Here is a 120132-nt window from a genome sequence, read left to right as displayed (position 1 = left end):
AGTATTATTCATGAATCATACACAAGCATTATCTTTCATTTTATAAAAAAGTTGGAAGAGGCAAATGGACTAAACAGGTGCCCGTGTTGTCCGTTTCTTTCTTGTGTGTGTGTCTGCACGCTTAACTTTTCTAACGTGAATCCCTACCAACTAGCTCAACTTTCTCGTTCTAAGCTTCATTACCTTTCAATTGCTTTTATGTTCGATCGCAATATTTTTAATAGGCTTGTTGTCTCTCATTTACGAGCTTCTTAGTTGACCTCAGATCAAGTTAACAGTGTTAGATTTATCAGATAGCCCACATAAATAAGCCTTCTTTTGTCCAACAGACTCCACGTAAACTTTGTATCTTACTTTTAGAAATTGGAAATATTCTATTGAATATTCAAAGGCCATTTCTCTCAAATATTTATGTTCAATTCGATTAATCGCTTTCACTATTGAAACACCCCTAGTGTAAATATGTATGAACCTCAATACAGTGAACCACAATCTTTATATCTTTTTTTTATCAATCTTGGCTCCATTAAAGTTCAACTGCGCTGAAGTTTTACATCACATAAAAAGCCTAGCTTCAGAAAGTATAGATATATACTAGTCTCTGTTCAAAATTTTGTTGGAAGTACAAGTGAATGCTTCATGAAAAGCTAGCAAAAATGGATGTTTTTGATAACTGAAAGAAATTCCATGATTATCGTTTGCCAGAAAGAACTTATGGCTAGGGTTCCATGTTTTTGGTATATTCCAATGAATATCGAAAATTGACCAGCATGGCAGTTTTCTCTGAATCGGTGAAAACTGAAGAAAATAAAAACAGAATTTCTTTGCCTTAAATTTTCTTGCCCCATTCCCTTCTCTTATTTTTTACCAGCATGATGGTTTCCAAGCATTTAGGCCAGGCACAAGTTTCCTGGAACAAAGGAAGAAGAGAGGACACAGGAGTAGCCAATACAAGCTGTCCCGCAAAGCCCTCTACTCTTGCCACTTAAGCAGAATGAATAAAGGAGAGGAGTCCAGTCCCTCCTTGCCCTTCAATGTCCTTTCAAGCCCCTATAAACACCAATTTCTCCCTGGTATTAAGGTTAGCCACTGATTCAAAGGGGGCAAAAAATTAATACCAATAAATAACCCCAGATATTGAAGAAAAATAAATACCGAAAACATGGAGCCTTACACACAACCCAGAACGTTGAGAACCAGCAGAATCGTGGGCATTACCTTTTCAGTATCCTGGGCTCACTGAAAAATCTCCAAGCTGATGTGCTGGGATTTATATATTATCTGGTTACCACCGCAATGCAATGTCTGCTTAGATGCCATTTAAACGCAGCCCTGCAACCTTGCCAAGATTGCTTCATTAGAGTATATGTACTTTTAACCAAGCTAGCCCAAGTGAGGTTTCTTTGCACTTGACCTTTCAAGACCACATATTTGTGAGTGCAATTTCAAGAACCAGCTTTTTATCACAGTCTCAGTTTAGTGACGGATTTAGTGCATTGCATGCATGCACTGGGTGGGGTTCTTTATAGCACTAAATCAGTGTAAACTAGAAAAGCATTCTTTCAAAATTTCATTTGACAGGAAGTGAAGGTTGCCGGCACAGGTGAAACAGGTGATAACATCGCAGATGTTTCCGATTTATAGAAATGTAAGGGCACACACTTTCCTGTTTTACATATTGTCTCAGTATTTCAGTGTGGTACGTCATTGATTTCAAGGTGTGTTCTCATACTTGGGCCATTTTTGTGCAGGGAAAGTTCTTAAAGATTCCTACATACAGTCTTTCATTAGCACTTGTCTGTGTTTATCCTGCCACTGTTTATCCTTCATACTTCAAGTTTACTACTTATAGAATGTCAACTAGCCCACTCTCAAGTCGTTTATTCCTCTATAACACAATGTGATCTTGCCTTACCAATAAACAGTTGACTAGGCCTGAGCAGATGCTGTCCAAATATATGATGTCATGGCCATCTGGTGTGGTAACTCAGAGTAGCATTGTGGCCACTCTGTTATGTTTTTGCAGCTTTCCTTTAGCTTACCAGGCCACATCTCACGAATGGCCGTATGGCAGCCGCAGAAGCATTATTTACTGATAAAATTCTGACTTAGTGTTCCATTTCCGTGCTCCATTAAAAAGGACGAAAATATAAACCCTGCCTGAGGCGGATGTCATTATTTGCAGGCACCTTTCCAAGTAAAAATGATGCCAGCGAGTCAAAGCTAACAGCTGCTCTGTCATCCACAATCCTGATACACAACCTCCAATGAAGTGCTTTGCCTCAAACTCCTTGGCTTTTAGCTCAAACTGCTTCTGCACTTGATAGCCTTGGCAATATGTAAAGCACAGCTTAAAATGTGTTCTTTTGTTCCTCTTTCTTTTACTGCATGCAATGTAGAAAAGGGGGCAGTGCATTCAATTTAGTGGAAACCATATACTAGAATGTATTTTGTAGAGGGTTTTTGCCAAGGCGTTGCCATGTTGTGCCATGACCATTTTGTCATATGTCGTGTTTAGTGGGTGATAGAACACTGGAATTTTGTTAAATGGGGGTCAGCTTGGTTTATTAAGCACTCATGTACGAGGATAGGTGTGGCTACATGGCAGTGGGAATGTAGTGTGTGTAGAGACGGGAGTGGCAGAGGAGCCAGAGGACCAGGCACAACTTGATATTTCGTCTGCTCTAAATTCACACAGAGGAGGACGAGGTAACGATCACTAACCCTGTAACTGTGGCCAAAATGTGTTCTGTAGAGTGATAGAATAAAGCTAAGCTAGTGGCTTGCAATATGCATTTCGGTCAGATTGTAAAGGATACTGGTAATCGCACAGCATAAATGTGACATGCCAGTCAAAGCTACCTAAAGTTTCTGACAAGGAATAACCTTTCTTTTTATAACCTGTGTAGCCAAGCAGGACGCATTGTTTAGCGGCCACCAACATTCACCGAGGTGCATATACGTTGCAGCATCTTGTAATGCTACTTTTGTATGATTACTAGGTTATGCTACAGGTTTAAGATTGGGTGCGAGAAGTGTATAGGGGGGGGGGGGGGCGCTATTTCTTGGCGCTATCTCGTGAAAGTTTTGAGCACTTTTGCTCTCCCTGGCATACGTGCACAGAACTGCTGATTAAGTTTTCCTTATTTTTTTCGGAAGCCTCTTGAAGGGCCTTAATGATATCTTAGTGAGTCACTCTTAGATTTGCGATAAAGATTCACTACCAGTCAGTTTATCTGGGGTGGAGCATCTGTCTTGTCAAGTGCAAGCTATTTGGTAGCGAGGTGGCATCCCATTCCACCAGGTTCCTGTCCAGTGAGGGTATAAAGATATGCAGATCCAATGCACATGTTGGAATCTATGCGAGGTGAAGCTTATGTAAAGTGGTTAATTAAATACTTTGCTAGTCACAGTGATGCCATACAATTTTGCTTACTTTTAGCATATGCAACGCGTAATCTCATTTAATGTTTAAAGGGGCCCGAACACGACTTTACAATGGCTAGTAAGTACAGTGGGGTGTGACACTGGCGAAGGTGACAAATGTTTGCGTGCATGCGCGAGTAAGAGCGGGTGCGAGAGAGAAAATGTGGGGGCTTTTGCTCCTTGAATATATGGCTCTGCCTAGGCACTACGGAGGAGTTTCTTCGCATGTGTTCTATGCATTTGTCCGTAGGCATGCCGGCATTGCAGAGTGAGGTCAAGTTTGTTTACGCTCTGATGCTGGCTGCCGGCACGGTAAAAGAGGTGATAACATCGCAGATGTTTCCGTGGGAGCAGTAGGGACCGTCGAAGAGGCCATTCCGCATATATTGAAAATCTAGAAGGCAACCACGGTTGAAAGCAAGTGGCTGAAAGGGCGCTAGTGATGCTCGACGCCCCTGAAACCGCTATGAAAATGCGCCGCGCCCCCCAACGCATTTCACGCTAACCTGACCTAATGTTAACCTAACCTAACGAGGCTGAGACAAATAAATAATGCTCACAACATATCTGTTGAGAATATGCCATGCTACTCTGACAGCTATTACGCTTAGCTAGCCTAAAGTTAACCTAACCCAACCTAAGCTAAAGTTAACCTAACCTAACAGGACATAACTGGGCCTAGACACAGACGATAATCCGCACGGCATAACCGCTGCGAGAATACGCTGCGCCATCCTAACGCCCTTTACACTAACCTAACGTTCACCTAACTTAACGGAAACCTACGCTTACCTAACCTAACGTGGACGAGACTCAAAAGTCAATAATCCTCATGGCGTGAACGATATCTTTCCCACGCATGCAGGCCTTGCCGGAAACGAGGCGGCTCATGCCAGTGCCCGAGGATTTACAGTCCGGGCTCAGGCATCAGATGCGTCGGACCTCACCACAGAGGAGGCGCCGTTTACAGCGCGGGATCGACTTATTACTTACCACGACATTTGCACACACTACCGATTAGACCGCTTAACCTTTCCGCCACTCATGGGCAAATCCCCGCGTAGGTGTGAAGTTCTGTGGCGACAGCCGCAGACTCGCACCTTACTGTCCCCTTACCTCCTCCACCGCATTCATCCCGCCATTTACCTTTCTCCCTCTTGTAAATTCTGTGTCTCTCCCAAAGCAGACTTAAACCACATCGTGTGAGGGTGCCCTAAGCACCTCCTTCCCCCTTTCCTCAAGCAATTAATATCTAGTGAGGAGCAGTGGGAGGCTGCCTTGCACAGCTCCAGGCCCGATCTTCAGGAGGCCATCCTGGAGTGGCCCGAGAGGATAAAGGATGCCTACTTCAAGTAGTTCCTCCCCCCACCCTCTATTCCATTGCCCCCTTCCCTTTAAAGAGGGATAAACAAAGTTTTTCATCATCATCATCACAACATGACGTCAGGCAATTGCGTTCAGCCGTGGTTGCTAAGGCACTGTGCGTTTATTTCACTCAAAGGGGACCACTCAGAGCAGGCCCAGCCTCTACTACGGCCCCTATTGCTCCTCCGGGAAAATCAGTGTTGTTTATTTTTCTTTACTTTTTTATTTTGTCGCGCCGTAAGGCACAACAAAGTTATAATCCGGCATGACCGACTCAGCACCAGTGCCGCACGCGCAAGAAAGTCTGTTTGACGTACCTTTAGACACAGCGATCACCAAATGGGGCATCAGTGTGCGCTGGTTCATTTGTTTCACTGCACCGGCAGCCAGCGTCCGAGCGCAAACAAACTCGACCCCACTCCGCAATGCCGGCATGTCTAGGGACAAATACATGCAACACACGCAAGGAAACTTCTCCACCGTAGTGCCTAGGCAGAGTCAGATATTCGCGGAGCAAAGGCCCCCATATTTTCTCTCTCGCACCCGCTCTTACTTGTGGCTGCACAGAAACATCGAGTGCCTCAAGAAATGCCATGCCCCACAGTACCTACTAGCCATTGTAAAAATTCGGCCCGAACCACTTTTTATCGAAGTAGAGAAAGGCATTTAAAGTGAAAATAGGCTATTTCAGAAATACTTCGCTGTAAAAAGTACTTCAATGCATTCAGCAGAAGCGGAGTTATTGGCAATCAAACAGGGCCTCCGCTGTGCTCCTGTTCCTTCTTCAATGCTTTGCACTGCAAAGGCTTGCACAGCTCCAGGCCCTTGCACAGCTCCAGGCCCGATCTTCAGGAGGCCATCCTGGAGTGGCCCGAGAGGATAAAGGAGGCCTACTTCAAGTAGGCCTCCTTTATCCTGTGAAAGTAATGCCTGTGAGCCTATGCAAGATGCTCAGATTCTGTGTAGGAAGTGTTTTTATTTATTTATTTATTTATTTATTTATTGCGTCAATAATATGGACACTCCAATACCCGTCTACAGTGCAGTGGGACGTGCCCATAACGCTCCACCTTCTAAATGTCTCCTTGGTGTGAAGTTGAGATTTCAGTTTTGGCGCCTACGACACATTAAACATAAGCCAAACATGGTTGTCCTCAGCGAGCCACAGTGCGCTTAGCCAGTAGACTCGTGGCAGCGCCCCACGGCAGCCACAGTATATACGCCATATAGCCGATAGCAGCTTGATGTGTGTCGGCCAATAGCAGCCGTGTAAGGGAATGACTAAATAGTACATCTAGAAGAGAGTGAGGTCAGGGCCGTCTGTTGAAAAGAGCGTTTGAGAGAAAGGCGACTTCGCAATCTGCGTGCGAGCTCCAAGCCCCGCATACGACAGCAAAGCTTGGCCGAAATGTTCACAGCAGCGTATGCTACCCACAGACTATATTATTTCACAAAGCCAGAAGGGTCGTTCCGGGCCCCTTTAATGTTTATCCACCACAAAGGTCACAACTTTATTGTCATGCACTCTTTATCTTTATGCACTGCTTCGTTCACAAGCTATGCCCAACAGCAAACTCCAAATAAGGTGGATGCACAGTGCGAGACGTATACGCAGCGATGTCACAAGGACAAAGACGATGCATGATGCTTGTTGAGGGAAGAATGGTGACGATAGGTGTGTGCACAGAAAAGTGCGATGCGTGTCAAGCAACCATATGTAGATTACCTCTTGCATTGCAGTGCGACATGTCCATTCTGGAGGATTGGCCAATAACGGCACACCCTCAATGGCGCATGCTGGATGACTAAATCAAAGAAAATGGAATAAATAAAAGAATATTTGAAAAGTAATTTATTTGAATAGCCGATCAGTGTGCTTTAGAGATATCTGTGAGCCGACATATGTTGATTTTATGCAAGAATCGCAGTGAAACGAAGCCCAACCTGCAGGATTGGCCAACAGGCGCCCCCCACAGGGGGGCACACAGTGAGCGGCTAAATCGAATAATCCATTATATACAATTCGGTGTGCTTCAGAGATAGATGCCTGTGAGCCTATGCAAGATGCTCAGATTCTGTGTAGGAAGTGTTTTTATTTATTTATTTATTTATTTATTTATTTATTGCGTCAATAATATGGACACTCCAAGCGCATTTCTGGTATGACCATCGCCGTGATGTTCCCTATAAAGTCCAAACGCGAAAACATTGTCCCCGCACACCGTACGCTATATGTGTGGGCGAAAGCTTGCAAGGGCCAGCCGACGATTGCAACTCAACCTTGCACGCGCGAGTGAGGAAGGCGGGGGGGGGGGGGGGGGGGGGGAGCGCACCAGCACACCCTCTTCTGTCGCATGCAAGACACTCGCTGCTGCTGCCACAATAGCTCACTCCATCATTTTGACAGAGAGTTTCCACGGTCATTGAGCGAGATCTATTCGTTTACCTGTGCGCGCATGATGCCGTGCATGTTAATTTAGCACAATTGGTTACCAGCGAACGGAGAGGGCTGACGACACATGCTGGACGACGACCCACGTTGGTAAGTTAGTAAGCGAATGTTTACAAGTTTATACGGCCGACGAAACTATCCTTACTTTCTATACCCGTCTACTATTTGCTATCGCAATCAATGCTTCGCCTTTGGGGTGAAATTGCGACTTTTTTGTGGGTGCGTGCTTGCGCAAGGCCCGCACATTGTGGGCACTTTCATAAAACCTCTCCATATATATATATATACCCACAAATGTATCTGCAGAGATAGCAAACTGATACAACTAGCAGCCACACCAAACCCAGGAAAGTAGGCAAAGAAAGCCTCACTTTAAAATGAGTTTTCCTCTAGATGACAGACAAGTTGCGAACATTTGCCCTTGCTTCATCATGTGTGCGAATCTGTTGTATGGATTTCTTTGAGATTTTATTCATAAAAGCTTACAAATGTCTTAACCACTAGAAGTGTTCCAGAAGGCCGCAATGTTTGTTTTGGAATGCTGAAATGCAGGAACCTCCAACAAGGTGATCAATATAACAAGGCTTTTACCAAAATGTACAATTTTGACATGTCTAACTACGCAAGTTAATGTAGTCCCAGAATGAGCCTGTCCAATTCACATAAGATGTCCTCAGGCATTCCAGAAAGAATCACAACAAATGCAATCATTCAGTCATGATCAATTAGTTAAATTTTATGTACAGAAGCTACTCGCAGATTCACAGCCCCTACTGTACCAACAAAGACAGCAGAATGATAAGTGCACTACAGCATTCAGCATGGCTTCGCAACCTTTTGGTTCTTTTTGTGAAAGTAAAACATTTTCATTCTGCACAATTGAATTCTCTCGCGGTGGTGCACGCTCAACCCTCTTCCCGAAGTTCTCGGGCTGCCACATGTATTTAGCATTCATATGACATAGGTGGCAGACTGGAAGCACTGCTCAGATGAATCTTATGGGCATGTCGCACACAGTCACAAACACAGGACAGTCGCTGTGTGATCAACCAAAGGGTGGAGCGAGAAACCTGCATTCCACTCGCATGACCTTTACACAGCATAAGGCGTCATATAACCAATCATGCCAGCAGCGAGAATGATCTCGTTTCGTTATAGCGTAGCATGCAAATCTCTAGACACCGATTGGTGTTAAAATCGCCATGTTCTATGGCTCTTCTAAAAGGATTGTAAAATGTCTTTATTACGTTAACTGCGTATAGTGTCAGAAGCTAGCAGAACCCCATAAACACGATCACTCATCAAAATTCTGGTGGGGCACATTGGAAGACAACACCACTATTAATGTTGATGCTAGTCTAAACAGTGCAAAGGATGCACCACTGATTAACCTATGCCCAGAAACGCTTCATCTTCAAGAGCTGTGGCGAGGCGAGACCATTTCTGCATCAAGCTCAAATGGTTTAGGCTCCTCGCAGTGCAATTCTGCTACTGCAGTATTGTCTGCAATGAGCACAGCACAGACAATTAGTGCCAGGCTTGCAAAGGCCTGCCCTCTTGACTGCTCACCAGAGGGCAGCTGAATAGCTTGTGCAGCAACCTACCTAGCTTGAGTGATGCAACAGATTTATGGCGTTTAACATTCCGAAGCAGCAGAGAGGTTACGAGACATGATGCAAAGGCACCAGCATAATTTTGACCACCTGGGGTTTCTCAACTTGAAGAACTGAAATTTGACTTAGTTATTACAGATTCAACATGTTGACATGGTCACCAAACAGAACACTCAGGAAAAATGGACGGACAGTTACGTAGGGACTCTCTTGGTTTTCACAAGTACAAGAACCACACGCTGAACCACTGGGTCACTCACAAACTTTATTTACCATTTTTATCGAAAAAAACTTCTTCCTCGTCTCGTCGTTCAAGCCGGAACCAGCGCAATGACGAAATAAAACAAGACGCGAAAACTGACGTCCCAGCTTCTGCATTCTCACGTCGCCACGCTTTCTCCCCTCCCATTGCAACTTTGAAAACCTAGTTTTTGTATTTGCTTTATTTAAATCCTCTGCACATAAACTTGGTAACATAGACATACACAAACGGAGGAGCCCTCCATCTGCTACTGGCAAACAGATAATCCAAGGACGCTGCACCCGTTGCAGAGTCACAGAAACCCTTTAGACAGTGGACAAAAAAATGTTTTAATGTTTGAAACATGGTAGTGAGCCAGCATTCTACAACACTCATGTCTGCCCCATCAAATTAAAGCATGTCAGGAAAAAAAAAATTTCATTAAGCTAGTACTGAAATTCCTGACTGAAGCATAAATATGAAATTAAACAGCTCAACCGCAGCATCTAGGAGAATTGAGAGCTGTGAACAGTAGGTGAACAAGTCTGTTACGCACTTGCTTTACCAAAAGACTTCCAACATTTTTTTTTTTTTTTTTTTTTTGCCATTGCATAGTAGTGAAGCTGTTCAACAAGCTCTTTGCTGCACTATAGTCTGGCGAAAAAATTGAGCCAATGGGGCACTGAAAACTTGAAAAACAAGTGGCAGCCGTCTTATCTTGCAAGTCCCCCTGTATTGGCTTAATACAGCTCGCTATTTGGAAACTGGAACAAGCAGCACTTTATAGCAGCTGTGATGGTACAACTTGTCATTTTATTCTACCTACACAGACTCATCGCAACCACCTGCTTCTTAGCCAAACACTGTGGCACAACAGTAAGCCAATAGATGGAAATGTGAAATGCCATACTGAGTAGCAGCGTCCTTGGGGGGGAAAAAAAATCTACACACATACTCAAGTCAGTTGAAACTTGGCAGAGAGAGACCCGCCCTTAGAGCACGCACACACACACAAGTACATTTCAAGGAAAAAAAAAATTTAAAGGCAGGCAAATCGTAAAACAAGAACAGATAAATTGCATTTTTTTTTCTTCTACTAATAAACATTCGCAAATGACTACATACAGTTCTGTACACGTTACAATGCAGGAAAAAAAAAATTACACAGGTCAGTGTGTCCCCCACGTCCACAGTCTTTCGCAGGCATTCCTCTTTCTGACCTCTCTTCGCCACGTCTTTTAAGCAGTCCTCCTTAAGAGACACGGCACGGCATTCACACAAAGACACTTGCCCACAGTGTGCCAAGCGGCGCATACATAAAGGAGTCTGGCTTGGACAAGTCATCTGGCTCAACCACTGCCTTGGTTTGCGCTCAGCATCTCACAGGGGCAGCATTCTGCAGTGCGTATTTTTAATACCATGTTTTAATACAGCACCTTTCTGTTTCATTCAACAAGAATCAAAGAAATCAGTTTTCCCAGGTACTGTACGCAATATTATGTTGAGACAAGGTGCGCCGCACCGACAATGCAAGACACGGTTCCACTCGGCACAAGAAGTGCCAACACCCCAGCGATGGCTCTCTCTAGGCATAAGAAGCCGATATCGAAGGCCATAGTTTTGCCAACTGTACGGGCCCAGAGCCGAAAACATGTCGTAGACACCATGTTTCGAATATTACCTATTACTTTTACCGTCTTCCATAGCCACGGATGACATGCAGATCCGATGACCTACTCTGAACAAAACAAGCAAGCACTGCGCCATAACAACTGTGTCCGACAAAATTCACCGCGAAATGCTATCTCTGTGCCAAATTTGAGTGCGAACGAGACAGCCATTGGCCAGAAAGGCCGTTGGTGACCATCTTCTTTATTTATGCAACATTCGGTACACCGGATGGGGGCGATTTGGGAGTGTAGCCCTGCCTTCCTCGTTTAAACTGGCATGCCTGCAGAGCACAAGACCAAAGGATCGATAAGAGTGGAAAGAACAGGTGCAAACTGTTATAAATAAAATAGAAGTTGTAAAGAACAGAAGGATCCTGCATTAATAAATAGCCTGCAAAGAAAATAAAAAACCAAGCTATGGCAAGACAGCCTTTTCTGGTAGTCCCTCATCAAAACGAGAGAATTTGACAACAAGCAAAGGAAAACTGCTTTTCAAGCTGCCCATTTTTCTGTTCAGGTAAGTAGAAATGGTGGCGGGAAACCAAGTTTTGCGACTCCTTCTGGGCCTAAAAAAAAAGGCGACGCGTGGAAAGTGCCACATTCTTCAGGTTTCACCTTTTCGGAGCTCAAATACCACTGCCTGGCATATCCAAAAAAAAAAAAGAATAAAGGTGTTGGACTGTGACTCGTCTCTCTTCCTGCACAATTTAGTACTCCCAAAAAAACGACAGTGCAGAATTACGAGTCAAAACACACAAAGGTGGTAGGAACAACGTGAAAACCTCTAAGGAAGGTAGGGCAAGCGCGGCTGGGTTGGAAGCGGGAGGAGATTTCATTTTCACGCCCAACAAATCGCACCTCACTTCTTTTTCACAGCCGAGCGAAATGCACTGACCCCCGATGACCAAAAAAAAAAACAATGTACAACTTTGTAGTCCTCCCTCAGCCATCTGAGACACAAGTCATGTTATTGACAGACGACTGCTACTGGTCTGCTGACAGGATTGACAGTGCCCGTCAGCAAAGAGCTTGCCAACACAATGGCTCACCAACAGAGGAAAAAAAAAAGCACTGCAGTGACCACCACATCTGCTGCAGCAAGCAACTTTCCGATCAGCCACGTTTTTTTTTTTCCTCTGTACACAGAATAGACTTCCACAGCCGAGACGGGACACTAAACAGGTGCTGTGGGTCAAAGGCCATGCTGTTCACATCTCTTCGGTTAGTACAGTTTACAGTGGCGAGCAGAGAATAAAAAAAAAAAAAAGGAAAGCAAAGAGCGGCACGGGTGCTTTTGTCTTGCTTGTTTCTCTTCCTGTGAGTTAAAGTCACAGTGTTGACTGCCATGCTCGTCTTCGGCGATGGTGGCCTCGAAAGCTCTCGCTTCTTTTGCCATGCGTCTAACACTAAGAGCCCTACATGAGTCTACCAGGCCTGCAAAACTAATGTCAGGGGAGCCTTCTCCCGCGCCACTGCCACGGGAAAAAAAAGTTTCCATCCAGACTCGACCGTTTCACACTCGAGGGAAGGGGCAACGCTGACGACTTTTTGTCAAAGACAAAACTAGCTGCGGCCAACTACCGAGCGTCCTTCCCATTTTTTGCCGTGGTTCCGAAGGCTAGAAGACTGCGCGAGTCCATCAATGAACCACGCAAGGAACTGATGAAAGGACTGACAAACACACACACACGCAGATGATGGCACACATACGTCTGAAGGACAATACAGGGGGGGGGGGGATAAAAAAAAACTGAGCTCACAACAGAGTCCACACAAAAAGGGAAGGAGGGAAAAAAAAGTAAGGCGCAGTGCATGGCAGCACATACGCACGCAGGGCAAGATCAAGAGATTTTTCCGTAGTTACCACACCCGTGTGCACAGCTTCTTATCTTTAGCGCACACAGGGACGACAGAGAGGCCTTCTTGGTTTCAACGCTCCAGCAACACGTGGAACAAAGCTACTACTGCGGCACTAGCAATCCGTCAGTGGTGATGGTAGCGGCAGCGATGTTGCCGCTTCCGGGAAGGTCACACCACAAAGCTCGGCATGACAGACGTTGCAATCTTCCTGACGAGCACACTTCTCTAGGATTTGTGATCCGCCGCCAAGAGAGGAGGAGGGTGAGCGGAGAAGCAAAAAAAAAAAAGTAAGAAGGTTCACGTCTGCAGTGCTTGGCTAGACGGGGCAGCGGTGGTCAATGCAAACCCCCCTGCCGAAAGCCTTCGTATCTCCTCCTTTCTTCAGCCCCTGCTGGTTGTTCCGTTGTTGACTCGGTGGTGCATGCACGATGGCCCTCCTTCCCTCTCTCTCTCTCTTTCTCTTATTCCCGCCATCCTCAGATATGTGGCAATGCATGCCACAAGCAGGAGGGAGGTGACGGACGGGGCAGGACTCGATGACAGTGCATAATGACAATAAACGAAAAAAAAAAAAAAAAACGGTATTAAAGGAAGATCAGGTGAAAACAACACGAGGGGGCAAAAAAAAAATTTACAATACGTGGTGAGAGTTTTAATGTTCCTTTCCCCTTCCCGAAACCTCCCCCGAGCAGCGGCGGTGGTGGTTCAATAAGTTAGGTTAGGCGGCTGAAACACACGCGCACGCACACACACAAGGCAACACAGTCTCCCTCTCTCCCGCAACATGAGGAGTGCTTGAAGGCGATCGCCGAGAATGTGTCCAGCTCCCGCTCTTCCTCTGCCCGACACTTGCCGATGACAACGGTGGTGACGCCGGTGTGGTACACGTGGCGGGAGGACCGAGGGGCGGAGAGGCGCGTGTGTGCGAGTGTGCGAGAGATAGTGCGCGGAGAGAGAAGGATCGGTCTCCTTGTATCTTCCCTTCTCGTACCTCTTCGTACGACACACCTCGGCTGCTGCTGCCGGTTTCCTCCTCAGACGAAGACCTTGGCGAGGGCATCCGCTCCAGCGCTGGCAATGTACGGCTTCGACGGGTGGAAGGCTACGTCGAAGATGGACTCGTCAAACTTCTTGCGATGCGAGGTAATCTCCTGCACGCACGTCTTGTTGTCCAGGTTCCACAGCCGGATCGAGCAGTCGTGGCCTGCGCACGTCAAAGAGGAAGAGCATGAAAGGGGGTCTCAGGGGTGGTTACTCGACAAGTGCCGCAGTGAAGTCTGGGAGATAGGGTGCAGTGTCTCTACACAGACACAGTGCCAAGTTTTCAAATATCGGACGTGTACAAGTCGTCTTAAGCACTTCAGTTTCACTTGCAATGACTGCGACAGGTGGCACAGTACAGTGGCACATATTGAAATAAAATGCGAGAAAAAAAATACCATCTGGGAGAACGTACAGTTATTGAACATTAAAAGTATGCAGTACGCTCTTCCATCGGTGCTACGCCCCACGTGCTGCGAAACAGATAGGTGAAGCTGCAATTGCCACAAACTCCGAAATGATGGGGGTTGGCGGCCACAGCTGGGAATGCAGCGTGCGATGACCCAGGAGGAAGTTTGCTGGTGCTGGAACAGGGAACTTTATGCGCACCATCGTTTTCACATACGACAAGCAGGAGGTAGTGCGGGCGAGCATTGTGGGGAAGCTGCTGTGGTGAGCAACTAGTGTTCTCAATTGCATGCACCATGTGCGTTTATTTGCTTACACGGGATCTATTGGCCCAAAACATATACAATCACAGTTTGGCACGTACCAAACATTGGTACCGAAAGATTGTGTTTTCCGGGCTGGGAACGTATGAACCGGCAAAAAAGAAGTGTGACTGAAGTGTGTCACTTTTTGCGTTCTCGATCGTGAATGCTAGCGCCACGAAATCATATGTAATGGGATCGTGTTAACAAGGTTCTACGGTATTACGTGCAGTAATAGTCCACCTACGCTAGCTGCAAACACACTGCAAAGGAGCATGTTTTTTTTTTTTTTTTTTTTATTGCTATGCCCTGTGTACCTGTCTCGTTTGGACGGAACTCTTTGCAAAGAGCATCTAGCACTATATACTAGATTGATCACTTTGACGGGTATCCCTGTCTCTGAACACCGATTGGCTAAACCAGTGCATAATGACCGTCACTCCAGTGAGGCATCGCACCAGGCACCACTCGAGCAAAAGCGACAATCTTCCCAAGCACGATCAACCAAGAGAGCACCCAGAGAAACGAGAATGTACAGCACATCCTCCACAGAGTATGCAAATCAATTGGCTCAATGCTCTGAAATGACACGACTCCACGTGCCACATGACGCGACACACGTTTGCACCCAGTAATGCATGACCGTGCACCCACACCCTTTAGGCCGAAGCCCAGAGCAGAAGGCTAAACAAAGCAAAGAGCTTTCAAGACAACTGACAATACTGTAATGAAGACGACTTGTACGCTAACCCCTTGCTTACATTGGATGAGCTGGGTTTGTCCACACATTTCTTATAAAAAATGAGCAATTAGCTTGTCAGTGCTGCTTTCCATTTTCTAGCAATGCCACAGATGGGCCTAGTTTTGTTTCAGTGTTTAGCCACGCTGTTGGTAGGTGGCAGCACACATTTCATGGGACAGTGCAAACAGAAGCGAACTTATTCTTTCTGTGGAGGTACAACGTGTTGGCAACTAGGGTCATTCAAAATAATTTGGCCATTTTTGGTCACGATTCAGTATACAGGGTGCCTACCGAGTTTGCATCTCTGAATTCCCTGAATTTTCCAGGTTTTCCCCGAGTGCCTGTGCAAAATTCCCTGAGTGACACAGAACTCTGTTCTATGCCAAGACAGGCTGACACCACGTCGCCCAATGCTGTCACTCTCTAGTAAGCATGCTAATTTTTTTTTTTAATGACTTAATCCAGTTTGAATAGTAAGGAGTAGCATTTATTTGATTCAAAAAGAAATCAGAAGGGAGGGATTCGTAAAATGCACAATGAATGAAACATTTTTTAAAAGATGTTAAAGCTCATTGCAAGTTGAATCGAACATTCTCAAATAAGAATAATAAGGAGATACATATAGAAACAAATATTTTCGAATATCTCCTTCAGTCATGAATTATGATCAACTGTCTATCCATGTGTGAAACATAGATGCTGCTTGAGACTCCACCAAAAGCAAATCAAGGTGGTAGAAAGACTGAGCATTTTATGATGAGTCATTATAATTACAGGGCAACTAAATATTTGAATATTGTAAAGTCCGTCATGCAATGTTTCTTAATAAAAAGGATTAAATCCCCCACTCGAATTACATGCACAAGTTATTCGTTTGTCTTAAGCATTTAAAGAAAGAAAAAATATATTTCGACGCTGCTACTGAAATTCCCCACGTCAAACATCATGTTAAACACTGTCGTGTCTTCACCAAAGTGGTACTCTGTACGGATACATATCACTCAGAAGTAAAATGGAATTTAGGTTATCAAGAACGTTCAATTTACCCTCAGCTTAAGGGGGGACACGGCTCTTTGCGGCGAAAAAATCGCGAAAAAATCGATTTTTTGAAAAAGATTTTCAATATCTACAGCTAATATTCCTTTAATTCACTAAGTTTCGAATCTCAGGGAAGAGTATTTCGTCCGCAATATCAATTTATAACATCACTGTGAGCTGAATTCCGCGCAAAAACAGCCCTTTTTATCGCGGCGCGTAGCTCTTTTTCTATGCGCGCGATCGCAGCCATCTTGGTATCGTCGGAAAGAGGAGCCTTCCTTCTTTATTTTCCCGCCAAAAGTGACTCCGTCGGTTCGCCAGTGACGTTGAAATCCGGGGAGAAAAAGAAGTCCGAACGCGCGATCCGATTCGTTGACTAGCGCACGTGACCAAAAACGCGTGCTGTGGTTGGCTGCGCGAGGTTCCCGTCGTCTGCTCCACTCCGCAGGCGACGCGACGGTGCGCCTCGTTGTTCTCAGTCGTACGTTTGTGACAAGTGCGGAACTATGTCCAATCCACCGAGGAAGTTCGCCACGATGAACAAGTTCGGTAAAAAGAACGAGCGAACAACTTATAACTTTCAGAAGCGCTCTGTTCCTTCGGAAAACATCGAGAATAGCCCGCCGCCAACCGCAAATGTTGCCCAAGCCGCGGACGACGCCGAAGTAGGCCTAGCCAGCTCACCAACGAGTGAAGTTGTTACGGACGGCGGCCGCCTTCGGCATGACACTGCAATGTTGCAACATGCGGATTTGCTGCAGAGGGATATGAATGCCAAAAGAAAACTTCAAGTCCTTGCTTCAACGCCAGCAACAAAACGGAAGTTGGATTCCCTTACTCACGCCGACGACGTTGCGGCCGAACCAGTCGATGTGGAGGTAGTCTTCGCTATCGTTTGTTTGGACGCCGTGAACGAACTGATGTCGTTTGTGAAGTGCAAGGTGTGCGGCGGTAGCGTCACAGTAGGCAAACGCGAACGAGAATATGGCCTTGCCATAAAGATTGTTATCGCGTGTGCGTGTTGCGGTGATATCGCGTCGGCGTGGAGCTCGCCCCGCGTGAACGGTAGCCAGAAGTGCAACCCGTTTGTTGTGAACGTTCTTGCCGCGCGCGCGATGCAAGCCACCGGGAATCGGCGAACGGCGCTGAACGATATTTTTGCCACAATGAACATCTCCCACCGTGGTCTTCATACGAAAACGTGGCAGCGGTATGTGAAAAGGAAGCTGGCACCCGCGGCGGCACTTGCTGCCGAGAAGCAGACGGCACTGTGCGCGCAATCGGTTCGGCAACTGTACGACGAATTGGAGCTTGGAAATCCGGGAAATATTGCCGTGTCATACGACGGTTCCTGGATGACGCGCGGCCACTCGTCTCACATTGGCGTAGGCGCCGTCATAGAGCTGTTTACGGGGCTAGTCCTCGACTATGTGGTGCTCAGCAACTTCTGCGCTGGTTGTGAGCATGGGCCAAAGGATAATGACCCGAGTTATAAAGCTTGGAAGGAGAGCCATGCCTGTCAGAAAAACACCTCCAAGAAGGCCGGAGAAATGGAAGTTGAAGCTGCCCTCATCCTTTTCCAAAGGTCACTGCAGCGGCATAACCTGAGGTACACAACCCTACTCTCAGATGGTGACAGTCGCGCTTTCCTTGCGCTGCAGGAAGCCAGAGTGTATGGATACATTTCAGTGGAAAAGGAAGACTGTACAAACCATGTACAGAAACGTATGGGCACAAGTTTGCGAAACCTTATTGCAAAGCATAAGGGACCTGGATTGGAGAGCCTTGGTGGTAAAGGCAAACTAACCAACGACTTAGTCACGAAGCTGACACGATATTATGGCTGGGCCCTGAAGACTCACAAGGGTGATGTGCAAGGAATGAAACGGGCTGTGATGGCAACTTATCACCACACAACATCAAATGACTTGATATCGGACCACAGCTACTGTCCACCAGGACCAAGCTCGTGGTGCCGGCAAAATGCAGCAAGCGCTAAGGGTGAGGCAGCCCCTAAGCACCGCTACAATTTGCCTCCTCATGTCTGTGAAGCCCTGTTGCCCATTTATGAGCGCCTGTCTGATGAAAAGCTCCTTGAGCGGTGCCTACGGGGCAGTACTCAGAACAGCAATGAGTCTCTCCACTCCCTGATATGGGCACTGGCTCCAAAGGAACAGCATGCTTCACTGTTCACCGTGCAAGCCGCAGTAGCTGAGGCAGTCATGAAATTCAATGCTGGCTGTGAGACGACCTCTGCAGCAATATTGAAAGAGCTGCACCTCAACCCTGGTATACCCAGCATGAAACGCATGGTGGAGAAGGACCGCCGTCGAGCAGTTGCATCTGCAAAAAAGCGCAAGACCACTACGGACATGCAGAATTCTTTCAGGAAACGCCATTTGGATGGCCGTAGTCAAAGTGACTACATTCCTGGTAGCTTTTAGCTACTTTCACTGCGAAATAGTGCACAATTTTTTCTGCACTTTTGATTAAAAGTGACTTCACTTCTTTTTTCTCGTTTTCTCAAAACACCGATTTTTGACTTCTTGCTGATTTGCGGCAACCATATCTCTGCCTTCAAGGCAGGTAGAGGCATAATTTTTGTTGTGGCTCGTAGCTGAATGTACAAAGCACACAGGGGTAGGAACAGATTTTGGAATTTATGCTTTAAAATTTTTCAGTTCTGCTTTAGATCACACAATAGGGCACCCACAATTGGAACAGTGAAGATTGAATTGCTATAAAATTACTAATATTTAATATATCAAAAAAGTATTCCTACCATTGTGTTTCTTATGCTTTCTAGTACCTAGGCGTGTGCCAATATGAATTTTTGTAGCGCAGTTTTTTTTCTATTGTTTCCGCAAATGATGGACAATGAGTTTCATTTATCTTCAGAACTAAATGGCCTATTGGAAATATAATTACGTATTTGAAATCAGCACAAAAACCTTAACAAGACTGGAAAGTTTCATTAATATTGATGGAAAAAGATGATGAACATTAATTTAATAGCAGTGTCCCCCCTTAATGTTTGTGCTCTATTTCTTGCTACCATTGCACAGAAATGGCAAAAATAGGTCGTGTCCACAATTATGGACGCCGTGACTAAAAGGGATATGAGCTATTTCTATCAACTGATAGCAAGCTCACTGGTATGAGGCCTGAGCTTTGCCACAAGTGAGATTCTCTCTCAACAGGTGGCGTGCCAACCTCAACTGTCCTGACATACACGCGCACAACGCCTTAGTGTTGCGTTTCAGTGCTTTAAAGAGTTTAATTTGGTTTGCATGAGGGACACCTGCATAGCGGCGTTAGCCAACGCTTTGTTTTTTGAGCGCCGCACGTTCACCCCACGGACCATTTGAAGCATCTTCTTGGTCAGTTGTACACCCAACGTCAGATTTTTGGGACTCCCTACGGGCTGCGAAAACGTCTGAAAAATCAGGAAGTTCGAGGAAAATGAATGCATGTCTTTTATTGGTCTTAAGGGCTCAAATCGCCACAGGCACATTCGAAAAAGCCTGCCAGTACACTTATTAGGCATATCTGTGCTCGTACTGTGATAGGTGATGGCGGGTGGGCGCATGTATACAAGACAATCGCCCCTTCCCACGCTTGTTATGCTTCACCACACTACTTTTACGTATGCTTCACCACGTAGCGATTCTGTACTAAGGCCAAGCTGACTTTCGGGAACCGGCATATGCAACACGCCGTGCTTTCCGAACTTCAAAACCATTGGCAAGGATTACAAAGGCGGGGGAGTCTGCGCCATTGCCGACAACGGCTGATTCTTTCAATGAAAAACACGGCACAGAACAACAAGAAGCTTAATAGCGAACGTCGAAGCAGCTAAGCCTAGCATTTGCCGCGGTGGTGGCTATGGCTGTTAGCGGATCTGCGTGCGAGAGCGCCAGTTCGAGGCGGCGAGGTAATCGAAATGGCGGTGCTGGTGACTTTGATTAACGCTGTTTCGGACCTGAGGTCACTGCTTAAAAGTCCAGGAAATTGGGATGGCGAAGCCGAAATTTCAGACGTTCTTTTACATAGAGTACATGGTGGTGCCACGAAGCCGCCCGAATAATCGGGCGCATGGAAAGTCAGCCGTTGACTGTACACAGGCAACTCCTCCAGCTGATGACGCGGCGTCAAAGTTATTCGTAACGCTTTCTCTGTTATTTCATTGCCTTTCAATAAAATTACTGCTAATTTTCCCTGATAGAAGCACAAATTCACCAAGTTTTCCCTGAGTATTTCCAGAGTATTGTAAATCCCTGAGAATTCCCGGTTGGGTAGACACCCCGAGTATAGTAATGTGGCATGGAAGGGGGTTAAGAGGATAAAATGAAATAACGTACCTAGTACACATAATGGGCATGGGCAGGACACGTAATGAGGAGGGAAGATAACCGATGGTCATTAAGGGTTACGGAATGGATTCCAAGGGAAGGGAAGCGTAGCAGAGGGCGGCAGAAAGTTAGGTGGGCGGATGAGGTTAAGAAGTTTGCAGGGACAACATGGCCACAATTAGTACATGACCGGGGTAGTTGGAGAAGTATGGGAGAGGCCTTTGCCCTGCAGTGGGCGTAACCAGGCTGATGATAATGATGATGATGATAATAAAAACCTAGTACACATACAATGTTGTCAAAACAGCATGACCAACCAGCCGCTTGCACAGTGTTTGTTTTAAACACCGTCTTCTTCGTGCAAGGCAATGCTGCATAATCACTACAATCATGCACCAACGCCTCGTAACCGCTTCTTCAGGTAAACCTCCACACATGACAATATTTCAAGGCGGTGCTTCGCTTCATTGGAAAGAAAATGCCTCCATCCACCCACACTTTTCTTGCAGATATATTGAGGCCGTGTGCAGCTGTTAACAGTTTTGTGTCTCAACCTCACCTCAGGCAAGCACAAAGGGTGGCCCTCAGATCTCATAATCTTCGCGCACAGCAGCACATTCCTTTTCCCGCCAGGACTGAGAGTGGATACCAAGCAGCCAGGTGACAGCAGCTCACTGCCAATCTCTTATTCCACCCCATTTCTGAACTAGCAATACCCAATTTTCGATGAGCATATTATGGGCTAAGAAATGAGAAAGAAAAAAACTAAACAAAAAATAAAAAATAAAGTAAATTTAGGAGACTTGTAGGGAACCAAATAATAAGGCTGCTTGACTCCAAGCCCACAAGACAAAGCTCGAAGGACCCTGCTAGCGAAGGCAGATTGTAATCACTGGGCAACCGCATCGTGGCCTGGTTAGGGCAAGGATCTTTGAAGGCAACTATTTATGTCAACTAAATTTCAACATGCTGCCAAACGTGACATAAGAGAGACATTTCCACTGTGAAGGCTTGAATGAATCACGACTGAGATAAAGGTAACAATACATTGCTTCAACAACAACAAGAAAGTAAAAGGAGGTATCAAATTACTTTAAGCCTTCATGCAGTCACAAAAAAATGCAGCCATAAAATAATTCAGTATCCTGTGCTACACGCTCAAGCACTTTGAAATCGCGGTGTCAGAGTATCAAGGGTCGGAGAAGGCAGGACACGACAATGCCAAAAAATGTGTCAAGAGCCATACATCTGTCAACACAGAATATGCTCAGGAAAATAGTTAATGCTTCTAGAAAGCTAATCACTTTAGTAAAGGAATTGTGCATTTGACGGCATATATTGGTTGTAACAAGGACATTTAGGCAACATTTGCTGCTTCATTGTATAATTCTGTAAAGCACAGAACCGTTAACGAGCATATCTGCAGTGGTAGCATAGGTGGATAGCACACGTGTCTCAGAGATATAACGGATGCTGTTCAGCGACAAAGGCGCCCTGCAAATCAGTTGCACGAGAGCACGTGCCATTTGCACCAGCATTGAAATTCCAACCTCCGACTACGAACCACGAAAGAGGGCTAAAGAGGCAAAGAAAGCCGGTCACTTTAAAAATCAAGTTAGACCGGCCAAAAAAAGCAGTGCTACTCACTTCCTGAGAGAAGGTAGAGGCCGTTGGGGTCGATGGCCAGGCTCGTCACTGCATCCAAGTGGGCGACCATCGAGTGCACCATCTTGCCTGCAGTGATCAGTACAACACAACCGAATGCACAAACAGCATTTGGCAAACGAGAATAACATGGATTTCACACTAACTGCAATAAGTAGCGACAGTGCTTTCATCTTTACATTACCTGAAGTGGTCAGGCCAACGTGTTGAAACTATACAAAAGTGGCAACTTTCTAAAGCAGCACAGCGCACAGACAGCTTTTTCCATTTGAGTGGCGTTTCGCCGGTTATGCCAGGTGTCAAGAACGTGAGCGCAGCTTGTTTCAACTTCCCTTGCATTCATCATAAGCAAACCAGGAAACTCGAGAACGCTCTGTAAACGCTTTAATAAGTGCCAAAGCAAACTTCTGCTGGCCAGTTGCCTTCTGCACATTTCGGCGACGCACGTACCAGTGTTGTTGTCGAAGAAGCGAATGTGGCGATCCTCGTGCGCCGTCACCGTCATGGGCAGGGTCGGATGGCTCACCACACAGTTGATCTGTTTGCTGAGGGCACTCGCATCTGGGAGACACAGAGAACAGGCAGAGAGGAGTAAGAGCCGTTGAGCTGGAAGATTGCTCTACAGCAACAGGACTAGAACAGGCTGCAAGCGCGCTTGTGTCATCTGAAGTGGTGTGTGGTCATCTTACCACATGACTCCGTATGTGGCAAGACCACACATCATGTCGCACGCACTTGCCGTGGGGATCCCAATTCGAGTGCTCTTTACCAACGGCGCCGATGACCGCGTGGAGCAGCGCCGAGCAATGTCATTGCGCATCCCGGCTTTTGCCCGTCACGCAGACTGGCTTTAAGGAGCCGACGATAACCCACATTTCTGAAACTGCCTGCCATAAAGATAGCAAAAGCCTCCCTCCTGTTTCTCGAAGAAAACTGGAAAGCAATGCTTTCTTGTTAAATGATGTTATTAGCCTCCTAAACATGCACATCACCGTTCTTGCACAAAATTCAGAAGCACAGACGTTTGCGATAAATCCAAGAGCGTTATTTCAACCCAGGGAAGAAGAAAATGCAGGCAAGAACGAAATTTTAGGGGGGAAGAAAATGCAAAATATGCATGCTATGGAGTCACGACAGGGATAGCGTGGGAACACGTGTTCGCGTCTCTTTGCACGGGTTTTCGCCGTTCGCGGTTTGCGAATCGTCGCAAGTAGTGTAGAGCACGGCTGTCCCAAAGTGTTCATCCGAAATAGAAGCTACAGATCTGTCTTCAGCACCGGCAACTGTAACGGCTCACTTAATACAGCTAAGTCATTAAGGCAAACGTTAAGCGGTGACTGAAGCCACATCAGCCATTCGGGCACCATACCTTCGCCTAGAACCTTACAATAAACGTTAAAATTTATTACCTTGGTACTGACTGAACGCTCTGGCTGATAACTTAGGTGCATCTGGCGGTGTTTGCACACTTTTGTACTTGGGTGCTGTGTCATTAATTTATTTATTTCATTTACCCTCAGCGTAGAGGGCTTCCTATTTTGGTTAGCCAGATCAAGAATGGGGCTCACGTGTAAGGGCCAGAGCGTGATTTACACTAAGATCGTCTGAACAGCTCCGTACACTTACTGGTACCATCCAGATTATTTACTCAGAATTCGAGTTTTGTTTTGAAGACCTAAGCACTGAGTTTGCGGATACTGAAATTATCTTCACTTCCATAGCATTAATTCATAAGTTGATACTCTTAAAGGGGCACTAAAGGCAAATGTTAAGTCGAGCTAAAGTGATAGATCATTCCTTGAGAATCTCTAAGGCGTCAATATTATCACGAACAGAGCATTAACAATCAAGAAATTGAGGTAAAACGCAGGACATGATTAGAGACTTTCCCCGGGACATTCAAGTACTTTCCGATGACTAAAGCACTCCTCAGTTAAATCTGTCACTAGTAGTCAGCTATTTGTTGCAAAAAACATCCTTGTGTTATAAAATGAAATAAAATGCTACTGGTCCGATTTCATTGTTTAGAAAAAAGAACTCACCGAAGTTACCCTCGACAACGACGCGGGTGGCCGAAAGGTTTCATTTTTGCTCAACTCCGCGCCACTCGCACTTTCGCGTTTTAGTAACTTTCTTGATCACGTAGTGCAGCAGTGGTTTTGCTGGCTCGCGAAACTCCCACAAACTGCAAGTAGCAGAGAATTCTACTTCCATGTGATGTCGCAGGATGCCCGAACAGTCTACACCACTTGACCGCTGTCCGTTGGACGCCGTTTTACTCCCCAATGGCAGCAAAGGGTGGTGATGGTGTATGCAACGTCACCACTTCCCCAGTTAGGTGGCGGGAGATTCGAATTTTGAAAAAGGCATTCGGACCCTTCAGATGCAATTTTCTCATCAACTAAGTCTTTTCATGGCGCGAAACATGCGTTGCGAGGTTTCTGGAATGGTATTTAAACAGTCCGCATCGACTTAGTATTTGCCTTTAATGTCCTAAGTCAACTCATCATTATAGCCAATATTTCAATAAGTGGTATCGTTATAAGTGGACTGCACTACAGAGTGAAGTGGTATCTTTGCCTCTGAAGCTGAAGAATTGGAGATGTTATGTTCTACTGAAAACCAATCAGGCTCCTACTTTTCTGTGGGACAGATGAAAGCGCGGACATCTACTGCCGTCTGTGCCGACAGTAGAGCAGGCACCTTTTCGTCAGTTTAACGCGATTTGTCACCTTCAAAAAGTTTTGAAGCTGAGAGGGTCACTGGAAGTTTTGCGCAAAGCCCCTCCCCCTCTCCTTATTCATCTATAGTCTGTACATGTGAATGCAGCCAGGCAGTCAGCGAATAGTAGCATGACACTTTCGCGCCCACCATGTAAATCCAAAGCTAGATCATCTGCAAATGGCATGGGGAACAAGAGGCCACCGTACAGTGTGTTGCAAAGACGGCAGGCCGCCCTGAGCAACTTTGCTGCCATGCCATACACTCGCTTTTGCTTGCGAGGAACGTGTCACAAGGAAAGAGGAACGTGTCAACGGGGCTCTACTGTATTACATTCTATACACTTGTTACAACGGACCCGCGTACAACAGGCCTTCGGATATAACCGACCATATTTCAATCTTAGTTTGCTCTACCTATTTTATTATTGCAACGAAGTTCGCTTTTAATGGATCGTGCTACAACGGACTATCACCTACACAGACAAAATTAGCGGCCTTTTTTTTTTTTTTTTCCCATAATCGGCCCTATAACATGTACTTTTGCTCTGTCGACACGGGCTGACAACTACCTTCCAAGGGTCAACTGACAGTCGCGGCTTAGTAGTGCGCGTGCGAGGGAGGAAGGCAGGACGGAAGTGCACAGTCTTGTTTCACGAGAGAGGCACAAAGGGGAGGCGGGGGGAGGGGAGGGCATTCTGCCCTGGTGGCTGCTGCTTGTGGCGCGGGTGCCGTATCTTGAAAGCGATCTGCAATGTGGAAAAAGTGCGTGCCCGCACAGGCCTCATCTTTAAAGCGATCTGCGCTACATGTGGACAATGTGCGCCCAGCGCCGGTAGCTTCGCATGCATTGTGCTTTCGATGTTTAGTTGGCGTTGAAGCGAGACAGCACAAAAGTCAATTCTCTCACTGCTGCTGCCGCGCTTCCTCACTCCAATGTTTTGATAACGACTTACCACAATCATCAAGCAAGATGTGGATTGCTATCGCATTCGACGCTTCACCTTTCGGGTGAAACTACGAATTTTTTTTTTTTTGTTTTTTACTTTGGACGTTCGTCACTCACTTTTTGCAATAACATTGTTAGACATTGCGAGCAAATTTTCAGAAATGAGACATTCAGGTATTACGAACTTCGGTTAAAACGGACATTTTCTTTTTCTTTTTTTTCGCCCGGATTATCAGGGTCCATTGTAACAAGAGTCGACTGTACTTTACAAATACCTTGCTTCCACAAATATGTGTATCTAGATCGCAGAATACTTGGCTTGTAAAGAGTACACTAACTGTAAGCTCCATGCAATCGATCCTTACTGTCAGCATTTAAACTTCCCCTGTACACGTACCTTACGCATACTGTACGTGAACTTGGAACACTTGTTCTAAAAGAAAAAAGGGCCGAATAACTGCATACTGCTGGCTTCTTTTCTTTTACATATAGTATCTGGTGCAAATAACCTGTACCAGTGCTCTCATCCACTGCTAAGCTGCAAACCTACCGCACGCAGGCCAGCTGCCTCACATCTTGTGCACAACTTTGCAAACAAAAAGTGGTCTAAGGGTGCCGCTATCTCTCTGGCTTCCAGCCCACTCACCTGGATTCTGGTCGCTCTCGAGCCGCACCACCTGCTTGCCCGTCTCCAGATCCATGATGACAGAGCGTGACGTTGTGTACGCCACCGCCATCTGGCTGGAGTCGGACCGCACAAAGTCCACCGACGTTGGGATGCCATCGGCTGCGCAGAGGGTTGAAAAACCATGTTATACTAAATGACGAGGCCAGTTCCAATATTATGCTCATAATGTACAGAACTTGTGGGGGCACTCGACTCTTACACTTCATGACATTTAGCCTTTCCCACACTACTCTCGTGTCTCTTGGCATATGGCTTACCTGCATGACGCACACGCGATGGCTGGGGCCAGTTTTACAGTTACACAGCTATGACCTGAGGGCTACGCTAGCTCCACCTCAAAGCATAGATAGCTTAGGCGCACAGGGAAGCTGTGTCCTCCTCTTTGGCTGCGGAACATAGGCATGTGCAGGCTGACCCCGCACTTGGTGTGCTTGGTAGGGCTAACCCAAGGAAGGCGCCCCATTCAGTTTTAGAGTGCAGCATCGGCACGGGCGAACATGATCGCTCGTATACTTGTGGGCAAAACATCTCGCCATGCAGCCTAAGTAATGTACTATTGGTTGAGCGAAGGTTTGCAATCATCCCTGGCAACTAATTACGCCAAAGCATTAATTTTGAGATGTGAAAAACAGCATCCGCACAAATAAACAGCAACCGCCCTTGGCGGTACAGAACGTGCCCCCTGAGAACAGCTTTGCCCAAACTAAGTTGCAGGCACTGTTCTGTGTCGCTTGCTTTTCTATAATCTACAAGTGCACTGTCACTGCTAATGGTGACATTAGACACACCTAGCCTTGCAAAGTCTACAATGCACAAAATCATGGCTGCAAAGAGGCATGGGAACAGGCGTATCATCTAGCATCTCCAAAGAATGACACTCCCATGACAAATTGAATTGAATTCTGGGGTTTCCCGGATTATTCTTGACCAGGGAATCTTTAATGTGCTCCCAATCCACGGCACCACAGGTGTTTTTGCATTTCGCCACCCACCAAAATGCAGCCGCCACGGCCGGGATTTGATCCCGTGACCTTGTGCTTAACAGCACAACACCATAGCCTCTAAGCCACCGCAGCGGGTGGCACTCGCATGACATTTGCATCGTAGTCCACGACTCAACGATTCAGGGCTTTGCTTTGCTGTCACTTTATTGTCAGTGTGGTATGGGATTGCACGATGCACGAACTTTTGATTTGATTCAGCATGATGTGATCAACTGCTTGTCTGATCTTTGTGATAACTGCTACCTCTTTTTTACCGTATGATAGACAAGCACCATTTGCACGATTTCGAGTGCCTTTCTCGCCATCTGTGCTGACAAAATGACTTTTTGGAGGCTCTGACGTTTTCAGCTAAATCATTTTGGAACAGTGCAGATAAGGCATTGAAGATGCTGAAATGTGTGGTTTCCCAAAAATTGTCTGTAAAACCACAAAACCGATTCAATCATGAATTATGATGGATCGTTAATAAAAAACAAGCAGCAGCACCAGCTTACCTGGGTCTGGGGCGGTGTAGGTGTGAAGCAGGGGCACCTTGCTGTGTGGGGACCAGAGCCGTACCGTGCCGTCACCCGAACACGACAGGAGCTGAAGCTTGGTCGCATGCATTGACAGGCCCCACACTGCGTCCGTGTGTCCCCACAGGGTCCCCGACAGGACACCTGGCTCTGCACAACAGAGGCAAAAAGTCTTAACGAGCAGCTCATGCGACTGCTGCCGAAACATGAAAGCCATCGTATAGACAGTGTCCACACTGCCTGGCATGCAAATGACCTAGGTGTTTACGAAAAGCATGCAGATTATTTTTTGTTGCAACCTAAAAAAAGAGGCTATTCAAGAAACAGATTCAATGCACTAACCCCCCCACAATAACGTGCAGGCACTGCCATCACTCAAGCGACCGTGAATGCAAGCCAGAAATGCCGAGGGCTCTGTCTGTGGATTGAGACGGCTAGCGCTAGGACGGCTAGCGCTAGACGGCTAGACTTTCCAAACGCATGTCTAACCAGTCTTCCAGGATGCCATTCAGGTCTTCTGGGAAGCTGGCTGCACCGCTTTCGCAGGCGACGCACACTCATCTCTTCCGCACCAAACTCTCTAGACCGGCTTGGAGGTTAGACTGCCACCAGCACTACTTTTCGATTGAATGCAGCACTGCACTTGCCCGTTGCCATTACACCAATGCCTGGCACAAGCGAACATAGAAAAACAACAACAAACCTCCCTGCCGCCTGCACAGCGTGCACTCAAAGCCATCAAAATGATGTCCTTCTGTCTATGCCTTGTCCACTGGGCCTGTCCGATGCCCAGCTGACTGTCATGGCTACAATTACGTCTTTTCGCAGTGACGCTAGCGAAGTGCCATTTTTCCATTTTAACGGCTCCTAACAAAATCCTCAAATCTAAGCAAACCAAGCAGTTTCTCAACCGGTTTCTTTTTCTTTTTTAACTATGGCTTAGATTAAAACAAATACGGTACTTGATCCTCTCCCTATGTCTCATGAAGAACTAAAACGAAGCATAAAAGGGCGAAGAGAGGGAGAAAAAGGCAAATCAAAAGGGGCAGGAAGGATAACCACGGTGAACCAGCAACCCACCAAAGGAGTCGTATGGGTCGATGGTCGAGCTGGGCACATTCCAGCAGCGGATGGTGTGGTCCAGGCCGCCACTGAAGCACTGCTCTCCTGTCGCACCCATCGCCAGGCACAGCACGGGGCCCCTGCATATGCGTGCAAGGCGAGTTGAGGGACTCGAGGAGGAGACACACAGCTGCAAACGGCTGCTGTGCGCATAGTTGCACAGTTTAGAATGATATTAAGCTGTGCGGGTGAATTACACTTCTCAAACAGCAGAAACGTCAGTTTCATCATAAGTCGAGTCTTGCAAAGCCAGAAAAGAAAACTAATTGCATTGCACGAGAAACACGCACGCTCACTTCGTCACTAGGTTTTACAAATAGGTTTTACTGCATCTTGGAGAATCATAGTAAACAAGAAAAAGAAAAAACAGGCTCCACTCACGAATGCGCCCGGAATGTGTAGACTGGTTCCACGTCTAGGGCTGCCGTCCTGCAAACAAGAAGACCAGGTTGTGTTCCCACTTTTGGAGATTAACCCAAACAGTCTTTGGGGATAAAGGAAACAAGGGCAAGGGATGCAGTACTGCATCACTGCCAAGATGCTTACGTGCTGTTTGCCAGCAATGGTGAATTGATGTGACAGAGCAAGCTGAAACCACCACCGCGGAGGAAGCTCGATCAAAATGCACGTGCACTTAAATGCGCACAGAACATATTCACCACAGTTGCAAATCCACAGCCATTATGGGGGAACTGATAAAGCCTGCAACCCATATACAGCTGGGAAATACCAAGATGAGAAAACATAACATGCCTCACTTGGATTATGCCTTTCAGCTGTTCAGATGGGGGAGGCACACATGTGTAGGGCCTCGAAGAGGTGCGTTCTCAATGTTTTTCAACGTATTCCACCAGAGCATGGCGTGCTCTGGTGCAACATATTGGTGCAATACATGCAGCTTCTGAGCACGCACTTGCAAGTGGGCAGTGTCAGTAACTTAGGGAGAAAGTTGGTAAATTTAACGAGTCTTTAGTCGCCTTAACAACATTTGCGGGACTTTTTGGTAACATTACTCAAGGGACTTGCCAAATTCAATGCCTCGGCCACACTTTATACAACAGGGAATATATGCGCCTCAATTTGTCGCTACTTCCGACGACATTCTGAGGAGCTTCTGGGTTCATCAAAGATTTTTTTGTAGACACAAGCAGAATATATTGACATCCAACGCCCTTTTAGAAAACTTAGGGTTGCTTTTCATTTTCACATTTGAACTGTTGACTCGCCACTGCAGGAGGCAGTAGTTTGAAGCTACAATTTTTCTAAATATTAGGGAAAACATCAGAAATGAAAAAAAAAAAGAAATTTGAGCAAGTCATCATCATGGAACAGTTGTGTAAAAAAAACACTGACACTGACCTTAAAAATAAACAAGACAATTGTAAATAAGGCTCCCGTAGGGAAGTCTAAATGTACTTTTCATTCTTTTAATCTTTTATATTTATGACTTTCTACACAACTGTGCCATTATCATTCTCTACCAGACGAGCTTTCATCAAACCCTATATTTCGTGACCACCATCATAACCGAATCACTTTTCACCATGGTGTGTTTTGGGTTGCCACCTGGCAAGTTGTAAAAACAAAGAAAAGAAGTTGCCAACATTGAGCAGTGGGACACACTACCACAGGCCCTGATACTCACTTTTTGGCAGGCACCGTCTTCTGCAGGTTCCAGAGTTTTAACGTGTGGTCCTCGGATGCTGTGATGAGCACCGACTCGACAGGATGGAACGCCAACGCACGCACGCCGTCAAAGTGGCTGCAGCAGAAGACAGGAGATTGCGGGGCCACGAAAGAAAGAAAGAAAAAAATTAAGGCACAGAGAGAAACCGCCAGACAAGTGTTCGCCGCAGCCCTCACCAGAGCACAATGAGGAATGGAACATTGCTTACAGGAGGACAGCTCGGATGCCATCACTGGTGGTGGTAACACAGGACAAAACGACAAAGCACATCATGTGGCCAATCCAGCGTCCACCACACTTTCTCTCGTGCCACCTTTGTCGTTTACAGATTGCGTAACAGAAACGAGCACCAAGGCTCACGACACCCCAGCTACGAAGCTTAACAGTGGCAAAATGCTATGGCCAAAACAAAAGAAATACTGAAAATTGATTTACTGCTGAAGATGTTAACTGTTTATTCAATATTAATGGGAGAGTTAATTCTGTAGGAACACCATTGACGCACGCTCTGCTTTGTAATCGCAGCAAGAATTATCTGCCCCATAGACAAACAACTGTTAATGAGTTTGTTCATAAAAAAAAAATTAACTTAACAGCGACTGATAATGCAGTTGCCTTTACACAGTGGTCCAATAGAATCAGCGGTGACGCTGTGGGTAGGTCTCAATAATTCAGCGGGTACAAAAAAAAATCGGGTTGATAAATCGCTTGGGCACCATGTTTTGTATTCCTTCAACATCAAATTTGCCCTCAACTGGATATAAATAAAAGATGCTAAAATTGTTGGTGTGAATACAACAATTTAAACAAGCTATAAAAGATTCAAGCATTTTACGATAAAACTGTAAAATTCGGCATGCACACTGCACAAATACAGAGGAAAGTGGACAGGGCTGACAGCCACCATCATAACTCAATTGTTAGAGCAATGTGCACACTACACTGAGGTAATGGGTACAGCTCCCCCACTTTTCATTAATTCATAGAAATTTAAAAAATAAAACAGTTCATTTCACCAACATGCTCCGTTATTACCAACAGTAATTGGAACACTCAAGTTCCTCCAAATCATTTTTGTCTGACTTAAAGCGACAAGCCCTGTTTCAGATGCACAGATGTGATTGAATCAGGTCTGCAGGCCAGTTACAAGGCTACGACTTCTGCCAGCTAGGTTCCTTGCCTTGATCTGGATCAGCCTGAACTTCAACTTCGCAGCAGCAATGCTATTGTGCAATTCACCGTGAACGGTGCAATAAAAGTGGAATGAACTGGAACACCGTCTTGCATTACTTTTCTCTTCGTCGCATCCTTTTTGCCCCATTAGTAATGAAGGGAAACAATCAGCCAACCTTTCATTCTTCTGTTCATGTGTAACTCTCTACTACATAAAACTCCTGAAGCGGTATCAAGAGACAACTTTGAATAATAGAAATTTCATTACGAAGCACAGAGTGTATGTTAATTACATGAATATGCACAGCCTTTGTTACATCTTCATTTTTCCTTTTTCTAAATGGCCTCTCCCAGTAAGGATTTCAAGATATCCGGTGTCTGAAGAAAAATCTTTAAAAGTAAGTACGAAAGATGCTTGGCCCCGGATGGAGCTTATTCGGCAGCGTAGACTTTCAACTTAACCAATAATTTAAGATCTGTAAATTTAACTGAATGAAACTTTGCTGCAGTTCTTTGAATTTATGAACATATATGAAAGGAATGAGGAGGGAGGCATTGAAGAGATTAGGGCCAACACGTGCAATTACCATCAAAAGCGAAAGAAAAAAAAACTGACCTCCTGAGAGTGTACTTCGCATTCCACGTTTTCCTGAAGGATTCCTTTGTGGCTGAAATCTGCAAATAAAGAAAGATATTAACTTGCAGACACTGGATGTATTGCTTCATCCAATCAGACGACGTACCTTTGAGAATTTCCTTTATATTACGTTACATTATTACATTAATATATTACATATATTACGTAGTGAACCTACAACACAATTATTGACAGTCTATCTTAATTCCGTCATAGAAGGGGATACGGGTAGTGCTGCACCTTTGTAGCACCAGTAAGTGGATGGCAATTTCTTTGGAAATTTTCCTCCACCTTATAGTTTTCCAACCAATTCAATTTGATCATTCAGCCGGGATGTTCCTCATGAGGAAAAAAAGGAAGAACGCTCCTTGTTTCACTCACATCGTAGCTGGACTCGGCCTCGTTGTTGACTGTAAGGCCCGCTAGCTCACCCAGGCCCAATGCTGCATCAATGTTGTCCTCGTCCACACCCGGTGTCCCCATTAGTGGCCTCCGAGGCCCTGCATTGCGAGAGAGCAGAAGCGGCTTCAAGGCACACCGCAACGGAATTGCACTTTGGCTAAATTGGTTGCATGTGAGTAGTGGTATGTATTACTACCGAAGCAACGATCACAAAGCTGCAGAACTCATTAATTGTCTGATCTTCTTGCTAGCAGCTTTTAAGAAGTGCCTATACCGATGTGTGCACAAGGTGGCACAGCAAACACAAAGTCCCGGCATGTTGTCTCCGAGATTTTTTAGTGTGCCATGAGTGGTTCCAAACGTCAGAGGTCATGCCTAAGAGTAACGTATTCTGGGCCATGTGTCAGTTCCAGCAAGCAATGATGGCAACGTTTCTTTTTTTTTTTTTTTTTTAATCTTTCTTTCTTGCATTTTTCGTTCCCCCGTTTCGGTATCAAGAATGTTTACTTCTGCTGGCCTTTTACAACACATCCACTCGTATCTCAAGCATAAAACTTTGCGTGAAGGCTGCTCTTATATTTACGGTGTCTGAAACTGGCCTTTCTAGGTGCCCCAAAATTTTGTTGCAGTTAGCCTTTAAGAACAACAGGGACACCTGGACACTACAATTTACTGCAGAGCGGACACAGATGCATAGGCACGAGCGGATTCCACTCCGACTAGTGCGCATGCATATAAAATTAAAAACTAAATTATGGCGCTTTACGTGCCAAAACCACTATCTGATTATGAGGCACGGTGTTTGGACCACCTGGGGTTCTCTAACGTGCACCTAAATCTATGCATACGGGCGTTTTCGCATTTCGCCCCCATCGAAATGCGGCCGCCGTGGCCGGGATTCGATCCCGCGACCTCGTGCTTAGCAGCCCAACACCATAACCACTATACGCATGTATTTGGCTCCAACGTGACTGCAGCATGGTCTCAAGAGGCTAGTTGGTTCCCAACATCCAAGTGAGCTCAACAGCTGAACTGCGGATGAAGGAGAGAAGGAAGAAAAGGATTAGCAGTATCCTTTGTCCCGTCTCCCTGCTGCATTTTGCCCACAGTTCAGCTATTAATAGCCTGCTTATGATTGCAGGCATGCCCACACAGTGCATTTAACATTGCTTCCTTCAGCAACTAATGCAGAACATTTGAACAGTGGGCCACACTGCACGTTCTGAAAACCTCAATGCAAGTTTAAGATCAGAGTTCTGTATCAACGAAACAAAGCGTGTTAGAAGTACAGTGCCCTTTCAATGAGAAAGTGTCATTTTGCTTCAAACACAAATGCAAGAAGTGGGCCTGAAACCATCGCTTGCTTGTGCTATCGCCAGAGTCCCCAATTGAACACAATCCATCCTGTTTTTTTTTTTTTTTTTTTATGTAAGAAAACTTGCAAGGAACTCTTCAACCAGATGTTCAAGCACACCACAGTGCCAAGGATGTGGCGCCATTCTAGGATGCGCGAAAGTTGCTTCGAATTTTTTTTTATTATTATTGTTGTTGAGGTCGTGGCACTTGTAGCTCTGCAGGTTATGTGGTGCTGGCTACAATTATACTGCTTCAAGATATGGCACCTGACTCACTGCCTTGTTCGATGCACGTTGCTTCCCAATGGAAGAGCTTGAAAGCCCACCAACACACTGCCATTAGCCACGAACACCACAGGAAGCCGTCACGATCCAGAGCGACCTACCCGCATCGTCGGCCTCTTCCAAAAAGGCGGTGTAACTGGCGAGGCGCGCAGCGATGGGCTGCCGACCCAACTGGCCGTTGAGGACAACGTCGCCCGACGACGCCATACCAAAGGTTGCGGGCGAAGGGGAGGTGGGGGGGTTCTGGGAGGCCGAGGTGGGGGACGAGGACGAAGGGACAGCAGGGGGAGGGGCTGAGGGGGACGAAAACGCCGGGATGCGGGGCGGCGAGTTGGTCGCGAAGGAAAAGGCAGGGTTGCCCCCTGGCCCACCTTCCTCGGCAGAAGCGGCGGCCATGGCGGCGGCAGAGCCAGGTGTTGACAGCGAAGCCAGCATCGCTTGCAAGGCAGACCGCTTGGGTCCTAGGATGGCAGTAGCAGCCAGGGTAAGGAGTGCAAGGGGAAGGGTGGAAGAGAGAGAAAAACATGCAAGAAGCACAAGGTCATGCAAGCTCTCTCTCTTGCAAAACTATCACGGGCAAAAAAAAAAAAAAGATGGGCATAACAAAAGAAAAGAGAAGCATTCAAATGTACCATGCAGTGCACGCTAAACAATCAACTACCTGGCCATAGCACACACTCGCATCTGGTGAAAAGTGCATGCGGGTTCTGCTACAAGAGAACAAACAGCCGAGATGGACAGTCTGCCTTGCCAGCTAGGAAAGCCTGGCAGCAGTGTTACGCTCGAACCTGTCCTCTCCATGCCACTAGTGGAGCAGGCCAAATGGGAAAATGCCTTTCCTCTCAAGTGCATGTCTCTTGCGGCAGAATGCTTTTCTCTTCAAACTACAGTAAAAGCTCGCTAATCTGCAACTCGTTAATTCGAAATTTCATATAATTCTAAGTAGCCGCCGCGGTGTGTCCAACAATGTGTTGAAAGCAATATGTAACGCATCCCGCTAATTCATACTGAAATTCGCACTGCCGCCGATAATTCAATCGCTGCGCTTTCGTGCACGGGGAGAGTGCTAGTGTGCGAGGGCACATTGGCGACGCTGGCGCCGCCATGCAGCTTTGCTCTTTCTGTCTGCGGCCCTTTGCTTAAGCCTGACTGGAGAGAGACACGTTTGCGCCTGGCCAGGCATGGCCAACGCCTCCATTGCAGGTCGGTTCTCTCCCACTCTCAAGACCTTTAAGATTAAAACACGGAAGCAGTGCCGCATGTTTGTTTATTTTTCTTACTTTCTTCATGTTGCATCTTGAAGGCTATGCTTTTTCTCTATGTTCAGCTGAGAAGCAGCACCGGGTAATGTCTGAAACATGGCAGCCATGGCATTTATCGGCACTCGCAATACCAAAAAGCATAGCCTTTGAGATTTCTGACTACTACTTACAGGAAAGCATCGCTGGGATATGTGTTCGGACGCCACCTATACATATGATGGAACTCAACAGTGAGCACCTGGTGCAGCTACGATACCACAACGTAGACCAACATCGCAGCAGGTTGTGGTGCGTTTTGCAAGTGCATCTTAGAGGGCAAGGGCGATATTCTGTAAGATTCCACCTGGTTGGCTGTCCATTTCGGCCGCTGCTTATTGGCTAGGGCCGTTCGTCTCCTCCTTGCTCGTACAGCTGCATCCAATCAGCAGCAGCCGAAATGGACAGCCTACTGGGCGGACTCTTACAGAATACCCCCCCCCCCCCAGCTCTTGTTCCTGCGGTGAGCATCGGCGGCACAAGGGCGCATTTATAGTTAAACATTTGCGACGCGCATCACTTTCGACCAGTCACGCTATGCCGCTTGCACTGGGCCAGCCAAAATGGCGTCCCCTCAAGACTTCGACGCACACACTGGCGGCTGCTCTCTTCGCAGCATGCGCATAACAATCCGCAACCCGCACACCGCTTTACCAGCTGTCTGTGACCATCGGCGAAGCAGTGTGGGCACCTTTTTTCTCCGTGCCATGCATTGTGAGTCAACGCACAGGTGGAGCAAGAGCCATCTCGACGTAGGGCATTTCGGACTGCGTTGGCCGCATGCGGTTACGGTGGCTGTGCCAGTACTTCAAGCTACAGACGTTGTTGTTCTCGCCAACGTGACGTAGTGCGTGTGCATGCACGCTCATGCTACGTCGCACTATATATGCGCGCCTTAACCGATCAATTTCTTTATTTTCATTAGTTTGAATTTTGTATAATTCGAATTTTCGTAGCATCCCCAATGAATTCGAATTAACGAGCTTTTACTGTAACAGTATAACAAAAAAAGGCACGACATGAGCACTTTTGAGACTAAACTTTCAACACCAATAATGCAATGCCGAGAAATGTGCAGCAATCTCATAGCAAGTGTCTTGATACACTCATCATCAAAGTCCAACATGCTGGCAGACGCTCCTTGCCGCTGGCAAAATGCAAATGCTATTCGGCAGGCATGGCGGGCACAGAGGGGGGCGGGGGGTCTCCAAAACCACAAGTGACCTACACCCCAGTGTAATTGACAAGTCGCACTGTGCCCATCGGCAATTACAGCACAGCCTTCATCAAAACAAACAAAGCCACTTTATGCATACGACTGTATGCCAACTACTGGATGTACAGTTGGCCTCCTGTTGCAATTGCTCTGCGCGAAATCTCTAAAGAGGAAGTCAAACTCCCACGCTGCAGAGCTTCTTGAGACCAAAGAGTTTTTCGAGTGCAGCATGACAACAGAATCATCCGCGCTCCCAGTAGCTTTGGTTCTTTTGACAAAGTCCCACTAGACACAGCAGCATGCAACTAAAGCAAATGCGCAAGTGTGTTCCAACGTTTGTAAACCATAAGCAACTGTGATGGTGCAAAATCAAGCGGCACTGGTGACTACAATCTGCATGACACAGCCCGACTGATGGGCAATGAAATCAAGTGCGGCACAGTGGCACAACATGCAGCGATGCCTGGTGCAAGCTTCTTCAAGGTTCTAGGTGCCACTCTCCACCAATAGCAGCAGCTCGTGTAATGCTGAAGGGTCGGTGCTGCTCATAAAAGGCACTTTTCTAGCTGCGTGCGAATGGTAATTTTTGAGACCGAATTGAATACAAATGAAATAGTGTCAGAAGTGTATCAAACATACTTTTCAAACAGTTCTTGAATGCTGAACAGCCTTTTTCACAAATATAGAATGATGCTTACATCCTAGTACTCGTGTTAAAATGTTCGCAAGTTTCTTTCATCGTATTGCACATCATGAATCGTTTATTAAAAGCCCAAATGGAGCATTAGGAACAAGTAAGCAGTTTGTTTGCACATGAGATTCTTCACAGTGCAAATGACCGCCATACTACATAATCAGTGATGTCTGGCTCCTTGAGTGACGTAGCCTACTCCACTATGCCTTTTAACTATACCCACAGGGATGAAATTTGTTGTACTTTTGCTCCAATTTTATGTTTGATTGTGAACAATTCACGTTTTCAAGCATTCAAAAACTATCCGTATTCATTAATACCGATTGTGCAATTCGCAATTTGGAAATTTGAAATATTTATACACTCCTACACATTTCTGCCACTTCAGCCATTTCCTGCTTTTGCTATTTCCTGTGCTATGTTCCCAACATGCTTTTAACCCCAACTGCAAACAATGCCGAGGCAAGCTTCTGCGCCAGCTCTCAATCCAAATGGGCAACACCAGCATTCAGCAACTCTGCACTGTAAATTTTAGAAATTTACAGGCAAAGCTGAGAACACTGTTGTCACCAAAGCAATTTGGAATGCATGCACTCTTGACCGAGAACGGCCATGTTGGAGTGCAAGCGACTATCGATTCTGGCGATCGCAACAACTAATCTCGAGAATCCGTGCTTTATCATGGGACAAGTTGGGTAACAAGTGCAATTGGGAACATGAGAGCTTGTTTACCTTGACATAGTTTAGAGATCGTCTCGCAAAATGCAAGCGCATCAGTCCACAGTGCATATGCTTAAGCATCGGAGTGTTATCAATAAACAAGGCAGCCAGCAGGGAGGCTCAAGTGCAGACATGCAAAGCAGTATTCCTTTAGTGTGGTCCAGGGAGACAGCAGGGTTGAAGAGGAAAGAATGAAGAAAATGCACAGGGACAAAGCGAGACATACATTTTGGAAGTACTAACTCCACATTCCAGAACTTCTACTGCTTTGCATTACCTTGAGATGTTGAGAACTTGCGAACACCTTTCTGACATAATGTCGCAATGCCTTAGACATTTACCTTGGTACAGGTCCTCAGTGACATAAAGCAAACACTGAGTGGGATGAAATCACTAAGCTAAAAAAATTCACATCAACAAAGGGCTGACATTCCAACAATCAGCTTCTGCAAAAGCAGATACACGGCAAGTGTGGAAACAACAAACCTTTCCTCCAGACGCCAATGGTAGCAATGTCGTAACGAATTACTATGATGACACAACAGCCATAAATTATGTGTCATCAGCCATGTATGAGGACTTTCTTACTAAAACCTTATCGTGAGCTGTTACATTCAACCACTGCCACTGAAAGGTGTTTCTGCAGCTGTTGTATAGGGACTTTCAAAGGGACAGCTAGAGAATCTCTTGGAAAGGAACAATATGCAAGTTGCAGACAAGGACGTCAATATATCCCGAGAGAAAAGAAAGCACTGTAAGGAGCCAGCACAACTACAACAGGTACCAACAATGACAAGCAACACAACTAGCAGCAGACAAATGGAAGCCGCCACCACCACCGAATTTCCAGCACGCTGTATCACAAGGAAAGGGTCGTCAGAATGTGAAAGTGTACAGCGGGAAAAAAAAGATGAGAGGGTTTTGACAGGGGTTACGGAACGGACAGCCAACAGCACCGACAGTGGCGCACGGCTGAGAAACCCCGGCAGGCAAGCCGACTTACTCTGCGACGAGACAGGCGCAGTGACGCCCCTGCGCCCTCGGCGTTCTCGCCGGTACTCCTCGACCAGCTGGTTAATGAGCTGTGGGTCAGCACCCCACCGCTGCGCCATCTCTTCCTCATCTTCCTCCTCCTCCTCCTCGTCCACAGCACAACCGTCTGGAGGCACCCCACTCATCAGGGCCAGCACAGAGCACACACGCACAACGCCCATGTGCCCCTCACACCCGGCACCAATGCCGGAATGGCTTTAAGACAAGTTTGCTTAAGGCTACTAGGTGCATAGAACAGCAATTTGTGAAGCATCATGACAAGACAACATACAAGAAACACGCAAGAAGTCCATGTCCTGTGTGCACATTGTCTTTCGTTTCTTTATGGCGCTACATATGGTGAGCTGGCATGTCCCACAAGGCACAGGTGGGAAAAATTGCAAACACCAGAGCACGAGTCATCCAGGCCCATATTGTTATCCTGTTCAGCCTATTTCCTTAAGTATACACCCTGTTGACCCACTGACTTTCCTTCGGTTCCCAAAGTTGTGCACCTGCATATTCACATCCGCAGGAACTTGTGCTCAAACCAACAAGGGCACAGTCCTTCCAACTGCGCTAAGCATCACCGACTTTCAACAGCATTGTTTAGGCACATCCCAGTTTGTCGCAGAAGAGCATCAATGTCAGACGACGGTCTGTAGAAAACTGCTTTCAGGCATTGTGCTTACAGTCCATGTTGACAGCTTCATCACTGCCCCATCTGCTGCAGCACCAGACAGCAGTTACCCAACATGCAATCCCCATGAACACTTGCATAAGGAGGCTTTTGCATGGCTGGACATTATATTGCAAAAGTCATCCCCATAGCATACTCGTAGCAAGCTTCAACTCGGCCCTCTGCTAAATAGGGCAGGCACTGTTGATCCCCACAATGAAAGCTGTCTGTATACTCATATTTTTGCTTTACCATAAGGACAGGACACAAACCATATGCCCATCCCAATTGACTACTGGTGCGCATGTATGGTCAATCGAGTGGAGTGTAGTACAATGCAGATCTACCACAATAACTTCTTTTCTTTCTCTGTTCTGAGAATAGTTATGAGCTTGCCCTTATTAATGCTGCTTGCTTATATTGAAAGAGAAAGTGAAGCACTTTTTAGCAAAGGAGAATCAGATGCAAACTGCCTCACTGAACACAGAATACAGAAAATATTACGAAACTAACTAAATCTTGACTTCATTATCCTCCAGCAAGCCACACCCAATGTCTATGCACGTGAATGCGTGCGCACACACAAAGATACAGACAGACAGAGAGAGCCCAACCCCACCCTACCCCGGAATGCTTCACACACTGGTTCTTGAGCATAGTCAAATCCACCTTCAGCTTGACCTCATGCACTATTAGTGGCACATAATTATTGTTCTTCCCTCTGTTGGACGATGGTAACTAAACCCTTGCCCAAGTAGTTATTTGCTGACAAACCCAACCAAATCATGTGCCGCCATTCTTTGGAACTTTGAAACCTGGTGCCACAACACATCTTAAAGCAGCAGAAATTCAATTTCAGTTGCCACTTCTTGCCTGTGCACAGTCTGTACAAGCACTGGCTGTGTTCAAGTGATGAGGAGAACTTTAACCATGCTGCTTACTACAATATTGCAGTTTTCTTTTTTTCTTCTTCTTCACTCGTTCAGAAAAAAAACTGCATTCAACGTCACCAGAACATAGCCTTTCTTTTTCACAGGACTCAGCACAGTGAAATACCAGGTCACATTATTCTGTTAAAGTATGGTGCTGCCACCTATGATCAGTGCTCACTAAAAATGGTGGACATTACTGACTTGTCCAGAAGAGTCATGTGCAAAAACTGCGGGGATGACACGAGCTCATCCGAAGCGAGGAAGGGTTTGAGGATACGATGCAGAAGCGGAGCAGCAAGCCAGCTCACCCCACTCGGAGCCGTCGCCTTGATTGCGGCCACCTTCCCGCCCGCCTTCGCCAGAGTCTGGTCCCAGGAAGTCAAACTCCGTTAGCACGTTTTCAGTGTCAGCTTCCCCTAGCTCGTCCCCGGATCCTAGAACCTGCAAAGAAAGATGGCAGCTCGTTTAGCACCAAGCACCATTACTACAACAAGCACAAAGATGTTGTGTGTGAAGAGGATAAAGATGACAAATCCACAGCAGGTTGCAACTGTAGCAATTTGTATATCTCCTTTCCATCCTTACCACCTTTTGTCACTGGCTTTGATCTTGGTGAAAATGCATGTCCTCAGTGCAGCTTTCACCTAGATAGACCGCTGAGTACGAACATTAGCATACAGCCATATTGAATTGTCATATATCAACCAGGAAAAACAAATTAAATAACAAGTACTGCTACCTTCGTTGAGGCAAAGCAAGCAATGTTCTCAAGGCTTGCAATGCTTGCAATGCTTGCTCAATGGTTGCATGCCAGCCTTATGAATTGAAGACTTGCACATTGGCCACAATTACCAGAATTCTCACCAGATTGCTCTATAACGCTCCCTTGGGTGACTCGAAGCCAGGCTTTGGAGGGATGAGATGGCAACGCAATGATGAAAGAAACTCTGCTATTTCATGCATTGCGAGAGTACAGTAAGTGAAGCAGTGTCCTGTCCAAGACAACACTGAAACTCAAGAGCATTTGCACTCTTGCAACCATGCCTGTTCACACAGGCCACATGCTGTTGTGCCTTGGAGAAAAAGAAGGACACGCTAGCCTCGAGTTAGACAGCACCGAGAGGCACCAGGGATATGCAGCATTTCCTCCAAAATGTGCTCAATTCACTCACTAGGCTGTGCTGTGGCATTGCTGCCTGTATACAGAAAGCTTCAGCATGCCAAGACCACGCTGAGGCATGTTACTTTCATTGTGCCGAGGCCTGTGAGCATAGCGTTGAAAGTTGGTGGGAAGTGTGAACCTGGCCGTAAGCCTAAGAAAATGATACGCAACCAAGTTGCATAAGAAGTTCTTAAGGAAACAGTCTTATAGTCATCTCAACTGCTTTCCATTCCAGTGGCGGAACATTTACTTTAAGCCAAGTTTATTGGGTTATAACCTACCTGGACAGGACCTCAAAACGGCAATACAGTAACACTACTGTTCTGACACGTCCAATTTCTCAACAACCAGACAACTTTATGCGTTTCACCGGAATGCACTACTACACACCTTTGATTTTATTCGCCTGTTGTCCATCCGCTCCTCCGCCTCGTCGTCCGCGGACACTGCATCTTCCATTTCATCACTGCAGGGCAACAGATGAACGACGAGTGCCGTTTGTAAAAAAAATCTCGACTCAATCACACGCACCCAGAAAGACAGGAACAAAGAAAATAACCAAGCCTCGCACTTAAACCGCACAAGGCTCGACAATAATGAAACTTGCATCAAGCAATTGAAAGGGAAGCAGGTTTTAACCCTTTAAGAGTTGTTCCCGAGTATAAACTACTCTAGCCACCAATTTCCCCACATTCCTGGCCATGCCCGAGATAATTAATAAACGTGAAACATACGTACAATGGCTGTGCCATCTACTCAAATTGGTTACACTAAAATTTTATTTATTTTTATACAAGAGATGGCATGACAAAGCTATTCGACTGTTCATGTTGCTTGCATATCTCATTTTAAGACATGGCAGACAGGTGCAAGAATCCCACACATTTTTTGTACAATGAATTCAAGAATGTTTTATGAACTCTGGTTCAGAGGACCTCAATGTTGATTATGAGGAGTCTTCAAAGGACAATGACAGCAATGGAGAGCTTATGGTGTCTGAAGAGCACTAATTATTCGAATTAATTTCATTAATTAATGATAAGTGATAATCTGCTTTCCAATTTTCACATTACGATTTTTTTTTTAACATTCAGCAACATATTGCCAATAAGTAGCATCTGAATTTAAAGCCGGCTAATGTGTTATTCAGACAAATTTCATTTGTTGCACTTCGAAAAAGCTATTAGCAACCAAATGTTTCATAAAACCCCCCCCCCCCCCTTTTTTTTTTCATTACAGTCAAAAGAGAAAATGTGATCCTAGCAAAGTAACACTAGCTATGGGATCTCAAAAAGTCAAGCACTACAGTGGGCTGCATCTCTACATCGGGATTTCTATTACCGCAAGTCACTGTGCAGGCAATCGCCCATAGTGGCCCACACGCTACTTTTGCACAGACTACATCAAAGACTAAAGACCGCAAAATGGGCTCCTTGCTTGTTGAGCATGCGTTGAAAACCCATAGCAGTCAAAGCCTATGCGGGTATTGATTAAGCACTTTTTTTTTTCTTTTAACAGCAGAATAGAAAATTCATGCAGAAAGAGAGTTCTTGATTTATTTTTAAAAGATTGCGAGCCGATAGTTGACCCATGTAGGAGTGGCAACAGAACACAAAAGCTATGGATCAGTAAATCAAATTACTTTCAACACACCTTACTTTCCTTTACCATAACTCACTTTCATATGTAATTTACATCATATATATACTATGTCAAAAACTTTATTCAACGGTAAGTCCAGTGCAAACCGCCTTCAGACCCTTGTCACAGCGCAGCGCTAGGTTTAGGAGCCTCACATCTCCAAGTATTTCCTGCTGTCTGTGATGAACACGGGATGCATGAGTCTCTGTGGAAACATGGGGAACTCAAGCTCTTACATGGAAAGGAATAATGACATGCAGAAAATTGCAGGAAGCAATTCCAATCCTGGATTGCTCCTCACAAGCTGTCCCTGAAGTCGCTTCCATCAAGCCATCGTTAACAAAATATGATGGTCCATTCATTACCATCATCACATGTGCACCATTAGTTCTTTTAGCAAGTTCCACCGACTAAGGCAACATTCGCCTGTCTGAATCATTATAATGCATACTGGCTTTGCCAATGTCTCCTCACAACGCAAACACCAATATCGGTTTAGTAATTTTACCCGCCTGTTTTATTGACTCGATTGACTGCCAACCCTATGGCCACAGCCAATGCCCATGTAGCGGCCCGACCGTGTCTACAGACGGCCGGTGCAGTGGCCTCTGCAATGCCTTTGTGATATAGGAGTGAGTGCTTGCTTAGTACACAACAGAAAATTCCAATAACTTTCAGACAGAAGCACTGCTTCTTTCAGAAAGGCACCACGGACAGTGTCAGAGGCGAAATGCCACCCTGTATGCTCAAGTCAAGTTAAAGTGCAATGAATCTTGCATCTACACAATACAATTACCTTAAAGGGGCCACGACACTATAGTTTCACACCTCAGACTGTGTGACCGCATTCTCTACACATCAAATGACCACTCTGCAAAGTATGAATGAACTTCATGGTCTAGATATTAAGTTCCTCCAATTGGCCTGCACCACGGTCCACCAGCTCAAGGCGGGGCACAAGAAGTTCAGAAATGGTGCAGCTAGACTTCAGTGGTGCAGGCACTGCACAGCACTCGAAAACGAAGAATGTCGACATGCCAATGCAGTGTGGTCCTCAGTTTCGTCTGCCTAATGAGCGCAAGTTTGAGAGGTCCCAAACTGTTGGTGTGGTCGGCTTACGAGGTGCACACGCACGTGTTGCACAGACACAGCAGAGGCGTGCAGGTCTGGTTTAAACAATGCTTACGCCTGTGCGCTGCGTCGTCTGCTGTACTGCCAATTCACACCTGCATGCTGGCATTGAGTTAGCGCCTTCAATAGGGAGGGTGCAGAAAAATTGTGAACCAGACCGGCCCCTTTTGAAACGAACGGCGTTGGTTCATGAGGTGCCATCGTTGTAGGACTGCTACCAGGGTGCAGCACCTAGTGAACTGGTCCAGGCAAATCAACAGACCTATTTTTTTAAATCTACTTTCTTTGTTTACTAATGAATGCCTTGGTGGCTTCACATTTCTCTTGCATTTCCAGCTGCCGGTGACATTCCCCATGACCCACCCCTTGTGTCATCTAATGTAGTGGTTACCAATGCTTACCAATAGCTGCAATGGGAACGCTATCGCTGTTGTTCATTCAACATGACACACAAATAAAATGGCGCGTCAGTTCAGCAATGCCTGCAAATCCATTTTACTATTTGGCTCGTGTCGCCCCGAGAAGTGCCAGTGAGTGCAAATAGCCGAATTTACCAACTGCAACAGAGCACTGTCGACCAAAGTTAAAACAACAGATGAAAAAAAGTTTTTTTCAGGCAATCGTGACCCCTGCTAAAGTAAAAAAAAGAAAAAGGCACTGATGCTCACTAGAATTGTTTAATGTGCCCAGATGTGACATCTGTATGCACACAAACTCAGTGGTCACACTAGGCCTAAGCTTTGCGCAATGGAGATGGCAATGAAAACAAACAGGTAAAAGGGTGACAAGCACAAGAGCTTGTGTGCCTCAGCTTCACAAGCTTGTTTCAATTTATTTCAAGTACAAGTAACGAAGATACAAGTGCTATCATCCAGACAAGGTTCCTGCTTACTGTGAATTTTTTGCTTAGCAACATACTACCTCAACACCGGCCCAAGTACAATGGTCAACACAGCATGGCAGATTGGCATACCAGTGACACTGTCTAGCAATTACTCAAGAGTTTCATTGCCGCCAGCGTTGCGCTGGCACCGGTATTGTGCCCGCCTTGAACTACTGCGGTCACACTTGACATTTGCCGTGAAGACTTGGCGGCAATACCTAGTCGTGATAACTGTTCGCATGTCACGTCAGCACCTCCGTAGCCGGATGGTCTATGCCCTGCAGACAACGCCCTCAGACACCCAGTGCACCGCAGTCATGGGGAAAGAAATTGCTGCAGTTTATAGACGTCACAGGCTACATATCAGCACAGCAGTCACTGCCATTGGGAATAGTCTGAAGCTTCTAATTACAGCCACCGATATAGGGGATGTAGGGCCCACAGAGCTCCGAAACTTGCGGATTACGTGACAGACTCCTATACTTTTAGTCGCAATGCAGAACCTAAATACAACCGTCGGCCACGCCATGGCCTCCTCATTAAGCATTCTGCAACTTCCCACGAATGGGCATCAACAAGTTCACAGTTTCACTCCGCTATGTGTCTTGCTTCAATAGCAGAAGATGGCAGATCTCCTGCCAGGAATGGCAACAAGAGTGGCCATGCAAAAGATGATGCCACCCATCCCCTTCCCCTTTCTTTTCACAGAACCCAGAGCTTAAAAAAAAACTGCGAGCACAAGGTTTCCGTGGAGGAAAAAAAGTTTCCGTGGAGGAAATTCCAAGCGTATTGAAGAACATCTACGGCTGCTGACAAAGCATTCTGAAGGATCAAGGTGCCCTTTATGCCTCACAGCTTCAAAACAATACACTGTCTTCATCAATAAGCAAACATTTATTTTTATTGCACACAGAACGGAAGAAAAAAGAAAAAAGTACATAAAATAGGCATTGAGATCAAACTGCCACCGACACCCATAAACAAGGGCTTCGAGGACAGCTAACAAATCCCGTCAGTAGACTCTCGCGTATCTTGCATTGCTACCACGCGCTGCTATGGCAATATATGCAACCATAAGCTGCTCTCGGGAACCCTCTTACTTGCAGGTTCAAATCCCACAATAAGAAACGTGCAAGTTTCCTTCAGTCTTCGAAAAACTCCGTCGCACAACTTGGCATACTGGAGACTCCCGCCTCCATCTTCAGGTGCCGTCGACAGCTCACCTAAAATTGTCATCGTCGTCCTCCATGTCCACTGTTTCTGTGGCCAGGAAGTCAAACGTCGCCAAGACTGAAGCTTCCGTGTCAAGTAGTGCATTCTCTGCCACGTTGACCATCTTCTTGCCTGGTACCCTGCACAGGAAGAGAAGGAAGGACACAAAACTACTGAAAACTGTTTCACGAGGCCACGGCATAGAAAAAGATACAAGAAGGAAAAGAAGCACAGTAGGTGGTAGGCAAAGGACAGCTATTTACAAGCATGCCTCCAATCAATTCTCGCATGACCAAAAGGAATAGGCAATAGTAACCAGCAAACACAGTATGCAAACATGTCAGCGACGTATTGGGGGGGGGGTCTACAGCAGAATTTAAAGGCAAAAAGCATCAGTAGCCAATGTATCAGCAACACTATACATGCATACAAAACCACTATTTCTACTGTGCATTTTCAGTATGCATCCTGGCGCAGCTTTGTGTTCACAAACCCGTCTGTACTGCAGAAAACTCAATATTTATGTGTTCATTTCTCACTGACAGTACAGACTTTAATTTTAATACCTGCTAACAACAGCTGGCTTACACCCCTGTCACACGGGCACTCGAAAGTCTTTTGAACAAAAAGACTTCTCCCGAAAAAGAGTTTTGCCTGCAGACACACGACAGGGAGTAATCTCTTCTTCAGAAGCAGCCTTTTCTGGAAACGGAGTTTGTCGATCTCCTTTACAGCTGAAAAGGAGTAGCCTCAAAACCAGCGGACGCCAGCAATTACTATCTATATATATATATATATATATATATATATATATATATATATATATATAAAATAGTAAGCAAATGCGCATTTTTATGCCGCCTAGGCTCATTGTAAAACAATTATTTTGTGCCTCGCAGAAGGTGCAGTAAACCCAGTAATGCTCATTTTCTTCAGTACTCTCGTAAGCAGGTCGAACGGGTTGTGCATGTCACATGATGATGCTTACAGACAAACGTTGCGCAGACGACAAAAACCGCACACGGCATTGCGAGCATTGATGGCCAACGCCGCTGACGGAACAGCCCTGGGTGCACGCAAAAAGCAGCGGCTACAATGGTCGGAGACGGATACGTGGACACTTATCAAGTTGTGGGAAGACAACCTGCACTTGTTACGTGCACACCCTATGGCGGGAACGCTGCAGTCAACGCGATAACAGAAGCCCAATGTTGCCAGACTCACTTGTACACTTGGCTAGTCCTGCAAACCCTTTTTAAAGCACGAGAATAAATCTTTGCTATAACGTTTCTTAATCTGGCGTAGTTAAAACTTAATTCAAAAATGTGTAGTACAACAAGTTTTCACTGATATTTTTCGAGATCACATTAATTTGCCCGATTTAGTTTCGAACGCCAGCGCCATGCTTTCGGTAGCGTGTCCAGAAGGAAACACTAAAAGATTGTCAGTGCCGTGCGTCTGCTGCGCTACGCGTCTTTATTAAAAAGTCTTTCATCTTGGTAAAAGACCACTCACGTAAAATACTTTTTGCGTGCTCGTATGACAGAGGTTTCACGTGCGAAATTGGTGCATTACGAGATGTGCGATACACATTTTCTCCTAGGTTAGGCTGCTCATCATCTCCGAGGAACACAGACCCCTCATCTGTTCACTACAGTGCACCCATGTCTCTGCAACTGAGCAACTGTAAAGTACTGAGTACTAAGTACTGTAGTACATCAGACCTCCTGTAACTGCAGCTCTAGCAGCCAAACATCGACCACACTAGACTCCCAGTACGCATTTTACTGCGGAGTATAACAAATAATTTGCTTAGCAGTTTGCAGACAATGTCCTTCCGTAAACAGCGGGTGTAACATTTAGCCATCACTTCCACCGAAACTTTCAGATTAACGCAACACAACTTCCTGTGCGATTGCAGCGATGGACGTTCCACGACAGTTGTTTTTGCTTCCTGGCTAACTAACATTTTAACGGGACAGTTGAATTATGCCAACAGGGATGCCAATCTCAGCGACCATATGAAGCTCAGGGGGCACCTTCTTTCGCATGTGGATTCACCATACTACGCGTTGGAACAGATAGAGCATTTTTGTAAATACAGTCTACCTTTTTCCTTCCTTGTTGCAATATGCTAACTAACTACAGTCCCATACTAAGTTGATGAGAACCACAAGTCCACCACAAGTTAATTCTGTCGCACGAACATTCAATTGGTAAGCACTCACAGTAAGCATTTCCCGAGTTACTGATCAAGGATCTCTAGCCCCAGCATCATTGAAGGCGAAGCTCACTGTGCGAGTGCTTTACTAGTGGCAGGCCTTGAATACAAAACATTTCAACAGACAAAAGCCAGCGCACCTCCTCTGCGTGTCCGAGGGACGTTTGACAGGCTCCCCCCCAGGCGCCGTTCCCCCAGCACTGCTGCCATTGACGGCCGGGTGGACAGCCTTGTCGTCGGGCGCATTCCCAGAGCCGGCGTTGGCCGCAGGTCCAAGCCCCAACAGTGTCCGGACCCGCGCCGACCGCACGTCCAGGATGGTGTCCGTGTAACCGATCTCCTGCAGGTACCTGCCAAGGGCATGGGGTACACACAAGCTCAATATCTACTGGCGTTAACACTGCACACAAATGGAATGGTAGCCCCGCTTATTTCAGTAGTTTAGTAACAGCACTAGAGAGGTGCACAGGAAGAGGGAGCATTGAAGCGATTAACAGTGGTCAAACAAGGCACCTCGCTAGAGCAGACACTTCGACAATGTCATCGAATCTTTCGACCCCCTCTAGTGACAGTACTTGTACCACCACTTAATTACAACACTGCACCATAGGAGTCACTTATTTTTTTAGGTGCACCTACGTAGTTTTCATTATGTCTGCTTGTCGTGGTAAGATACTCTTCATGGATGAATGGGAAAACTTTATTGAGGTCCATCGGAACGTGCATTAGCACATAGCGGGTCACTCCCACATCGGGACAGAAAGACCTAGCCTCTCCGCCACGTCGCGGGCCCGTTGGACTGCCTCCCATTTGGACGACCTAACGTCTTCGTTGCCCCATAATGCTGGGCACCACCAGAGCATGCGATCTAAGTTGACAAAGTCTGAGCATAGCATGCAAGTGTTCGACGTTTGAATTTCGGGATAGATCTGGTGTAAGAGGGCGGGGCTAGGGTATGTCCCGACTTGCAGGAGTCTGAGTGTCAATGCCCGAGGCCTGTTCAATTTACTGTGCAGCGGCAGATACTTTCGCCTCCCCAGATAAAAGTGCTTTACCGAGTTCACTGTACGAGGCAGGGGAATCCCTATTGTCCGGAACCTCAACGCCGCGCCACCCGATAGTTACGTGGTCGGCAACTCGCGTGCGTGCATGCGTGCATGTATTCATAAATAAAAATAATTAAATGTCAGAATTGAGGGGGCCAGTAAGTGCTGCTGCCTTTAAGCCTGGATAACACTGACAAAAAAAAAAAAAAAAAAAAAAAAGACGCTCACCGAAATGACATATGTGGGAATTAATTTGCCACAGAAAGCTGTCATGCAATTTATAGTGCCAAATCCAGGGTTCTTATCTGTAGATCGGAATGTAGTGACAGTGATGTAGTGATGAATGTAAGACAAGACCGGCGACACTCACTGTCTTAAAAGCTGGCGCCCTTGCCTCCACGACACGTTGCTGTTGCTCGTGATGAATAGCTCGCCATCCATGGGCTCTTCTGCAAGGAAGAGAAGATCAAAAGGGTCAGTTTAGCCAGTTACTGTTGCCTGGATGACAACAAAGCAGCAAACAGGGACGCCCACAAGGATGGCTACAAAGGGGTGCCGAAACAGCGTATGAAAGGTAAGCCTGCCTAATGCAGCGCTAATGAATGAGGCAGCAGCCCCTTCGCACTGAGCAAAGGGCAAAAGTGCTTTTTTTTTTTTTACTTGCACTGGCTACACGAGTAACTAGTGCATGAAGTCGCCATTTATTTTAATCAGGGCAGGAAAACTGTAGCTCTGCTTACCTAACCAAATGATTTTTTTGAGGGGGAAGTGTAGCATAAAAACTACACTTTCTACGCCGCAGTTTCGATGAGTGTAGGTAGCAGACGACAGACGGGCTTCGCAAACATGCGGTGCCATTTTGTCAACGAATGTTGGTACTTAAGGTTCACTACAGGGACGGCAACAAAGTGCTGGCACGACCGTGTGTCACAGAGGAAGTTGACCTTATCTCTCAAGGAGGTAAAATTATTTTATTCACGAATGGTGCATATATGGCCGTATACGAACAGGCTTTTCCAGATTCCATGCTGTGTTACACACGTAGCCAAGTTGAGTGTGTGCTGTGCCATTCACAATGAATTTAGCTACAGCTTGTCTAGACGTGTTGCTGAAAGGAAACTAGTACACCGGCTTCTAGTATTCAGGCAAGGGCATATACACAGCCAGTAGGTCCAGCTTCTATCCTTCTATCTGTTAATGCAGAAGACTACTACAAGCAGTCTGCTCCGAATGGCTACAATCACGTCTGCAAAGTGCAGCATAAAATGCCAGTCTCTGCCCTGTATTACACTTGTCTACAGGAGCCTGCATGAAGTGTAAGTAAGAAATTAACTGACGATTATGATACTCCCCGAGGCGAAATTTGAGTGCAGCTCCATACATGTTTTCATTTCACTATATACTTGGCTGGCCAGTGCGGACAATCTGCCTCGTTCGGCATGTTGCAAACGAAGTGAAGTGCTGCAAAATAAGTAACACTCAAGCAGAACAATAGCGGCGAGCAGAGTCGACTATCGTCAAAATCTTATCTGCGGGTCAAGCGCGTCGGCTTTCACACACGACTCCAAGGTTCCAGTGTAATCGCCAGTGCCCACATGGCTTCCATAAAGTACTGCACAATTCACGTCACACATACAATCAAATTACAAATACTATGGCACCATCTCGCAGTCTCGTGCACCACTCTGCTTTTCTCACGCCTTCGCGTGAGGAAAGCAGACTGCCGCATACTTTCCTTCTGAGACTACTCTGCTCCTCCGCTTTCCTCCTCACGCACTCTTCGCTGTCACCTTCCATCTTTCACCATGCTCATTCACTCGATTACGAGGGACAACGCCAACGTTCGCCACAGGAGCGGGCACCTGAGAGCTGCTCTCTAAAAATATAGCCCTAAGATGCACACTGCAGTCAGCCAAAACTAAAGAACTCGGAAGAGGCTCTTCCCACAAAAGCAGGCTACATCTGCTTGCTCCATGCTCCGCACACAGGCACAAAGAGAAGGCGCTGTGGCTCGGGCATATTATGTACAGCGATTACCTTTGTTGACATCGTCGAAGACTGGTGCCTTCAACTCGGCAGGGTTCGGATCCGTGTCGTACTTGAGCTTGTGAGACTTGATCCTGGAAATCGGGGCATCACCAACATGCATCAGAGGGCAGCTTCATTCCCTAATAGCATGCAAAGTGTGCCGTCAGCAGAGGCACCATCCATCCAGGGACAGGAGGAATTAATCGGAGCACTGGGCATGCAAGACAAAAGCCCACAACTTCATTGTCTTATCTCGCAATAAAATTCCTTTCGGTCAGCTTGCACCAAAACTGCCAAGGCATGCCAGCTGCATGTCAAGCAGCACTGTATGATCACAGAGCTGCTAGCAAAAGGGCAACATGCCCCCAGTCTATAAGAAGTTTTGGTTCACTGGTTCAAATGAAGCAAAAGCCAAATTCAGTTTAGAGCCAAAATATTTTGCCAAAAAACGAAAACGAATAGTTCTACACTTAAAACACACACTGCAAATCTATAAACTCCAGGCCGAGTCACACAGCCGCAAAGAGCTTGCAAACTATTTCCTGCTTCGAAACAAAGTGGCGCACGGTCACTCATGCTAGGACTAACTACACAAACACCAAAACCAGTTGCGCTAATGTGCCTAGGCTACGAGGTTTCTAGTCCAATAATGAAAAACATTACGCTGTGCTGAAATGATTTCAGAGTTCACATAGAACAATACATTGAAGTTTTCAGGGCAATTCAAGGATTTTAAGAATGCCGAAGTTTGAGCAGGGGGAAACAAACCTTACTCGTACATACAATAAGAAATAGGAAAAATTCCTCCTTAGTTGCAATTTCTTGTTACTGAGTAGCTCCTATGTTGGACACACACCTCAAGCTTTCTTAGGGGGCTTTTCAGAGTAATAACATCAGTCACCTTCCAGCATGAGAATTAGTAGTGTCCAGCTTCAGCCAAAGATACTCATTGTGTTAAAGCCAAATGGCTGAAACTTGCTTTCTGCCAGGCATTTCTAGAGCCTAGGTCTCAAAAATGGAGCCACGTGGCTGTAGTGTTAACAGACTACATAAAGAACAAAAATAGTGGTATGTTTTAGCAGCTTCATCTAGCTCCACAATGGCTATGACAACTTAGACAAGCCTGTCCTTGGATGTGGACGTGCCACATTGCATCGCTTAGCAATACTAAAAAGAAAATATTTAGGATCCCTTCCCAAGAGGCAGTGCCCATAGCACAGTATCGACGCAGACGTGGTTGCTTTGAACTTTCCAAATTTGTCCACAACCAAAGTTTTCAAGAAGCACTTCAAATTTCAAGGAACTTTGAGGGCTCTGGGATCTCTTTTTCCAAATTAAAAAGTTTTTCCAAGATTTCAAGGAGGTGTACAAACCGTGCCACGTGTCATTTTTGACCAACCATCCACATCCAGCATATGACCACACCCTCTAACGTGGATAAACTGATAACCTGATGAGCAACCCCAGATATCTACCAGACAGAAGAGCACAGCAAGTGAACAGAAATGTCCCAAATTACTTCCGCACAGCGCACTAAAGACCCCCCCAACCTGTACGAAAAGAACATTTAAAAACTAAGCGGCTTTCACAAGTGCAGGTTCTTAAGATGCAAATCACACACTATGATGAAAAGTAACACTGCCTTTCCTTGTGAACAGACTGCCTCTGCTATATATAATTTCAAGGTACTAAAAGCAAGATTCCCTGTGTCACAAATTTGACTTCCACAGTTAAAAACAGGATGTTCTCTCCACAGGCAAGCACACAGGGTGGCCCTCAGATCTCATAATCTTCGCGCACAGCAGCACATTCCTTTTCCCGCCAGAACCGAGAGCGGAGTACAGGCAGCCTGGTGATAGCAGCTTACGGTCAATCTCATCCTGCACCCCCCCCCCCCCCCCATCCCCATTTTTGAACTAGTATTGCCCAACTTCTTAGGATAATTTCATGGGGGAAGAAAAAAAAATAAAAAGAGTAAAAACAAAGAAAAGGAAGGAAGTGAGGTGATCTCAGGGAATCGAATAGTAAGGCTGCTTGACTCCAAACCCCCAGGTTGAGGCTCGAAGGACCCCGCTAGCGAAGGCAGATTGTAATCACTGGGCAACCACTTTGTGCTCAGCCTAATGACAGATACATTAGGAGAGAGAGTACACATGACCGCCAAGAAAATTACTGAGCTTTCTTGGGCTGTTAATGAAACAGCAGAGCTGCCGGTTCGTTAATGAAGTCAAATTTTAAAAAATACTAAAAATTGCTTAATTACTCAGGAAATTGACTGTTTATTGAAAAACTGGTGAGTGTATTGCAGGGACACAACGAAAAAGCACAAGCCTCCTCCATGTTCACACAAAGAATGATCTGCATCACTGAAAAACAAAAATACTTTTAGAATTTATTCATGAAATACTCGTGTAACAGCAGTGGTGGCGTTGATGCCAGTTTTAGTGGTGGTGCTGATGCCAAATAATTAAGCAAGTAGGAAAAATCAGGCTCTGAAATACCAGTCAACTGCTGTATTTGTGTTTCGTTGAAATCAGTTTTGCCTTGAAGTGGATGCAAATGAAATAGTAAAATTATTCGTGTGAATATGAAAATGACAAAGAACCTATGTAAATCGAGCATTTCATGATAAAATTCTAAAAGTCAATGGGTATGTAAGGCGCTTCCAGCGAAAGCATTCAGTGAAACTCAAGATGAGCTACATTGAAAGGTATTAGCTGGGGCAAAAGGGGGGAACGGGCGGGGGAGAAAACCTTTGCATTGCTCCATACATGCCTGCAGATATTAGGTTTTACACATGGATGCTAATTAAGCAAATATCTCTTGAGGATTATTTTATTGTTAAGACGGTCTTTAAGCGTAACTGACCAGCATAATGTGCTTTACTGATATTAATCTGAGCCAAAACTCTGGAATAGTGATGAACCCTAGATACACAATATGTCAAGACAGATACTGGCTAGCCAATCACATTATGAAGACAATATATACAGGGTCATCCACCCTTAGACTGAATCACCTCAAAGTTTTCAAATGTTCACAGAAATTTAAATTATTAATGGAGACCTGCAGAATATTCTTGCGCCAATAGATATCTACATGGGGCGCATCACACAGGTGAACGTATTGCTCACAAAGCAAATGTTGAAATTATATTGCATTCAATATTTATAAGGTGTTTCAAGTCGTAAATGAGGAAAATGATTAGCGACTATACCCTGCATGGTCACACGAAAAAAAGATTTACCAGTCATCGTGCTAAAAATACTACCAAGGAGGCTAAACTTTCTGACAGAATTACCTGTCTGCTTGGGCTAATTAAGCATCCCCCACCAAAAAGGTGGATTAATTACAACCCAACATTTCAAGACCAACTCAATTGAACTTCATTAAACAGTACATTGAATTTCTCTGCGAATGAACTGCCTCTGCTCAATGTCACCTCAAGGTATCAAAGGAAAAAATGACCCTCCCTGCGCCACAAATTTGACTTCCACAGTTAAAAACAGGATGTTCTCTCCACAGGCAAGCACACAGGGTGGCCCTCAGATCTCATAATCTTCGCGCACAACAGCACATTCCTTTTCCCGCCAGAACCGAGAGCGGAGTACAGGCAGCCTGGTGACAGCAGCTTAAAGCCAATCTCCCATTCCACCCCATTTTTGAGTACTGCCCAGATTTTGAGGATACATTTCATGGGAGTAAAAAAAAAGAAAAAATAAAGCAAGGGGGATCATAGGGAACCGAATAGTAAGGCTGCTCGACTCCAAACCTCCCGGTCAAGGCTCGAAGGACCCCGCTAGCGAAGGCAGATTGTAATCACTGGGCAACCACTTAGTGCTCAGCCTAACCCGAGAAACATTTACCAAGCATGCAAATGACTTGTAACAAAATGACTCATTTCAATTGGGCTGTTAATGAACCAGCAGGGTGTTGGCGCAGACCTGCATACCTTAAAATGTAAAACGTACTACCATCAAAGTAAAAGGATACTAAAATTCATCGAAAAATACTCAAAATTGTTTCATTACCCAGGACATTGGTTTGCTGGCTTTGTATCATAGGGACACTGTGAAAAGGTACGCTACTCTACATTCACAGTAAGAATGATCTGCATCACAGCAGTAAGAAGAAAAGAGAAATTCATGCAGTTTATAAAATAATCATGTAATGGCGGCTGAAATTTCCGCTGCTGCTTTAGTTTCAGCGCTCCCTGCTAGCAGGTCCAAATCGATCGACTGTATCCGTATTCAGTTGACATAAGTATGTCCCTAAATTGACTACGGATGGAAAGAAGTAAAATAAAGTTCTAAAAGAAAACGAAGAAAAATAGCAGACCCCTATAATCGTGGCTTCCATGATAAAATTATAGATTTTACAAAGCATGTTACTAGCACTTCCAGCAGAAACACTCGGTAAAACTCAAAATATAAAAAAGGTAATGGTATCCGAGTCAAGTGGGAGGAATGGAAAAAACACACCCCTTGCTCCATACATGCTTGGAGGTATCAAGCTTTAGACGAATGCCACTTAAGCAATGATCATATAGCAATTTCTTGCTAAGGATTCTTTTCAGAATAACACACTAGTAGTTAAAATGTGCTTTACTGATAATCCGAGCTGAAAGCCTGCAATGGAATTGTGCTTTTATTGTTCTAATGCGCACTAGATAAAGTTGTTCTAATGCGCACTAGATAAAGAAGACATCAAGACAGATCCTGGCCTATGATATCAGAACACAATATACAGGGCAATTTACTCTTACAGCGAAGCACTTCAAAGCTTTCAAATGTTCACAAGAACTTAGAAATTATTGAGGCCAGTAGAATATTCTTGCAGCAACAGTTATCTGTCTGAGGTGTCACACAGGCAAATGTTTTTCTTACAGTGCAAGTGCTGAAATTATATTGCATTCAATACTAATAAGACGTATTGAGGTGTTAACGAGGTGAGTGATTACAGACTAAACCCTGCAGAGCTACAGAAAAATATCTTTGCTAGTCATCGTGCTAAACTACTATGAAGGAAGCTTAAACCTTCTGACATTATTAATTACCTGTCTGGTCGGGCTAATTAATTTTGATAACCTCTCCAACAAAACAATGGATTTATTAAAATTCAACAATTCAAGCCAACTCAGCTGAATTTCATTAAGCACCGATATTTCCTTGTGAATAAATTGCCTCTGCTCGATATCATCTCAAGGTACCAAAATCAAGGTTCCCTGTCACAATTTAGACTGCAATGGTTAAAAACCTGGCGTTCCCTCCGCACACAAGCACAAAGGGTCACCCTCAGATCTCATAATCTTCGCACACAGCGGCACATTTTTTTTCCCGCCAGAACCGAGAGAGGAGTACAGGCAGCCTGGTGATAGCAGCTTACGGCCAATCTCATCCTGCCCCCCCCCCCCCCCCCCCCCTCCCATCCCCAATTTTGAACTAGTACTGCCCAATTTTTTAGAATTCATGGGAGTAGAAAAATAAACAAGAAAGAAACAAGAAAAATGTAAATTGAGGTGATCTCGGGGAACCGAATAGTAAGGCTGCTCGACTCCAAACCCCCAGGTCGAGGCTTGAAGGACCCCGCTAGCGAAGGCAGATTGTAATCACTGGGCAACCGCTTTGTGCTCAGCCTAGAAACAATAACCGAGCATGCGCAGCAAGTCCAAGAAAATTACTGACATCACTATAGCTGCTAATGAATCAGCAAGACGACAGAGGCTCCTTCCAAAGGAAACATTCAGTTAAACTCAAAATAAGCCACACTAAAAGGTAATAGCCAAGGCAAGATCTGGCAGAGCAGGGAACAAAAACATGCCCATTGCTTCATACATGCCTGCAGATAAGCTTTACACGAATGCCATTAAAATCAGATAGATTTTACTGATTATTTTAAAGAAAGGAGAAAAGGAAAAATTTTCAACATCCATGTAATCAAGGTGCATTCAACGAGATCTCACTCGAGAAATCAAACATACCTCCGACTCAACATGCAATGCCATAAACAGCGAAAATTTCTTAGAACCGAGAGAAAATTAAACAGACCATCACATACCTGAATAATGTGCTTTAAAAATAATGCGAGAAAGAAGCGCAACAGTAACTTGCATTCTGTCTTCATCTAATGCACACTAAATATGTACATTCCAATTACCAAGGCGAGGTGCATGGCTAGCTGCTCTTGGAGCAAAGCAGCTCAAATATTCAAGTGCTCAAAAGAGCTTAAATTCGTAATGAAGGCCTGCAGAAGATCCTTGCATTACTAGAGCACTCTTTGAGGTATCGTACAAGCCGATCTCTTACAGGGTAGAATGAACGTTGAAATTATATCTCACTGAACACTAACAAAGTGTGTAAATGTGTTTAAAGGTGTTAATGAGGTGTACAATTAGCTACTACACCCTTTGCAGCTAACTGAAAAAATATCTGCTATTCATGGTGCAGAACAAACTACTACCCATTGTGACAAAAGGTGGCAAGGTACAAAGCTCCTCTCCACACATAACGAGATCATCATGAGATCGCCCATACCACGACTGTCCAGTGGAGTCTGAACTGAAATAGCACTGGACAACAGCCTTTCTGTTGTGCCAATGCTTGTTTTCACCTAAAGTGACTTACTCAGTAATCCAAGGTTTATTTTTGTTCATCTTAAACCAAAGTTTGTATGAAAGCAAAAAATCTGTGCTTGGACAGCTTCAGCAATCCTCAGCACCCAACCCACAAAGCAGGAGGCACAAAGCCAATGCCGCATATTTACAAAATCAAACCCGTTATGTCCCAGTGCGACTATATTGTCATGATTTTAGCACTATTCATTTAGAAACTTATGTGACATTCAAAAAAGTTTGGCACAAAAGCTGAATTTGCTAAAGTTAACGGGATTGCGAGTCACATTATGCAAATTATATGGCAAGATATGGCAATCTTTCGGTGAATGAAGTGCTAAAAAGAATAAGGAAATTAGGAAATTCGTTCTCAATGGGTTACATTGCCCGCTACTTAACAATCATGCATATTCGCATGCAAATAGGCTTGAAAGTAACATACATTGCATATAACAGCAATTTTACCCAGCATAGTGCACATAGCTGAGGCAGTCCAGTTCTGACAACTCCCGTAAACCCATGTGTGGGAAAGCATGCAGTGAACACAGGAGCTAAGAGAAGGAACAATTCAAGTAAAGATAGTCAAAAGAACGACCTTGGCAAACATACCTTTCCTGCTTGAGCGCGAACTCGAGCATCTTTATTCGCCTGATGAGGTCGTTCTTGAGGTTTTCCTGCCCCTTGCGCTCACCCTGTAGAAACGCTATCCTTGCCTGCACAGAAAGGAAAGGGAAACAAGTTTTAGAACCATCGTACACCAACTAGCTTAATGGTGTGTGGGAGATGATCAATACACTCCCTACAGAGCGAAATAAAAAGCATTCTTCAAAACAAAACTCTTGCATGCTGTACAGGGTTTGCTCAGCTTATAATAGGGATATTTAGGCAGCGCATGGCTGTTATTATTTAGCCTAATTATTTATCAGTCTTTTATTGGTGATCCCATCACCTAAGTTGTGCAAAAAAATTGCGAGGCAACCGTAGTGAAAGATAAGCAGACAAACGATCAACAGTTTATTTATGTGTGTTTAAGCAAATAGCCCTGCTGTTGAGTTTTCCATAACTGCTATGCATCTACTACTCACTATTTCTCACTTCTCTTTTTGTCTTACACTAGAAATTCAATTCGGACTAATGCATGCATTTATTCCTATTCTCCCGTATATTTAAGCACTCAAAACAGGGTTTTATACCAGTGTGTGTCCTCGTATGTGTGCACCAGAATAAACTGGAGAAACAAGCAAGATCCAACCTAACACAAGGATCCAGAAAAACCATCCAAGTCAACACGTGCAGCATGAGCAGTCAACACGAGCCACAAGAGAGAGAGTGTGGCTCACTCCCAAAATCTCAAAACACGAGGGGGCCCCCGAGCGCACACTTCTTGCCCCCTTCCCTCGCACACACGAGCAGCCGTTATATGCCGCCTTCCGAGAAGGAGGCCAAGCGAGACGGGAGGGAGCCTTGAACCATGCTGCAGTGCCGAGCACATGGTGCCGTTCAACCCACAAAATTCGGCAGAACATACGACGCAGCGCCGAAAAAACAAGAACAGCTAAAACGAGCACACACACAGCCCGCCGTCTGGGCAAAATGCCAGGAGCAGAAAAAGCAAACGAAACAAGTTAAAAGCAAAAGAATGAGAGACAGATAAGACAAAGCAGAGGACAAAGAACAAAAAACCGTCAAAGGAGTACAAGCAGGGGACACTGTCTTCTTGAAGGTGCCAAAGGAAACGACCCACGTGAGAGCACACCCCACACGGGGTGCCAACCTTGGCCCAGCCTGGCTTTCAGCCCTTTGCGACACACCCATAGAACCCCGACAGAGACAAAGTGTCACGCTCCGCCATGGTCCACGGACGTTCAGGCAGTCGGAAGCAGGTGTGACGAAAGGGGCAAAAATTTGTCACCGTGACGTCTGTGCAGTTTGCGACATTCAGAGGCAGGAGACGAAGGAAGTGCAACTGCTGCTGCTAAGTGGCACCTAACCAAGAACTTCTGCTCTGCGAAGCAGGCTCAGCGCAACACGAAATGAGTGGGGCCCTGTTGATCACTAAAGACACACTAGGTCCAAAATATTGAAAACACGGAAAAAACAAGGCATTACCCTTGAGGACCGTGCAATGTGGTGTGATCCGGGTCCATGGTGACTATGAACACTGCGACAACCTTCCTCAAAGTAGTAGTAGTAGTAGTAGTAGTAGTAGTAGTAGTAGTAGTAGTAGTAGTAGTAGTAGTAGTAGTAGTAGCAGCAGTAGTAGTAGTAGTAGTAGTAAATGGAACGAAGAAAAGGGTGTTCTCTTAAATTAGGTAAAAAATTTTACTTTTCAACACCTTCCGTCATAAACATCGAGGAGGTTAATAACCTCAGCTTAAGAGCTTCTGAGGCACATTTTGGGTACGTTTATTCTTGCACATCTCAAGGTCCACTGTACAATCAAGCAGGGACGGAACTGGATGTATACAATATGGTTGTGTACTTCGCGGTGCATGCGGATCAGCTGTTTGCAGAAGCAATTTTACTGGCAATTTTATCTTCAGAACTTCCTATGCGCACTTTCTCCCTAGTATACGAGGTGGCCAGCAGCACACCAATGGACCCTTTTCCTAATTAACAAGTGCACTTCTCTTCATTGCACATCTGGAGAATGGCCGCACCAGTCAAGGTTCAAATGAAGACAAAGTGCACATGCTGGGGCTTCTCTCTGACTGGTCTGATCATAAGAGCCATAACTACATTGTTCATGTCATAGTACAAGCAAGCTGCTCATACTCCCTTATGGCATAAACGGCTACACTGTCATCAGCTTGGCAATGAGCACCATGGGGAAGCTAGCTTTACGGTAATGAAAACAGTCCGAGCTAACGAATGCCGCGAAGAATGAAAGCGAACGAGGGGTGAGATGAAAGAAAGTCGATAGCGCAGGAGGAGGGTGCAGCAGAACCATGAGGCGGAAAGTGGAGGAGGAGCAGATGGGAAATGGCCTGCGCATGCGCAGAGTTCCCGGCGGCCTAGGCATCCACATCCGCGTGGGCTATCATATGCACTTCTGAGGGGGGAGGTGGGTGTCGTGAGGTGGGAGGGCTGCGCTCGTCGGGCGTCAGCTGCTGAGGTCAATCTGCAGTGCCAGAGTGTTACGGGGATCACTGCTCCTGCAAGGGGCGATGACGACCGGCTACGAGGCCAAAGGAGCGACTGGGTGTTGTCGCCGCTGACACTGGTGGCACGACTTCCCCGCGACGCAGGGCCACTCTCGCCGTTGGTGGAAAGAAAGCGTAAAAAGAAAAGCGAAGCGTCGCGTAAGACGAGCTGTGCGGCGATGGTGGCTATAATTTGGTGCCAGAGTGGTGCGCGTCGTCCCTATGGAAACAAAGCGCTGCATGAGCGGAGGTCTGTCTGCGGCGGCTGCTGTGAATCGCACCCACGCGCTGCCTATCAAGATCTCCTGATTAGCGAGGCAGGCATGCCACACTTCGCTCCGTTTGGAAGGTGCTGTACGAGACACTTTCTGTGCCAGCCAATATGTGGCGAAATGAAAACACGTATGGATCTGTGCTCAAATTGAGCATTAGCGAGTATCGTAATCGCCAGTGAACTTTTTGTTGCTTTCTCAAAAGATGCTAATAGTAGTGTACACCCAAACCCTTAAAGAAAACACAACGCAATAGAAAATTGCTGTTTGTGGTTTTATGCAGTGCCTCAGCCAACTCGGTGGCTGCGACCACCGCAACTCAGTCCTTCCTTTGTGTCGCTTCATCATTACAAGTGCAGTGCTTGCTGCTGTAGCAGAATCAGTCTCCACAAGTTTCACCCACAGCACTAATTATGACTGCAATAGCCACCGCACTAATATTATTTCTGTACATCATTACATGCCGGCTTGCGAGGTTCTTCACACTATCAGTTGCAAAAAACTTCACAGCCATGTGCAAACAATATGGCTTGGGAAACCTACTTGTTTTCTCCTTTATTCCCCTTATTGTCCCATCTGCCGAATTCTGGGGTTTTACGTGCCAAAACTACGATTTGATGACGAGGCATGTCATAGTGGGTGACTTCATATTAATCTCGACCAGCAGGGGATCTTTAATGTGCCCCCAATGCACAGGACACTGGCGTTTTTGCATTTTGCCCCATCAAAATGCGGCCGCCGCGACCGGGATTTGGTCCCGTGACCTCGTGCTTAGCAGCGCGACACCATAGCCGCTAAGCCACCACGACGGGTTTCCCATTTGACTTCCTGCCAGTGGGGTCACTATAAAAATTGCCTTACATCCCAAAACTGCAACACTGGGTGGGAGGGATGTCACAGTGGAGGTATCCGGATTAACTTCGACCCCTGGGGCCCTTCAGCATTGGTTTGCGACTATAACTAGCACTTTCACTGTAGTGTTGGTTTGTCGTCACATCACGTAACTTAGCAGGTGCCACAACAACTGCAGCATGAAGCAATGATGATTTATCTTCGACCCTTCAGTAATCTAATGGCGGCACAGTTGGGTGGAGTATCTCTCTCTGCCAATGGAAGGAGGCCTGAGGTTTTGTACCGACTTATGTGATCCTCCTTTGCTTCAGTACTTCACGGGCATTTTATTTCATTGCTGACATGATAATGACCATTCATCATCATCAGCAGCAGCCTGGTTACGCCCACTGCAGTGCAAAGGCCTCTCCCATACTTCTCCAACTACCCTGGTCATTGTATTCATATAGGAGGTTGTGGCCAAGTACTTCACCAGGGTGGCCAATCCTGCTCTGGTGAGGGAGTGCGTTACCAGTTCTGGTCACCGGGATCAGGCCGCACTCCAGGCCTGTTTATGCAATTTTATCAACACGCAGATTTTTTTTTTTTTAATCTGGTGGAAAATTGTGCGGCACCGGGATTCGAACTACTGTCCTTTTGCACGCGAGACGGATGCTCTACCTCTAAGCCACCGCTGCAGTAATGACCATTACTGTGGAGCTACTGCAGCGTAATGGCCAATAGAGGTGCCCCAAAGCGCAGCTGGAAAGTACCCACAAAGGGCCTTGTGCAGCAATTGAACAGCACTGCACTTTACACAGCTGCGATGCTCGCCGATGAAGGCAGACTGGTCTACTGATTTCTTAAAACAGCGTTCATCACATCGGCAAAACTACACTGCGTGAAAGACAAAAGAACTGGCGCTGTGGCAATGTCTTATGCAGCATGTATCCCGTGGCCCACACGTGGAATCCCATGTTCGCACAGTTTAACGAAATATTTCATCAGAATGCGAAACACTGATACGGTGACTGCAATCATCTGTTTTGTGCAATGACAGTGTTCCCATGCTGGCAAGAATGTTGTTCCACTGTTCACATGCCAAGACAAAAAGAGTCATTTCTCACTTTAGTGTATAACTGTGCTCATCACAACTATTTAGGCAGAAAACATAAGTGCACATAAACCCCGTTTTCAAGGTTAGTATTGCGACACACACACGCACACACACAAAGTCGACTGCTTCTAGCAGCAATTGCACAAACGCGGGGCATGCCGATTCACCAGCTCGGCAACTCCCCAGTGCAGTGAAAGTTCACGCGGAAGCTAAACATTGTCTAGGCTCAACCAGAACCAACTATCCCAGTTGCTCACTCTTGCTTCATGCCGAGCAAACCTGCTCGTTAGTTCAACATCGCGAACGCGGGTCATGTTACGCAAATTAATCAGGGGACACGTCTCCCTCACCAACATCCTGCCAAACGCCACAACGCCTGACAGCGGCCGCTGCGGCAACTAACTGCCCTCCCCCTCCTCCTCGAGTGCAGCACAACGAAGGGGCATTAGCGAAGCGTCACGTGTACGCAGACGAGTTGCGCAACACCAGCTCCTAACACACGAGCAGTCGAAGGGCTGCTTGGTTGCTCAACCGAACTACAGGACGCTCCAAAAAAGAAGCGCCCTCCACTCTCTCCGATGGGGGAGGGCGTGGAGAGGGCAAGGGTAGACTACAGACGGACAAACACAAACGCACACAGGCAGCGTCACCAATAGAAAGCTCAATGAACGCCGCAAAAAGGACCCGCGGCCGCATGCGCTATGCAGCCCCGAGAGGAAACGGGGAAAGCGGTGTGCGTCCTTTATTAAACGGCTCCGACCTTGGCCCACCCTCCCCTCGCAACCTTTCCGAAACCCCCTCCTCTCACTTCTGCATACATCGGCTCCGCTAGCCGGCCGCTCTTGGCGCAGTGGGTGGGCCCACGATGCCCGCCGGCATCGAAGCCGCCGGCGCGCTGTTTCACGCATGACTTCGCCCGTGGCCCGGCGGCGAGCCGATCATCGCGCGCCGGACGCAGCGGTGCGGCGCGGAGAACGCCAAAGGCCGCGCTCCCTCTACACGCAAAACAAGAGGAGAGCACGCACAGACACGCACGCCAATCTTCGCGCCTCGTCGACCCGACAGGAGACACGCTTTCAATACCGAACGCTCTGCGTCAATGTTCCGCCACGTGGGCCATGTACGGTACATCGACCCGTTTTATCTAGTTCCATCCACACGGTGGGGGGCGGTGCTTCGACACCAAAAGAAAACTTTAAAAAAAGTCACGTTTGGATTGGCGCGACCAAGTTTACGCGTCGCTGTTTCCGTATACTCCTCCAACCCTAGCACCTTCCTCTTCTCCCTAAGCTTGGGGAGTGCAGTGAACAAGAGAGACACGGCCAACTTTCGACCAAAGCGCGCCCCAGGAAGCAAGCATGCCGACTGTAAAGTTGACGCGAGACTTACTTGACGGCAGCAGCGACACGCACGCTGGCAGACCATTTCTGTTTAAAACCAAGCACCGATCTCTCCACACCACGCGTTTGCACCGTCGCCAAATTTCTGGTGGCACGACTAAAAACCAAGTTCCAAGTCAAAGCACTTGGGTTTTCTAGGTTCCACCGTTCTAACCGTCGAGAGGTGACATGCTGGAAAGACCTCTCCAGACAAAAATCTTGGAGGAGGCTTAAGCTTCGCCTTTAAGAGTGGAACGCGATAGCATTCAGCGATTCATTCACTGCTTCTCACGCATCCCGGCAACTGCAGCTTATGTCACCTTAATGTTCATTGGGAAACGCTGACGGCGGACGCTAAGCACGAAGGCGAGTTTTGTCGTAGAAACGCGGCCTCTTTCGTGGGCCAATCCCGGAGGCAGTGCACAGCCGCGCAAAAAAAAAAAAAAAAAAACATTTTGAGGTCTCGTTACTTTTTTACACGTTTAATATTGCAGTCTAACTTAACATAAAAGGCATGCGGTGTCGCTGTTTTGTTTCACGACATTTGTTTGTGGGCTGTCATTCTTAAAACTTCCGAGGAATAACTCTCAAGAATGTAAGACAAGCGATGAGAAACTTTAGTTATATAGCGGTGTGGCAATATAACTCGCATATATCGCACGCCATGTGGCAAGGCGTGGCACGCACATACACCGAAATGTGTACGGGCGCCGCTTGAAACAAGAAATTAATATTGACCCACCCGCAATCGATAGCTTTTCCCGGGACGTCAAGGACGCAGATTTTAACCGTACTAGAACACGAACGCTTCGGCCACGATGACGTAATGCAAACCATCTGTTCATTATTGTTATGTTCTTTTCTATAAGACGTCTTGTATGGCAACGGTGGTTGAACGCGCGTCGCACCATGTCGACACCCGTGCATTCTCGTACAAGTATTCCGGTGTCGAGATCCATGCGCCTACAACGTAGTACGCCTAGGCACACGCTACGAGCTGTACTACTACTACTACAACTCGGGTTCCGTAAGCATAAGCCGCAGCTTCGCAGATCCTGTCTCCTCCCTTGTTGACACGGCGTGAGCGAGAAGGCGACGACGCGATGGAGCCAGAGGGAACGAGGCTGACGGAAACGCTGGCGGTCATCGGCGTTCTGACTCACCAGACAACGCTTGCGACGAGGCACCGGGACCGTAACAAGATGCTGGGCACATTAAAAAAAAAACGCATCTGCCCCCATCTCCTCTTTTAAAAGGGCACCCGAGCAACCATCTAATCGCCTGCCGGGCCGACTCGGAAGCAGCAGCGGATGCGGCGACGAGCAGAAGGCTGCATCAGCCATGGCAACAAACAGCGCACGAGGCAAAAGCAATACAACTTGCTGTAAACGCCACTGCAAGCATTGCAGGGAACGATTGTATTGTTGTACGCCTGTACATAGGGTTGAATGTCCACACAGAGAACGTAACGCACGAACCGAACTCGGAGGCAACTGTTTTCAATTTATTGCCGCTTAAATATCATGCCACCTTCTTGTGTGTGACGTCATTACTTCCGCTTTATACATCCGGGTTTCCAGAAATCTCGCCTAAGTCGTGCTCACGCGGTGGGTCTCTAAAGTGTACGATTCTGCGCGGTAATCAGTGATTTCTAATTAATTATATTTATTACAGACACTTCAGTAACTCAACTTGTGTAACTACACCTATGCTCCGATATATCTGTAATGAAACCCATGAATTTTATACGGTGCTTTCTTTTTTCTGATTTAATTTGAAGTTTCTCCCCAGTTGTCCCGGGACGTAAACCGGAAGTACTGAGCAAGAAACAAGAGTGTCACTAAAAAAGTGCCGGTACGGCTTGGGCGCTTCACCTGGATTTGTCTAGAACCACGAGACGACGGTAACGGCGATTCAAACAAGTCCGGCATCAGTGGCTGTGAACACGCTACATACACTGCAATCGCTTCGCGAAACTTTCCAAAGATAATGTACTTTCCCGATAGGCAGTGTACACGACATAGCGTTGATGCGGTTTGTTACTTTGAAAGTGCTGAAACCGACCCTCCAACCCTAGTTTGCAAGGAATTCAAGGCATGCATTTATTTTCAAGGAGTCTTCAAGAGTCGCAGAATATCTTCGCACATTATATTTATTTATTTTTTTTCAAATGTTTCTAGGAGGTGTGTGAACTCCGTTTAATACGCTCAACAAAACTATTGGACGCTGTCACAGGGATATTTGCCCTGCCGTTGAGAAATTTATATTTGATTCAAGTTGTCTTCCTCGCTAAACTCAGCAAATTACATTTATTTTCCATTTCCTTGGATGTTTTGCTCTAATGTGCCCTGTGCTTTCGAGACACGAAAATGTATCAATTGCCAAATCATATGCGATTCTCGGCCAGCCGGGCAAGTCTATGGGGGAACGAAAGGTGGTCCCTCCGTGCAGGAGCCACTAATTGTTGATACGCGGAACGCGTCAGATAGCTTCGTAACAATCGAAGCGCTCCTCACAAATTAGGCTAACTGCACACGAACATGTGGGAAACAATGCGAACAGTACCGTAACCAGCGAACACATACGAACCACGAGAAGTAAAAAAAAGGGGGGGGGGAGGGCATGGGGCGGGTTGGAAGGAAGTTACCAGGCCTCTTTCAAAAGCAAGAGCTGGCATTAAAATCGGCGCAATGATAACGTCCACATTCGTTGTGGTGTCGAACCAATTTTTTTACAGCGAAGCTGTATACCTCTACCGTCCAAGGAAATTTTCGTGTCGTAGCCCGATGCCGGGCCGACCCGCGGCGGAGGTGCAGTTCGCCATGGAGGAGGCCACATACACAGTTTCGCTGGTCATCCTTCTTCAGAGTGGAAGGGCATTGGGTTTTCTTTTTTTTTTTTTTTTTCTCGGCGTTCCTCTAACAGCGTGTGAGGTTGAAGGTCGAGACAGCAGGAGCTTCACGATTTTCTCTAGCGCCCGCGGGGAGATGCAGCAGTACTGCACCGGTGTTATCCGTTCCATTTCCCTCGTCTTTGTTTTAGGCGCGCTTACGCGCATCTCGCACGAATTCCACGGGAGATAGACGCGGCATGGTCCGTTTCGTACAAAACCTCAGAACCCTCGAACGCAACGAGTCCGTCTTTTACTGCTACAACTGAGGACGCCTTCGCAGACAGCGAGGTACGACGTTTCAGAACCACGGTGCAATAGAATTGGGAAGTTACAGGTGCCTGCCGGCCAGTTGGGAGCGCTATCGGGCGAACACGTGCCTCGCTCCGTATGGCTCGCACTCGAAGCCGCGTCGGAACTTCCACCATGTTGCGGGGTAAATTAACGTCTAGGAAAAGCGGGCGAGCGAGGGGGGCGTCTCTATGCTTTCTTCGGCTATCGAAACAGCACCGCAAAGGCCCCGGACGGACACTCCCAACGCGCCCCGCGAAATGACGTCCCACACAACGTCACACGACCCCCTCGGCGGCGGCGAAGTTTCACGGCCTCGCGTGGCCCACGACTGGTCGCCTTCGCTCGCGGCGCATTTCTTTCGGCGTGTCCCGTACGACGACGGCGCCGGCGGCGAGCGAACGCACTATCCAGCACCGACGAGCCGTTACGCAAGGCCGCGCGCACCGCGGCAGCAACGGTCCGAAGAGCACGTGCGGGCCGAATTATGCCGTACAATACTGCAACACTAATAGCAGCGCCGCAGCAGTGCCGCTCCATAAAAGACACCCTGGGGATGGGGGGGGGAGGGAAAGGGACGGGTGAGGGAGACGTCATGCATCGCTCCCGCCCCGCTATGCACGTCCGCGACCCGCGTGCTTGCCTGCCCCCCTCCGCACATCCATCCCGCCCTCTCCCACTTAAAACACGCCTCGCCGGTGACGACAGACTGCTACGCCGCGTAGTACGACAAACCGCGACAGAACGGAGAGAGTACGCGAGAGAAAGGAGAGGAAGGGAGTCGCGGAACTTCGGCGCGCGAACAACGGGGACTACTGCTTTTTCCCAGCACGGGACACACAGAAACGCAGTGCCCCCGCTGCCGGGACGCGTACCCGCCGAATATCCAGAGGCGTCGATGACGCGCGCACACGCACGCACGCAGCTAGGCGTCCGCACGCCGCGGTCCGGGTGACACGCGACCGCAGGGAACTTGCGGACAATTTGGACCGCTCCGACACAGAGCTATTCACGCGTCCGACGCGAAAGGCGCAAATAACGGGCGCGCGCACGAACGCGGCACGCCATTTGGAAATCGCGGGTATACCGCACCTGTGCACACCTCAAGCCCTCACAACGTACACATCAACACCGGAACAAGAACGCGAAGGAAGAGAAAGAAGAAAAAACCGACAGCGTCGATGGTGGGCACCGAACGCCTGCCGAAAGCGCCGAGTGAATTACTGCCCCTCATGCACAGCGTTACTGCGGTAAAAATACATTTAAAAAAAAAATAGGGCGATTCGGTATGCAAACCAGTGACGTGACATAACGTAACCAACGTAACGTGCTGCTCCGCGACATCCTGCGGTCGACATTGAAAGCTTTCTATCGCACTGCTACCAAGATACCAAACAGATTGCGCTCAACCGTTCAGTGGCGCAGCCCCTATCGCACCGATTTCGCTCGCCTAATGAAAGCATCACCAACGAAGCGTCCCGACTAGGTCAACGCGCGTTAACCAGCAGAGAGCGGGCGCGACTGCGGAACCGTGTCTATCGTTAGCCGACGCAACGGGCCCGACAAGCAAACGCGAAGGGCGCCAGGCAAAAAGAAAAAAAGCGCACAAGCCGACTAGCTGCGGTGCCGTCCTGTTCCATCACGGCGCAACACCGCGCGGTGCGCAAATCGTGCGGGGCATGCAAATGAGCCGGGCCCGTCTAAAAGCGCGCGCACGCTGCAACCCGTCCACACGAAAGTCAGAGGAGGAGGAGCAATGCGCGCAGGACGCCTAGGGACACTTTAGCAAACGGGCGTCACGCGCTGTTCTTCAATCAGAACGAGTCCGTAATCCCGGCTCGGAAAACAAGAGAGCGCGAAAAAAGCGAGCGATGCGCCACGCTGGTCACGACATCCAGTTGCAACAGTGCTATACAGGGTGTTTCAACCCGCCGTGGTTGCTCAGTGACTACGGCGTTGGGCTGCTAAGCGCGAGGTCGCGGGATCGAATCCCGGCCACGGCGGCCGCATTTCGATGGGGGGCGAAATGCGAATACACCCGTGTTCTTAGGTTTAGATGCACGTTACAGAACCCCAGGTGGTCGAAATTTCCGGAGTCCTCCACTACGGCGTGGTTCTTAATCAGAAAGTGGTTTTGGCACGTAAAACCTCATAATTTTAACAGGGTGTTTCCGCGAACACTCAATATTTCTTACAGGTTACCTGGGGCAGATAGCGCAATTCTAGCTCTTGGGGTGTTCTACTCGAAGCGGCGGACACCACTTGCACAAAACGTTGAAATGCATAATAGAATATTTACCAAAATTCACAAATTAACTCTAATTACCTTATGGCCCATGTTACAATTTAGAAATTCTGGCCGTCGAGTTCGCAAGGCGGATCCACTTGGAACGAATTCTCAGCATGACGCCAGTTTCGAGATAATCACTGCAGAACTTTGCGAAAAATGCGTAGGTGTTACAGTTACTTTTGTGCTTGAATGCTTAAAACGACGTTTTGTCTGGAAAGTAAACGAAACGCCAGTGCATTTCTCGGCATTGTTCGGGAATTAATATCTCGAAACTGGTGTCGTCCTGAGAATTCGTTCCAAGTGGATCCGCCTTGCGAAGTACTCGGCTAGACTTACAATTTACAAGACTAACAATTTTATAATTTACAAAATTATAATATGAGGCATAATGCGATTAGCTAAAATGTTAATCAGTTAATGTTTTATTAATTAGTCCATTATGCACTTCAATTTTTTGTGTACTAGTAATGTCCGCCTCTTCGAGTTGACCGGCTCATGAACAGGAATTGTGCTTTCTGCCACAGCCAAGTTTCAAAAAAATTGGAAGTGTTCCCTGAAACACCCGGTAGGAGGGAAACCTGGGCCAGTTGGTGGCAATTCGTGCCCCGAAAAAGTAACGGCGGTATACAGACAAGGACGTAGGCTAAGAAGAGCACGACACTGCAGCGCTGACTGGCGTTTTCCACGTGTGGTTCGACAAGTCACCAGGATGGCTCCTGCTACGCAGTCGCTTATAGCTGTTGCCCAGTCAGCTCGCCCGTGCTTATGTAAATGTGACATCGCTCAACATAAACTTAAGTTGCGAGTAAGCGCCAGCGTCGTGTTCTTTGCCGACGTCCCTGTACGTTTAGCGCCGTTACTTTTTTCGAAACACAGTTACAAATTCTAGGCCGGCGAGGCGAAATGCAGCAGACGCTAGGCTTTTTTTTTTTTTGTCAATATATGCAATTTATGTAGCCGTTAAATCAATAGTGATTCTTCTTAAGTTCTGCGAAAAAAAAATGCGCAAGGAGGCGGAAGTTTCAAGAAATGGGAGACAGTTAACTAAGTGTGCACCTGGAGTATTTCAGAAACGCATTTGCCCGTTGCACAACTCTAATTCGAGAAAGGCGAGGCGCAAGGAATACACTCGTTATCGTGCCGCCACGATAAGCCGCCAGCAGTGTGGCCTACACACCGTTTGTCATGTGTATAATTCAAGTATTATTGCGCAACAAAAAGTCACGGACGTAAGAGAAGAAGAAGAACACACACCAAGCGCTTGGTGTGCGTTCTGTTAGGTCCGTGTCTTTTTGTTGCGCAATAATACTTGAGTAACGGATTACCAACTTGCCCGGAATGCTGCTCTCACGTGCATAATACCCCTGTCGCACGGAACGCGTAATGTCATTCGCAGCGAATGAGATTACGTCTTAATGCCATTTCTGTTGCTTCTACACGGGCGTAGTGAACGACATTCACAGCTAATGGCAATCGCCCATTGAATGAGTTTCCCGAACTCATGCAAGCGCGACTCGTGTACTCTCGACGACAGGGGCTCCGCAAAAATATTTATGAAATCGATAAGTTAAAACGAAATGTTCTCCGAGTAAAGGTTGTCATAATTGCTGCTATGACCTTTTTAACGATTTTGTGACGCACAGCACGACAGTTGAAGTAGTTTGTGCAGCTATATTCTTGTTCCCCAGTCTCCGACTGGACGCTAGCATCTCTTGCCGGCCACGTTTGCAAACGCTCGTCTGTTCTTTTTTTTTTTTTTTCTTATTGCTGCGTGCTGTTTTCAAAGTGGTGCCTCCCTAAAGCGCATTCCACGAACCACGGAAGCCAACTCTGCAGCTTCGTCAGCGAGAGAATGGGAGGCGAAAAGCGCAGTGGACCGGCGAGAACGCGCGCGCTGCCGAAAGTGTGGGAGGACCGCCTCGACGATCTGCGCAGGGCGAAGCGCAACCCGAAAGTATATACGTGTCGACTGCCGAGTGCCTGCGTGCGCACAATGTGCCGATAAACGTCGCCATAAATTGCGAATGCCCTTTTCTGTGCCCGTGTTCGCTGGGCGCTCATATGTCATGCGAACCGAATGACATTCGGTGCAACGAATATCATTCGGCCGCAGAGGTGCTACACTCGAAAAATTGATGTCATTCGGTGGCTATATCAATGGCGATCATTCCGAAAAAAAAACGTGGCGACTAAAGTAGAGCAAGGTAGGTATATAAAGTGCTTGCAAAAGTTCTTGCTGATGCCTGATTACCCAAAGCGTGCAACCAGGCGCCCGACTGTTTACAACATGGCCGACGAGCAGAGAGCATGGCGGCGGCGTGGGCGGCGGCCAGACGCTGCTGAGCTGCAGAGTAACAACATTTTGCGACAGCCTGCCGCACAGACTGTCACTTTAAGGTAACAAGTCCATTAAAACACGCATAAGTTATTTCTTTACGAGTACGGCTTTCAATTTGCAAACGCTCTGTCCTCTTTTGCTTTGTTTCTGGGGTTGAGAGTACACATTCGCTCCAAGTGCGAGGCCGAATGTGTTTCTCGAACTCATTCGATCGCGGAAGCCATTCGGTGCCAATGGCATTAAATATCGCTGTGTAGCAGCCGAATAATGTAATTCGATGCTAATGGCATTCGATCCGAATGAGATCAAAACGCCCAGCGTGACCGGGGTATTAGCAAGACCGCAATGGCATTCGATGCGAATGTCATTTACTGTGAATGACATTACGCGTGCCGTGTGAACAGGGGGGTATAAGAGCTTCGCGCACGCGCTATCACTGGTTGAACACAGCGTCACAGGATGCCGTTAACAGCGCCGAGCTAACGCCGAGCAGCTCGCGCTTGCTCCCTTCGGCGTAGCGTCTAATGCTGAAACACTGTTGGCACAGCGCTGCCGAGACGTCAGCATCGGCAGAAGAAAAGAAAAAGAAAATATGCGCTACGCAAACAGATGCAGCCGCGAGAGAGCACACACCGCCGCCAACGCGCATGATTCGCCCGCTGTCGTTACTGCATGTGCACGACCTGCAGCGGCCATCTCCGTCACACTGGCACAGTATATTTTTTTTTACGGTCCGGTCACGACTGCAGCCCCCGCATGTGCCTACTACTGCACCGCCGGCGTCTCTATCACTTATTTTCTTGCTCTACCTCTCCTCCCGCACTCCCCCCTCGCAGGATCCGGTCAGACAGCTGGCGCTTGACGCCAAGACGGAAGCAAAGCGGCGCGTGTAACGTCAGCCACAGTCTCTCTCCCAAAAGCCGGCCGGCAAGTGAGGACCTCTGCAGGCAGATGGAGTGTCAACCATATGCGGGCGTCTTACAAGCGTCTCACGAGCGTCTCACGAGCGCCCGCGCTGAGTCGCGCTTCCCAAACGGTAGGACGCGAGCACCTGCTTCGGAATACCCCGGCTGAAGTGCTGATTGGCTGTGGCGCCTCGCTGTTGCGGACGCGCAGCCCAGCCCAGCCAATCAGAATTTCAACAGCTGACGAATTGTACAAATCCACTAGGTGGACTCTTATGTTGAATTCCAATGGCGGAGTCGGAGCAGCCGACGGACTCCGCGAGCGAGCACTCGACTCTGGCGCAGAGCAACGCCTCCAGATCCGCGAATGGAACACAACCTGCGCCGCCGGAGCAAGGCGGAAGCGGAAGTTCTATCACCGAGTTACCCAGGATACCTTGCGTGTTGTCATTTTCTTCCGCTGTTTGCTCCCAGCACCGCCGCACCGGTCACTTGTCTCTTCAGCGCCGTTCACCTGTTGTTTCTTTAAAAGTGCGGAATGGATATCTCGCCAAGCGTGCAGCAGCTTTTGCTTCCTCGCGAGTCGTGACCGGTGGCGCCTCCCAGCGGACAAACGTGGTAAAGGAAATACGTCACGCAGAGTTCCGGTCCACTCCGCCGATTTTGGCGGAGCAGCTTTTTCTGCTCCACGGAGTGACTCCCGCTCTGAATCTCCTCCGACTCTCTCATTGGAACACCTTACTCCCAACCTCACTCTGCCATTGGAACAAACTTGCTCCGAAACGAGCAGAAAAACTTGCTCCGACTCCGCCATTGGAATTCAACATTACTGAATACCTCCCCTGGTGTCATGCTAAGAATGCGTTCCAAGAGGATCCACCTTGCGAACTCCTCGACTAAAATGTGTACGAGGGCGAATGAGAAAGTATTTGCCCCTATTTTTTTATTCGCCAAAATAAGGTACATACAGGTAATTACTGAACTACGTACTATTCTACGCACTTAGACTATCTTTTTTACACAGTCCCCGCACCGGTTAACACATTTGTCCCATCGCAATACTAAATTTTAGGTGCCCATGCGGAGATTTCGTCCGACTGACTGTGGAACCACCGCTCATGGTCATGCAAGTCTTAACGTCGTTTTGCGAACTCGCAACACAACCACCTCACACTTCTCAAAGCGAGACACCTTTCCCCATACGTGTGCTGAATCTATTTGTGGATTTCAATGGGGGTTCGTTCCTTGGCTCATAGAAAACGAATCGCACTTCGTTGCTCGTACTCTGCGGACGTGTGAAACACAACCGCCATCTTCAACAAATGACAGCAGGACCGTGCCGCGGAGCTACCGGCAGATAAGGCTGGGCCGGTCCATGAAAGGTCCGCCGCTGGGAGTGGATATATTGAGTTGGCATTTACGGCCGTAATTTGGCTTTTAAAAAACAAGTACGGGCAAATACTTTCTGATTCGCCGTCGCAAATTTAAGCATGTGCCATAAGAAAAATAGTTAAAAACTTACATTAGTGAATTTGTTAATTAGTCTATTACGCATTTAAACTTCTTTGTGCGAGTAATGTCCGCATCTTCGTGTAGACCAGCTCATGCACTGGAATCGTGCCATCTGCCACAGGCAATTTTCAAGCTTCTTTTTTTTATTTTGAAAGTTCGTTGAAACAACCGGTATACAGAAGTGCCCCACGATGACCAGTTATATATAGGGTGCCGACAGTGGCAATGGCCGACATACGCGTTGGCAAAGACCCCGTGTTCAAGCACGCGCTTTCGACCCCGCCGCGAAGCCCGCTCGAAGCAGCGGTATACAAGCATCACGCGAACCATTTTCGACGCGTCTATCGCAACAAAAGTCCAGACAGCGTAATCGAGAATGCCCGCGATCTCTTCCTGAAGTGCCTGCCTCGCTGGCGTTTCAGCGCCCAGGTCCTTGAGCGAAGGAATTGCGCGTGCCCTTCCACACGTTCGCGAAGGACCGTCGCGTAGCTCGACGGCGCGCGATTTTCGAGACACGCATGCTTAATATATGCAAATGGCGCACGCTCAGTGCCGCGCCAGCGACCAATGTGCACGAAACCCACGGGGGCGTGTACCTATCCCAACAGCCATGGGAGGCCGAGAGGCGTCAGCGGCTACAGCACGCACGCGGAAACGTAGGCCCAAGTCCAAAACACGCTGCGACAACAGCGACGGGATTTATTGCGTGCGTGTATATGTGGGGACAGAGAGGGAGACAGCAGACCAAACAGCGATTGTTAGGCAAACAAAGGACGGCTATAGATAGCGTGCAAGTGTCGAAGCTAGCTGGTAACAGTTGACTCAGACGGTGTTCCTCCTCGCGCACCCCTCTCCTCCGCAAATACAAGCACGGAGTCGGCAAGGTGTGGATACTCTGTCCGCAGGGTAGAGATCCGAGCAGACGAAAGGGTTCCGACAAAGGAAACACGTCTGCAACCCGAACGACGCTCTTCACCCGAGAGATCACCGCGAAGTGGCAATCAATACCGCGCTGCCGCTATCGGCTCTTGCGCATTTGTTTGCTTCGCGCAGCGAAGAAGGGCAAGAAGACGCACCGTCAGCTACAGCCGCGGCTTCCCGGGTGCAGAACACATGCGGCATCCCGGCTCTTCCGCAGCGCACGCACACGCCCGCGCAATAATACGAACAGAATAAGAAAAAAAAAGGAGAGAAAACGCAGCCAAGCGAACGAACCGGAGAGGATCAACCCGGCGACCCAGGGAAACGAAAGAAAAGGCACAACGGGGAGGATCGCCCGTAAAACGCAGTGCCGCGTTACACCCGCATCGAGCAGACGTCAGACGCCGCGTGTACACGAAGACGGACAATGGGCAGAAGTGCTGGGCGAACCCGCGATGGAAAAAAAAAAAAAAAAAGACAGCGAGAGAACCTCGACTGCCGGACGAGCGACGTCCGTTCCTCTGCACAGGAAAGGTCGGCCACGGAAGCTTCGCCCCCCCCCCCCCCCCCCCACCACTACCACCACCTTGCCGTACATCTTTTTATTTCCTCTTCGTCTCTCTCTCTCTCTCTCTTACTCCTTCAGCGGTCCCTCAATTCGGGCTGAAATTATCCACGCTCCAGTTAACAGGCGGCCACGCCACCGGACCGACGCCTGACACCACCGCTCCCTCCCTCCCTCCCTCCCTCCCTTATTATTCACGACTCAAGACAACGCACTCGGAAAAAAAAAATTTAAAAAAAGGGGGCGCGTACTGTACACACGCAAGACCACGACGCACACGATGCGCATCTACTATTGACCAAGAGTCGTAGAAAGTCCATCGCTTCCCGTGCGGCCCTCATTTCCCGCGAGCGTTCGCGAGCCTCCCTTTCAAGCGAGCGCGTCGCCTTCTAAACCGAATCGTACATATTTTCCGCGAAACTTCGAACACCCGTTCGCCTAACGAGCAGTCCCGTAGGCGCAAATCTCGCATATCCCGCCACTGCGCCGGACAACACTCGCGATATAATTCGAGAACCCCGTCGAGCCCGCCCGGGGAAATCCTTCTCGGTCGTACATACACACAGGCACCGTATACCCACGCACGAGACTCAATTAGCATGCATCACGCGCTATACAGACGCACAGCCACGAATTCATCGGCGCCCATGAATATGCATGTCAACGGACGGAGACTGCGCAGGCACACTTGATCGTTGAACACTTGAACGTTTAGGCGACGTCCCCGTTGACACTCCCCGTGTCTGCACCCGCTGCATGCGAAATGGCGCGCCTTCGGAACCCTAATCGCCAAGCCACTCCACCACCCGAATAATGCCCTCAATGCACTTTTAATCCTTCTCAGAGCTGCGCGCGCGGGGGGAGGCACCGCATAGGGCGCTTAATGGAGGGCAGCGCAATCCGCACTAAATAAATGCGCGCGATAAGACAGCAGGAACATATAGTGCACCAAATGCTGATAAAGCGAAGCGGCCAGACGGAACGGCACCGAGTGGAGCAGACGGCGAACAAAACAAAACAAACGAACGAATAAGGAACGACAAACGGTCTAGCCTGCCGATGCAGGCAAGCTGCGCAAGCACCCCGCGGAGGACGGAAGGGAGGGGTCAAAAGCACTGCTTTCTCCGAACCGGCCCAAGGTCGCGCGGTACTCGCGCATGCAAGCACGCACGAATACGCCGCCGCACGTTACATAAACGCGAAAGCCGCGTAGTGGCTTCGAGATATACATCCGCACACGTTCGCGTTGTAGCTCGCCAAAAGGCAGCTCATGTATGAGCGTCGCGAGGGATTGCTTAACCCCACGACACGCTAGGCGTCGCAGCTGTCGAGAGACGCCTCGTCGCAGGGTATAGAAGCGTGTCGTGGGCACTTCATTAATTACAGCGCGGGCAGACGATAACAAACGAAGGCGAAAACTGCGCAAGCCGCGGCTTTTGTTCTGATCACTCGTCGGTATAGTCACAATGTCCCGAGTCCGCGAAAAAATGCACCGGCCAACCGCTCGGCCCGATATACGAAATTAAAGAGAAAACAGCCTGTATATCAAACGAACGCTTCTGCTGACGCAGCCAGCCTCAAAAGCCAGTCTACCCGCATGTCCGTTGAGTGTTGCTACAGTAAGGCTTGCGTTACACGTATACCTTAACTGAAGCGCCCACAAAGACAAACACAAAAATCACACGCACGCACACATAACGGTCGCTTCCAGCCAACGTGGAAGTGCATGTCTGCATCACGGTTCATCAGCTGGCCGAATGGCTGCCCGCGTAACAGGGTTTAACGTCCTTCACCAACCCAGGGCTTGCGTACGTGAGTGAATGGTTTGAGACTACGCCGACCACACGGGGTAGATGACGCGCACGGTGAGATAGAAGGCGAACGCAAGTGGGGCAACTTGCGACCTACCAAGCGCTCGATTCCGTTTTCGACCCTCCTGCCCCCGCCTACCTTTCGCGAACCCTGAAATGAGTTATGCGCACCTTAACTAAGTGTACAGCGCGGCGTTTGTGCATCGCCGCAGGCAGCAGTCGAACCCGATACATCGTGCTCGAGAAGCAGAACGCGCCGCACGTGCGACGAGAGATATATATTCTCGATTGGGGGTGAAAGGTGGGGCTAAGTGTAGCGCGGTAATTGTTCTGTGACGACAGAGAATTGGGGGAGGGGGGAGGGGCTATAAACAACGTGTCAAGAAAGTGCTCGAAGAACGAAGGCTCGATTTCCAGCCAAGCGACTTCGCTCGACACCACCCTCTTCCGCTGCACTCAGGATTCATAGCAGTAAGGTTCAGATGTAGAAACATGGGCTACTGCTATGCCAGAGCAGGCGATTCCACAATCCGAAATTCGTTACTCAAGTAACAATAGTAATGAAAAATAAAGGTTGGGGGCGTACGAAGAATATACCTACGGTACGGGTACCAGTACGGAAAGCACAGTCCGGTAGCTGTAGTTAGGACTGTCGCCCCCATTACACGGGAGCCAAAGGTCCCACACGGCGGGGTTTTTTTCGCGAGTAAGAAAAAGAAAATGCTTCCTCAACTCAACGACGCCAGAACCAGGCGCACGCCATCGGGAGGCAACAATGACGAGGCGTAAACGTGGCGGTATAGAGGCTAGAAAGGTTCTATAGTGCCGGTGTCGCTACGCAGGTGACAAACAACGGGGTGCGGCGCGGTTACTCACAGCACCGCATTAGTCGTAGTTCCCCGGCCGCCTGCGTCGACGACGAGAAAACAAGAGAGATGGCGCAACGCACACTGGCTGCCGCCCCCGAGAAGCCCTCACACCCTTATTGCGGCAACCCTGAGCGCGTCATCGTAGGGGGAAAATAGCGACGGAAAACAGACCGCGACTCATCGACGATATACGCGGGGAGGATGTTGCCCCCCCCCCTTTTTTTTTGCTTTAAGGAAACGCTGTAACGACAGAGAGGGTAAACGTTCAAGGATATAAAATCCGGAAGGTCATTTTTTTTTTCCCCGAGAAGAGGAAACGGTAAGAACTCTTCGCTGCAAAATGCTTTTGAGCAAGCGGACAAACTTCCGTGGCAATGAAGGGGAAAGTACGGAGGCAAAGCGCGCACAAGTAACAGCTACGGCGCTCCTGAAAATAGCCCCAAACAAACACCTTACTACCGCACTTTTAGTAAGGTAGGACAAAACACGCCACTTTGCTCTATTTTTACAGCGAAGCTACATATGGCTAGGTTCTGGGAAAAAAAAATTGCGCGCGTCTATCGAGCCGCGTAGGTGGAGAATTTCTCCACGGTGGGACCACCAGGTTTTAGTAACTCCGTCGACTTACAACAATAATATATTAGGTCGAAATACAACCGGCATCAGATATTAAGCTGGTAAGAACAGATATTACACTTTGACCCGTGTCGGCAATGTCCACGTTCGCACCGCCCTCTCTTTGTCGGCGTTCCAAGCGCTTGCGCATCCATTCCTTTCCTTCCGCTCTCCCGTGGTGGCGGTCCTGTAAGCGTGCTAAAGCCCCTTAAGCTTCGTAAAGTAGCGACACTCTCCTCCTCCGCCTTCACTCCTCCTCGTTTCTCCTCTCTTTCACGCTCCCCATAGAGTTTCTAAGAATACCCTAGAGGGAAATGTGGCGCTAGTGTCTACGGCGGTTCTCATGCGCGTTGCCTCAACCTACATGGGAATGATGGGAAGTACAGGCTTCGGATTGACTTCGGTCTTTAGACTAGTGGCGTTTGTTTCTGGCGCAGTAAACAAAGCTATACTCAAATATTATCGCGTAAAATCTAATTCTATTTCTGCAGTATGTTATATAATGTACAACACGCTGCATAAACTTTGTATGACTTTGAGATGGAAGCATGGTTTACTATGGTTTGTCACCAGGACACACCAGGGTATGCATACTTGTGCGATTCTGTTCCCAATTTAACGCCAAAGAATAATTATTTATTCATTTTTTTCAACAGCAAAACAACCGTGCAAGTACTTATATAAACATACTCATCATGTATTTCTGGAAATAAAAATGTTGTATTGTGACAAAGCGTTGCGGCCTTGAGAGGAATGCTACAAGTGTCGTCTGCTACGACGCCTTCTCCCTGCAAACGCGAGACTTTTCTCGCAGACGACAGGCACTTGCGAACTCTCTCGCTCTTTCGAAAGGTTGCGTCGGCTGTCACGATTGCTGAACGTCTTCAAGTACTTTTAAGCACATCTGCTGCAGTGCTAGCTAGGACGCTAGTGGCCTCCTACGAGTATGCTGCATCATATTTTATATTGGCGTACCGCTTCCGAAGCGTTACAGCGTGGCTTTGCGGATACCCATTGTGCGACACTAGACTACGGCTAGGAAGCAGCTATCTTTCCTACCACAAGTAAGTTTGTGTTCTCAAAGTCCTAAAACACGCATTTCAATGGGCACATAAATGAGCACATAATGAAGCCCTCAATAAAATTTGATTGTCAAGCCACTAGAAGTACAACTGTATATGTCTTGTATCAGTAGTGCCTTCTTTGTCCTATTCTGAAGTTTCATAAAGCACGTAACGCTACAGTGCCAACCTAACACACTTAAAGGTCCAAACGCTCAAAACATGTTCTTTCAACGTTTACGATGCCGCCGCTTTCTCGTCACGGCTTCGACGCCACACCGCGACACAAGCATCGTCCCAGTCGCTGGCCCAGCGCGCTATCGCCACTCCGAGCAACATAACAAAGGCAAAGAGCTTTGCGTTGCACTGTCCAACTGCAGGTTATAGCAATTGCGCTTGGAGCGAAACCAAAACTGCCAAAAAAATACTTGTACACTAGTTCGCCAGTCAATAGAATGCCAATCCGAAGCCTGTACTTCCCATCATTCCCATGATGGTTGAACGATCGCAGCGCCAGATTTGCCTCTAGGTATACTAATATGAAACTCTATGACGCTCCCTCCTCGACCGTGGCGCTGCCTACACTGCTCGAGCGTAGCACCGGCCCCTACATGCGCTCCTCGCCACCCCGTAGACGCTTCTCGAGCAAAAATGGCGCTGATGCACGGCGCGAGGGCCCACGTGATGCTATTAGGCCAATAGCGACGCGGCGTCGGCCTAGGCCAGAGCGCGCGAGGAGGAGGCGGCATTCTTCAAAGCGTGGCAGTACTTTTACGAAGTTTAAGGGGCTTTAAAGCGTGCTGCCCGCCAAGACCGCGAAGCGGAAAGAAATGCGAACCGTCCGTGTGGCGCCGATCCCGCAAACTTGGAACGTTTCACCGCAGCAACGGCCAGGTTTCGGAGGGAGTTTGTGGGGAACCAATTTGGTGTGGCCCGCGTTGTGTGCGACCGCTTATGGCTTTCGAGTGACCTCACAACCGTTACTGCACTAGCTGCGGGACTTCAACCAACGCACGATCGCCTTGGCTACGGTGATGCAGCGTGTGCCCTCGGAGTGCGGTGAGGTGTGTGTTCTACGTGCCAGGATTCGTTAGTAAAAGGTGTCGTGCCGCGTTTTGCAACAATACGTGGGTATGTATGAACCCCGCGGTGCCTCATCATCTTCCGAGGCTCAACATTGTGGAGGAGCGACTAATTATGGTCGCGCCTCGCCTTCCGTTTATGTGAATATGGCGTTTGACGCACGGCAATGGACAGTTCGCCATTAAGGGGCCCACATGCACAGCTTGGCTGGTCATCCACCTTCAGAGGGGAATGGCACAACTTTTCTTTTTTTTTTTTTTCTTAGCTCCTTCGCGTTTTCGCCGATGCGGAACCGTCGCAAGTGACTCGGCATCCGCTCCCGGGAACCGAAACAGAAGCTGTTGCGAAACCCTGCCGGACTACTTGGCGCCGTCAAATGTGCACAAGCTCCACCTACCCGTAGGCTTCCTTTCAACACCGCCACACAAAGTTGTCCGTGAGGACAGACCCTTCGACAAGACTGATTCTTGGGCTAGTTGGTACGGTTTACTCATAATGGCAAATCCTTTAGCGCAATTCAAAAAGACGGGGACGTGACGGAGGCACGATCCTGTGTAACGACTTTCACGTGCCATGATTACTGGGTCATTAGCTACTTACTCCAGCGGAAAAAAAACAAGATCGGTAAGTTTTGTCAGTACTCCTTTAAGCTCGCGAACGACCGCGCGCTTCACATATTCGAACACAAAAAGGACGCGTGCCTATAGTCGCATATGCAGCGAAAAAAAAAAAAATACTGTTTGCCCAATTCCAATCCCAGAATAACTCGCCGGACCTTTCAATAAAGTTATTCTTCTTGACAAACCCGGGTGCCGAAAACATTCAACCGCAAGTTTTCCGGGGTGAAACGAACACTACACCGGCAACATCGCGGGGGGAAAACGCGCAGCGATTTCACTCTCTAGAGGGTGTTGTTTCAAGTGCCGCGCCGCGAAGAAGACCCGCCGGGCATCGGCGAAGGTCAGGGACGTCGTGGCGGCGGCCAGTAATCCCGTAATTGAGGGCGGTTCCCTCCCGCCCCGTCCGCAGAGAGAAGAAGCCTCGCCGAACCAGACAAGGCCGCCCCGCCCCACTGTTTACGTCACGTGTAGTGTGGTGGCCCCCGCAGCGACGATTACATCCCGTCAATGTGGGCCACGAAGCGCTATACAAAAGAATCCCGCCGCGTACAACACGGCGACAGAGGCCGGGCGTTGTTGCACCGTGCCCGCCCGCTTGCCTGCACGCACGCACGGGCACGGCCAGTCACGTCGTGGTTAAACCCCAGCGCGCTACTACACGATGCAGTATAAGAAGCACGGTCAGATCTCGCTATCGTCACGACCTAACGATGAAAAGGGAAAAGAGCGGTAAAAAAAAAAAAAGCGCCACTTTTATGAACTAGATTACGGTCGCGAAGGGGGGGGGGGGGGGGGGGCGTCTTTTGGCGGCGTCTTTTGGCGGCGTCTTTCCCGCTCTTTCAGGGCCGCTGCACCATCTTCCTGTCGTTTTTGGAAGACCACGCGTACTCGCCCTACCGGGCTGCTGCTGCATCTCTAACGGGCTTTGCAGCCTCGATCAGCGTCGTGCGATTGATCCGGCTGCCGAACCCCCCTCCCCCCTATCATCCGGTCCGATAGCAAGCATTTGCCGTCACTTAAAGCGACAGGCCAGAAACGGCGGCAGACCGGCCACAGGCGAGTGCGAAATTCAACGTCCGAGCGATCGCGTATAGATCGACGGCTACTGCAGCGTTTTGTAACCCGCGCCTGCGACGCGCCCGGAGTGATCTGTCGCAACACGTTCTACACAGATTAATGGAGAAGCGCCACCACCACCGCTGCTGCCGGTTTGCACGCGGTTCCCCGCCTTTACCGAAGCCCGCTATTGTAAACACTGCCGCGACGAGAAATGCAACGAAGGAATGCAAATATATCGGCGTCGTGGCCAACGTTTAGCGTTTCCATCTGTCTTATCTAATGTCAACAGTCAACCATACCACGACAGGCGTCGCCTCTCGACGCCACATAACAGCTTCGACCGGCCGACTACCGATACATGCATATAAATATATACACGCACTACCCAATAAACAGCGCATATGTACTCGACATTTCGTAACGCGCTCTCCCATCCGCCCGCTGTTCACAAAGCGACGCCCGTTTTTCCCGGTACACGCACGCAAATGCGCACGCGCGCGACACCTGCGCAACGCGTCACGGTGACACATGGTGAAATGCCGCCGCAACGCACGCAACCGAAACAAACAAAAAAAGCCCGCGGCGAGAGATCAAAACAAAGCGCGCGCCCACCCGCACACAATTCCCCTCGCTATACCGTTCGGTTTGGCGCCGGGCTAACCGTCTTCGCGACAAACGTCGTTTATACCATTCCCGCGTGAAGCGCAAACACGCCACTGCACCTGCCCGCGAATCGGGAGATAAATGTCACCGCGGGCCATAACTACACCAGCTGCTAATGTAGCACGCCACGCAGACTCGAGGAGGTGAAAAAAAAAAACAGCGAGAACGTTTGCAGCGACGCTGATGCCACTGTTGTACAGTCGCGATCAAATTGAAGGTGATCGCGCTAGCATCGACCGGCGGGCCTTCCAAGCAGCATAGCGGCCGATTTCGGAACTGCGAAGATAAAAATTGCGCTGCCTTCTTCCCCTATTATGCTCTACGAGGCTGCAACCATCACCCCCAAGACCAATTTGCCACATTTTTTAGTTTGTTTCCCTTTCATGGCAATAATCTGTGTGCGTCGCTCCCTCATGTATATCTTGGCTAACAATGACGCCTCTGTGCAAAAGCTCGTAACGTAATCGGAATGAATTCGCAGGTTATGCCGTGAACGGTGACGGGAATGACAGCTTTTCAGGGAACACCAAAAGAGAGAGGGGGGAGCTATCTGATGTTTCCCTCTCAACCGACGGTGATGACGTAACGTGGCGCTGCTCCGAGTTTTGGTCGCCGCTCGAGCGATCACCTTCAAATTGATCGCGACTGTACTACAGTCGCTATGCGATTCAAACGCAACACACTCGGAGGCGCGTGGTTGCCGCAAGGTCCCCGAGTTTCAGGGACCCGTAAATGATGCCGGCGCTCAAGGACGCCGGAACCGAGCTCGCGCACTGTGGCATGTATACGACGAGGGCGAGAAGCTTTGGGACGCGCCCGTGCGGCGACTGCATTTGGTGGTGCGACCTGTCGGTTGCTCGCTCGGCAAGCGCACGCTGCGAGAACACAGTCGATGGTTCCCGCGCCTGTTTCGCAGGACACGTCAGGCAGACCACACATATACAGCCCTATGCGCAACGACCACCGCTGAAAGTTCAGCGCGCCGACAGCGTCAGCGGCGCCGTAAACGCACAGCCTAGCGAGCGGAGGAAACGGTTTTCAGTTAGCACGTGCTACTCACCCACTCGTGCACACACAGTGTGAGCCACGCCTGCCGAGACCTCAATGAGCATCGGCGTGCTCTAGTACGGAACGCAGGAGCGCGCTCTCCTCGCGAACGCACCTGGTCGCGGACAGAGTGCACGAATCGGGCGAAAGCTAACTTCGACACAGGTGCGCGTCCGCTACCGCTAAGAAAGAAAGAAAGAAAGAAAGAAAGTGACGTGCCCTTTTGGTGAGTGGCCCATACCGGACGACGTCAACGTATCTTTAGTTTTACACTTCGACTGTCGTTCCGGCAAGCGCTGGTCCCCCCCCCCCCCCCCCCCCCCATCCACCCCGCAATTTTACTAGTGAAATTGAAATTGCTCCCGGTTCTGTGACCACGGCCGACTGCGCCTCGAAATCGCGTGACGCGCCGGAAAAGCGCGCCAAATCGGCCACGCACGTAGCAGAACTACGCATGTAACTGGCGGAACTCGAGCGTTGTTGGCATGATAGATACCCGAACGTTTCGTTCGTGCCGAGAGGAAACACTGCTTTACAGTCATCGCAACGTCCCAGGTTGCACATTAGATCTGAAGTTGGCGCTTCAAGGAATAAAAATTCCCCGTTGTTCAGGAGCGCACTCTGGTGCAAACGCTCAGATGCTCTTAAACTGAAATCGGTTTCGCACGCGAACACGCATCGTGCACGGCGACGAAAAAAAAAAAGAAAAAAAACAGCGCCTTGCCGACCACCGAGTGCAATCATAATCCAGAAACGAAAGGCCACGCCCTTGTTTGTCGGCAGAAATCCTACGCGACTCTGCCGTCACTTGTCGCCGACTGATCTGCCGAGACAGCCCCTGCCAAGGCGCCTCAAACAGTCGAGGGCGCCAGTACGAGCACGGCAGCTAAATTTTGGGTTGTTACGCGCCAAAACCACGGCGAGGTTATGAGCCGCGCCGTAGAAGCGGGGAAGCCGGATTAAAGGGCCCCTGAAACGGTTCGGACAAATTTTGTAGATGCGTAGGGTACAGCTTAAGTAGAACATTAACACCACAATTTAAGTGAAGCGTTACGTATTAATGGAGCTACAAGCGATAAGAAGTTACCCTCCTCCCTAGTCATGCTTTTCCTCCTCAACTCGTTCGCCGAGCGATCGGGGCTAAGCTCCGCCTTCACTGGTTTCGCGTCACGATGCGACGTCACATCGTCCACTTCCGGTTGGTTTGGAGCTCGCCCCCGCCCGCGTGAAACCTCTCCGCTAGCTAGCCGCTTGGCCGTCGACCCCAAGCGAGAGCTATCGAAGCAGCGTGCGTTGCGAGCATTCTGTCGTAGCGCCGAACGTGTCTGGTATTCCGGTAACCACAGGCAAGCTGGTCATTTCGGCAAATGACTGGAGGCATAAACTCAAGCTGATGAAGGAACTTTAGCGTAGACGTACGTGCAGCCTGACCGGTCTGCACGGTCCAGCCACTTGTTGGCGCAGCGCTTAACCAGCCAAACAAAGCGCTAATATTGCTCTAACCAAGTGTAAAACATTTTAAACATTTATAAAAACAAAGTGTTGATGATTACACTCCTGCGAAAAATACACACCAGCAGCCAAAGAAGAATACACTTCGTTACTGCTACTGTGTATGGTTGAGCTCTGTGCCACCAGGTGGCTGCACCGTGCAGACCATTCGCATTTGCGATTCTGCTCATCCCATGGCTCATCCCGTTGCGGCACAGTCAAGCGGCCAGACCCTGTACCCTTGCGCTTGCATTTGCCCTAATACCGGACTCGCGAAACGCTATTGCGTTAGTAATCTTCCGGTGTAAGGAGACGGCCACAAACGCGCAAACCCTGGCGCCGATCGGATAGCGGCAGTCCGATGCGCAGCAGCCAGCTTGCTCTATGCTGCCTTGCAGAGGGACACGATGTCGCAGCTTGACATATTGCCAGTCGCTACGTTTGCAGTCCACAAAGCAGCAAAGCCGAATCGTAGTGCTCGCGAAAAGACTGAGACCGACTCTGACCGCGGAGCTCTCGTCAAAATGGAGTACGTAGTAACACAAGCAGACGACACTTGCTGTGTGCCGGAAAAGCTTAATTGTATTGAAAAATCGTTCTTGTGCATTCTCTTTATGCTACTTTCTGTTTATAAAAACAAATGAACTAACATTCCAACTATTACGAAGATCATTTGTTTACCATAAAGTTGGAAAAATTATTGATCACGCGCCCTGGTCAGCCAATCGGATAGCTCGCCCCACTGACGTCATATGGGTGATTTTCGTCATATGGGTAGGGGCGGCTTAAAATTCCGCCGAGCAGCGTGCTCCGATCGGCAGCGATGTGCATTTTTAAAACCTTATAATAAATTACACGCTTTACGCGGAGCACTTAGATGTGTCAATTAATGATCACAAGGACCTACTCTAACGACTCAGTACGTTTGTAGAAAATCGTCAAAATCGTTTCAGGGTCCCTTTAATACAGACCCCCTCTGGTTCTGTAACGTGCATCTAAGTGCATTTGACATTTCGCTCCCCTCCCCTCCCTCCCCGCCGAAATCGCACATTTACAACAAATCAATAAGCGAGGCCGCACGCACCAACTGACTCTAGCCGGTGCGATACGCACGCCGAATTAGGGGAAATTAGGTACACTGCGTGACGCCGGAGTCCGCGAGCCAGAGCTGGAGTTCCGAACCGGCGTTAAATAGCAAAGGCAGAGAGAGAGAGAGACAAAGAGAGAGAGAGATCACAGGCGCGCTGACTCAGGGGTTAAGCTATGCGCCAACAGGTGTTCGGCAGAACCGAGCGGTTTACTGCAGGTCTCGCCGCTTATACACAATTGCACGCCGTGGCGACCTTTAGGCACACATTTCCGAGTTGTCGTGCGCCTATAAATCGGACGATGCGTGTGCAACTCCTGGGCGGCGTAGCAGATATACACGACAAAGGCCATGGCGAGAGCGAAAAAAAAAAAAAAAAACATTTCACCGCATCCCGGCTATAGAGGCTAGAAAGGATAACCTTCTAGCCTCTATATCCCGGCTGGTTCACTACACACAGTGACCAGTTTTCATACTGACATTTAAAAAGAAGGGCCGGATTACAGTGACGATTATATTCCAGTTGTATTTTTCACCGGTCCGAGCTGCGCTCCGCCTATACGTCATCACGGGGATCAGGCCGGTGGTGAGCGTCGGCTTGTAAAAGAATAGAATCGATCGAAGTTCATGATTGCTACGTTATATACCGGTCCAAATATCGCACTTGCCGCTGCTTCTTTCGTCACTTTGTGCGTAATGTGGGAGGGTGTTGTGCGCATGCGCGTTAGCGCGCGCGCTTTTAACATGTCGCAACAAGCTCGGATATGGTGGAATTAACCGGTTAACGAAGCAGCTGCAATCTCAACTTGCCCGCTTCGAACAGAAAAATTAGTAATAGAAATAAGTTAGATGCGCACATCCCAAACGGAGAAGCGACTGCAGGTAGGCCCACCTGCCGGCAACGAAAAGACCGAACGGATCGGGCAAGCAACGACGTCATGTGTGGTGCTTTTTTTTTCCTCATTCCTTGAACGACGTGCATTCGGAAACGCGTTGCGAAATTTGAGTGGAACGCAAGTCACTGGGTTCCGCTGTGACGCAGCGTACGGTTATCGAACCACGCGGCCTTGCACTCTTAGGGCCGATTTACGCTCGAGCCGCCCATCGCCGCAAGCCGCACCGCACGCTTGCGGTCGCGCGAAAAATTGCACATATCCAGCACTTGTGCACAAATTACCATTTACACTGTGTGCACAGCGCATACCTTACGCATTGTAAAGCTAAATTTGCGCACAAGCGTTTGATACGTGCAATCTTTCGCGCGACCGCACGCGTGCGGTGCGGCTTGCGGCGATGGGCGGCTCGAGCGTAAATCGGCCCTTACGACGTGGAACGCCAAGATTCGCCACGAAAGCCAAACAAAGCCTATTATATACACATCCTTGCAAAACCACCGGCATTTCGCCGAACGGTTTCAGAAGCTCGCTTGCGCAACAATGCAATCCCCACTGAACGGCGAAGTAGTAGTAGTAGTAGTAGTAGTAATAGCAGTAGTAGCAGCAGTGCAAATAAGAAAGACGCTAGCCGACACTTTCTTTTTTCAGCGGACGTACCAAGCGGCCTTTCTAAGGAATCTCTTGCGAAACAAGCGAAACAATGTCAACGGCGTCGAGCTGCGCAGTAATCGGTGTCCCCGAGAAAGGGCGAACCTTTATCCGTTCCTTACCCGACACGAACGGAAACCCCGCAACGTGAGGCAAACAAACGGAACGAAAAGGAAAGGGGAAAAGCGCGGTCAGGCGAGGGAAAAACGATCGCTATGACACAATCGACAGCTCCGAGAACGGTGTGCCACACAAAAAGGCCGCGACGCGGTCTTCCCTTTGTCCACGCCGGCGGCAGTAAGCCGTTGCGTCAACACTAAGTCAACACTGCCGAGTGGTTTCTTTCTATGTTAGGTGACACAACGCCGCGTGCAAGGGAAGGCTCTGGCGTGACAGTACGGCAAAAGAACGACGACACAGCAGCTCACAGAGAGAGAGAGAGAGAGAGCGAAGCCAAACATAAGAGCGCTATGCAGGCAACCGTAGCAGCCGGGTTTTACGAGCGCCGTGACAGGCAGCGAGCATGACAGGCACGTTTATATGAACCCGATAGTGTCGAGTCTGCTCGGCGCGCTGAAATCCGGTCGTCGGGTTCATTTAAGCGCTATCGGGTTCGTCTGGTCCAGCGAACGTCGCGAGGTGAGCTCGCTCAACGATATAGAGCTCTACCCACCTGCAAGGATTGGCTTGGCTCGACCAACCAGCCTGTGGGGATGGACGTAAATGCGGTCGGTCTGGCTAGAGTCTGCTCGGACTTCCGGTTCTACCCGCTCCAGTAATGCACAAATGTCTCCGGGACGTTGAATTGAATGGAATTCTATGATTGTGCGTGCCAAAAGCACGATTTGATTACGAGCCACGCCGTAGTGGGGACTCCGGATTAATTCTGACCAACAGGGGATCTTTAACGTGCCCCCCCAATGCACGGGACACGGGCTTTTTTCCCCCGCTCATTTCGCCCCCATCAAAATGCAGCCACCGCGGCCGGGATTCGATCCCGCGACCTCGCGCTTGGCAGTGCAAGCCATAGCCGTTAAGGCACCGCGGCGGGTCCCCCTGGGATGCACGAATCGGGTTCTAATGTTCGAGCGGAAGACCGACATCTGCTAGACGTCACTCATACGTATATATTCTTTTTCCTTTTTGTCAGAAAAATCCAGGCATGCTGCTTTGACTTAATAAAGAGACGGCCTATATATCTTATCATACGACATCCAACGTACGTTGTAACAACATGACATACATAACCTAACATGACATAACTACGTGTTGGTGGTCCACACACGAATGGTCGTCCTCTCAAGAGGGTTTACCTTACAGTTTGCACAAGCTAGAGCTATCTGTTATCTCATTAGTTCAAATTATAATTCTTAACTATCATACCTGGAGCTCACGCGCGTGCACCCACTTCTTAAGGCTTTCGTTAACTCAGTATGTTACGCGTGACAGGCGCAAGGCCTAGGTGAAAGCACACTGCACTTGCTCGCGAACGAGCAGTGTGTTTCTGGTATCTGGTATTGCGGTGTGCGCGCGCTTCCCGTTGCGTTTGTCACAGAGCTATTGGCACGAATCTAACATTGATCACAGCAAAGAGTACGAAAAAAGGCCCAGGTATGCCAGGCGGTCGCGCTAGCTGTCTAGCGTCAGCCGTAAACATCCGGCAGATGTTTTGCGCACCTCGACCTACATGCCTCGAGTGAGAGCCTATCAGAAGCGGCCTACGTCCAGATGCGATATCGTTATAACGTTACAGCAACATCGCTCGGATGGAATTCATGTTATCCGTGGTATGTGTGTGTAATGTTTGGACAAATCTGCGTATCTGTAAGATGTGTGCAATGTTTATGGCATCATGTTCCATGGACCTTATGGAACACAATTGGTTATATGGCGCTCGCGTAGAGTTCGTGTAAAGGAACCTGATACGGGGGGAAAAAAACGTACAGCACGGATACTTTTTTTTACATCTGTTTAAATAAAAGCACTGCGCAGCCGGCCTTAAGCGTAAACGCGTATAATACTTTTGAGAAACTTCCGGCGAAATTTATAGGTAAAATTGTGGTCAGCTGTAGTGAAGAAAAGAAAAAAAAAAGTCCGAAATTTACGGGCTTTCGTTCTGCGGCAGTAGTAGCGGACGCGTTTCGCCATCGTATTTCACGACTCCCGCTAAATTTAGTCATCTACTTCTTGCGACGCAAAAACCGGCCGGAAGCTTTACCAGGGCGCCCGTTTTGGAAAACGGCGAAATCGTCCACTCTCCGCGGCGAGAGGACGTCTTCGTCTTTGCTTTCCTCGCGCTGCCGGCCTCGAGAATGAGCCGCCGACGACGCAAGCGTTCGCGATACGCCGACGGTGACGTAACACTGGACGGCCTCAATAACGCCAGCACGGCAGAGGAGAAGAAGAGGAGGAGGGGGCGACTACAGAGCCCCCCCCCCCCCCCATCTTCGCCGGTCGATCCTGCGTGCCACGTAAGAAGCTCTTCCGCATTCGTGGTGCGTTCCGAGGAAAAAAAAAAAAAGAAAAGATATCGAAAAGACGCGGGGGGGGGGGGGGGGGGGGGGGGTCCCGTCGTTTCCGGCACGGGCGCGGTGGTCAGGGCTGCGCGCTGCTTCCATCGCGGCACGGCCGCCTCCCTTGGATCCCGGCCGCGAGATCAATTAGCGGCGGGCGAGAAACGGAATCGCCGCTACGAACGCGACAGCGACACGGAGGCAGGAAACGAGAGAGCCTGAAGAAAGAAAGAAAGAAAGAAAGAAAGAAAGAAAGAAAGGTGATGCGTGTGTGTGTGCGTGTGCCAACAATCGGGCAACTGTGAAAAAAGGAAGGTGAGGAGCTCCGACGACAAAGCTGCCGGCGTCCTTGGTGCGTATACACAAAAAGAAGCCAGCGAGCGAGCAACACATACGCACGGGCGGTCGCTGCAAGGCTGCCATCACAATGGCCGGAGACCGCGGTGCCTGCCGTTCATTATCATCATTACGAGGGCGCGCGCGCGCAGGAGACAGAGCGTGCAGAGCGCGCGAACCGAGTTCATTTGCATAGCGCGCGAACCGGACGGCCAGCGAAGCGCGAGAGGTCGAGCCGGCTCTTCCTCGCGAATGCTTTTTGCCGCTCTCGCGTTACATGGCTTCGGTCGAACACGGTTACTACAAACAGGCTTATTGCGCTAAATAACTGGTCGAGATACATGTAATCAGGTAAAACGATAAAGCCGTAAACTACCCCATAATGAGCTTTTGCGTTCTTTGTATGCGGATTTGCTCATTTTGCGGCGAAGAAAACAAGCCAAGAAAGAATCAGTTTATCGAGAAAATAGAATCTATACGCGGGGAAGGCAGTAACAGCCGTCCGTGATTGTTTCTCTGCGTCGCTAACAGAATGACGTTCTCGGTGCATGAGTTTGGGTAGGCGGTCAGCCAGATATATATATATAACAACGGAGTCATTGTCCTGTGCTGGCACGTTTCCGACCGCTCTCCCGCGCACGCTGAAGCTGCACAAGAACAACATAAATAAATTCCCTCAACACAGTGTTTGAGGCATGCAAAGAGGCTTTTTGGCGCTGGCAGCCGACGTCACAGTTCGATATATCGAACGCTTAGCTCGCTATGAGGAGGATGTTTTCCGCGAGTATCGGTTAGCGAGTTTCGCCCGTTCGATAAACGGAACAATTCGCTTTATCCGGGTTCGGCCGTGTACCGCCTTCCCGATGCAGAGCTAAGTTGGAACGCTGCGCAGGCGCCCTCCGGACTGCAAAGCGCAAAAACAAATATATGGGTCGCAACGCCACTCGCGACGACAGTCGGACGCCGAGAGATGTCGGAGGTGTCAGCTAGTGCAACCACACGACGGGTATCTTCTCAGTTTCCCGCTGCGAATGATAGTGCGCGCAGCCAGATGCTAAACCCACGACCATTTCTTTTTTATCTCTTTCTCTCCCTCTCGAAGGCCACGTCTGGGCGCCGCACATCAGGTGGCCGATAAAACACACACATCAGTTGGAAATTCGCCAGAGTAGACAGCACCTACAGAGTGGCGGTAACAAGAGCAACCACAGGCGTTATTCTTTCGCGCGACTCTCTCCAAAAGAGAAAGCGAAGGGGACAAGAAAAAGAACGCCAAACGTTCGCACGCCAGGCAGCACATGGCTATAGGTGCTACATCGCGCGGCGGGTTGCGGTGTCGATGCTGCGCGCTCTACTTTTTGCCCCGTAAGCTGGCGGCATCTGAACCGCAACTCGTGGTTCGATTTTCGTTTTCCGCGACCACATATAACCTCCATCAAACTAGTGGCAATTTTTCTCGAAAGCTCGTGGCGCGAATGCGATTATAAATGGAGGAGGAGGAGGATGAAAAGGAAGGAAGGAAAGGTAGGGAAGTCAACCAGACGCACGTCCGGTTTGCTACCCTACACAGGGGAAGGGGTTTAAGGGAAGAAAAAATGTGACGGAACGTTGCCGTCTGCGGAATACGCCATTTGCAGCCGCCCTTTCCAGTTTTCCGTTTTCAACCTTTGTCTACACACACATCTGTCAAACTAAGCTAACCTATAGTCGGATACAACGCAAGTCTGCAGTGAAGCCCCGCCCACGCCCTCATAAAGGCTGGCCACTATTCCTCCGCGAGGCAGCAAATAGTTCGTACTTCATGCTTTCCCTGTTACCTAAATAAGGCGGTAACCACAAAAATCAAATTATATGCGCGTAATCTTGTACGTTTTCACTCGTTTATTACAGCGGAACGGTCAAAGCCTAATTATTTAATGAATTAAAATAAAATGCTCGCTTCGCTACAACTATTTATTGCCAACTTTCGCTTCAGTTGGGAGTGAAGTTTCACGAGTAAAATGGGGTAAGCAGGGGGAATGAACTGTACCGCGGACTTTCGGAGGGTAAAAAGGTCAGACTGCATACACTTTGTCCATGTCTGTTGCAGACCCTCATCGCTTCCGCCGATGAAAAGGCTCTTCAAGAACAGCAGACGTTCCGGAGGTATCAAGCACGACGCCGTTTTGAAATGGTCGCATGACGACTGTTTTGTTTGCTCCTGCGATTGGCTGGCGGAGTAACAACCCCGCGCGGTCCGTGTGCCTTGGTTGCGAAGTGCTGTTATTTTTTTTTCTTTTTAATGTTGTATCCTACATTAGTACACGAGTGTGCATGCATTTGAAGCGTACCTGCGCAATACCGTGCAGCTCAGGCCGTAACTGTGCGAAGACAATGCGGTATGAACGTTATCTATTTAGGTCGCTTTCAGTCTTCTGCGTTCGCAGCTGCCTCCGATTTACGAAGGTGACCTATAACGACCCTATGCAAAAAAAAAAAGGGAGAGAGAGAGAGAGAAAAAGAATTTCGCGACGAACTAAACGTTATACACGAACAGTGCTGGATGCAAGTGAACAGAATGATCCACAAACGTCGCCGTCGTCGGCTTCCCGTGGCACTCACATGCGAGATTAAAATGATGACGATTGAAGTTTATTGGCGCAAGGGCATCTAAGGCAAAAGAGAGCCAGGAATGTGTTTTGGTTTAGTAAAATTGTAAGTTTAGGACTATGACTTAAAATAAAGATGCGAGATTAAAGTGCCGACAACCTTGAGAGGGTCAATGATGCGGCATTCACAGTTAAAGGTGTCCCTCTTTTCTTTTTTTTTTTTTTTTTTTTTTGTTAAGAAACACACACGTCCGCGAGCCAGCTCCCCGAGTACGAAATTCCTAGCATGCACAAAAAAAAAGAACGAGAAAAAGACGCTTCTTCGTCCGAGCTATATGCTAAACCCTGTTGCCTGCCCGCGTGGTCACTGTTTTTTACATATCTCAGCAACCTCGAGTATCGCATTCGCTTAGCAGTACCTGCCAAATTGAGAGAGAGAGAGAGAGAGAGAGAGAGAGAGAGAGAGAGAGAGAGAGAGAGAGAGAGAGAGAGAGAGAGGGGGGTCGAACCGTTCGACGACGGACGCGCGCGAAATAAATGCTCCGGACACCGTGGTCGCGCGTGGAGCGGTTTTGTGAAGGGATCAGCGCGAAAGACGGGACAAGCAAGCGAGTGCCAGAAACACACACACACACGGCTCAGCGCCAAGACTGCGCCGCCAGACGACGTTAAACGCCGAACGCCCGAGCAAATGGAGCAAATGCGCCCGATGACCGAGCGAGACCGGAATCGAGCGAGGCCCTCTCTCGCGATATCACACGAAAGTCGCAAGCTGAGCTCTGGTTTCTTTATTTAAAAAAAGAAAGAAGGCCAAGGACTGGCGCGCACGCGAAACGCGTTTCCCTCTCGAGCTCCCTCCTTCCCACAATTATGAGTGTCAACATTCGTGAAAAATCGCGAGAGCTTATTATACTTCAAAAACCAGCACTTGCAAACGACGCGCTATGCCCACAGAAAAAAAAAAAAAAGAAGAAAGTCTACCGAGCCATATCGCGCTCGAGAACGAACTAAGGGCTGCCTAACCAGATTGTATATAGTATACTACTTTGGCAATAACGTCAGGTTCCCAGATTTTTCCATGGTTCTCTCCAACTGGCCTTTGAAACTTCACTGGAGCATTAAGTACACAATACACACACGAAGTTATGCCAGCCCGCAAATTTCTACTACTACCAGTGGGCTCTAAATGAGGCGGGATACAATACTATTTGACTGAATCATGCGTTTTTAACAATATTTCGACCATCTTTGCCCCCAAGACGATCAAAACGCGCGATTATTTGCGGATTGCGTAGGTTCAGTTGAAAACTTCGCTTCCTTCGGGCATACACCACTGGCTTATTCGCCTTACCGAAAAAAAAATAAAGAAAGAAGCCGGCCGTAAATCCAGTTTTTCCGTAAATCCCGATTAGTAAAGACTTTCTTGGTGCAATAGTCACATATGGCTAACGGGCGCCAGGCCCATGGTAGCGAGTTGTCAAATGTGAATTATATGTGGCCGTCAATTTTCCACAAACTGGAGAATTCCTTAAGTATCCAAGGTTTTTGCAGGTTTTACCTGATGGTAGACGCGACGAATCTCAGGGCACCAGCTATATATAAGCTTTCTCGCGTGCTCCTCACCTCCCGCGTGGTAGCGCTGTTTTCGCCTGATCGTGGGACGAACTAGGCCCACAGTCGATCCTCGCAAGGGCTTCGAACCGTCGACCTAAACGCCGAACCGGCTCGGCCGTCCGAATCGCCGCGGAGCGGCAAACCACGGAGTAGCTGGCGCCTAGCGAGTCGCGTACTGTGAAAAGTCTTATAACTGGCGAGTGTGTGTCAACCGAAAGTTTAGAGGCCATATACCGCGACCAAAGGCTTCCGAATCGCACGCATTTCCGCGCCGAGCGTCCCCATGCAAAATAACGTAAAATAAAGGGGGCCACGTGCTCCCCACGTCGTTTAACGGCTCCAGCCTACCCCCTTCGTCCGTCGCTGCAAGCCTAATGTCAACAATCCCGCAGATTTCTCCTCGCCAGAGTCGAGGAGAGATTTGAACGAGAGTAGCAAGCAGCCCGCGCAAATACAAACGACGCGCACTCCGGAAGGAGGCCGACGGTAATCTAATAAAAGAGATACGAAGTTCAGTTCCCCCTTTCCGTGGGCCAGAGACGACGACGACGAGGAAATCAATGAAAGAAAAAGAGACGTCTCCGAGGGGCGGAGGGCACAGCCCTTCGCCGGATTGAACCTCTTGAATCATGAAGGCCGCTCGAGCACGTGCGGTTGACGTTTTCCCAAGGCGTGCGCCGAATTAATGGGCCCGAACTAAGGGGGTCGTCTACGTTTTACGGGCACTCCACGCCCTCCGAAGATTCGAGCCTGCCCTGGTGGAAGAGCGCTGCTGGCTCGATGAAGGCCTCGGCCTGGCCGACTGAAGAGACAACGTAAAGGCCTGGATTTCTTTTATTTTTCGTAAGTTTTATGTTTTGAAGCGTCAAGGCTACCTCCGACTATTCAGAAAGAAAGCGGTCGACGATCTCAGTAAACTTAAAGAAAGAAAAGCTGACAGGCCTTCGACAACGGCATAGACTTCTTCGCAGCAGCGGGCCACTCGCGACCAATAGCAAATATCGTCCACTGCCTTCAATGCTCCTCGGAATCGGGAAGCGATTGCACAACATATACCCTCGCTGTAAAACTTCAGATTCATTCGGAATTGTGTGACAGTGGTTTAGCCATATTCTCGCATCCAGCCTTTCGATAGTATACACATACCAATTTCATCCAGACCGTTGCGACGTCGCAGTCGACGAAAAGTAAATGACCAGGCATTTCGAATACGGACAGCGCGATTAGGCAAACCCACCACGCTATGTTGCACCTTCTTCCCTGCGTTTATGCAAAGCAAAGCAGTTTTTCATCATGTCAAACTTGAGGAGATGGTTACTCTGTCCACCTACGTGGAGATACCTGTTCTGTCATCCAACAGTCACATTACCAAAAAAAAGAAAAGGGTTTTTCGCGATCGTAATAGACCAGTCAGGAAAAAGAACCGACATGAAAATCAGTGATGTGCCCGAGCTGTCTTCGGGTCACAGGGTGATATTCCCATTACTTCGGCCAATAGCAGCCGCGAGCACTGAAAATAGCGGCGCTTCGAAGCGGTCGCGTCAGTGCGGGGGTCTCCAAAACGTCGGCAGGGGGAGTCTCACTGGATTAAAAGAGTTCCCCGCTGTAAGCCAGCAGCGGGTCACGCAGGGGCCCGCCGTTGCCACGGCAACGACGGGAAGAGGCGAGGACAAAGCAGCAACAAGTTCATATGGCACTATAGCGGTGCCCCAACTCTCGGAACGGGTCGCTCCGCACAGAACTCGTCCACATCTTTTTTTTTTTTTTTCGAATAGCGTTAGCAGTATATGGTAAAATGAAATTTAATCAGGAGACCGTTCCGAAAGCTTATCTCCTCACGATCTCCGAAAACAGCCACGAAGCGTTATCGCTTTTTCAAACGGCTCATATTACCGACTGGTATGTTACGACCAAGGAGTGTGCTGTGCGCATGTATGGGAGCGGCGGGGTCAGTATTTCCACGAGTGACGCCGCGCGGTGCACAAAATAGAGGGCGCTGCAGCATGCGGCACGCAACTGCGCCATCTATGACTGCGCTTTCAGAAACTGGGCGTCACCGCAGCGCACAGACCGCCCGGCTTTTTGTCGAGGAACGAAAGCTTGCCGCGCGAAAGAACGGAAAAAGCCGAGAGAACAACGATAGCCCGGCAGAAACAATGAGGCGCCGATACGATACGTGTGGAAGACCCGGAGGCGCTCTTTCAGAGACTGAAACGGGTCGTGCGGCTGAGTTGCGTAAATAAGGGCAAGAGCTTGATCACGTTGCACATAGAGAAAGGTACTGACGTGACGCTTACATTTTAAATTTTTTTTAAAATCCTTTGAGGCGCTGTGCACACAATTGTGTACGCCAATGTTGTGCATCAACAGCAAAGGCACTGCGACTTATCATGCAGGCAGTCGTCCAGCACAACCATTAAGATCCCTAGTCTGCAAGCAACATTGACTGGCGATATCCAGTCATTGGGAAATGGGTGGAAGCACGCTGAAGTGAATACGGACACCCGTTCATAAATGCCGCTACGCAAACGCTATCATCGCGACTCCTCCGAACAGCCGCCGCGCACTTTCGTAGGCAAACAAGTGCTCTCAAGATAACGATGTCAAAAAGTTAAGAAAGAAGAAGGGGTGGGAAAAAAAAAAAACGTTCCAACGAAACGAAGACACAAAAGAATACAAACGGCCAAACGCTCGTCGCTATAGGCAAACGCAATGCACTACAGCTCCTTAATGACTCTTCGCTGCTCGCTTCCTCCTCTGTCCTTGCAAAAAAAAAAAGAAAAAAACTCCTAATGACTCCGCAGTTGTACGCCGGCAAGTACGCCGCAGCCGGGGGAAGAAAATCTCCGCATCTTTCCACATTCGAAGTGTCACTAGCGGGAACACGAGGCAACAAAAGGAAAATTACAATTTTAAAGAAAGCTCGCTGACGGAGGGAGCGCAGCGGCACAGGTACGACCTGCAAACGTCTCTTTTCCAAGCCCTCGAAAAAAAAAAAATGGCAAGGTGTGCAAGCAGCTTACCCCGAGACTCGCGGCGCCTTTCCGTGCAGCACCATTACCACCACCACCACTACCGTTCGAGTAGCGAGAGCCCCAAAAGAGGAACGAACAAGCAAAGGTCGCCCGCCACTGCGCGCACCCCCGGGGCGACACCAGCGGAGGAAAGCGAAAAGGTGGATGACGGGGGGGGGGGGGGGGGCAGCCGTGTTGTGGACGTGTGTGTAAATGGGCTTCCCGCACGCTGGAAATAGATGATCTGGGGCCGACACGTGCCGGGGTACGAGAGTGGAAGTGGCACCACAACCACCACCTTCAGCGGTTCCCATCGTCCGCAGATCAAACGCGCGGGCGAAGAGGAGGAGGGGGAAGAAAACGTGCCGCAAGGGTTATGCGCATAACGCCGCGAACGACTTGTTCTTCCTCGTTCGGCGTTTCCCCCGAGCCCGAGCAGCGTTATGCGGAACAGCGTACTATAGAAGGGACGCAAGATTTCGAAAAACCAGCTTAATGCCGCCCCCCCCCCCTTTCCCCGCGAAGGAAACGTTTTCCCGTTTTCTTCCCCTGTCAGAAAAAAAAAAAAAAAAAACACGTGGGAGGAAACGTTCGTCTCGAGCAAAAACAAACGCATGCCATTCTCGGAAGAACACGTAATAAACGACGTCCTCTCAAGAGCGAGACTGCATATTGAGCCACATACTAGGCCCAATTTTAAAATGGGTTGTAGTCCCATGTTCGCAACGGTGCACCCCACCACAGAACACCGCACCACGCCATACTGTGCGCTGGTCCACATGGACACTGCCCAGCTAGAAGGAAAAAAAAAAATCGTCTGCTGCGTGGCGCCATCTCTCGAGGCGACGCAAAACCCACGCCGCGGAACTCACGGGCCTTTCACGTTCAAAGGAGCGAAGGCAACCCTGTCTCAGCGGCAAAAGATGATACTGAAGTGTACGGTGTCCTGTATCTGCCTTTTGAATGTCGCCCCCCCCCCCCCCTATTGCAAATGACAAAACTTCAGCATAATAGAAGTTACAGATTGAGTGATACCGTGGAACAAACATTAGGCCAAGCCCTCAAGAACGCTTTCAGCGAAATGCGTCCGCTTCCACGTGGCTTGCTGCTTCTAAGCTCACTCACACTCACTATAAAACTGCCGCGTACAGCTCGGTTGTTATAACTGCAAATAACGCCCGGCTACCGTATATAGAGTCGGAAGAGAAAACGAGAGAGCACCCCCCCCCCCCCCACCGCCCCCACTTACACACGGGGCTCGAGGCGCTCAAAGCACGTGCAAACGGACTCTAGAATGCACGCGCTTATCGGCTTATCGCCGACAATCTCGGCGCCGGCTTTCAGAGAATAGCAGGGCGAGAACGCGGGGAGACTGACGAGTCGACGACCGACAGCAGACAAGTTTTAAATGTACCGTAACGGCGGGTTTAGCGGAATAGCGGGATCGAAATGTGCATGCTCAGAACGCTATTAACGGCCCGTAGCGCTCGGCGTATGCGCATACGATTTCTCAGACTTAACGTTACCGATTTTTCGTGGTTTACGTAAAACTATGAGCGGCGGTCCCGTCCCGGCCGCCCGCTTGGAAATGGACTCTACGTTGCTTTTGTAGGATTCACTTCGTTCGAAAAATGACCGCGCAAACGGCGTACGCTTAGTCTCAGGCCGCTTCGACGAAAGAGTATTAGGATACCCTCGTAGAAATTTCGATATCGATTCACGTTTCGAACGAGAAGAGACCTAAATCAAATACTAAAACACGCTCTCATGCAAAACTCGTTTGCGGAACGGTAACGCTATTTCCGTTAACCCCACGCTATTACGCTAACGCTGAACTAAAACTCAATCTAGTGTCCCCGCTTCGAAACAAAAACGTGGGCGCTGCGGAGAGAGAAAGAAAGAGAGATCGAATTTTTGAAAATGTACTCTATCGTTCCGGCAGAAAGACGATGAAATGCTCCATTAAAATTAACCTGCGGGGTTCCAACGTACCGTAGCTGCACCGTAGATAACCTATACGAGGGACGCCTTATATAATGGAGGCAACCAATGTTTCAATGCGGGCTTACTAGTGGTATGGTATGGCATCTTCGAACATGACTGTAGCGCATACGCGGTCAGAACCCAACACTAAAGACACGGCGCTATAGTGGAGGGCTCCGGCTAAAACCTCAAGTCCCGAAACAGATTTCCGTTTCAAGGAAAAATAGAACAACTTGCCCGGCTTTATTTCACGCCATGGAGAGCACACTTATACAACAAAAAAAAAAAGGGGGGGGGGGACGTAATGTTACTTTACTCGAAACTTATTTAGCTATTAATAATTGCTTCCCTGAACTGTTCGCACGTTTCAGCGTATCATAAAGGTCACTACCGGCTATGCGCTATAAGTTTCCCACGCTTAAATCACAATCCCGAACACCGGGCTGCGTAAATATTTACCGTATTTACTCGTCCCAGCACTAAGCCCTCCAGACACAAAGTATCACAGAGAGCCTCCAAAATCGTGCATTTATTCTCTGGCAAACGAACAATGGCGGGGAAAAAATCTGGACCTTTAACGTGAATATTTAAGTCACATAACGTCAGTTGCGAAAATTAAAAAAAAAAATCCGATGAACGATAATGGCCTCTTATATAATAAAAAGAACTTGTGTTAAAGTAGATGCGCAGGTTAAGTTGAGGGTCTTCTGACGCAAGAACAATCAACAAAAGTTTACAGAGGAATACGCTTAACTCGGTAGTGCACCTCCGAAAATCCTATTCTTTACCATCGCTCTTACTAAGCTGACATTATGTTGTTATCGGTTAGTCGAGGGCTAACGTTTACATTCAGCCTTAGGTTAAAGATTGCTATCTTGTCACTGGAGAGAATATCGAAAGTTACGCCTCCTTGTGGATATATCGTGATTGAAACGGATAACACTACACAACACTAAAAGATTTCAGACAGGTGAAGTGTCCTTTGCCAACACGACGCTCGTTCATTCTGAGTGAAAAGGTTGATTGCTGCAGGACAAATGAAGGACTAGGCTTCCCTTTCTCCCACTGAATTTCGCGCCGAAAGCTCAGCGTCGGTCACGTATCTCCCTGTTGTACATCACGGGGATCACAGTGGTTGCGTTTTCTTTATTTTTTTATGGGAGCACGAACAGCAAAAAGACCGCACGATGCACGAAAACGTAACATCCGTTAACGCTTGCGACAGCACCACGCATGAGGCGAAAATCTAATCTCGCACAAAACATCTCAAGTTGAACTGAAAGCCAACAAACTACAGAAAACCAGCTACGTAAAGCTCAAAACTGCTGCTCGGTGGTTCGATCGAACGACGATATCTTCTATAGGTAATGTTACCTTCTTTATAGTAATGTTATTTTGCATTTACTGCAGGCGGCTGGATGGATGGATGGATGTTATGAGCGTCCCCTTTGGAACGGGGCGGTGGCCTGCGCCACCAAGCTCTTACTACTATGCTGCCTAATATCCTACCTATGTTCACCAATGAAAAAAAAAAAAAAAAAAAAACCCACTATGAACTACCACGTCCAAATTTTCTGATACCCTATTGCGAACTGTGCTTTTGTACGTCTTCGTCTTTTGTCGTTTCCCTACTTTTCTTCCACCAATCCTCCAATCGCCTCTTACTGATGTCTATTGCGGACCTGTTTGCTTTACCACTGCTCCCGCTGAACCCAAGGGCTTCAAGGAGGCCAGTGGTGCCTAAATCGACCGCTGGGTAGACGTCCTCACATTCTAATAAAATATGTTCCGTCGTTTCCCTAGCTTTACCGCAGCAAGCACATGTTTCTTCTTCATTCTTATATCTCGCTTTATAGGTGCGTGTTCTAAGGCATCCCGATCTCGCTTCGAAAAGTAATGAGCTTCCCTTTGAGTTATCATAAATGGTTTCTTTCCTAATTTCGTTTTTTCCCCTTAAGTAGTTACTCATGGCAGGTTTCTTTTCCATTGCCGCCACCCATGAGATTAATTCAGCCTCTCTGACTTTCCGCTTGACCTTCTTTGTTGCTGTGTTGCCCACCCCACAGGCCGCATACTTGCTGGTAAGCTTCCTAGTTCTTTTCCTCCACTGTGAATCAATGTTTTGCCTGTACAGATACCTGAACACTCTCCCAGCCCATTTACTTTCCTCCATATTCCTCAGCCGTTCTTCGTACTCAATTTTACTGCGGGCTTCCCTCACTTCAAAACTAGTCCAGCCCATATCCCCTTGCACAGCTTCATTTGTAGTCTTCCCGTGAGCGCCCAATGCGAGGCGACCCACTGACCTTTGGTTCCCGTCGAGTCCTGATTGTACCCCTGATTTAAAGCAAACAACCGCATTTCCAAAAGTAAGTCCTGGAACCATTACCCCTTTCCACATACATCGGAGGACCTCGTACCTATTGTATCCCCATAGCGCTCTGTGCTTCATTATGGCTGCATTTCTCTTCCCCTTGGCCACTTTCGTGGCCACTTTCTGCGTCATAAGTCACCACACCACACACACACACACACACACCTGCTAAACGAAACCGGCTCGCAGAAAAGCTGTCACAGCGAATTATTTAAGGCTTCCTGCGGTTTGCCAGTACTTTTGCGAAAGTATCGAAGTGCATGGCCTCCATCCAACGCAAAACAAATTAAAGGTAAAACAAATGTTTAAGTGTTCCTAACCAGGGCACCTGCTCCGTCACTAGGAAGCGCGCGCTGGAACAGTGAGCCCCCCCGGAAGCCCGCACGAAAATTGACACGACCCAGTGACACCGCTGTTAGCACGAACTTCTCCAAAGGCCGATTTCCGCTCGGGCCGCACCGCCCAACTGCCGCACGCGTGCGGTCGTGCTAGAAACCACACTTGTCGCAAGCTGGTGCGCAAATTTCCGTTTACGCTGCATGTGCAGACACAGGGTAAGCCGAAATGCGTGCACAAGTGTTCCTTCCACGTGTGCGAACTTCGGCACGACCGCACGAGTGCGGCAGGCGTGCGTTGTGGCCCGAGCGGAAATCGGCCTGAAGTTCGAAAGATGTTTCATTCATGTGCGCGTGCCATTTCTCAAATGTAACGCAACAAATACCGCGAAAGCTTCTGCCTTAACAGTTATTACGAGCACCAATAAAATGTTTATAATCAAGCGAGCATGCTAAAGAAGTTTCAAATCAGGCAGCGACGAAGTTACAATAGCGAGATTGCGGGCATCTCAAAGGGAACAAGCCCAACAAAACTAACCTCTTCAGGCGTTGCGTGCAAAACTGCGGGCAAATACAGTGCATCAAAAGCGAGGGCACCGATATAAACAATGGCATATCAAATGTGCCGCAAACATACTGAAACGCTTATTAGACGTGTGCTGCAAGTTTGAATAATATATGTAGGGCAGTTTAATAAAACGAGTCACAGGGTAGACGTCCCGGTATCAGTACGTTGCCATGTAGCGGGTTCACTTGCATTCGTTTTTACAGCGTTTTATATCCGGTATATATTTTTAATGGACGCTTTCCATGCGTAGTAGACGTGAAATGTTGATGGTCTCATGTGTGACGTTCCTGCAGAGAGTTCGCGCATGATGTCCACATTCCGTCAACTTGACAAAACTCGCTCACCTTTTTGACCAGTTATGCTGAAAGCTCAAAAATAAATTTTAAAAAATGAAAAATGGCGAAACTAAACTCGATGGAAATTGGCGCCTGAGGGGGGGCTTGCGAAAAACCGAACCGCATATCACAGCTCCCGCTTTTCTAAGACCTGCAACGGGTCAGTGCGGCAAAACCAAACAAAAGCAATCACGGCATGCCCTCGCCACTTGAGAAGGGGGAGTGCGAGGTGATGAAGCCCTTGTTGCACCAGTAAGCACGACGCGCGGCGTAGAAAACCGAAACCCAGATGCGCAAGTGGTTTATTATTTTTTTTCATTGTTTATACGCGGTTGAGAAGATCCCGTCTGCAAACATAAATAAAGAAAAAGAAAAAAATGAAGGACACGGGCTTTGTGAAGAACTCCCACGCCACCCCAGTAACACAGGGCATTGGACGGCAGCTTCCCACGCGAGAGAGAAACGGCGGATAGAAGTTAGACGCAACGCACTGCGCATTGTCGCAACTCGCTGTAAAATAAATAACGGAAGGCTAAGACATAGAAATAAAAACGCAAAGAACGAGAGGAGCTTGTGCAACGACGCACACGAACATGGCAAAAACCAACTGTTGCGCAGGTCAGGGCGCAGCAAGCGTGCCGAAGTGCACGTACACTGTCAAGTAATGACCCACAAAGCGATGGCATTATCAAGGGCTGTAAAAACATGGCAGATAGGAAAGCTATGGGCCCAGCGGAGAGGATAGCTAACGTTAGCGCAGACGACGTCGGACGGAGTTCAGGCTGGATTGCGAGCGCAGTCAACTTTTAAAAGCCATAAACGTTCCACACGGCATGTCAAACACTGCGATTCTTTTTTTCGTCCGCAATCGCAGTGAGTGTCGTCAGTACCGTTATTAATTGCAATCTAGGGCGTGCTTATTTTACAGGCGTTGGAGAGGTTAGCAGTGACAGGAAATGAAACGGCCTTGCCAAGTCTCGTTTATGGATTTTAGCACCGCACGCTGTCGTCATGACTATTAATGCGGAAAACTTGGCGACGTAGTGCAAAGCGCATAGTGCTAAAGGCGCTGACGTGGGATGCCGCACGCGTGCGCGGAGTGGCTCGAGCCAGTCATAAATGACATAAGCAGCGTCGCGGAAAATAATCGCATTAGGGGCTCAGTCGTCAAAATGGCGGCGTCCGTACGTCGATTAAAATGGCCTACAAGCTGCGGAACTGCTTCGGACGACGCATAGGAAAGCAACAGCCACCATCTATCTAGAAAAACAAAGCGAAAGTCAGCGTATCGAACAGCGGCAACATACTGAGAAACAGGAACCGGTAATCAGCTGCGAGCAACGGTGCACGGAGGGAGACGCAGAAGGCGCAGAGAACTCGTCTGGTAACAAACGGCACTTTGGCAGACGACAGCGAGGGGAGAACACATGCCGAGCTCGCAGCAGGGGCAGTACTTGAACGTACAACACAAGACGCAGCAACAGCAGCAAAAACCGATAGAGCGTACACCGCGTTCGCGACATCGTTTTCCTCCCGGCACGAGCAAGGCAAAACAATCAAGCCGGCAACAAAAACAAAGCGATCAACAAATGCCGCCGCTGCAGACAGGCTTCTTTTTTTCCTCAAGCATACCTGCCGACAATGCGCGCCTAGATCGCTAGGACACGGAAGCGAGCCACGCACACGAAAACGGAACGACGCGAAGACAGCGACCGAAAAAAAAAAAAGGGGGGGGGAGCCATTTAAAGCAGTAGCCGCATCATTGGGCGCTTCCTTCCGACAGGGCCGCTCACTGCTTCCTACCGACGGGCGCACGGTGGGTCGGGTCGGTGATGAGCGTCGCCCCATAAAGAATTCACGAAAGGATCACACGGTGACGAAACAGAGCGGCGCTGCACACGAGTATATAAAAGAAACCGCCCCGTTTCTGACGAGGGCCGGATCAAAACACAGCAAGGGCACATACTACGCAGCCATATGACGGTACGGTCTTCCTTCAAACAAGATCGCATCGCTGGGATTCCTTCGGCATCGATAGTCGCTGCAAGGAGACCGCGTGTAGGCAGCGTGCAATAAGACGCCGCCAACGAGGTCTAGGGCAGCAATCGAATGAACGCACAAGACGTCGCGACAGCCGCGTAGAACGCAGGCTGGGCCGCCCCCGTAAACCACGCAGTACGTTTAGAGGGTTAAACGAAAGGATCTCCGAATAGCAAAAAGACAAGAATGAAAAAAGGCGCATCGAGAACTGGAGCAGCCGCGGACGCAACAGCTCTAACCTTGGATACAGTTAGCGAGCCGACGGGGGATTCTTCCGTCGACGGAGAGACAGCGCATCCGAACGAACGCTGCCCAACCCGTCACGTTTTTGAACGTCCGGGCATTTCACGGGCTGACGCCACACAATTAGCCACAGTAAACTGCACTCGATTCGTGGCCGAAAACCGCGATCGTACGTTTCTAAACACGAGCGACAGCTCGTTCATCCCAGTCCGCAGAGAGGCAGCAGCGGAGGAACCCGACAAAGGAGCGTCGAGATGGCGACGCTAGCACGGCACTTAGGAGCGCACGGGAAACGCCTCGGTAGCATTTCCTCAGTCCCGGCACGGTTACCGCCGGCTCGCGTACGCGTTCCCGCCGCGCTTCGAGGCACTGTCCGCTCTAATTCGGCCGTTCTCGACGTATTTTAGGCCTAAGGGAAGGAATAAACCTGAGCGCCATATTGCTTTTTTAAGCCAGCGCTAGCCATTGCCAGAGGCAGTACGACGGTTTGTATGAAAAAGCGGCGTTCCGGGATCCGACCTGCGAAACGCCACGGACACTGTCAACCGTCGGCAAACGCGGGTAAGTTTTCATCGCCATCGTACAGACGCGGGGCGCGACGCTGACAGGGCGTGCGAAGACAGGCACAGCCGCGAGGCGGTGTTCGGGATGCGAAACAGGCGCAAGCGTCACTGCACACACTCACTTGGAACTCGGCCCTTTCGACGTCCCACTGGGCCCTCTCCATTTCAAAGCGGGCCCACTCGTGCTGAATGAAGTGTAATATCCCGGGTATGGAGTACTGGGGCCTTTGTGCCGGTTCTTCTTGGCTCATCTTGGCGTTCATGCCCATGGGGCCCCCCGGCGGCCCCAACTGACCGGTATGATTCGGCGCTGATGAGACGTCCTCCATATCACTGCATGGTCGCCATTTACATGGATCCAGCCGTGGCCGACGACGTCACTCGGAATGCCGGGATACATTTTCCGCCGAGCGACTGACGTCATTGCACAGCCGCTTGCTTCTGTAGGGTAGAGATGGCGCGGCGAACGCCGCAATAATTCGAGTTGATGTTGTTTGAGGGCGCCACGCGACATGCCAGACTCGCAGCTTGTCCATGTGTTAGGTTGTTTTTCTAGGTTTCGATCTGTCTAGTATCTACTGCAGGATTTCATGTGCGACGTATGCGCGTTCGTGGGAGTCTGAAGTGGTCCAAACCTATCTTTTACTAGCGTTATCGATATATTGAGTTAATAAACTGCATGCGACAAACGTATTTCTAATGCTTAAAAGCACACAACACGAGGTATCTGCACTGACCGCATAGTTAATATACTTCAAAACCGTTGTCTTCGTGACGGAGCTACTCCGCTGCTTCAGATGTGTTAGCATTTCTATTTATAAAGGTCGCGGGCAATTCAAAACAAATGACAGCAAATAACTAGTGTTGCTTAATGGTTTCTGTTGTTGTAGTAATTGTCAAGCGAACCATTCGTATGCTTTGCAAAAAGCACAGCGACGTGAACGAAATAGCGGGCCTGGAAGCATGCTTTGCCACACTCGTAATCGGGTCGCGGCGAAGACAGCTTGTGAGGAGAAAGAGGGGGCGAGCTTTCGAGCTGTCGCTTTGTGTATATGATTCAGTGCTTGCTGAAACAAAGCTGCTGCGACATCAGTAGAATGTGATTTGCGCGCGAAGAAAAGAGAGTGGGCTAGTGCCATCAATGCTGTTGGGAAAAGATGCTGAACCATTTGATCGCATTTACCAATTTAAAATTAGTTTGTAGGAGTTGTTTGGCTTTGAAGTCGTACTAATAACAGCTTAATCCCATTTGCTTGTCATTTTGTACGATATGCAGCCCCTGGATGCGAGTTGAATGAAGACATGTACAAATTCCTGTTAATAGCCAACTGCGAACGGCGACTGCGTTACGCTTACTACTTTTACCCGGTCGACAAAGCGAAAAGGCCTTCGTTGGAAGCCGCACTGATCCAGAAATGTCTTTCCAGAAATCAAAACAGCGTAAGTATTAGCTGAATATTTTGCGACAGTTGGTGTGGCGATGCATGCGACATCGGTTTGCTAAAATTCGATCCAGGCGAATGTTTAAAACGAGTCCTCCATATGCTGCTTAAACCCACATACCCGCCGTGGTTGCTCAGTGGCTATGGTGTTAGGCTGCTGAGCACGAGGCCGCGGGATCGAATCCCGGCCACGGCGGCCGCATTTCGATGGGGGCGAAATGCGAAAACACCCGTGTACTTAGATTTAGGTGCACGTTAAAGAATCCCAGGTGGTCGAAATTTCCGGAGTCCTCCACTACGGCATGCCTCATAATCAGAAAGTGGTTTTGGCACGTAAAACCCTATAATTTCAATTTCAAACCCACACATTCTCATCTGTTTGTTATAATTAATGACCAGATTCATATATTTACGAAGGATTCAACCGCGGCGATCAAGCGCGCAGCTGCAGCGTTTATCACAACCGATCTAACAGTAAGAATTGAGCGACGCATAATTACTTATGCGATGTTTTCCAGTTTTCAGTGGCTTCTAAGCTCCAGTCTTGCGTTTCGGTAGCCCGTATATCAGTAGCAAGAATTCAGACGGCGTTATAACGAAGCAAGATAAACTATTGAAAGTGTAGCTTGAACTGGATGCCATAAATCGATAATGTCTATAGTTAGTCATGCCCGCACCGATCTGTACGTTTCGCACTCATCTTACTTGTCACACCGCAGTTCTGAATCTTTAAAAAGTCAGCCTACTTGATGAAGCACTGGTGCAAACCGCCACTAGAGTTGACATGAATCTTACAGCATGTACGCAAATCATTAGCATATCTGGTTATAGCAAATCTCAGGGCGCCATTGAGCAGTGTGGCCGATTTTACGTTGTGTGCCAAAACATTCCTAGTGCATAAGGTAAATATGAGATAGATTTCATCATATTTTTCGAATACTAGCTTCACTCTAAAACCAATGTATGTAGTAATATACCATCAATATCTTTCTGTCAAAAACAGATGCATAAAGAATTAAGCCAGCAGCATAACTAAATGAGTAACTATAATTTCTCATGGTTTAGCTTTTCATTATGTTAAGGCAAACTGTTATACGTACAAAGGCAAAAAAAATGTTTGCAATAACTTCCAAAGAAACCTATAGATTGATAAAGAAACCTATAGGATTGATAAGTTGCCAGTGGGCACACATTTGACAAATCCGTTTAATTCTAGCAGGTATAGTTATATGTCAGCATGAATGGGTAGGACTGTCTTACAAAATGCAGCATGAGAACATCTTTCTTCATTCTATTTCTAGTGCTCGTTTTTCCTGCACGGTGGCTTCAACATTGTGTACCGCAGGACAGGACAGCTCATTTTCGTCATTGGCACAGACGACGATGAGGTAACTCACTTTTGGTCATTTTTGCTACACTTAGGGTGTGCAACTTGCTTTGTCATTAGATGCAGCCGTCACACGAGGTTGTACATCCTGCTACCCTTTCACAACTAAAATCACCCCATGGCATATCCACTTCCTTACCTTTCCGACAGGTTTGACCATCAAGTGCTTGTGGTGTATTAATGTGGTGCATTTGGAACTAGAGACATTGATGACCATAGATGAGCTAAGAGTTCACATCATTCGCGCACTGAATCAGGTTCACTGAACTGAACTTCACTCTGAATTAGCACTTCTTTCATTGCTCTCTACTGGGGCCTTCTTCGTTTCATACTGGTTTCATAATTAGTATAACGAGCCTGCATGAACACATTTAGGGCCGCTTAGGGCCCGAGGCCCACTGAATTATTTTTGTTTTCGTTTTATTTTGAGTTTATTTGAAATAAATATATTTTATCATTCACTTATTCTGAATAAGCATGTCATGGCCATGGTTAGCTTGTGACTCACTAAGGGGATCATGGCAAAATGCAGTATTTAAATAGTATACGTTTACACACACTTGTTCTCCTTAAGATAGTCATATTTAGTTTTAGATCCTCTCAATTCACTCTATTTTTCCAGTAGCATTGAATTCATGTCATGAAGATTAACCAACCCCTGTTACACAGGATGCCTTTTACTTCGTGAAGCTGTAATACATTATAATCAGTGTTTAAAAAAAACTCATTTGAAGCATTAAAAAAGAAGTGACATCTATGGGCTTTTTAGAGCAAGCAAATCAGATTATTTTAATTATCTTGCGGTAGAATTAATAGAACTTCGTTTGCTCCATGATGGTGTGTTTCCATTTCCAAAAACCATACTGGTTTTTTGTAGCTAACGACCACATTTCATATGTTGTTCTCTGTGCCCTGCAGCTGTTTTCCTTTCATCTTATCAGTCAGCACTATTTTTCAACCTTATCGCTCCTTATCACAGACAGCAGTACCTCTCTAACTCTGCCCTCACTCTTGTGGCAAGAACATCCTTCTGCTAGCTCCGTAACAACAATGGGGCCTATGTCATGCACCTGAATGCTGCAGACCAGTGATTAAAAAAAAAAAAGATAATCAATAGCAGCACTAGTGTGCAGAAGTTGCAATGTTGATATCAGTTTGAGGAACGATAAGAAGTGTTTTGCAAAGTATCCACCGAAGTTCAGGGAAACAGTGTGGTTGCTATCTGTGTTGACCCTTTCGTGTCTCACTGGGTCCTCCCAATTAACCTTAGTTGCTTATTCAGCAGTTTCTTTGTGATCCTTATCATGTTTAGCATAACCTTCAGTTGTTGCATGAAAAAAACAATTTTCCTGTGCACGAAAGAGCTCAACAACTTGAATGAACTTCAGTCACGTCAGATATGGAGCTCTTGCAGCTGCCTTTGGAAGGAAGCTCTAGCTCTGGGTCAACTCGGATTTTCCTATTCAAGTACACATAAAATGCAGTAATGCTCTTTTTTAGACATGTGCTGGACCAATTAGATTCTTTTTTTTTTGCATCTGAGAAAAAAAGCTGCATTCTAGGAACTGTAGCAAGTGAAATTTCGATTTGAGCCCTTTACAAAACTTGCTGAAAAAAATGGTAAGCTTCAAAAAAACAATTGAAGCATAAAGTCTACAGATACGTAACTCTTTATCAACAACAGATATCGCAGTTCTGTAAACTGCATCCATTGGAGCGTCTGAAGCGGATCCTACTCACAAATGAGTGGTTTATTTGAGAGCAGTGTAGAGTACACCAATTTGTGAGTTTTAGATGTCTTAGTAAGTGCACTTTAATGAATTGCCATATATGTGCCTATTAATGAGCTACAGATTTGAAAACTTGGTACTCTTTTTTTTTCAATTTTTCAATTTCCAACAATCTCTTGTTAAGAAATATGCAGCTTGAATAAAAAGATACTGCTTCCTACAGTCACGAGAGTTAGAGCTTTTCTTAAACGCAACAAACCTCATCAAATGCACTGCAGCAGATGCCGAGAAGAATAAACTCTCCATCCCCATGTATTTATATATACAAGCGGCCGAGCTAAAGCTTCCTCTGTGAAAGCAAGGAAGCAGATACAGCAAACGTCCAGACTTTGGCAGCACCCAAGCTTTTCATTTCGTTTAAGAAAAAGTAGAGAGGTTATTAGACAAAGCCTGACGGCACCACTATCACACAAGGTACCAGTGCTGTCCAACAACGTTGGACAGCACCGCCTACAAAGCTATACAAATGCACCACACTTTTATTTTTTTTACTCATGGCACATTGATGGTTTGCTTCACGTGGACATCGGATGGTGAATGCATAGATGTGGATTTGATCCTAGGGTCCATTTAACGCAGCAGCCTCCCCTGCAGAGGTCACAAGAGAAACATCAACCTTGTTTATTGCAGAACAACCTCGCCGTGTACGAGTTTGTGCGCGCTTTTGTCCAAGTCCTGGACGCCTACTTCTCAGGAGTGGTAAGTAGCACAATGCACGTAACTCATACATATTTCTAATCCATTCTTTCTGTTCCATTTCAGACTGAAAAGAAGGTATCCTTACTTTTAAAAAGAATTTATCTTTTTTTAAAACTTATCACGCATTACTGACCAAGTTTAAAGGGGTAGCCGTCCTCAGCAAATGGCGACAATAACTGCTCTGTTTATTTTCATCTCAATTAAACAAAGAAGAAAAGAATTATCTCAGCCGGTTGGGAAGGACTACCTTGTCTACGACACACACTTAACAAATGTGCAAGGCCTCGCTAGTTGCTCACTGAATAATTGATTTTTGTACGTTTCAACACGAAGCTGCTTCTGTAAAGCTGTAAAATACATTTTTGGGTATTTCAAGTGAACCTGTGCCCATTAAGAGGGCCAGATTAGAATACCAGGGTAATAGATTACAAGGTCATGAATACCTGAGGCAGCTTATGGCCATTGTTGGTAACTTGTTTTTGGATAAAGTCGCCAGATCGTGGCTCAAAGCAGTGCATCTCAAGTGAAAGGTTGCAAAATGATATTGATGACTTGCTCGGAATTTCATCTTTCTCATGTTTGAATTGTTCCTAGACGACTTCCTTAATATTTTTTTTTTAACTAAGCTTTTAATTACCTCCCACAGCGCCCAGTCAGCGGTCAGAATGTGAAAGGGCAAAATAGCTTTTGATTTTCCAAAGTAGTATCACATCTCAAGGCAATGCTTGGCATAGAAAGGCAGCCTTGGTGCACTCAGATGGCTCATTAATAATATCTTCGGTTCGTCTTTAGAAGTAGCAACAAATGGAGTAAGTATACGGTATCCCATTTGGATGAAATGGGGTGAGGCATCGGACTTTGCCCCAGAGTGTCTCAAGTAATTCCACCAGAGCACTTTACTGGCTATTTAATTCCCTAAAAAGAGGACTAAGAAACTCGCTAAGACTTCAAAGAGGCAAAGTTGTCGTTAAGGTGACTAAAAGTCCTGCTAAACTTAGCAATTTTCTTGCTAAGTTACCAACAGTGCCTGTGGCCATGTTCAAAAACGTGTTTCTCCTTGTTAACATTGCAGACCAGGTTTTGGTGTGCTATAGCCATCTCTGCTTCTGCAGCTGAGCCAAAAAGAAAGGAGTGAAAATTTACTTACTGTCGTACTGCCCTCTTTAGACAGCCACTGTCATTCACTTCGTGTGGGGTGTGTCACAGAATGGATAGATACTATCTGACTGGGTTCAGTAGTGAAGGAGTGAAGCAGTAGAGAAGGTGGCCGCTTGTCCAACCAAGCAGGTGAAGCAGGGTGTTCGCATAATGGAACATGTTCGGTGTGGACGGAACGACATGGAAATAGATGGGCACAATGCATCCATGTCATTTTGTCCATAGTCAGTGCATTCCGCAATGAACGTCACCAAGTGTCCAAGTGTCCCGACGCCATGTACTGTTCACATAACAGGAGGTGGCCAGTTTAGCCGTGCCAGAAGAGAGAAATAAAATGGCAGTTCACTGGGCAGGTTATCACGTAGCGTCAGTACAGTAGCAGTGACAAGGTGACAAGGAAGGCCTTGATTAATGATTTGTTGATTCTTGACAATACAGCTGACACAGAGGGTGACTGAAAAATTTTTGCAGGATGATATCTGGAAATAAGTAACCTCCCAATCCCAGGGATGTTTCTTTACTTTGCCAAAATGCTGTACGATGCCCTGTGACTAAAGTGATAAACAGGTCATTCTCAATCATTCTCATAACCGACTAGCTTGTAGATGCGTCACATTTGGTGACTATGTGGTGCACTTGTGCTATTTTCGTTGAGTGCAAAAAAATTTATTTACTTTGCTAAAAAGGAGGTAGTACACGTGCACCTCCAGCTGAAGTAATTGCAGATTTAGTCATTGTGACATCGGCACTGCCTGTGCTTCTCAGAGAAGTGCCTTGACTGTGGATGGCACCAGATTGTTGCAGAGTTCTACAAGCTCCACCTCATCCTGCAGCACATGGTCAGCAACGGAAGTGTGTCGGAGACCAACGTACAAAACGTTCTGGAACGGTTGAAAGCTTTCGACAGTGCCTGAATGTGCCTGCAGTTTAGTATATCTTCGTGGTAGGGAAAGAACCGTTTGAGATACAAAAAACAAAACAAAGCACGCTTTTACTATCTTCAGAAGTGTTATCAGAAGCAGGAGCAGACGTATTATTGCAAAGTCGTCTACTTTGTGACCAGCCCTGTTCGTGCACTCCAGCACATACTTTGGGCCAAGACGCTTAATTGTGGAGTTTCAGTGTGCTGCACACTTTAAACATGTGCAGGGAGGTTCACAGCCAAATGTTGAGATACGCACAAACTGAAGATCATACATACTTTTGCCATGCCTCCATTGCAAGCTACTTTATGTTGTTTTAAAGAATTTCCATGCATCGTCAGCTGGATTTGTGCAGCTGTCTGTCGAGCTGATTTCGCCCAAAACATTTGCTTTCTTCCTTTTTTTTTCCCTGTACGAATCACATAAATTAAAATACAAATTAAATATGTTTTGCCACCTTTTGTCGACTGGTAATTTCAGGCTGTATGCGCATGCTGTGGAGAAAAAAATTATTTTTTACCTCGGCTCCCGTGTCTTGTAAACTGTTGTGAACGGTTGTACAGAATGACTTCATGCATGTAAACACGAACATGATTCTGTCACTAGCTAAGAATTCAGGAGAAGCTCCACCCACAATAACCCTCATCACATTCTGTTCATTTCTGAACTTGTGAAGTTCTCGTGTTCCACATAGACACAATTGTGCACTGCGCCTTAGTAGTACAGTTGAACATCAATGTCATGATGATGGATATAACGAATTAGTGGATACACTGAAACAAACCTAAAATGCTGCTTGCAAGCGTGCAATGACTATATGCTTATAACTAAATGTGCACGAATGTCCAAGACCTTCAAATAACAAATAGAATATTGTCCGATTCGATTCGACCTTTGAATCAAATAGTCACAATTCATAAACAGTACAAGTATTTCTTGAATAGTTTTCTAATATTTTAAATAGTCAAATGTGCACGATCAAACATAAGATTGGAGCAGAACTATGATAAACTTCATCCTGGTGGCGATAGTAGGCACAAAACACAAAAGGTTACGAAGCAGAGCACGCTATATGTCGCTCAGGGAGCCCGACCCTTCTGGCTAAACCAGGATCAATTACACTTAACAAAGAGTCCCACATACGCAGGCAAACTGCTTATTTCTTCCTAATGCTCCATTTGCACTTGCGATAAACAATGCTTCAAAATTTGCATTGTAATGACAGAAACTTGCAAATGTTGTGACTACACTAGTGGGAGTGTGAAAATTGTCTAATGAACAGGCTGCACATTATTTTAAAGAGACTGTTCAATTTGATTCATTTCTGGCACTGTCCAGTTTGTGCACAATTCGCTCTCATAAACTACTATTTGTATGCCTCCAAGCTATAACGAACGTTGCATGTAACAATGGTATCTTCATGTCAGTGCAATTTCATTATACCGATGTTCGACTGCAAAAGAACTTGGTCAGGTTTGCAGAGGCAGGAAAGGTCACTTTAATAGAAGGGAACGCAAACAATTAAAAAACCTAATGCACAAATGCGCACCCGAAGCATAGGTAATGATCGTAGCAGGCAGTGAAGCCCACAGACACATGCATGCTCACATATAGCAGTCACGACAGACAGCACATCATATGAAGGGTAATGCCAACACTCTATTTTTAGCTGTGCATTCATTTGTGTTTTATCAGCTTGCAACAGTTTCCGTCTCGCAAAACCAGTGCAGGTTCTCATCCAATAACACACTGTCAAAATTCTTTAAGCACACATGCACACATACAGACACACGCATGCAAAAAAAATATACAGGATGCAGAAGACATGGGGGACACACAAGTACATGTCTCATCTGCATCCAGCGGTATTATTGTGTTCACCAAACGATAAGAATTGGAGTGGAACAGCAAATAGAATGTTAAGCATTCTGCTGATAGATGGCAAAGGGCAGAAAGTCAATGTAGTGAGACTTAAAAACACTTGAATGCATATGTATATACTAGAAGGTACAGGAGTGATGATGATTGGCTGATGTACTTATACAGATTCCCGTTGTTATGAATTTGCCACTGCATGTTTTGGTTATGGGCTGTAGTGACAGAAAGGAACTGAGGCATGATCAGTTGACGCGGAGCCCATCTGCGAGTACAAGAATGACATATAAGCTGTTTTGAGTGCTGCAATGCCCAATGTGTCATGTACAGGGTGTTCTTTTTAGACTGTACAGAATTATTATAGATAACCTGTGGCAGATGGCATAATTGTAGTCCTTGAGCGACGGACTTCACATGCATGAGAAATCGAAATGCACAATCTACTAATTAACAAAATACACTAATTAGGTTTATAACTAATTACTTTGGGACGCATATTGCAATTTACTAATTGTAGCCAGCGAGCTTACAAGGCATATTCATTTGGAACGAATTCTGAGGATGGCGTGGGTTTCAAGATATGCACCATAAAACGAATAGTAAAAATGCACTGTTCCAGTCTTTTCTTTTAACAAAACACCGTTTTATGTGTTGAATTTCAAAAGTAACTGGAAAGTCCATGCATTTTGTTGCACACTTTGGAAATTAATATATAGAAATTGGATTGCATTCTCAGGTTTTATGTGCGAAAACCATGATTTGATTGCGAGGCATGCCATAGTGGGGGACTCCGAATTAATTTTGACCACCAGCTAGGGGATTTCATTATATGTTAGTAATCACGAGGCATTACTACATGAACAGAAGGGAATTCCCAGTGCCACACGCTAAGCTCAATAGAGCTCAAGCGGTGACTCTGAGATTGTTGCAAACAAGAACTTATCCAAGTCCAAACTTTATTAACAAGATATATCCTGAAAGAGAGATACCAATCAATTGCGAGAAGTGTAATGGCATCATTACTCTGGATCACATGCTTTGGCAGTGTCCTGCGACTTTCACAGATTGTGACAAGGAGAGAGACTGGTGGCGGCGAGTCCTACACAGTGGAGGTCTTTTCGATCAAGTACAGGCCGTCCAGAAGGCCCATGATACGGCGGTAAGGTTAAACCTTACTGTCCCAACGTGGGAGCCGCCTGCGTCAACCTAAGGGTTGATCTTCAGGACATTAAATAAAGTTCATCATACCATACCATATATACCAGCTAGGGGATCTTTAACATGCCGCCAATGCATGGAACATCGGCGTTTTTGCATCTCACCCCATCAAAATGCAGCTGCCGCAACCGAGATTTGATCCTGCGACTTCATGCTTAGCAGCTCAATACCATAGCCGCTAAGCCACTGTGGCGGGTAAAATATCTCGAAATTAGTGCCATTCTGAAAATTCCTTCCAACTGATACACTTTGGAAATTCACCGGCTACAATTACTATTCTACTATATGTGTGGTAAAGTAACTAATGCAAATTTTAATGAGTACATTTTTGTTGATTAACCAATTATGCATTTCAATTTTTTGCGCAGGTCAAGACCACCCCCGAGTAATCCAGCTCAAGGGCTAGAATTTTACTACCTTTCACTAGTGACATTTAAAAATTCTGTATAGTCTAAAAAAAAAGCACCCATTATATGCTATGCTGCTTTGAAACCTCAAAATTCTGATTTAAGC

The 120132-nt window shown here is 47.6% G+C and overlaps 2 protein-coding genes across 6 annotated transcripts; one reads left to right on the top strand and one right to left on the bottom strand.

The window, feature by feature from the left end:
- Positions 1-9101: 9101 nt before the first annotated feature.
- On the bottom strand, positions 9102-109522 carry Cka (Connector of kinase to AP-1). 5 transcript variants are annotated; one of them, XM_050180964.2, is made up of 20 exons: positions 109250-109522; positions 59827-59930; positions 52617-52699; positions 50950-51028; positions 49674-49883; positions 47324-47452; positions 42836-42911; positions 41592-41724; positions 39644-39799; positions 34814-35173; positions 33052-33170; positions 32650-32708; positions 30819-30935; positions 29555-29602; positions 29132-29253; positions 28031-28201; positions 26491-26631; positions 22626-22736; positions 22158-22244; positions 9102-13831 (listed from the first exon to the last, which is right to left on the bottom strand). In XM_050180964.2, exons 1-20 carry the CDS (start codon positions 109454-109456, stop codon positions 13662-13664), a joined length of 2682 nt encoding a protein of 893 aa, XP_050036921.1. In that variant the 5' UTR covers positions 109457-109522; the 3' UTR covers positions 9102-13661. The 5 variants fall into 5 exon arrangements, with proteins under 5 accessions (XP_050036921.1, XP_050036923.1, XP_050036922.1 ...); XM_050180966.2 differs by having other exon boundaries at positions 35084-35173; positions 109250-109521; XM_050180965.3 differs by lacking the exon at positions 39644-39799 and having other exon boundaries at positions 109250-109521.
- LOC126533775 (AP-4 complex subunit sigma-1-like) lies at positions 108886-116987 on the top strand. The gene is made up of 6 exons (XM_050180969.3): positions 108886-109125; positions 110404-110567; positions 111871-111957; positions 114377-114445; positions 114509-114520; positions 116398-116987. Exons 1-6 carry the CDS (start codon positions 109056-109058, stop codon positions 116515-116517), a joined length of 522 nt encoding a protein of 173 aa, XP_050036926.1. The 5' UTR covers positions 108886-109055; the 3' UTR covers positions 116518-116987.
- Positions 116988-120132: the final 3145 nt, after the last annotated feature.

This window comes from Dermacentor andersoni, chromosome 7, assembly GCF_023375885.2.
Source record: "Dermacentor andersoni chromosome 7, qqDerAnde1_hic_scaffold, whole genome shotgun sequence".
Classification (NCBI taxonomy): domain Eukaryota; kingdom Metazoa; phylum Arthropoda; class Arachnida; order Ixodida; family Ixodidae; genus Dermacentor; species Dermacentor andersoni.
This window is presented reverse-complemented; position numbering and strand designations above follow the sequence as displayed.

What these genes read in the sequence shown, in the direction of transcription:
- LOC126533775 (XM_050180969.3), top strand. Translation starts at nt 109,056, where the DNA reads ATGAAAAAGCGGCGTTCCGGGATCCGACCTGCGAAACGCCACGGACAC. An exon ending in TCAACCGTCGGCAAACGCGG is followed by an intron (nt 109,126 to 110,403) that starts GTAAGTTTTCAT and finishes TACGATATGCAG; the next exon opens with CCCCTGGATGCGAGTTGAAT. An exon ending in TTGGCACAGACGACGATGAG is followed by an intron (nt 111,958 to 114,376) that starts GTAACTCACTTT and finishes TGTTTATTGCAG; the next exon opens with AACAACCTCGCCGTGTACGA.
- Cka (XM_050180964.2), bottom strand. Translation starts at nt 109,456, where the DNA reads ATGGAGGACGTCTCATCAGCGCCGAATCATACCGGTCAGTTGGGGCCG. An exon ending in AGGCGACGGCTCCGAGTGGG is followed by an intron (nt 39,800 to 41,591) that starts GTGAGCTGGCTT and finishes GGGTGCCTCCAG; the next exon opens with ACGGTTGTGCTGTGGACGAG. An exon ending in CTACACCGCCCCAGACCCAG is followed by an intron (nt 26,632 to 28,030) that starts GTAAGCTGGTGC and finishes CCCTCTGCGCAG; the next exon opens with CCGATGGCATCCCAACGTCG.